This window comes from Prionailurus bengalensis, chromosome D4 (genome assembly GCF_016509475.1).
Source record: "Prionailurus bengalensis isolate Pbe53 chromosome D4, Fcat_Pben_1.1_paternal_pri, whole genome shotgun sequence".
NCBI lineage: Eukaryota > Metazoa > Chordata > Mammalia > Carnivora > Felidae > Prionailurus > Prionailurus bengalensis.
The window spans coordinates 85,523,440-85,665,174 of record NC_057359.1 but is presented as its reverse complement, the minus strand read 5'-3'; the positions used below and the strand labels follow the sequence as shown (position 1 = coordinate 85,665,174).

Sequence of the window (141,735 nt, the reverse complement as noted above, 5' to 3'; positions counted from 1 at the left end):
CGGACCGTGAAATCATGACCTGAGCCGAAGTCAGACGCTTAACCGACCGAGCCACCCAGGCGCCCCGTAAAATTTTCTAGTAGCTACATTGAAATAAAGGAAATGAAACAAGTGGTATTGATTTTAATACTCTGTTGTACTTAACCCAGTAGGTCCGAAATATTTTCACTTCAACATGTAAACAATATATCATCGAGATTTTTTTTACATTATTTAAAAATACTCTTTGAAATACAGCGTGTATTTTACACTAACAGCATGTGTGAAAAAGTCACATTTCACGTGCCGGGTAGCCACACGTGGCCAGTGGCTATCGTACTGGATGGCATAGCCTTCAACCATAATTTATTTAACTGTGTGTCTGCTGATGAAGACAGAGATTGCTTCCAACGTTTGCTATTGTAAGCAATGCTACCATGAACATTCTTATGCTTATCACGTTACACACGCATGTGATTATTTCTGGTAGGATAGATTTATAGAAGCGAGGTTTCTAGGTCAGAGAGTTTATGCATTTTATAGTATAATAGATATAGCTAAATTACTCTCTAATAAGGCTAAACTAATTTATACTTCCAGCAACAGTACATAAGAATGATCATTTCCCCACATTCCTGCCAAATTGGATGGCATTCCTTTTTTAAAAATTCTCATTTCTCTCTGCCCTTTTGCATCTGTATGCTAGCACACTGCATTGCATCATGAAGGGGAGACCATTTCAAAGCTGGATTTTTTTTTTCTATTGGCTGCCACTATCAGCCAGATAGAATATGTGTCTGGCTGTGTAGGTGAAAGAAAACCCAGTATACATTGGCTCAAATAAATCATCTTTTTTTTTTTCTCATGTAAAAAGAAGTATGGAACAAGGTGGCCGCTCATAGTGGTTGACCCAATGATCACTGAAACCTTCAAAGTTTTTTCTTCTGTCTTTCTAATTTAATATTCTTAGCTGGTGGGCTTTTCTCTCTTCGTGGTTGTCATCTTATGGTCACAAAGTGGCTGCCACCACTCCAGACAGAATGTCTGTGTCCCAGGAAGGAAGGAAGGGGAGGTAGATGGCACTAGCTACTTCTTACCCAGCCACACTTGGTAGGATTCCAGACCTTCAAGAATCTGTGAGGTAAAAATGTTCTTGTTTCAAGCCCCTAAGTTTTGGGGCGACTTGTTATGCAGCAACGGATAGCTAACAGAGTGCTCTTGGAAGACCATCTCTTTCCGAGCTACCGACTCCCATCTCTGTATCATTTTCTTGCCCTTAAAAAACTCACTCCTTGGGGCGCCTGGGTGGCGCAGTCGGTTAAGCGTCCGACTTCAGCCAGGTCACGATCTCGCGGTCCGTGAGTTCGAGCCCCGCGTCGGGCTCTGGGCTGATGGCTCAGAGCCTGGAGCCTGTTTCCAATTCTGTGTCTCCCTCTCTCTCTGCCCCTCCCCCGTTCATGCTCTGTCTCTCTCTGTCCCAAAAATAAATAAACGTTGAAAAAAAAAATTAAAAAAAAAAACTCACTCCTTTTCACCCAACTATAGGGCAAGGGCAGCTGTGGTTGAAAGGGAAAGGTAATTTACAGCCATTCAGAGAGCAGAGAAGCCCTGGGCAAACTTTCCCCATCTTTTCACGCTTTCTGATGAGTTTCTTGGGATTTCATCTCAGAAGAGAGGCCAGGGAAGGAGATACTTTGATCTCCACGTAGACTCAGGTTTCTGTGAAGAACACTCCTGGCCTCCCTCTCCACCCCTCACTGATTCTGCCCCAAGGGAGGTGAGACTCGATTGGTGCACCATGCCTCACCCAGCCTCCTCTGGGCTTTCTGGACTCTGCAGGCCTGACTGCAGGGAGAGTACAGGGGGTGGTATAGCTTCCCAGAAGCCTCTGCCCACAAACAGAAAGGGAAATTCATATCAGAGGGAGCATATGAGACAGTCCTCTGGGTGGCTCATCTCAGCCATGCCCTCCAATTGGACTCGATGAGTAAGTAAGCTGGTTTGATCTATCTCGGTGTCTAAGTTCTCATTGGTTCCAAGTCACGAGGGAAGGAGAGGTTCTGTTTGTTGTTTCCACCTCGAATATATATATCCGAATATACACACACACACACACATATATACATATATGTATATATATATATACATACATATATATATGTATATATGTGTGTATGAACATATATATATATATATATTCAAAGACACTGCACTGCACTTTTTATGAAGATATAAAACAAGTTTTATGTAAGGGAAGGATCAGGCAACTGGGTCATTGTGGGTGTGTGGTGTGAGGCCGGTTGGGACAGAGGTTGCAACATGCCTTGGTTCAACCTGTGACCCCGATATTGAGGGCAACTGAACGAGTGTGTCTACACCCATTCGTCCCTCTGATGTATCAAGGACAGTGAATCCTGGGTCCCCCCTTCCAGCTCATCCTTCCCTTCTCTGGGCAGATCTCCCATGGGCCTGGGGGCTGGGCTTTGACCCCACCTCCCTTCCCTGCAGAGAGGACAAGGACTCAGTGAGGCTCTGACCCCACAGGGAGGGTCTTGACTCCTGCATAGCACCTGCCGGCCACAGCCCCGCTTGGGACCTCACATGGAGGGTGTGGAGCAGCGTCCCCCACCCCCACCCCCGAAGCTGCACCGGCCCCTGCTGCTTCCCGGCATCCCCGATCTCTGTTCAATGCGTGATTTTTTACGATCGATCTTATATCCGGCACAATCAGATTTATGGCTCCTGCATCTTATGAAATTACACAGATGTTGCTTCTCTCCAGGACAGTAAAAGGCAATAACATTCTTGCAGATTTCGACAGCAGGCAATTCAATAAAGGGCCATGTATATTTTATAAGTACAATAAAGACAAGGCTCTCTGCCCGCACTGCGGCCCGCCAGGACCCAGAGCTGCACTGGGCGGCCTCCCGCACCCCCCTTCCTGTCTGTTTGTCGATCAGGTCTCTCCCACTGCCACATGGGGGACCGGGGAGATTTATCCCCTTTCTGATCCATTATTTAAGTTTGGCTCCAGGGACCCTGCAATGGGGGCTGTTTAAAATTTAAAGGTGTTTGTGGAACTTAATACTTTCCTCCTCCTGATTTGCACTATAAAATTTTATCTATATTTTTGTTGCCCCATAAAACGTTTCTATCTTATCGGGATGGCTTGTCCTTTTACGGGCAAAGCCATAAATACCTGATGAGGTGAGGGTTGGTGGAAGGTCTCATAGAGGAGTCCTAGGGGGAGACAGGAGAAGACAGCCTTCCCCTGATCTGTCACAGACACCCTGGGTGGCCGGAGGCCGGGGAGGGGGCTGGGCACCATACTTTTCGGAGGCTCGATTTCTTCACCTGTACAGTAGGGAGAACCATGGCACTCACCGGATAGGGCTGTTGCAAGGATTTGGGGACACGTGGCACCAGGAGTGTTTGCTGGGTGCCGGCCACAGCATGTGCAAAGGCCCAGAGCTGTGAAGAGTGGAGGGAAGGGGCTCCATCTCCAGGGCAGGATTGCAAGGTGCCAGGCCAAGCTGGGAGCAAATACCTGTGGCCAGCTCAGCATTCACTCACCTCTCTGTGCCTCGGTGTCCTCATTTATACCATCGAGGTCCCTGCCTCACGGCACTGCTGTGTGGATTAATGACTTCATTCCTGCAAAATGACTACCTTGGTGCCCTGCACACGGTAACCACTTGGCGAGAGTCAAGTGTGGCTTTTGGTATTTTTACAGGCAGGGCAGGCAGTGGGGCAAGGCAGGCGACGTGCCCAGGGCACAAATTGCAAGGAGGCCTCGCCCTCAGAGGTGTGCAGGTGCAGGGTTAGCACCCGAGAGCGAGGCCTCCTTACATCTTGTGCCCTACGTGCCTCCCTTGCCTGCCCTAGCCCTGGCCCTGCTACCGAGGCCTCTTCCGTGGAGGCAGGTATGCAGACATGGCTGAACGAAAGCAGACCCTGGGATGACGGTGGCGGGGGAGCAGTGTTCACCGTCAGTGGGAGCAACACCTTCCAGAGCTCTAGGCCTTGCTGGAACGAGATGAACGACTTTTGGTGTTCCCCAGGCCAAGCCAGGCTGGAGCTTTCAGCTGATACTCACCGATGCCTGCTCTGTGCCAGGTACTTGCTGGGCAAGTCAAGCCTAAACTCTACCCTCAAGGAGCACCCGGACAAGTTGTAGGGACGGACACAGGCAGGCGTGGGCAGGGATCAGGGGCTGCGGTGGGCACACGGGAGCGGAGGGGCTTCTTTGGGTGAGGATGTGAGATGAGTCAGGAGAGGCTTCTCAAAGGAGGTCTCCTGAGCTGGACCAAGAAGGGCGAGGAGGAGTTTGCCAAAGCGAGAAGGGCACTCCTCCCAGGGAGGGCAACGCGAGCCCAGGCTCGGAGTGTGAAATGCGTGATTGATAGGTACCAAGATGGGAGGTCAGTGTCTGGGTGGGGAACCTTGTTCCTTGAAACTTCTGGTTACAACAGAGACCTCAGCTGACATCAGCAGGAGCTCTGGAGCCGGGATGACCCCCAGAGCCACTCCAGGCGGAGGCAAGGAGGCCAGACCTTGTACGTCTGTGCCAAGCAGTCACTGGACCGCCCTCCCAAGGCGAGGAGGAAGGTCCATCAGCCAACGGTGATTTCGGGGCATGAGTTTAGTGTGAGCCGTCAGCAGGCAACACTCCTAGCAGCTGAGGGAGTGAACGCCCTGGTCCTGGGGGGATCTCAGGAGCTCACCACAGCCTCCAGGACACCAGCCTCACCCTGTCAGGGGAAAGGGCTGGGTGCCCGTCCCAACAGAAATACAGACCTGCCACATCATATTCACTGGGATGTCTACTATCCATAAAACCAGAAAAACAGCATGCATGGCTGAGGGTGTGGAGAAGCGGTGGTAAAATACACACAGCATAAGCGTTATCATCTTAACAATTTCTAAAGCACACAGTTCAGGGACGTTAAGTACATTCATAGTGCAAACGGGTTGTAGTTGGTGGGAATGCAAAGCGCCGCGGCTCCTCAAAGAATTAGAATAGAATTACCACGTGATCCAGCCATCCCGCTTCCGGGTATACAGCCAAGTGAATCGAAAGCAGAGACTCCGAGAGATAATCGTACATCATGTTCATAGTAGCATTACTCACAGTAACCAGAAGGTGGGAGCTATCCACGTGTCTACTGATGGATGAGTGGATACATATATGTAACAGGATATCATTCAACCTTAGAAAGGCAAGAAAGGGGCGCCCGGGTGGCTCAGTCGGTTAAGTGTCTGACTTCAGCTCAGGTCATGATCTCGTGGTTTGTGAGTTTGAGCCCCGCGTCGGGCTCTCTGCCATCAGCCCAGAGCCCCCTTCAGATCCTCTGTCTCCCCTGCTCTCTCTCTGCCCCTTCCCTGCTCACGTGTGCACTCTCTCTTTCAAAAACAAATAAACATTACAAAATAAAATTAATAAATTTTTAAAAATCCACGGGCATCTTGGTAGCTCAGTCAATTAAGCATCTGACTTTTGATTTCGACTCCGGTCATGATTTCACAGTTCATGGGTTCAAGCCCTGCTTTGGACTCTGCTTATGATTCTCTCTCTCTCTCTCTCTCTCTCTCTCTCTCTCTGCCCCTCCCCTGCTTATGCACACACTCTCTTTCAAAATAAATAAACTTTAAAAATTAAAAAAAAAATTCTAGAACTAGAGGTTATAGGACAAGGAGTGCTCTGGGCCATCCCTCTTCTGGGCATGCGGTCTTTGTGAGAGCTGCTATTTTGTGCAAGGTCATCCTAACCCCTGGAGCTCAGAGAATGGCCAACAGGTGGGTGCTGTGTCACTTGGGTCCTCAGGGAAGCAGGAGCTGAGAGGGTTAGGAATGCAAATGGTCCTTTGGGGGAGTAAGCCCCAGGAAGGGAGCCGGGAGGAGGAAGCAGGCATGGGAAGGGGACCACTGATTGTGGTTTGGGCCTGACACAGGCTGTGTCCCCAGCCAACAGCTCCGGGACAAAGGCTGTCAGTTGGATCCTTCCACCACAATCTTGCGGGCCGCAGTCGTTGGCGGGTGCCACCTCAAGAAGAACATGACCTTGGCTCAAAAGCTGAGGCAGACTTGAAAGAATTAACAGCTGGAGGCTGGCAGCTGACTTCCTTCCCCCCAGCTGGGCAGTGAGTTCTTCCTTGAAGGGGATTTCTGAGCAGGGCATCTCCACGTCTTCACAGCTGTCTACCCACTCTGAACCGGTGAGTCCTATCCTAGGACTTAGGATCTCGGATCGAGAGTCAGGCTCTCTGGACAGCCAGAGCTGTGACACGGCCAACTCTGGAGCCCTTGGTGGCCACGTTCTGTCACGTGGACGTAAGGGTTGAGGGCAGGGGAGGCAGGTTTGTGGAGGGAGAGGGGGTGAAGCAGGGGTGCAGAGAGAAGAAACAACGAGATGGAGAGAGAAGCCCACAGCACTCATTTCCTGGTGCCAATTTTAAGGCTTAGCTGCCCTGCCCTCCCCCAGCCTGGTAGTTCACCATGTTCTTTTCCAAGATTCTGCTGTCCCTCCTTTTGTTTAAACCAGTCATTAAAATTTTTTTAAGGTTTTATTTTGTTTTTGAGAGAGACAGAGAGACAGAGACAGAATGTAAGCAGGGGAGGGGCAGAGAGAGAGGGAGACCCAGAAGCCCAAGCATGCTCCAGGTTCCGAGCCATCCGCACAGAGCCCAATGCGGGGCTCGAACTCACAAACCACAAGATCATGACCTGAGCAAAATTCGGATGCTCAACCGACTGAGCCACCCAGGCGCCCCTAATGTTTATTATTTCTGAGAGAGAGAGAGAAAGAGCGTGAGCAGGAGAGGGGCAGAGAGAGAAGGGAATCTGAAGCAGGCTCCAGGCTCCAAGCCATCAGCACACAGCCTGACGTGGGGCTCAAACTCACGAACCATGAGATCATGACCTGAGGCGAAGTCGGACGCTTAACTGACCGGGCCAACGAGGTGCCCCTCAACCAGGCATTTAAGAAAAATCACTACAACCCAGACTTTTAGCCAATCCAGGGAGGATTTGCCAGGGCTGGAGGAAGGGGAGGAGGAAGAGAGTCAAGAGGAGGAGAATACGGAAGAGCTGTGGCTGATGGCTGTCCTGCCCCTCCGCAGGCATCTCTGGGGATTCATTGCGACCTTTCTCAGACTGTGGATGATCCTTCCCGGGTTCTGGGTGCTGACAAGTGAAGACACAGATCGGACTGTCCCAGAGCCTTTCCAGGACTCCCTGACTTGAGCCATCAGGGTCACATTTTTGCTGCATTCTCGAGAACTGGTCAGTGGGCCAGGAGACCAGTTTCTCTGGCAGAAACTAACTGGGCACTGAAACTCACCATCCCTCATCAACCCCTGGAGATGACAGGATAGGATTTATAAAATTGAAAAGGAAGAGTACTTGAAAGCAATGAAGAGCATGTTCTGAGCCATGGAACCCAAGGACTGTCACCCAGCTGGATTCCATTGGCCAGAGCCCGTCACCAGGCCAGCCCAAGACCAGCAGTCACAAGGATGGGGAATGAGGCTCCGCTTCTTGGTGGAAGGAGATGCAGGGTCACATGTAAGAGATTTCTGCCCTCGTATTTTTTCTTTTCCATTTACTGTGCCGTGGCAGATTGCAAACACAGTAGATTGCCCACCTTAGATGCCTGCCTCTTCTTATCCCCATGCTACAGATGAGGAAACTGAGAGTCAGAGAGTTTCAGTGATTTCCTCAGGGTCCCACTGCCAGCGAAGAAGTGAGTAAGGATGTGGGACTGGAACGTAGTCTAATTTCAAAACTCTTGTGTCCTCAATGTTAGCAAAAGGCGAGAGGTGGAGAATCACTCCGCCCCTTTGAGGTGGGTCACTCACTGGCAAAGGCTGGGGCCCTCACAGGGAGCGGGAACGCAGAATTCCAGGGGAACTTGACCCTTTCTAGGCCCCTGCGTTTTCTTAGTGGGCACTTAATTTCCAAAGGAAATCTCTTTAGGAAAATCCTAACTTTGTGTTAGATGAACTCAAAGGCAAGGAGCTTTTGCTTCATACAGAGAACATGTGGAGCTTTGAGAGGTCCAGGACAGACGAATGCAAGAGGGCAGGAGGACCAGGGTGTGTGGGACAGAGAAAAGGAAGTAGGAGAGGAGACCAAGGTTGTCGGAAGAAGGGTGATTTTGAGAGAGAAAGAAAGGTAGCTTGGTGATAGACAGGCAGATAGATAGACAGATACGGATGTAGAGTCACAGAGAAGCATTTAAGTGAAGATGGAAATTGTGCAAAGGATAGAGTGTGAATTGAGAGAGAAAACAGAAAAGCAAAGTGAGAAGAGAAAATCATTAGGAAACAGAGGCACAGAAATATAGAAAACAGCAATCGATGGACGGAGAGAAGGAATTTAACATAAAGGCACAGAGCCGAATGCAAGAGAGAGACGTCAAGAAAGGAGGAGAGAGAGAGAGATGGGGGAGAAAGAAAGAAAACGTCACAATAAGAAAGAACAGAACAGGTGGAGACCAAAAGTAATGAAGACATAGGCAGAGAGAGGGAGGGAGGGAGGAAGGGGGAGAGAGAGAGAGAGAGAGAGAGAGAGAGAGAGACAGAGAGAGACAGAGACAGGAATGACAGGAGGGGGCAAGGAGACAGACAGGAGGGAAAGGCGGCTGCCCAAGGAGGAGGCGGATGTTGGAAATTGCCCCCCCTCCGCTGTCTGCAGGGAGGCTGACGCCAAGGGGCGGCGACTCCCCCTCCACTGAGGACGACCCGCCCCTGCCACTGCAGCCCCGAAGCCCCCTACCCCCACCCCCGCGGTACCAAGAAATCAAAGACAGGAGGTATTTGGGTGCAAGTATCCCTCATTCTGAACAGAACCATTAATGTATTCTAAAAAGCTTTTTAGCTGTGGCCTGCTCTGCATGTTATTAATTTCTTTATTACAGATCTTGTTATTTTCAGAGGTCCCCGGGGACCCATTAACAACAGGTTTTTATGGGAAAGAAGTCGGTTAAAGTGGTGGGAATAACTGCTCCTCAGCCCTGAGTCAGTAATCGGAGTTGCACCGAGGATAATGTAGGCTGTTTTAATTTCCAAAATAGCAACAGTTCAGACATTTAATTGCAGTTTTATGCCCTTTTTTCATGCTGCCGAGTGTAAAATATGTGACCAGTAATATATAACGGCTAACCACTGCGCCCCAGCCTGCCCCAGCTTCCTGGTCTCTCCTGGAGAGGGACGCAGGGAGGAAGGAAAGAAAGAAGGGAAGTGGGAGGAAAGGAGGGGGAAAGAGCGAAAAAAAGTCCCTCGGTGGCTTTGCCGGAGCTCGAACCACTATACGGATTCAGTTCTGCCTCTCCCCTCACATCCTCCCCGACCCTTTCTCCAGCTCAGTGCCCTTGATTCGAAAACTTCGTATTCCACCAGCCCTCCCCCATTTTTTCTCTGCCGTTTCTACCTTCGCCACAGGTTGTGAGCACCTGGCCCAGGTGACCACAGGTGACCAAGTGCGATAGGGTGATAGGGTTGGCCTCTGTCACAAGTTCCCCTTCCTGCCCTCCCCCAACCCGTGATCTACAAACTCCCAAGGAAACGCACCAATGAAAATGCACGGATGGCACGCACCAGCGACATCCCTTTGCGCCTTTTCCTGGGTAGGCCACCCTGACCCCCGGTAAAGGCGCGGGCCACCGATCCTTGCTGTCCTGACTCCCCACCTGCTTGGTTGGGCCCGCTGCCCTGGGCTTTGTCTCTCTAGGACCCATGGGGTCCTAGTGTCTTCCACTTTGTTTTCCGGAGCCTCTCCTGTGTCCCCTCTTGCGGCCACCCCCAACTGACCATCCCCTAAAAGAACACAGAACAATCTCTTAACGCGGCAACAGACGGGAAGCCTTTTCTGAGTGAACCGCGCGAGTCTGTCGGGGGCTGGGGTATGGAGACCAGGCAGCTGGCTCAGCGATGAGCACCCCGCTGGCCACTGTGAGGTCTGGAGAGTTGAAAAGCTGCTTGTCTGGTGGGTGACACCAGCCCACATTTCTTCTCTGATCCCTTCCTCCCTTGGGGGCCAGGAAAACCTTGTCATGCGTGAGCTCCGGGAAAGCTGACACGGCACTAGAGGGCAAAGCCCAAAGCAGGTGGGGCACGTGGTGCAGATTTATTGAGCCAACGACCAGGATTTCCCTTTCCGCCATCCTGGCACCCGCAAGTGGAGTGTGAGCTTCCCTCCTTGGATACCGCTTTACTCTCTCTGCGAACAAGGTGCCTCACGTGAGCAACAGGCAATTCATCAAAGTTCTTGATTTTACCCAACCCCAGCTGTGGGGGTTCGTGCCTCGGCTTTGCGTTAACTCTCTTCTCTGAGAACTGCCCCTGGATTTCCAGGGGAGGGCATCCAGCTGTGTTTTACCAGGAGGCTCGAGTCCCTTGGGCATAGCTAACTGGACCAGGTGTGGACACATGACCCAAGGTGAGATTTTCACAGGGCAAAGGAGTCTCAATCGATGGCTGAAATGATACCCTGCTTAAATTTTTTTAATGTTTATTTATTTTTGAGAGAGAGAAAGAGAGCGAGCGAGCAGGGGAGGGGCAGAGAGAGAGGGAGACACAGAATCAAAGCAGTCTCCAGGCTCTGAGCTGTCAGCACAGAGCCCAACGCGGGGCTCAAACTCTTAAACCGCAAGATCATGACCTGAGCCGAGGTCGGACGCTCCACTGACTGAGCCACTCAGACGCCCCTGGAATTATAACTTAGACACCATAAACTGTGAACTTAGAAACTGTAGAACCATAATATTGCTTGTGCTGGAATGTTCTATTGTTAACTTGGGTAAGCTCCGAACTACCTCTCCCAGAATCCCTTTCCAGAGTAGAGTTGTCTGAAAGAGGAATTTGGAAGTGGAAATGCAGTAGCTGCTGTTATTCTATGATGGTCTTTGTGGTCAAATATAGTGATGACAGATGCTGAGGTATCCAGGCGATCATGTTACTTTTGTCCTATATTCTATTCACATGGAGTATAACACTGATTGATTTTCATATGTTGAACCAATCTGTATTCCTATGATAAATCCCACTTGGTCACGGCATATAATGTTTCAGTTGATGAATTTTTAAGTTGATGAATTTGGTTTCCTAGTATTTTGTTAAGGATTTTTACACATATGTGCCTAATGGATATTGGTCGATAGTTTTTCTTTTTGTGTGATGTTTGTTCGGTTTTGGTATCATGATAATTACTAGCTTCACAGAAAGAGTGAGAAACACTTTCTCCTCTTCTATTTTTTGAGAGAGTTTGTGAAGGATCTGTGTTAATTCTTTAAAAGTTCAGTAGAATACACCGGTGAAGCCATCTGCTTCCAGGCTTTTCTTTGTGGAAAGTTTTTGATTACTAATGGTTACTGGTGACAAGTCTATCAAGTTATTCAACTTAAAAAACAAAAAAGCCAGTGTCAATAGTTCGTCTTTCTAGATGTGTGTCCATTTCATTTAGGAATTATTTAATTTGTTCATAGCATTCCTTTATAATCTTTTTTATTTCTACAAGGTCAATAGGGCTACCTCCTCTTTAACTTCTGATTTTTGTAATGTGAGTCTTCTCTGGGAATGAGACTTTGAAGGACACCAACCCATTCTGCCTCTTCTAACGGCTGCCAGCTTTTTACAGTAGTCACAGTAAAAGGGCTAATGCAGAGCCAGGAAGAGGGGAGATGAGAAGAGTGAACGTTAAAATGCCATAAAGCTTGCTGTTCCTACTGAGGTGCAGCTATTGGCTTGAAAAAAATAATAAATGCTTCCCAGATTGCTGCAAACCTTTGGTTAATTTCCCGAGTCCTGAAAAAGTTGTTTCTGACAATTCTTGCCAGTGTTTTCATTACTTTTATGGCAGAGGGAATTTTCAGAGGTCCTTACATTGCCATTTTTGCTGACGTCATTCCTCCTTTTTCTTAGAGGTACATAAAATAATAGTGTTTCTTACAATTGTTGACATCTTAGATTTGATAAAATATGGTAAGCCTGAGCTGTAAAACACAGCTAATGAACTAATGGGAGAGTTAAGGATAAGGTGACACTAAATGCTACACAATAAGAAAAATAGGTGATGGGGTTGATATATAAATTAAATGTCTTAGTCCTTACATTGTTGTGGAAAATGATAGAGATACTGATTATTAACCGATAAAAAGGAAAACAGAAAAAAGGCAGGAAGAAAGAACAAAGAAAAACCAGGTGAAGAGACACATACAGACACAAAATAGATGTTATAAATAATTACAAATAAAATAATAATCACAATAAATGTAAATAAATTCATCCATTAAAAGATATTTTAATTTTTCAGATTCGTTTAAAAATTCAGCTGTCTACCCTATTTATAAGAGACACACCTAAAAAAGTGAAGTAGGTTGTAGTAAATGTATAGATAGAAATATACAGTAAGTTATGAGTAAATACTAACCAGAAAGGAGCTGGTATAACAATGTTGATACTAAACCAAGTAAGCTTTAAAGAGCAATATTAAGAAAAGTGGGTGATATTTATAACGAAAAGAACAACTTTCTAGGAAAAGATAACACTGAACTTGATACAGCCTAGAATTCATTAAGCAAAAATTGACAAGTCCCCAGTTATAGTAGGAGATTTAAACACATTTGAGATGGAAGAAGGAAAAAAAAAAACCTAGTAAGAATAAAGAAGATATAGAAGGGGCACCTGGGTGGCTCAGTCGGTTGAGCATCTGACTTCAGCTCAGGTCATGTTCTCACTGTTCGTAAGTTCAATCCCCACATCGCTCACTGCTGTTGGCCTGTCAGTGAAGAGCCCACTTCACATCCCCTGTCCCCCTTTCTCTGCGCCTCCCCCATTTGTGTTCTCCCCAAAATAAATAAATATTAAAAAAAGAAGATATAGAAGATTGGAAAATAGCATTGATAAGCTTGATATAAAGAACCCCTGTAGAATTCTGAACGTAGCAAATGGAGATATGTAGTCTCTTCATGTATATGAGGAATGTTTATAAATATCAACCCATTCTAGCACATAAAATTGTTATTTCACAAAAAATAACAGAGAAACACTATCACACAGACCTCATAAAATTAGAATTTAATAATAAAAGGCTAGCTAGAGTGGGGAAACATCTCTAAATAATTCTGGATTAAAGAAGAGATTATAACATCAATTACAAATATTTATAACTGAACATTTTTTAAAAAACATTTTTAATGTTTATTTCTGAGAAAGAGAGACAGAGTGTGAGTGGGGGAGGGGAGGAGCAGAGAGAGAGAGAGAGAGAGAGAGAGAGAGAGAGAGAGAGAATCTGAAGCAAGCTCCAGGCTCTGAACTGTCAGCACAGAGCCTGACATGGGGCTTGAACCCATGAACCATGAGATCATGACATGAGCTGCAGTTGGAAGCTTAACTGACTGAGCCATCTAGGTGCCCCTAACTGAGCAATTAAAACTCTACACATCAAAACTTGTAGGTTGTGTTAAAGTGGAAATTAGAAAATTATAGCCTTAAGATAACTTGAACCAAACTTTCAACGCAAGAAGATTAAAAGAAATAAACTAGAACAAAGAAGCAACAAAAGTTAGCAACAAAATCAAAAGTTGATTCTTTGAAAGGACTAATAAAACAGATAACCTCTGGTAAGGTTAATGAAGAGAAAAAAGAAATTTTTAAAAAAGGGACATAAGTACAGACACAATAGAAATGAAAAGGATCATAAGGCAATGCTTTGAATAACTCTATGCTAATACATTTAAAAACTTATATGGAATAGATACCTGTTTTATATATCTAAAATTGATCAATATTAGCTTCAGAAAAAAATAGAAAGCACAAATAGATCTATAACCACTTAAGAATTTGACTACAATGAAAACATCAGAACTTGGACATTTTTTCAGATGAAGTTTACCAAAATTTCAAGAAACAGGTAATGCCTGTCTTGAACTGTTTCATGAACAGAAAGGGAATAAAGCTTCATTTCCATCTCCTTTTCTGTGGCTGAGATGACCTTGATGTCAGAATTGGAAAAAATAGTATACAGAAAGAAAAACAATAGGCCAGTCTCACTTAAGAACATAGATGTAAAAATCCTTTTAAAAAGTTAGTAAAGCGGCGCCTGGGTGGCTCAGTCAGTTAAGCGTCCGACTTCAGCCAGGTCACGATCTCGCGGTCCGTGAGTTCGAGCCCCGCGTCAGGCTCTGGGCTGATGGCTCAGAGCCTGGAGCCTGTTTCCGATTCTGTGCCTCCCTCTCTCTCTGCCCCTCCCCCGTTCATGCTCTGTTTCTCTCTGTCCCAAAAATAAATAAACGTTGAAAAAAAAAAAAGTTAGTAAAATGAAGGGTGCCTGGGTGGCTCAGTCAGTTAAGCCTATGACTCTTGATTTTGGTTCAAGTCATGATCTCACGGTTCGTGAGTTCAAGCCCCACATTGGGCTCTGTGATGAAAGTGTGGATCTTGCTTGGATCTCTCTCTCTCTCTCTCTCTCTCTCCCTCCCTCCCTCCCTCCCTCCTTACCCCTCCCCACTTTTCTTTCTCTCTCAAAATAAATAAACTTTTAAAAAAGTTATCAAAATGAATCCTAAGTTTTACACTAAAAACACACCAAGATGACATTAAATTTATTATAGGAAGACAATGATGGTTTAGTATTAGTAAATCTATTGGTGCAGTTCACCACATTAACAGATTAAAAATAAAATCATTTTAAATTTCAATAGATGGAAACAAACCATTTGAAATAATAGTAAAATAATTAAACTCTTAGAAAGCTATTAATATAAGAAAAAAATTTTTAAATTTTTTTAATGTTTATTTATTATTGAGAGACAGAGAGAGAGACAGAACATGAGCAGGGGAGGGGCAGAGAGAGGAGGAGACACAGAATCCAAAGCAGGCTCCAGGCTCCAAGTTCTCAGCACAGAGCCCGACACGGGGCTCGAACTCATGAGATTATGACCTGAGCCGAAGTCGGATGCTCAACCAACTGAGCCACCCAGGCACCCCAAGAAAAAATTTTTTAACCTACCTTTGAAATATTAGAGGCAATCCCTTTAATTTTGTACGGAAAAGAAACATGTGCAGCACCAATTATATCGTCCATTAAAAAAATCATTAATAAGCTGTACTTCATTAAAATTGAAAACTGCTCTATGAAAGACAAAAATCAAGAGAATTGTAAAAACATACCACAGGTTGGGAGAAAACATTTACAAGAGAAGTATTTGATAAAGACTGTTATCCAAAATATACAAATAACTCTTAAAACTCAACAATAAGAAGACAAACATCCCAATTTAAAGAATGGGCAAAAGACCCAAAGAGATACTTCACTAAAGAAGATACCTAGATGTCCAATCAACATATGAAAAGATGTCCCACATTATATATCATCAGGGAAATGCAAATTCAAACAACAATGAGCTATCACTACACACCCATAAAAATGGCAAACATCCTGAACACCAACAACATAAAGTGCTGGCGAGGATATTGAGCAACAGGAACTAATTCATTGCTGGTGGGAATGCAAAATAATACAGCAACTTTGGAAGACAGTTTGGCAGTTTCTTAAGAGAACTAAACACACTCTCTCTTACCACATGACCGAGCAATCACACTCCTTGGTATTTACTCAAAGGAGTTGAAAACTTATGTCCACACAAAACCTTGCACATGGATGTTTGTAGCAGCTTTATTCATAATTGCTAAAACATGGAAGCAACCAAAATGTATTTCGTTAGGTGAATGGATAAATCAACTATTCCAGGCAATGGAATAGTATCCAATGCTAAAAAGGAATGAACCATCAAACCACGAAAAGTCATGGAAGAACCCTAAGTGCACATTGCTAGGTGAAAGAAGCCAATCTGAAAAGGCTACATGCTGTATGTTTTCAACCATATGATGTTCTAGAAAAGGGAAACTATGGAGACAATAAAAAGAAGAGTGGTTTCCAGGGGTGCAGAGAAGGAGAGATTTTTAGGGCAGTGAAAATAGTCTGTATGCTATTGTCATGATGATAATAGGTCTGAACCCACAGAATGCCTGTATAACACCAAGAGTGAACTAGCCTAAGGTAAGCTATTGACTTTGGATGATTATGATGTGTCGATGTAGCTTCATCTTTGGTTAAAAAAAAAAAAGTTCCATTCTGGTGAATAAATGTTGACAATGGGGAGGCTATCCACGTGTGGGGACAAGGAGTATAAGGGAAATTTCTGTACCTTACTCCTAATTTTGTTGTAAAGGCAAAACTGCTCTAAAAAAATTGTCTGTTTAAAAAAATTGTTTTTAAAAAAAGAAATACATGGGAAAAAGAAAATAAAGAAAGACACTGAACTTGATACAGCCTAGAATGGTAAAGGTAATATAGGTAATGATAAAGGTAATAAGAAAGGTAAGAATACATTCAACATTATTCATGAAAAAAATATATATATCTATTAAGCTAAGCACTGGACGATACAGAATCAAGGAAAACAAAGTTCCTGTTCTTAGAGAGCTTACATTCTAGTGGAGGAGGCAGACAAAAACAAACCAATAATGTGTAATATGTTAATCCTAAAAGAGAAATAATGTAGGGTAAAGGGGATAAAGAAAACTGTGTGTATATGCATGTGTGTGTTATTTTAATAGGGATGGGGAAGGCCTCACTGATTCCATGCTAGCTTAAAAAGACCTGAACTGGGGCACCTGGGTGGCGCAGTCGGTTAAGCGTCCGACTTCAGCCAGGTCACGATCTCGCGGTCCGTGAGTTCGAGCCCCGCGTCAGGCTCTGGGCTGATGGCTCAGAGCCTGGAGCCTATTTCCGATTCTGTGTCTCCCTCTCTCTCTGCCCCTCCGCCGTTCATGCTCTGTCTCTCTCTGTCCCCAAAATAAATAAACGTTGAAAAAAAAATTAAAAAAAAAAAAGACCTGAACTTCATGAAGGAGTGAACCAGGTTGGATAAAGTAGCTCTAGTCAGTGGGAATAGCAAGTAAAAACATCTTTTATATGATTTTTTTATGTAGAAAATTCAAAAAAATACACACCATTAGAACTAATAAGAGAATTTAGCAAGGTTGCCAGATACAAGATAAATATATTGAAAAACCACTTGGGTTTCTATGCAATAGCAGCTACCATTTAAGACACAGAATGTGAAAAAGCAAAAGACTTCATTTACAACAGCAACAAAATCAGCATAACTATGAATAAATGTAACAGAAGATGCATAAGACCTATGTAAAAAATGAATTATATACCTTTTTTGATCTAATAAAATTGAATCAAATAACATCTAATATCATCTAATAAATAATATCTAAATAAATGGATTATGTTTATAAATGGAAAGACTCAGTATTGTAAAGATAGCAAGCTTCCATATATTGATGTTGAAATTAAATGGAATTCCGACCAAAGACACAGCAGTTTTTAAAGAAACTTGGTAAACTGAAGAGTGACAAGGGCATAGTGAGGCACTTAGCCATACTGCATTAGGGTGACAGTAGCTAAAACAAACAAACTTCAACATCTTTGTTTGTTTAAATAAATCCCAAATGGATGTTTCTGATCAGTGGATATCTCTCCTACAAGCAGCAAGTTGTGGACCCTGGCTTATTCCATTTTTGGTTCCCATCTTTCAAGGTCACCATGCATATTTGCATCAAGCTGGTGGAAAAGGAAAGAGAATGAGGGATGATGCAGCGAAGTTTTTGTAAGCAATGCCTAGAAAGGGTGTACATTGTTTCCATTCACATCACTGGCCAGAACTCACTCATGTGGCCACACCTACTGCCAGGGAGGCTGGGAGATCGAGCCCATCTGCAGTCCCAAGAACAACAGGGAACAGGTAGGGTGAAAAGCTAGCCAGTCTCTGTCATACCTGCCATATCCAAGACTTCATATACAGACAAAATCATCAAAACTATGTGGAGTGGCATAGGGATAAACAAATAGATCAATAGAACAGGAAGCAGAGCCCAGAAACTGAATTACACATGTATGGAAAATCTCTTCATGACAGTGACAATTTCACAAATCAGTGGGAAAGTGAGGAGCCATGTAATAAATGGTGCTGGGACAACTGGCCATCTGGACAAGAGCCAATATGAAATAATATATATGGAAGGCCAGACATAAAAACCTAGGTGACTTGAGATCCTAAACATAAAAGAGCAAAGACTTTAAAATAATTAGAAGAAAGTATCAGAGAATATCTTATGGTTTCATTTAGGTAAAGATTTCTTGAACATGGGAAAGACAGAGAGGGAGGGGAGGAAACACCGACCACGAAGGAAAAGACTGATAAATTTGACTCTCCCTTCTGCTTCATTGTTTTACTTGTTTATTACTGAGCCCAGACCACTAACATCCTCAGTATAAAATTTTTTGAACCACAAGTAAGAGAAAACATTCTCAAAGTAAAAAAACTGTAAAGGGTTATATTCAGGTTACATACAGAACTTCAACAAGATGAAGGCAAATGACCAGCAGAAGAATAGAAAAGGACAACTAATATGCAAAGGAGAAGACGGAATTTCCTATTAAAAAAAAGGCACAGATGGGGGTGCCTGGGTGGCTCAGTCGGTTAAGCGTCCGACTTAAGCTCAGGTCATGATCTCACACTCCATGAGTTCGGGCCCCACGTCGGGCTCTGTGCTGACAGCTCGGAGCCTGGAGCCTGCCTCGGATTCTGTGACTCCTTCTCTCTCTGCCCCTCCGCCTCTCACTCTGTCTCTCTTTCAAAAATAAACATTAAAAAAAATTAAAAAAAAAAAGGAACAGATGCCCAACTTCACTGATAATTATGGAAACACACAAGAAAGCTCAACAATAAGATACCCAAACACATCAATCAAGTGGGCAAACATTTTAAAGTCTGGCAGTACGAAGTATTATTAGGAAAGATGTGGGGGAAATGGAGGCTCTTGTGCCCTGCTGGTGGGAAGGCAAATTAGTGCAAACACTTTGGAGAACAATTTGGAAATACAGCCTGGCAATAGACACACCCTGGGGCCTGGCGATTCTTCTCTTTGGCATGTGCACCAGAGACATTTTGCTCTTAGACACAAAGAGACACGCATGAGGATGTTCATGGGAGGATTGTCTACAACTGCAACAAAATCAAGAAACAATCTGTCTACGAATAGCGGAATAGAGAAATCACGGTGTTTTCCTACAACGGGCTTCTCTTCCTCAGGTAAAATGAACGAACAAAGGCTACGTATAACTATGTGAACAAACCTTGGGAAAATAATGCTGGATGCAGGCAAGTTGAGAATGATTCCTTCCATATAAATACGTACACAGTGGCATGTAACAGCTGATATAAAAATCAAAAATACGCCAAATAATACTATGTTTTTATGGACAGCTACATAGTGAAAGTATAAAAATGTGGATGGGCAGGATACACACCAATTTAGCGTCACCTATGAGTCAGTGCCGGTGAAGAGGGTAGTGGAAAGGAATCAGGATGAGGGCAAAATCAGATAGAAGTAATATGGCAAAATGTTAATGGTTGCTAAATATGGGTGATGAACAGAAGGGTTTTGTTATATTACTCCCTATTCTTCCATGTGTGAAATATTTTGTGTTTAAAATTTTATTAAAAAAATTTTTTTTAATGTTTATTTGTTTTGAGGGGGGAGGTAGGCAGAGAGGGGAGAGAGAGAATCCCAAGCAGGTTCCGCGCCATCAGCTCAGAGCCCGATGTGGGGCTTAAGCATACAAACTGCAAGACCATGACCCGAACTGAAATCAAGTGCCAGATGCTTAACCAACTGAGCCACTCAGGCACCCCCTTGTGTTTAGAATTTTAATAAAATAATTTCTAAAAATCTTAGGGAAGGATTCCAGTTGGCCTATCCTGAGTCACGCCCATTTCTGAACCAATCAACTGGAAGGAAATGGCGGCTCTTGCTATAGCGATATATACACAGGTTCTGTGGATGTGGATAGTGTTACTGAGAAGGAAGAGAGGTAGCACAGTCGGTACCGAAGTTGCCTACTCTGTGCTGGTCCCAGGACATAAACGGCGAAGATATCTTGGAAACGAACTAGGGAGCACATTGGAATCCCCAAGGAGCTTCTTTCAGGAATCAAACCCCAGCCTGCAGAGTCAGAATTTTCCAGGCATTCACATTCCAAAAAAGCCTTCCATCTGGTTCTGATGGGAAGCCCTAGTGAAAGAATAGTCACATAAGGTCTTGGGTTCAAAGCGGTGTTGAATCCCTGGCTCAGGTGAGCAGGGCCCAGGCCTTTACCCACCTGCCATGTGTCCAGGTAGGGACCCCTCCCTTTTGAGAGACAGCCTGTGGACAAAGGAGAGAGGACACACACAGGTGGACCGGTTTCTAGGAATGCCCCATTTCCAGATTTCATCCTCCAGTGATACCCTTGGCCTTAACCACCCACTCTGGTTCCTCTGGGGGTTGGCGTTAGGAGGTAGATTAGGGAGGGAGGAACTTGAGCTCCCCCTAGAGGCCAAAAGTGTTATTGTTGGAGATTCTCCAAAGCTCTTTTGCGTGGTTAAAAATAATCGTAAGTAAAACAATGGCTTCCCCCACCCTTAGTAAATGCCAGACAGTGTGCAGAAATGATGTGCCCAAAGTCCTTAAGCTAGGGAGTGGCACATCGGGGATTCAAACCCAGGTCTGTCAGACTACCAGAGCCATACCATGGGGAATCTTGGGTCTTTAAAGATCCTCCATAGCGTGGCAACAACCGGCCACCTCTCCCTAGGCCTGCCCACGATGACACCTCAGAGTCTACTCTTCTCCAAGTACACGGAGCACCACGTGGTGGTGGTGATGCTGTTCATGCCTCCATGCCCTTCTTATTGCTGCCCTCCCTGCCTGGTGTCCCCTGTGTATCCTTTCTACCAACACACCTATGTGGCAAGTCCTACTTGTTCCTCAAGGCTCCGCAGCATGTGCAAGAGCAATGGTTGTCCGCCTGTCTCCCCCGTTCCGCCGTGCACTCCCCCAAAGCGGGCACCGATTTACTCATCTCTGTATCGCCAGCTGATGACAGAGTGAGGGGACGAACGAACACACCAACAAGTGAACGAACGTATGGCAATGGCGATGGCAAGCAAATGGTAGCGATTGCGGAGGAGGGATGCCTGTAGCCATAGCAACGGTGATGTTGCTGTGTGATGGTGCCAGGGGATGGTAACCATGGCGACACTGACGGTGAGGCCTGTTTGGACAGTACTAGCGCTGTCCACTGTCCCTGTCCATGCTAAGCCTGACCTAATCAGTGGCCAAAGGAGACGAGCGCAAACAGCAGCTGTTGTCCTGGTCTCCAAGGCCCCCGCCCAGGGCTGAGTTTCACAGTGGTCGAATCCCCTGAATGGTCTCTGAGACTCTAGGAACACCGTGTTGGGGACAAGGGGGTAGAGTCTGCCTGGACGTGTGTGTATCTGTGCAGGCAGGGGGCAGTTGGACGCGCAGACGTGTAAGGTGGAGTTTGCGCTGAGGCTAGTCTTGTTGTGTGAGTGCCAGGGAAGGGTCTGTGGCCAATGTATTGGGGGTAAAGGGACAGCCCCCTATATGAGGGTAGGTACCACCAGATGCGTGGGGTTGGTGTTGCGGGAGGGTATCCGTCTGCCACGAGAGTGGCCTCAGTGCAGTGTTTCTGGGAGGGGCGGTGTGTGTGTGTGCGTGTGTGTGTGTGTGTGTGTGTGTGTCCACGTGTGTGCGCGTGCGCGCTTGTGAGAGCGTGTGCGCGCGCGCTGGATCGCTGTCGTGGGGGGCGGGGTCCCAGGGCTGCGGGGCGGGGACCCTTGGCCGCACAGCTTGCGCGGCTGGGGGTGGGGGGTGCTCCTCCCCATCCATCACCCGGAGCGCAGCGAGCGAGGCGGATATCACGGTGTCACGGGCGACTCGGCTCGCAGATCTTATCCTCTTCATTTCCGCCCGAGCCCAGCCCGCCCGCGCTGGCTCCCTGAAGGCTCCATCCATCACGGGGGAACGCGGGGGGCTGCAAGGGGTGGGGGGGGGGTACTCTCAGACGGCGCGGAGAGGGAGGGGCGGCAGGAACCAGAAGCACCGTCCGACACCCGAGGAAGGACAAGTGGGGGTTGGGGGGCTTCTGAGTCCCCTGTTCCACGTGGGGGAGGGGACGTTCTCTGCCCTGGAGCGGACGAGGGACAGAGGCCAGGCGCGGCCCTAGCCTGGGACACTCGGCAGGTTGCTGAGGCCCGGATCCCTGGGCGCCTGGCCTCTCTCTCTCTCCCACGCTGGGGGGGGGGGGGCAGCTTGGGGAGCGTATCTGTGCCCCAGCCCTGGGAGGGGGTGCCGAGGGCCGGGCCCGCACCTGGACCCTGCGGGGCGACCCGGGGCCCGGGCCCGCGGCGCGGGCGGGGGCGGGCGCCCCGAAGGGAGGCCTTATTTCATTTCCCCGCGCTGCTGAGGTTTCTGCGCAGTGTCTCTCTCACCTCTTTAAATTTTACGGCGCTTGGCTTGTGGCCGCCGGGACCCGCCCTGGGGAGGAAGCGGGTGCTGGGTCTGGGATCCTACACCGGCCGAGGGGTGGCCCCACCAGGCAGGGCGCGGGTCAGGCCCGGGGCGCACGGGGCGCCCGGACTCTGCGGGGCGTCCGGCCTGCGAACCCCTCTATGGTTCGTCCCTGGGACCGTCCAGGAAGGTGGTGTGGGCTGTCCTGGGCCAGGGGGCGGGGTTTGACTCGGAGAGCCTCAGGTCAGGCCCCGCCCCCTTTCCCGACTCCAAGGCTGGACGCGCCTCCCTCCTCTCCCAGAGAGTATCGGGGTGTGTGTGGTGGTGGGGACCGCTGGAAGAGGGCATAAGAGGAGCAGAAATCGATGCCAGCCTTGGGTCCCCTTTGCGTTGCCAAATCCACCCCACCCCAAGCTTCCTCTGGGGCAGGATGGTACCCCCAAAGTCCAGAGGCGGGGTCAAATACTCAGGCCAGGCAAACTCTGGTCGCTGATGGCCAGGCCCAGCACCTGCCTGGAGATCAGGTTGGGGGGCTGGAGATGAAGAGAGAGGGGTGAAGAGGTCCCCGGCCCCCACATGATTCCCTCAGGAGCCTGAGATTCCCTCAAGAACCTACCGGGGTCAGTCTGGGGTAAGGGTAAGGGGTGTGGCCCTTCCTGGAGAGGGGTGAGGGAGAAGAGGGCAGCATGAACAACAGACACCTGTGAACATGAGAGAGGGAGTGAGGGAGGAGAGAAGTGTGAGCAGGATATGTGAGGATATGGAGTATCTGTGGATCTCATTAAGTGGGGGAGACGCTGCCCATAGACACAGCCGTTAGGGTAGAGTCAGGATTCGCACACAGTTCTGACTCCAGAGCTACCTTCTTAGATTTGCAATCATCACCTTGACTTCTCTACAATTCACTTTTTTTGGTTGTGGTTTATTTATTTTTGAGAGAGAGAGAGAGAGAATGAACAAGCAGGGGAGGGGCAGAGAGAGAGGGAGATACAGAATCTAAAGCAGGCTCCAGGCTCTGAGCTGTCAGCACAGAGCCCGATGCGTGGCTGGAACCCACGAACGGGAGATCATGACCTGAGCCGAAGTCAGAGGCTTAACCCACTGAGCCACCCAAGCACCCCTCTACAGTTCACTTATTAATACAGCCCCAGGCTGCACAATCGAGCGGCCACCCACGTCACTGTGACAAGTACGTAACCAGAAGAGAACAAGGCACGAAACAGAAATTTGGCTCCTCTGGCCTCCGAGATGGGACCATCGGCCCAGCAGTGGGAGACACCAGCCGCCCAGGATGCCCCTTGCAGGGGCTCGGGGGAACACCAGGGCTGGTGCAGTTCAGAGCAGGGGTGTGGGGGCAGTTCTGGGGGGCAAAACTGTAGCTGGAACGGCCCACCTGGTGGTTGAAGGCTGCTGGAAGCCTCTAGGCTGAAGAAGGCTCTAAAACACTTTTTTTCTCCATTGACCTGGAGAGGAAATGTCCTGGATATCACACTCTAGGGAGCTCAACCACCGGCATCTTTATGAGGAGAACTGGTCACCTCCACATGACCCAGCAAGGGCCTGATACGGCCGCCCCTCCTCTATTCCCACTCCTGCTCCTGCGGTCTGTCTCCTGGTTAATGCGCCCATCTTTTTCACACTCCTCACGTACAAGCTCTCACCGCGTCCTGTTGATTTGCTCTTCTCCACATCTCTCAAATCTGTCCCCTTCTCTCTTATCCCTGCCACTAGTCATCGTCCCTGGGTCTTATCCATCCTCCAGACTGTGATGACAGTAGGGCCGTGTCATCCCCTCGTAAAACTCTTTAAGGGCTGCCTGCTGCTCCCAGGATAAAGCCCGAGTTCACAGCATCACGTTCAAGGCCTTTAAGCTCTGGTCTGACTCCCCTCTGCGGCCGCCTTTCCTGTGTCCTTAAGTCGCTTCACTCTTGCATGCGTCTGAACCCATTGCAGATAATTTCCTCTGCCTGTAATGTCCTTCCCTCCCTTCTCTACAGGGCTCACTTCTCGTCACACTTTGAGGCCCAGCTCAGATGTATCTGTCTGCTTAGGGAAGCCTTTCTGGAGAGAAACGCTTCTCCGTACTCTCGTGAACTCTCTGCTTCCTTGTCCCCTGGTTAGGAGATGTCTGGCTCTTGTACGAGACTGCCCACCGAGGGCAGGGGTCCTCGTTCATCACAGGACCCCAAGGACCTGGCAGAAGGAGGCATGAGGGAATTGCTACTGAATGAGAAAGGGGAACCTGCTTTTGTTTGGGACCTAATACCAGGCTGCTCCCAGCCTGTTTCTAGACTTCTTGGACCTGGGACGCTGAGGCCCCCATAATTGGGGTATGGGTGAGGAAAAAGGAGCCGGTGAGTGGCTTGTTTGAACATTACCGCATCACACAAATTCTCTTTCCTCTGAGCCTCCCTCACACCGCCCCCCAAGGCTGCAGAAGACCTACCTGTAATGAGGACTCAAGATTCAGACTCACTGCCTGTGGCTTTTGCATCTCATAGGATGCCTGGTTGCCATGGAAACGCGCGTGCAGGAAGTGCCTGTTGGCTCCCTTCCCAGGGTGGGAGCAGCAGGCTGAGTGCCCTGTACAGGCTCCGGTTGAGCCAGTTTGAGATGGTGCTAGATGGCTGGGGGCCTGCCCACTCTGGGCCAGACTGGGTCTCCTCATTCTTCTCCCAAGAGAAGCTTGTGGGTTCATCTGAGTGTTGGCCTGGCCTGCACCACATACTCTGGGGCTGCAACCCTGTAAATACGTTTCTTTTCCTTTGGGAACCAGCAACCCACGGGTTAAATACTCATGCTTGGGCTCTGGAGTCAGACCGAATGTCTTGACTCTGCCACTGGATGGCTATGTAGTCTTGAGCAAGACATCTGATTTTCTGAGCCTCAGTTCCCTCATCTATAAAATAGGGATGACAGTAGCATCATGGGGTCTCTACTTAAAAAAAAAAGTTTATTTTTGAGAGAGAGAGAGACAGAGAGAGAGAGAGAGAGAGAGCCGGGAAATGGGCAGAGGGAGAGGCGGACAGAGGATCTGAAGCAAGCTCTGTTGACAGCAGAGAGCCTGACACAGGGCTCGAACCCACAAACTGTGAGATTGTGACCTGAGCTGCAGTTGGATGCTTAACAAACTAAGCCACCTAGTCGCCCCTGGGATTTCTACTTTTGGCAAGATGGTGAACTACTGCTCTGAAAGGCCCTCCCACTAAAATTCAAGTCGGTTCTGCATGAATTACAAAAACAAAACAAAACACCCAGCATTTTTATGCTTTGCTGGGGTTGTTAGAAAGTATGGGAAGTCTCCAGAGCGTGTTTACTCCCTGCCAACAAAAATACAACAAGACAATGGAGAACTGAAACTGAAGCATTGGAGTGGTGAATAACAGGTTAACAGGAAAGTTAGGCTAAATGGTGAAATATATGCTGTGATAGGCAAATTAAGTCAAGAGCAGAGGCAAGGTGAGAGAACTTAGCAGGAGACTCTGGCACTGAGCCAGGGTCTCTTAATGGTGGTTGAAGTAACTCCAGGTTAATAGCAGCCCCTGACTCTTGGCAGAAACAAATGCACCTCAGGAGGAAGGCACCGTCAGCTTAGGCCCCCAGGATTCTCACAGATTAAAATCAACAGAACATGAGCTCACAACCAGTGATCACCAAACTACAAGGAAACAAGCCACAATGAGTGAGAGTCAGCAACATAATAAACACTAAACTTGGATACCTTTTCCTAAATACTTTGGCTATTGGAATGACTAAAGACAGAATGTAGAAGAATCATGTGTAAAAGGTTCAAAGAAATACAAGATGGAATACAAAACAATGATTGACCTAAGACTTATGTACTCATCTCTTTTGAAAACTATCTTTTGAAAATGATACCAAAATAAAGCCATTTTTACATGCACAAAACCTGAGGGAATTCACCACTGTTAGACTTTCAGTAAAGGAAAATAACCTCAAAAGGAAGAAGAAATCATTAGTAAAGAAGTGGTAAACATGTAGGTAAATATAAATAAAAAATGTATAAAATGGGAGTGCCTGAGTGTCTCAGTTGGTTAAGCATCCGATTTGATTTTGGCTCAGGTCAGGATTTCACCATTCATGGGATGGGGAGCTCTGCATCAAGATCTGTGCTGTCAGCACAGAGCCTGCTTGGGATTCTCTCTCCCTTTCTCTCTGCCCCTCCCCTGCTCACATGCTTGCTCTCTCTAAATTAAAACAATATTTTTTCCAGTGTGATTTTTTTTCTAATTTACAAACATATGGAAATTTTTTTACTCATTTTATCATTGACTTTTAACCTGCTTGCATTGTAGGTTACAGAAACATGATTCGTATGATATCAGTTATTATAATTTGTTGAGAATTGCAGTATATTCTAGTATGTGGTCACTTTGTATAAGTTTCTCATGTGTGCATGAAAACATGTGTGTTCTCTAATGTTGGAGCTGGGATTTTATCTATAGCCACTGGTTCAGGTTTTGTTAATTGTGTCGTTTAAATTCTCTATGTCTTAATTTTTTTCTTTGCTAGACATATCAATAATTACAAGAGATACGTTGAAATCTTTCATAATAATCATGGATTTATCAATTTTTCTCTGTAGTTCTTCCATTCTTGCTTTGTATATGTTGAGGCTGTTTTATTCATTCAATTGTTTTATCCTCTAGATGCACTAAAACCTTTATTATTATTAGAAGCTTTATCTCTTACAATAATATTTAACTTAATCTCTATTTTTTATATATTTTAAATTTATTTTTATGTTTTTTATTTGAGAGAGACAGAGAGACAGAGAGAGAGAGAGAGAGAGAGAGAGAGAATGCCCGTGAGCAGGGGAGGGGCATAGGGAGAGAGATAATCTCAAGCAGGCTCCATGCTCAGCGTGGAGCCAGACATGGGGCTCAATCCCATGACCTTGGGATCATGAGTGAGCTGAGATCAAGAGTCAGACACTCAACTGACTGAGCCACCCAGGTGCCCCTGTCTATTTTTTTGATACTAATAAAACCCCTGCAACTTTCCTTTGGTTAATATTTTTCTGATATATTTAACGTATACCATTATTTCCAGCCTTTCAGGGTCCTTACGTTTTAGGAGTGGTTCTTACAGACCACATATGGCTGGTTTAAAAAAAAAATTGTATCTGATCATCTGTCTTTTGCCGAGAGAGTTTAGCACACTTGCATTTTTTTTTTTAAAGATTAGTGATAAATTTGGACTTGCATCTGCCATCTAATTTTGTGCTTCTTTTTGACCCACCATCTTTCCCATGGTTCTCATTTCTCCTTTTTCACTTTTTAAAAACTTGAGGGTTTGGGGGGTACCTGGGTGGCTCAGTCAGCTAAGTGCCCAACTTCAGCTCAGGTCGTGATCTCACAGCTCGTGAGTTCGAGACCCGCGTCAGGCTCTGTGCTGACAGCTCAGAGCCTGGAGCCTGCTTCGAATTCTGTGTCTCCCTCTCTCTCTGCCCCTCCCCCACTCGTGCTCTGACTGTCTCTGTCTCTCCCTCTATCTCTCTCTCTCAAAAATAAAGAAACATTAAAAAAGAATAAAAAGAAACTTGAGGGTCTTCCATTTCTTTTGCACTGCAGTTGGTAATTGCATCCTCCTTTTCTATTCTTTTAGTAATTACCCTTAAAGTTATATCTTTCAAACTTAAAAAAGTCTAAAGCTAATAATTATTTTATTTCACCACCTCCAAAATAATCCAAGGAGCTTCAACCACATTAACTCCAATCACCCCTCCAACTTGTGTACAATTGATGTCCAGTATTTGAGGTCTGCCCTTTTTCTTGCCCACAAAGTAGACATTATTCCTATTGATACTATTTTATACATTTTTAAAGAGTATTTTTATTAAGTTTATTTATTTATTTTGAGAGAACAGCTCCATGCTGAGCGTGGAGCCTGACACGGGGCTTGATCCCAGAACCCTGGGATCATGACCTGAGCCGAAATCAAGAGTCAGACGCTCAATGGACTGAGCCACTTAGGCACCCCCACTGGAAAATGTTAAAGCACTTAAACTGAATGTAAATATTACATATCCAAACTTGTGGAATGCAGTAAAAATGGTAGCTGGAAGGAAATGTAGAGCCTTAAATACTTATATTAGGGGAAAAAAAGGGCTGACAACTAATGAGCTAAGCATCCATCTCATAATATTAGGAAAAGAACAATAGAACTCAGTGAAAGTAGAAGAAAGGACACCATAAGTTAATTAAGTAGGAAAATAAAAATACATAGGATCAACAAGGACAAAACCAGTTTTTCCGAAAGGTCTGATAAAACGGATAAGTATCGGCAAAGTTTAAAGAGTAAAACGACACAGGCATAAACCAATAATATTAAGAATGAGAAAGAAAATACTGCTACAGGCAGAGAAGAGACTTAAATGATAAAAAAGAAGGGCACCTGGCCATCTCAGTGGGAAGAGCCTGCAACTCTTGCTCTCCCAGTAGTGAGTTTGAGCCCCGTGTTGGGTGTGGAGATTACTTAAATAAATTAAACTTTTAAAAAAAGATAAAAAAGAGAATGTCCTATACAGCTTTGTATTAATAAATTGTAACACAAGCAAAATGCACAAATTCCTTGAAACACATGACTTCTCAAAACTGACTCAAGAAGAAATAAAAATCCCAAATAGTCTCAAAACTACTAAACATAATTGAATACATAGCTGAAATAGCTCCACATAGAAAATATCAAGCCCAAATGATTCCAAACATCCAAAGAATAGATGTTACAATTTTATACAAACTCATCCAGAGGATAGAAAAGAGGAAGCCCTCATCTCATTTTGAGAAGCCAGCATAACTTTAATACCCAAACCTGGACAACCTCACGCATGTACCTGCATACAAAAATCAAGAAAGAATAGGAGAAAACCGAAGCCAACGAAATATTTAAAATCACAGATAGCTTGGGGAGCCTGGGTGGCTCAGTCAGTTAAGTGTCCGACTTCGGCTCAGGTCATGATCTCGCGGTTGGTGGGTTCGAGCCCCGAGTCAGGCTCTGGGCTGACAGCTCGGAGCCTGGAGCCTGTTTGGGATTCTGTGTCTCCCTCTCTCTCTGCCCCTCCCCCACTTGCACTCTGTCTCTCTCTTAAAAATAAATAAACATTAAAAAAATTTTTTTTAAACCCCAACATTAAAAAAAAAACACAAAATCACAGACAGCTTTGTATAATAACAGGAATAAAGAAGAAAAACTATAGGGGCACCAGGGTGGCTCAGTCAGTTGAGCATCCGACTCTTGATTTCGGCTCAGGTCATGATCCCAGGGTTGTGGGATCAAGCCCTGTGTCAGGCTCTGCATTGAGCATGGGTTCTGCTTAAGATTCCCCCCCACCCTTCTCTCTTTCTCTCTCTCTCTCTCTCTCTCAATCCTCTGTGCCTTTCCCTCACTCATGTGTGCATGCACTCTCTCTCAAAAAAAAATGAGAAAAATATATATATATATTTAAAATCATTACCAAGCTGGCTTTATCCCATGGGTGTAAGGGTAGTTAAACATGAAAATATATTATATATGAACATGATACAGTATAATTACTATATATTATAATACCATGCATAATAATTGTATATCTATATATTATGTCACATATTAGAATATCATATATCATATATTATACATTAGAAAGAAACAAAATGATCATTTCCAGATATGATTATCTACATTCAAAAACCAAAATAATATACTGAGAGATTATTAGAATTGATAAGAGTTTATCAAGGTGGCAGGATATATGATAATATTTAAAACTAAATTACATCTCATGATACTTATAAAACAGTTCAGAAAAAGACAACATTTAGGAACTTGAAAGTAAGCACTCTAAAAATAAAGCTAATAAAAGATGGATACGACCTGATTCAGAAAATCCTACAACTCTGCTGAAAGATACTAAAGAAGGACCTAAATAAACAGGGAGGCTCGATCCTTCCGATCCTGTTCGAGGAGGGAAAGACTCGTCAGCCATGTTTTATCAATTCTCCCCATATTGATCTATAGAGGGATTAGAATTCTGATCAAAATCCCCACAGGACATTGAAAAGTATTTACAAGCTGATTCTAAAATCTATGTGGAACAGCAAAAGGCCAAGACTAGCCGTACAATCCTGAAGAAGAAACGGGGGGAAACATGCCTTAAATGCAATCAAGACTTACATAAAGTCTTCGTAGTTAAGACAGTGCGATACTGGCACAGGCTTAGCCCAACAGACCAATGCGACAGTAGTAAATGCTCAGATGCATGAAAACCTGACATACATACATACACACAGACAATAGAACCGGTTTTCCAGGGAAAGGATTAACTATTCAATGCAAGGTGCCTTAATAACTGCTTACCCATATGAAAAAATATGAAATTGGATCTTTATCTCGCCTGTGCCAATCTCTTTTTTTAGAGACTTTATTTTTAAGTAATCTCTACACCCAACATGCGGCTGAGATCAAGAGTCTTATCATGCTCCACTGACCGAGCCAGCCAGGTGCCTCCCCCCAATAAATTCTTAATGGCTTAAAAATTTTAAATGAGAAAGTCAAAACATCAAAATGTAAGAAGAAATATAGAAGAGAATATCTTTATGGCTCCGATAAGGAAGGACTTTATAAACAAAACAAAACAAAAAAGTCAAACCATAAAATGTAGAATAAATTAGTCTACCTTAGATAGAAGAACTTCTAGGGCCACCTGGGTGGCTCAGTCAGTTAAGCAGCCGACTCTTCATGTCCACTCAGGTCTTGATCTCAAGGTTTGTGAGACTGAGCTCCATGTCGGGCTCTGGGCTGACAGTACAGAGCCTGCCTGGGATTCTCGCTCTCCCTCTCTCTCTCTGCCCCTCTCCCATTCTCTCTCAAAATAAATAAAACTTTTTTAAAAATTAAAAAAAATAATTGGGGCGCCTGGGTGGCTCAGTCAGTTAAGCGGCCGACTTCGGCTCGGGTCATGATCTCAGTTTGTGAGTTCGAGCCCCACGTCGGGCCCTGTGCTGACAGCTCAGAGCCTGGAGCCTGCTTCGGATTCTGTGTCTCCCTTTCTCTCTGTCCCTCCCCCACTCACACTCTCTCTCTCTCTCTCTCTTTCTCTCTCTCAAAAATAAATAAACATTAAAAAAATCCATAAATAGAAGAACATCTATTCTACAAACTGGGAGAAACTCCTTACTTACAACACGGATAACTAGCAAAGAATTTGTATCCAGAATATACTAAAAAAACCAAACGAACAACCCTAGAAGTCAATAAGAAAAAGACAAACGATCCAAAAGAAAATTGAGCAAAAGACACAAATGAGCCTTTCACAAAAGAGAAAACACAAGCGGAGGAAAAGACACTCAGCCTCATTAACAGTAAGGTAGTATAGGTCGCAAATTCAGATCGTTTGGGGCAGGTCAACACTGGGAAGCACTGTGAAGGATGTGGAGTGACAGGAACTCTTATTTATCGCCAAACCACTTTGGAAAACCGACTTTGTCTTACGAAGCCGACCCTGTGCCTATCCTGGCAGCCCAGCAGTGCCCCTACCAGCGTCTGGTCTGGAAAGACTGTCCGGTGCATGTGCATTAAGAGCCTTGTAGCTGGAGACTCACGGCAGCATTGTTCATTCTCGTGAAAAGCTGGAAAAATCCAAATACGTGCAGTAGGAGAATTCATAAATAAGCGGAATGTTATACCGAAACAGACAATGGCTGCGTGCAACAATGTGGGTGAAAGCTGGCAACAGTTCTGATTTTTTACAAGGGACTAGGGGGCGCCTGGGTGGCGCAGTCGGTTAAGCGTCCGACTTCAGCCAGGTCACGATCTCGCGGTCCGTGAGTTCGAGCCCCGCGTCGGGCTCTGGGCTGATGGCTCAGAGCCTGGAGCCTGTTTCCGATTCTGTGTCTCCCTCTCTCTCTGCCCCTCCCCCGTTCATGCTCTGTCTCTCTCTGTCCCAAAAATAAATAAACGTTGGAAAAAAATAAAAATAAAAGGAACCAGTAGAACCTGTGATATCCTTTGTAAAAAAAAAAAAAAAAAAGCTCCAAAACAAGCAAAATTGAATGATATCTAATGGGCGGGATTAGCATTTTTTTCTTAAGTCAAAACAGTGATAAACACCGAATATAAGATAGTGGTTATCTTCAGGCGTGAGGAAGGGGGAGGGAGGGGGTGGAATACAGAGGAAGATTCAACGGTTTGGGTAATGTTTCAGTTCTTATATATGGCCCATGTTCAGAGGCGTTCTTCTTATGCTTCAAAGCTCATATCAGTTATATATTTGCCTGGCGTATGTATCAACTATAATGAAAATAAAAATGAACCCCACTGGTACACTTAAAAAAAAACAAACAAACAAGAAATAACCAAAAAAGGACAAAGCGGGGAAAAAAAGGGTCCGGACAAAGATAAAGATAGTAGGTCAAGGCAAACAAAACAGGATGTAGGCGTGCCATTGTTGCCATCGGAGTAGAATTCAAGGCTAAGAGCATTACACGGGACAGAGAGGAACGCGACTGAACGATGGAGATGGAAACGTAGAACAATCATAAACCTTTTGTGCCCAACAACAAAGCAGCCGCCTCTAATAAAGCAAAAACTCCAGGAAAAACACAATCACAGCAGCTTGCCTGAATACTGCCCCAGCGCGGTGGTCGGGGGTCGGAGAGTCCTTCCTTCCGTGGTGCTGAGAGCTGGGCCCACTCTTGAGCAGGGCCCTGGCTTGGGGGGGTGGCGGCGTCGCCACTAGGACGGGGGCCCACCCTCTCAGTGATTTGGAAATGGCTCAGGGAGTGTGGCCAGGCTCCTGGGGGTCCCAGACTGACTGGTCCAGACTCCCAGCCCCACGTCCTGCAACTGCTCCTATATCCAGCCTCCCCGTGGACGAGCTTTTTTCGTCTCCTTCCCCGCATGCTTGTCCACCAACTTTCTAGGTTCCCAATCTACAGGATTCCTTCTCCGGGTAATTCCGGTGGTGGGTGGGTGGGTTGGGGTGGGATGTGATAGGGATGAGGGGGCTTTAGTCTGTAAAATGAACCCATTCTCCTCCCTGCCCTTTCCCACGTTCCTGTTCCCATCTGTGCTGATCAGCTGTGTGAACTTAGCAAGTTGCTGACCACTCCGAGCTCTGCCTTTCCCCTCCAGACCGAGAAAGGCAACGATGGAAGGGGCACAGGTCGTTCCCGCAATAGGGCCCGGCTGGCGCAGGAGGGGGAGGGTGGCTTTCTGGCCTCCAGTCTCCCTTACTCCTCCCTGCCTCTCACGTCCTGAGACACGGACTTGCTGGCCTGGGAAGCAGCTTAGAATGGGCCACACCCCTCAGCCCTGCCTTTGAATCTTCACCCCAGTTTCCCCGGGAAGAGGCCTCCTCGTTCGTCCCTCAGGCCATTCCAACTCACTCCTTGGCCTGGAGCCTGGTCTGGTGAAGCCCGCTCCACCCCTTGGAAGGGCAGAGTTGCAAAAAATTGGGAGCTTTACCTGTCTATCCCGGCCTTCCCTCTGGGTAGAACTGCTTGTTTACACAGGTAACCTGCTCGCAGGATCTGCCGCTCACTCAACAAGCTCCTTTACCCCTCAGAGCCTCAGCGTTCTCACCTGTAGAATGGGGATAATCGTAATACTTTGAGGAACAATGAAATAAGACCACACCTGGAGGCACCGGCCCGTGTTAAGTCCCTGGGACATAGCAGCCATTATTACCGTCATGGCCATCACGGTTATGACCACGTTTCTAGACGTTGGCAGGGCATTTTATAAACAAAAAGGTCATCTGCAGTGAGTTGACCTCTTGTACAGCTGCAGCTTGACTGTTTTTACAGAGAATGACTCCAGTTTTCTGCCCTTGTCACAGTCGCTCTGTTGGTGGACATTTTTGCGATGGGTGTAACCTGATTATTTGCTCATTAGCAACTCAGCACCAGCAATTCACTTTTTCAACCGAGCTCTGCTGCTTATGAAGTACCCCACTGCCTGGACCTATGGCACAGCCTCCAAGTTCCAGCTGTGGGTGAACTAGAGGGGTTCCCCCTCTGTGTGGGGGAGGAGCCTGAGGGGACCCCGCACCAGGCAGGTGCTCATGGCCACCAGAGCTCTGACGGCAGGCACTGCTGCTCTTGGCAGGGACGATGTATGCATTGTACTATTGTATGAAACTATTGTTTCCATTCATTCTCAGGAATCTCTGACAATATCCGGTTGAATGGGATCCACAGGAAAAAATGTCCCCCAAACAATGTCTCTTCTTAAATGCCAGCTTGAAATCTGTGTACCTCTTAGGTAGAGCTTTCACAAACTGTATTTGTATAAACAAAGTGGGGTGATGTTGCAAAACCGGGGGCGGGGGAGGTCCATGGGTTGTTACTGTGTCCTGTTGAGAATCAGCTACTTTTTTTTTGGAGCACTGATTTTTATGTCAGTGACTTGGAAATATTATCTCATTTATTTACCCAATAATCCTGTGAGATGGGTATGGGTTTTAGTCACGACTCTTTGGTGGCAAGTGACAGAGACTTAACTCTAACTAGCTTAAGCAATAAAGGGTTTTATCAGCCATTTATTCGTTAGCTTCTTAATGGCTCCACAAACCGAAGCCTTGGTCTGCCTCCCTGTCCGTTTGACCACGGTCTCTAGGGCTCCCCCCTGTGGTACAAAGCATAACTGCGGGCATCCCGGCGACGGGATCTAGGAAGGTGCCCTGACATCGTCCTTGGGCCAATCACAGGTAATGGAGGACTCTGGCCAGGAGGCGAAGGCCGCAAGATTCAGGCTGACTGGCAGGGACAAACTCCCACTGCCCATGCCTCGATGCCTCCTCTGGCATGGCCCCTAAGGTCATGTGAGGGCCGGGAGTCTGTCAGCCTCAGAGCATAGGGAAAGGAAGGCTGGCATCTCATGAAACACAGCTCCTGGAAGCTTCCCTGGCCTATAGGGGTGGGGGGAACTCTGCCATTGCCAGTGTCAAGGACAACCCCAAAGGCTCCGTCCCACGCCTTTGGGCTCCTCTTGGGTCGGTGTTCTGGGCTGAGAGTTAGCTTCCCGGGTAGGCAGAAGCGAGGGGCACCCACAAGTGATCTTAGCCCTGTTGTTTGAGTGGGTTTGGCAGGACCCTGTGTCTGGCTCACTCATGTGACCCTCATGATGGCTCTGTGCTCACACTTCAGTTTATAGAGAAACCAAGGCTTGGGATGATTAAGTGACTTGTGCAGGGTTACATGGCCAGTGAAGGACAGAGCCAGGGCTGGAGCTTGGTAACACTGCTCTGTATATTTCCCAAAGCTGGAGGGAGGGCGGTGCAGAGTCCCCCAATCCCCAGAGGAGTCCCAGCGACGGAAATGATCAGAATGAAACACTGACCTCTGATCGGGGGCTTCCAGCTATGACTTGAATCCCCTGTTCTGGAAGCATCTATAGGGGTCTGTGCTCTATGGGGGCAGACCTGGATCTTGCTCCCGTGAGGGAGCATCCCTCATGTGCCTGGGGAAGCTGAGGCTGCCCTGGGTCATGGGCGGGGCCTGAGCCCGCTATCCCTCTTTGAGGAGCAGAGGAAGAGAAGGGGCCAGGGTATGTATATGTGTGTTGGGATGGGGGTGGGGGGGGGCTACTCAGCAGTTCTGTGCTCGCCCTGGTCGTCCTCCCTCTGGGTTCAGGGAGGCCTGATTCCCCAGGAGCCAGAGCACTGATAATAAGTAGCCTCTCTCTGGCTTTTAGCCTCGTCGAGCCTTAGTTTCCTTATCCATAAAATGGGGGTCGTGGCAGTACCGGCCTCACAGGTCAGTGTGAGGAGTCAGTGAGATGGGCAGAATAAGGCTGGGGTTGCAATTTTTACTCCTCTTCCACCTCCCCTTGTTTTCCTCCTCCTGTGTCTTCGTCACTGCCCCAGCTCTGGTTCAGATCCCAGATCTGTCATTTCCTAGCTGTGTGGCCTCAGGCAGGTTACCTAACCTCTCTGAGCCCACATTCCTGTTCTGTAAGATGGGAATGCTCACACCTGCTTCTCAGGGTTGTGATGAGGAAACGGTATCATCCCTGTAAAGCGCCCACACGGGGCCTGGGGCTCAGAAGCCTCTGCGGAGGAGGATTTCTTCCCTCCTTTCTTCTCTGGCCATAATCGGAAACCATCCCCACATCACCTCTGAGCCCAGCGGCTGCGTCGTCTCTCACCTTCCTGACTCCCGATCGCCACCTCGTGGCCTGACAGGTAACTGCAGGTACTGAAGTGAAATTCCACGTAGCTTCTGGTCTGTCTCCAGGATTGAGCAGCAAAGCACCCCAAGGTTTGTTAAGGGGAGCACTGCTCACAGAAGGCTCCTGGGCATTCTGCGCAGAGGATAGATGCACAAGGGGCTGCCTACCATTGAGCCCATTCCCACTAGATTCTGTGCTAAGAACTTTCTGTGCATCACTTTGTTACTGATTTGCCGCTGATTTCGATCAGAGTTTTCCAAATGAACAAATAAAAGCTCCCGGAATCATGGTGGGGCACATCAAGGGTTCCAAGGCCTTGAGATGTATGTTTTTCTTTATCTGTGGAGTGGGTCTAGGGGTTTTTGTTTATTATTCCTCTTCAGGCCACAAATAGATACATCACAATACTCTTGTGTGTTATTCAAAATCTCATAGTGTGCTGACTTTATCTCCAACTAAATCAGAGAACGGTTTGTGCCAGGTGCCCTTCCAGTGCCAAGGGCCTGAATGGCTCCTGGCGCGTCCAGCCTGGGTACTGGCAGCACCAGGGACCTTACCTCCTGCCACCTCTGGCCTTTGGGTCCTGAATTCCACCCAGGCGCGCCCCACGCCACTGGTGCCCTGCCGCTGAGCATTTGCTCTGGCTGTTACTCCTCCAGAAGGCTTTCCCTAAATTTCCAGGCACAGACGACGAGCTTTGCCACTTCGAGTCCTTTATGCCTCTCTCGTTGCTCCTGCTTCAGCTCCGTCAGGCGGGCATGCGTCCTGAGAGGTCTGCCCGGCAAGAGGTGAAGATCAGGGGGAATGGGCAATCGGGGGCTATCTCTGTTCTCCAGTCAAGCCCCAGGGGTTGCTCTGACGTCAAAGCCATAAATAGAGCCCCCCTGTCTGCCTGTCAGCGCCCGGGGTCAGAATCTGCCTGGTACGGGGTCCCAGGACACTAGAGGCAAAGAGGACATCTGAGGCACAGCGGCGCTGGCTGTAGGAGGGGAACTCCTGGGAGGGAAATGGGAGAGCGGGGTCTTCGCCTGCCAGGTGGACGTCACAGCCCTTCCTGCCTCACGGGGCTGCGAGAAGTAAGTGGAACGAACCGTGCAAGGCTCAGCACAGTGCGCGGAGCACGGACAGTTGCTCAGGCAGCCGCTGGAGAGCAGGCCGGCATCACTGCCTGGCCCTGGGGGCGCTGTTCCCATCATGGCAGGGGGCTGCAGGGCTGGGTGCGGTCGCCCTCCTTCTGGCCATCCTCCTAATGCCCATGGGACCACTGTCTCCCTGGCCATCTGTCCAGGCGGATGTTCGTTCTGCGTGCCGTGCACATCCCTCACCTTCTCTGGTCCGGGGCTCCCGCTGGGCAGGTTTCTTGGGCCAGGCTGGGGGACGGCAGCACAGGGGGCGTCCCGGGGGCAGGACCGCGCTGTGCCTCAGACCCCTTGAGGACCCAAGGTTTGTAGGGTAGGCTCAGAATCACATTCCTCTCCTGGGACCGCCGCCTTCTCAACTCCCACGGGATCCCCGGCCTGGACCCTCTCCAACCCCAAGTTCCCAAGAGGAATCACCCTGGAGCAAGTTACTTCTCTCCAAGCTTCGTTTGTTGTTGTTTGTTTGTTTGTTTGTTTGTGTTTGTTTTTGTTTTTCATCTGTGCAACGGGATAAGGAAGAGCTGTTCTGGGTTGTTGTGAAGGTCGGTGGGCTGAGGTCGTTCTGTTCCCGGCTGCCTCCAGAGCGGGGGTTGGGCGGGAGGGAGACCTCCTCCCACGCCCTCTGTGTCTCCAGGGACTCAGCCTGTGTCTCCCACCCCTCCTGTGCCTTCACCTTCTGGGCTGGGGAGAGAAGACAGGCAGGAGACAGGGGAGCGCTGGATTAGCACGGCCCCTCCTCTCCACACCCCCCCCCCCCACATTTTTTAGTGACAGGATTTTAAACGGTTGCTGTAGGCAAGAGAGTTTGCAGCCCACTGCTGGGGGTGGCAGGCGGAGCTTGGAGGCCCCTCTTTTTTTATTTTTAAATTTTGTCATTTTTTTTTTGAGGGAGAGAGAGAGTGCAAGTGGGGGAGTGGGAGAGAGAGAGAGAGAGAGAGAGAGAGAAAGAGAGAGAGAGAATCCCAAGCAGGCTGCACACTCAGCATGGCCAACTCGGAGCTAGATCCCGACCCTGGGATCATGAGCTGAGCCGAAATCAAGAGTGGGATGTTTAACTGGCTAAGCCACCCAGGCGCCCCCTGGAGGTCCCTCTTGCAGGAACCTGGGCCTGCGGCTTGGACGTGAGGACCCGGATTAGTCCTGTCTCTGTGCTGTGCCGCTGGGCTGTGACTCAATTTCTCTGGGCCTCAGTGAGGCCACTCTGAGTGTAGGAGAGTTTCCTTGATCCCCAGGTCCCTGAGCCTGACCTTGGAGGACCACGGGCTTGAGGGGACAGCTGGGGTGCCGGTGAGGCCATGGATGTGCAGCCAAACCTGATTTGGAACCCTCGTCTGCTGCCCCTTGCTAGCTTTGTCATATCGAGCCGATCACTACCTCCTTCTGAGCCTCGGGTGCCCTTCTGAAAAATGGGACCTTAATACTTGCTGTTCCGGGTGTTGTGGGGTGCAAAGGAGGAAATGAACCGGAGTGCCTCCACTTATCTAGGTTTTTGGCTGTGAGAATTACCCAGAGGCTGAAGAGGGCGAGGGGGTGGGATGTGCCCCCTAGGGGGCGCTGGTGTCCGCGGGCGGAGGGAGAGTAGCTAGAGGGGGCTTCCAGGTAACCGTGGCCACGGCAGTGGGGACGGAAGGCTGAGAAGGAGGAAGCAGAGAGGTGGGGGGAAGGGGAGAACATTAGGACATCAGATCCGTGGACGTGAGGCCCAGAGGCCTCCAGGATGCACAGATGTATGAAGACGCACAATGACACACCCACGTGTGGACACGCGAACATCTTCACCAACACACAGAAACACGGCCGAGACTCTGCCCGGATCTGGACGGCCTTGCTGGTAGACATCGCTGCACAGGATACACTGATACCTGGCGGACATGTAGCTTCACGCGCAATATATCCAGACCAATCGGCCCCCAGAGCTGTTTCCACGGACACGCACATACACCCACCTACATGCACACTGATAGTCCCCAAACTACTCTGAGGAAGTTTGAGAGTCTCTGTGCCTCTGAGTCTCTGCCCACCCTCCCATCTCTCCTGGATCCCACAGTCATGTCCCATCCCAAGTCCCCATGATTACTCCAGGGTCTGGCCTCAGCTTCTTCATTCTCCCCCTGGGTGAGTTCACCCACCTTGTGCCTTGTGACCGTCTGACTGCCTCTTGAACACCTGGGTGCTCCGCCTCTGATCTTTTCGAGGCCCCCAGCTCTGCTCCCAGACATCTCCGCTTGGATGCCCCAGAGACCCTCAGCTCCGCGTGTCCCAGGCCAGAGTGCTCCAGGAGCCCCCATCTCGGGAATCTAGCCGTTGCCTTGACTGCCCTTCTCGGTTATCTCTAGGATCTGTCCCCTTCATTCTCCCACTGTTCTCCCCCCTAGTCAAAACCATCGTCACCTGTCACCTAGGTGACCCAACCAACCTCCGTGCCTCTATCCAGTCCTCCCAACCCAATCGGATCTATTCTCCACTCGTCATCAAGACCCTGGGTGGTCTGGCCCTGCATCCAGTCTCATTATTTCTCATTCCCCGCCCCCCCGCTCCCCCCCCCCCAAACTTAGCTATTCTTCTAGTTTAGGAGATTTACAAGATTTTGCCTGACCCTGAGATTTTGCACAAGCCCAAAGCACTGGCAGACTCCCCACCTAGTCTCCTCCACGCTGGCTAACTTCTGCTTGCAGCTTAATATGTAGCTTCTTCCAGGAAGCCTTCCATGATGCTTCGCACCTCCAGGTAAGGTTGAGTACACTGTAACAAGGCCTCTCCATCCCTCAACTGAGCGTATGTCACAACCTACCTCCTTGAGGCACAGACTACTGATCCCTGGTTCTCAGACTGGTAGCTGGCATTTAAAGGACCCTTCATGTCGGTTGGGTGAATGAATGAATGAATGAATGAAGAGTGCTGCAGAATGGGAGAGAGTGGGATGGGATGGAAGCGTTTAAGCATGGAGGTGATTCAGGGTTGGGACAGGCCCAGGATTAGGGAGATGATGATTATGGGATGGGACAAGGAATGGGTCAGGGCGAGAACAGGGCCCCGAGGCCTCCCTCCTCCTTGATCTGCTGTCCCTGGTGCCCCTGGAGAAATCCCTCACGCTCTGGAGGGCCCGGCCCCGCCCCACCCCTCCCCTCCCCTCCCCCCAAGGAGAGGCGGCACAGGCGTGTACAGGTTGGTTTATTTACAAATATACTGATGTCTCGTCTTTTGTTTCCATTTTCTGCTTTTGTGGGAAGAGGCAGAAGGTGAGCGTGGAGGGCAGGGTGGGGGTGGTGATGTGGTAAACGCTAATAAATAATTTAACAATGACAAGTTATTAAATAAAATGTGTCTGGGGATGGCGGGTGGGCAGTGAGTCTGTACAAGGAAAACAGAGGAATGGCCGGCGGCCGGTCCCCACGCCCAGCTGGGCTGCGGGCACCAGCAGACAGGCTCATTGCAAACTGCACCTTCCAAGGGCCAAATGTTGGAGGGTCTTTCCTGCTCCCCCAGCCCTCAGGCCTCGTGCACCCGGAGTGTGGGTCTGTGAGCCTCCGTGCGCGTCCGGGTGTGAGTGTGTGTCTGTGCGCGCGCGTGTGTGAGTGCGGATCCTCTCCCCCCCCCCCCCCCCCCCCGCAGGGCGGAGGGAGCCCCAGAGCTGCTGGTTTCCCGGACAGGAGGTGAAGTCCTCAGCCCAGGTGGCGCCCAGAGCTCTGGCTAGGCAGGGGTCAGCCAGTTCTCCTTCCTCCAGGCTCCCCGTGCGCGTGCGCGCAGCGCGAGGGGCCCTGGCTCCACGTGGGTGGGTGGGGCAGCCTCACTGCTAAGCGGCAGCTGAGCCCCCTAAGGGAGAAGAGGTTATCCGGACCCTGCGATCGGGGCCTGGCCCTGCTTATCCAGAGGCAGTGGGCTCCTCCCCTCCCCCTCCCGGGAGGCCCACAACATGCCCAGCCCGCTTGCAGGGACCGCTTCTCCTGCAGCTCTGTGGTCTGATCTTTGGAACCATAGTGGCCCGCGTCTGTGTGGCCCCCTCCGGGAGGCTCCGCGGGGCAGGCAGATGAGGCTCTGGCTGGGGGCAGGACCCACCGTCTTGTCTCTCCTCTGCCTCTGCCTCTGCCTCTGCCTCATTTGCGGTGTCAGTTGGGGCCGATTCCTTCCTCCCTCTGAGCCTCACCTTCCCCAGCAGGGAAACGAATTCGGACTTGGTTTTATCCTGACATTCCCCCTGCCCACCTCACACTTCCTGCCTCTTCCTTGGGGCCAGACCTTTACCTCCCTCTGCTCTTGGGCTTCCCATCCCAGCCACCACTGATGATGGGGGGGGGGGGGGGAAGTGCCCCTGACTACTCACTCTGCCCCCCCAAGTCAAGGCTGCACTTCCCCCCACATGAAGCAGGAAGAGCCTGTTCATAGCAGCTCACCCCAGATTCTAGCAAGCCTGCGAGCCTCTGCGTGCTTCTGCTGGGTCGCCCTGAACATTTGCTTCCTTTCTCTGAGCCTCAGGTTCCTCACCGGAGAAATGGATCCCCACTAATGTTTGGACAGGGCTAGGCCTGAGTGTGAATGGCTCTCCTTCTAGAAGAAAGCCCCTCAAGGGTGGGCCCCACATCTTGTTCATCTGTGTCTCCACACCCAGTCCAGGGCTGGGCGGAGCAGGCATCAGTGTCTGGGGGCGCCTGAGGGAACTGGGGGCAGTGAGCTGTAGCATACGGCAAGTTCCTAATCACGACTGATGGGTGTCTCTGGCCCACGGGGCTCTCTAAGGTTCCCTTGGCTGTGGCCATCCATGGGACAGGAGGGGGGGTGTCTCTGTACCAGCTCCTCATAAGGAGCCACTAGTGCACAGTGGGGACAGAGCCGTGGCTGGACTTGGGAGGTTGGGAGGCCCCCAAATGGGAAGAGATGCCCTCCAGGGGCTGGCAAAGTTTCCTAAGACAAGTCATGTCCCTCTGACCTGGAGGCCATTCACCAGAGGAAGAGGACGAGGAACTGACATGGTGCCCCTGCTCCCTCCCCTCGCCCAGCCCAGCTCTTCCAGCTGCAGGGTCAAGGGAGTGGACCAGATGACCGTTCCTGAGGTTCCTTCCAACCGAAAGAGTCTGGGAGAAAAGGACCAGGGCTCCTGGGGGTTGGGGGCAGGGGCCGCCCCAAGTGCCCTCAGCATGATTTGGACCATGTGAGCACAAGAGAAGGAAGAGAGCATCTCTCAAGAAACCAGCATGGCTGTCTTAAGGGACCGCTGGTGGCCCAGGACGAGAGAGGACACAGCTGGACTAAGCTACAGAGAACAGAGGACGGCGGCCAAGGTCCCTGTGGCAGCCTGTGTGGAACGAGGAATGCACGGAACGGCCAGGCTGGCTGCCCGGCCCGAGGGGGGCTGCTGAGAGTCCTGCCCCCACGACAGCTCTGGTGAAAAGCACAGGACACTCCGGAGAAGCTGAGGCCTCCCCACTGGACAGAGGAGCAAAATCACAGGGCAGGTTGGCGAACTTGGAGGATCCCAGAGGGAGTCCGGTGGGGGCCCAAAGGCAGAGAGAGACACCCATTGTTCTATTAGCTCAAAGCCTGGACTGGGCAGATCTCAGGGTGGCGGCCTAGGGCTTGATGTTAGAATTAAAGGCAGGGCTGTGAGCACCTAGCCGAGGACACAGTGGCCACCAGGGGCCAGCGAGGGGGTCACTGAGAACAGGGCCCTCACGTCCTCTTTCGACAGGGTTAGAGCTGAGTGGATCCGGGGTGGGGTGGGGTGTGTGGGGGGGTGCAGATCTGGCTTCCGGCGGGGCGTTTGACAAAACAGGGCTGGAAGCGCACTGGAAAGCATCATCCAAGGACGACTGACCGGTTCACGGCCAATGCCAGATGGGGAGGGGCCCTGAAGGTTCACATGCCTTCGGTAAGAAGCACAGGGCTGACCCCTGACACGGGCAGATGTGCTCAGGAGGGCCAGCAAACGAGTGGTCACAGAGTTGGGGGTGCAGAGAAACTCCACAGGCTGGATTGAATCAAATAAGAAGAAATGTAAGAAGTCAAAAAGTCAAGGTCCTTCACTGGATCTAAATAAGAAATGCCCCCTCCCCCACTTACACACAGAAGAGAGATGTGGCTTAGCTGCCACATGTGTGACGGCCAAGAGATTCAGTTACAGAAGGGAAGGGTGAGTTTCTAGGTTATGTGGCCTAAACTGTGCACTGGATTTTGGGCCACATTAACAGAGGCAGGGTGCCTAAAGCAGGGGAGGTGGCTGGCTGATGTCAGTGGGAAGACTGGGTTATATCTACTCCACCTTTAGAGGGAAAGCTGGAGCCCAGCTGAGGGTACAGTTTTAAGAGGAAGAGCTGGAGAAACTGGAAAAGTCTGGCTTTGAGAAGTGAAGACTCAGGGCTGAAAAAGGCAGAGGCGAAACCAGCTGAAAACAGCTGACTCGGGGCCCGATGAAGTAGCGGGCTCCTTGCCACTGGAGGGATGCGAGGAGAGGCAGAGGGAGCCACACCTCAGATGATGAGCCGAGTGGGTGACTTTTGAAGCTGCTTTCCTGCCTGGAGGTTCTGCCATATGTCCTCCCTGGTTCTGGGGGCTCTGTCTCTGCCCGTGGAGCTGGTCGCGTCTGGGGCCGCCCCGCCAGCTCAGGCAGCACCTATTTAGGCTGAGGCTGGGATACATCTGGGTCTGCATGTTTCAAGCCCCAAACTCCCCTCCCTCCCTCTCCTCCTTCCTTCTCTCCTATTGCTGTCAGAAGGGGGGTCCCCGCCCCCGTCTGGCCTCTTTCCCCTTCCTGACACGGCCAGGCTGGCCCACAGAGCGCCTCTGTGTCTCTTGTAGCTTGTCTACATATCTGTGTGCGTATCACACGGGTGTGCCTTCGAGTGTGCGTGTTTGCAGGAGAGGCTCAGTCTACCCTCCCCAGGGACTCCCCCTCAGGGCTGTGCCTCAGTGGGCTTGGCACACCTGCCAAGCTCTTCCCCACTTCTGTTCCAGGCTTGGGCTGGGACAGGTGAACCCAGGCTGGCAGGCCTGCCCTTGGAGGTGGGGGAGGTGGGCACCAGCCCAGGGCGCAGGGTCCTACGCTTCTCGCAGGTGACGGGTGCCGCGCGCAGCATCCCTGCCCCGGGGCACGCGCGGGGGCCTTGCCTTGGCCTAGGCCCGGCCTGTGGAGGTTGGCTGGACACAGAGAGGACGTTTAAAAAAATAGAGAGAATTTAAGCTTCCCAAAAAAGAGATGGGTAGGGAGAAGGAGGTGATGGAGGCCGAGGTGGGGCTGGGAGGCGAGTGGCTTTCCGAGACTCTGGGTCCCTGGGGTGACACGGTCTCTGTGGGCAGGATACAGCCCTGCCCAGGCTGCGCCCATCTGCCTGCCCGGCTGGCCCAGGAAAGGGCACCGTATGGCTGTGTGTAGAGTCTATGCGGGCGGTGGGGCTGGCTGCGGCGGCCGCAGGCCCACCCCAGGACCCTGGCCCAAGCGTCCATGCAGCCAGCTGGCTCTCAGGAGGCGAAGTAGGAACTCTGCATGGAGTAGAGCCGGTCGATGGGGTTCCCCACGCGGGCCTGCAGGGAGCCCACGTCCGAGGAGCCCAAGAAGCAGTCGCTGAGGCTGGTTAAGGAGGTATCGCTGTCGATGTCATGGAAGATGGAGTCGTTCCCTGAGGGTAGAGGGGGCGTCAGGAGCCAGTGCAGGCTGGGGCTCCTGGGGGCCCTGCTGGCCCTGCAGGCTGTGTGGCCAGCGGTGAGGAGGGACAGTATGGCCTGTGGCGGCAGCGCGGGACCAGAGGTGCTGAGGGCCATGGGTGGGGTCGCGAGGGCGCCCCTGGCGTCAGGAGGAGGCAGGTGGGCTGTGTTGGCAGGGCCTGCCCGGGCCCGGGGGTGGGAGGTGGCTGTCATGGCCCCAGGCCTGCCAGGTCAGGCAGCGGGCGGGGGGCGGTGCTGGGGCGGGCGGGGGCTGGGGGCGGCTTACCATAGGGGTTCATGTGGTCACCTGGCATTTGGGGCGGCGTGAGGCCCTGCTGGAAGGGGTCGCTGCTGCCGTAGGGGCTCTGCTCCATGGCCACGATCTGCTGTTGTGGGGGGGCCAGCGGCGTGTAGGAGGCCATCATGCCCTCCATGCGACTCGACAGGACCTCTGGGGACAGAGCACACCTTCACCGACCAGCCCCGTCCACCTGATCCTGGAGGTCCCCCCACCGCGGGAGCCCTCACAGATGTACCTTGGGAGTTCCCACGGACCTCCCTCCCACACGATCCCCCAGTCCAGGGTACCCACACCGTCCCTCTGACCTCCTCCAGATTTCCCCAGGCTGCTTATGGCCTTCCAGGGCCCGTGAGCCCAGGTATCTGACCCCTGGCCCCTTCCCCAGACACACACTGTAGTTCCTCTTCAAAAATCAGTTTATCGAAAGCCACAGACCTCCCCATGCCACCTCCTCCCTTCCTCCAGTGGCCTTGCCCTCCAGGAGCTCACCACCTGGCAGAGACAGACATTAAGCAGCCAGTAATCATTCAGCGTGTGGGTGCAATGAGCTCCCCGCATCTGGGGGCATTAAGGTGGGGCCCATGCCCGGGCCAAAGAGCTTCAGGGAAGGCTTCCTGGAGGAAGCCTACCTCCATATGACTTAAAGAACCAGCAGGGGTCCAACCATGCCAGGTCGAAGGGCAGCAAAGGCAGGGAGGGGAGAAACTGCTGGGTCAGAGCAGGGAGCCTGGTGCACAGGGCTCCACTGTTGAGAACGAGAGAAGGCCAGGGGTGGGGAGGAAGATGGTTCCTTCGGGGGCCCAAGCTGAGTGTGGGTTCTCCCTGAGGCTCTAGGAAGTCAGGGGAGGGTCTCGGCCAGGGAGGGGCAGGCTGGAGGCCGGAGGCAGAGACCACTGAGGAAGCGGAGGGAGGGTCTGGGGTCCCTGTAAGGTGAATGTAGGAATGACAACCCCTGGGAGGGGCATGAGGGACACGGGACAAGAAAACCACTGCCCTACTTGGCAACCGAGCAGATGCAGCAAATGGAGGACAGGAAGGGTCAGAGGTGACTCCCGGTTACTGGCGTGGCCACCGGGTACGGAGTGGTGCCATTTGCTGAGATGGGGTGGGGAGGAGGAGGGGGTGTTGTGCGGATGGGGTAGCAGGGTGCTGTGTGGAGTACAGTATGGGCTGTGATGAGCTCAAGGCGGACTGTGGAACATTCCCGGGGAGGCTACATCTCAGGGGCAGCTGGGAACACTGAAAGGTGTGACATAGCTCAGGAGGTGGCTGGGAGACCAGAGACAGTGGCTATAGCCCCAGGAGGCCAGGCTGTCTTGGGAAAGGCGGCAGAGGAGGCAGAGGAATAACGGGGCTCCAAGGCTGAGATGCAGCCGGGGACGCTGGCCTGGCCCCGAGTCCTGAGTAGGAGGGGCTGCCCACTAGTGCCCTAGCATCTGCCCTGGAATCCCAGTCTCACCTGGGAACAGGCAGCTCTAGGGCCGCGACTCTACTAGGGCAGTCCCAGGAAGATCTCCGTGCCCTCCCTTCAAGGCTCTGTGTCCCCATGGGGCTTGGGAGGCCAGCCCCGGCCCAAGAAATGGACATGGCATTTTGGCAAAGCCCAGCGTTCAGGGGCCTGGCCACTGCCCTCAAACTGGCTCCTCGTCACTCAGCAGGAGCCCACCCCCAACTCCTCAATGGCTTGCGGAAGCTCTCTGGAGATTTCTCTGGAGACTTCTGCTAAATTGTAGCATGGGCAGTGGGGTGTATGGTCATGTTAAAGGGGCCGGCTTTGCCCCTTACGAACTGAGAGAACCCAGCAAGTCCCTTGGTCTCGCTGAGCATCGGCGAGCATCGCCGTGACAATGCCCTTCCCCTCGCGGGTCTGTGGGAGTGAAGTGAGGCAGAGCGTGGCCAGCGGTGAGAAGGGTGCCTGGCACAGCGTGAAGGTGAGAGATGGTTGCAGATTTGTGGTTGTTTTTTTTGTTTGTTTGTTTTAAGTAAGCTCTATGCCCAACGTGGGGCTTGAACTCGCGACCCTGAGATTGAGAGTCACGTGCTCTGCCAACTGAGCCAGCCAGGCGTCTCAGATGGCTGCAGTTTTGACTTTGAAAATTCTGCCACCCCTGTGGGCTGCCCACCCTGCCATCCCTCCTCCTGCATCCTGCCCGTGGTCCCCACCGCCTCTCTTGATCTCACCAGGTTCCAAGGAAGCCGTTCCCTGAGCCCTGATCACCGCCCCCCCTCCCCGCCCCCGGAAGGTGTCGGCTGGGGGGGCTGGGGGGATCTCATTACCAGAGGCTGAGCCTGGGCCCCAGCGCCCTGGCCCCGGCTCACCTTGGCCCAGCCGCTGGGAGTTCTGCTGTTCCTGCTGCTGCTGGTGCCGCCGTGCCAACTTCTTCATCTGCGGGGGACACAGGTCGTGCCAGTCCCTGCCCCCCTGCCCCCCCTCCCCCGTTCATTCCCAGCACCTCCCATCAGGACCCTGTCTTCTGCCCGCACCCCTGCTCCATCCCTGCCCAGCGTGGGTAAGCGGCCTCTCACCTTGGCTCTTTGGTTCTGAAACCAGACCTGGACCACACGCACGCTGAGGCCCGTCTCCGCCGCCAGAGTCTCTCGGACCTGCCCGGATGGACGGACACAGATCAGGCCGGGGGTGGGGGTGGGGCGCATGGGGCTTGGGGGAACTGTGGGTTGGCGGGGAGGTTCAGGGAGGTCCCCGTCCCCAGCAAGAGCGGTAGGGGCATTGTCTGGGAGGGCAGCGGGTGTGGGGTGTCAGCCCCGCCCCACCCCGGGGGCCCCTCACCTTTCGGCAGGGCTTGGAGGACACCTCAAAGGAGGCCTTGAAGGCTCTTCGCTGCTGCGTGGTGAGGATGGTCCGGGGTCGCTTGGGCCTCCGGGGGTCCTTCCCGTCGTCCCCACTGCCCTTGCTCTGGCTGCCCTGCCCCTTGGCTGGCTTCATGTCTCCATCCTCGTCCTCACTCTTCACTGTGGCGGACATACCCGGCCCATCAGCTTTGTACAAGGGTCTCAGCCTTGTCCCCGTAGGCAATCTGTTGCCTGGCGGGATCCCATTACTTCCAGCCAACACCCGCCAGGGCTGGCTTCAGGGACTCCGGAGACCCCAGCCCAGCGCGTCAGCCTTAGAGAAAACTCGTTCCCACTGCCCTCGCCCAAGGCCAGCGGGCCCCAGGACCCAGGGAGAAAACTCTGGGGAACCTTCTTCCTTGAAGCTTCTAGGGACTAAGAAATGTCAGGTGATGACATACCCCAGACATTCTCACACAGGAGTATTCATGACCACAGAATACATACCCCCCCCCCACCACCATGGAGTTACACACTCAACCACCTGCATATGTGCACACACACTGGCACGTGGGCCCACAGAGACCTAGGCGCACGCAACTCGAAGACATATTCATTCACACACACACACACACACACACACACACACACACAGGTGCATGCTCATAGGTGGACACATACAGGCATGCACACACCTGAACAGGCACACACGCACACACACACGCAGAAGCACGTGTATTCACCCAGAGACACACCCACACCCACCATGCAATGCACACGTGGCCCCTTCCATGCCCCAGAATTGTGGGCCTCGGAGATGCCAGCCCGGATGGACACCACGTGCTTCCTGCTGCCCCTGAGTCTGAACTGGCCTCCTTTTCCCAGGCCCATCTTCCTCAGAGCATGAGCCCCTGTGGAGGGGGTGGATCTCTTCCCTCCAAGAGCCCCTCCCAGGCCTGATAGGAATGGGTCCATGGCACCCGGTCAGTGTCTGCTCTGCCATGAGTCCAGGCAGCCTCCACGGTGCCCTGCCCATGGGTGGACAGGGGGACAGACAGATAGGGGGCTCACTACTTCCTCCAAGGGCCCCCACAGTAACAAAGCTCTTCGAGATGGGCAGGTCTTGTGACCGTGGGCTCTAGGTTACCCTAGGTTGCCCCGGCTCAGCAGACCAGGGTATCTCCTCTCTGCGCCCTCTGTCCCAGTCCTCCCCCACTACCCTGGAATGACACGGCACCAGCCTTCTCCCTGGCTTTTCCCTTCCAAGCCTCATTCCTCCTTTCCCGTACCTGCCCTTCTGCCAGGAGGGCTCTAAGCTGGCACAGTCCTTTTGGAGGCTGGAGCAGAGTAGAGGGGTGCCTTCATCCTGGGAAACAGGGTCTTTCCCTGCACCCCCGAGGGCCCCCACCCGGCTGGGAAATGACAGCTCAGGCTGCTGCTCCCCACTGATGAAGGACGCACCAGATCCCTGCCTCTCGGCCACCACCAGCCTGCAGGCCTGGTGCTGGCAGAGACGCCTGTGGTGCTGTGCCATGGCGGGGGCCACGGCAAGGACAAGGGAGGGTGAGGGCGGCGGGCCGGAGAGCAGGGTATGTGCGTGTGTGTGCAGGTGTGTAAACCACAATACAGTGAGCAGGTGGATAAACGGGTGTGTGGCCACACGCAGAGCTGCTCAGTGTGCGTGTGATGTGCGTGCTGGGTCATGCGTGCGCATGTATGCGTGTTTAAGTGGACGTGCACGTGTGTGTTCCTGAGTGCGGGCTTGTGCGTGTGTGGGCGTCTAAGCACATGTGTCCATGTATATATACTCCTGGGCCTGGATATCCACACATGCATTTTATGTGCTTGTGTGTGTGTGTGTGTGTGTGTGTGTGGTCATACGCACATACACCGGTGCACAACACACGTGGTAGTGTCCATATGTGCATCCGTGCGCCCGGGGACGTGCACACACATTAGTGGCAGGTAACGGCATGCGGTCACGTCAGTGCCACGTGCACCGGATGTGGGTGCACCGTCTGTGTAGTTCAGGTCCTTTGCCGGCAGGGGCCCCTCCCTGCCGCCTGCCCCCCAGCTCCAGCCGTGGCTCACCGGAGTCGGACTCGTCGGGGCTCACGGAGCTGAGCAGGTCCTTCTCCTTCTCGTAGTCACCCTTGCACAGCAGCTGGCCCTCCTTGAGCACAAACTCGTCGCCCTTGCGGAGCTGCCGCTCACACACACAGCAGCAGAAGCAGCCCAGGTGGTACACACACTCCAGTGCCCGCATCACAAACTCCGTGGGGGCGATCTTCTCCATGCAGCCGCTGCACTTGGCTGCGAAGAGCCTGCAGGGGTACAATGTGGGCGCATTGGCTAGGCTCGGGGGTCCCTCCCGGAGGCCACTGCCCATCCAGGGCTGGCCTCTCCCTCCTGCCACCCTGGCCTTCCACCCCAGGCAGGAGAGGCCCACCCTGGGCACAGAGCCAGACAGCGGGAGGCCCTGCAGCCCTCCTCCCCTGGCTCCCAGGGCCCTGGTGGCCCCAGGGTGGGCGCTGGGCATCCTGCCCAGAGATGCGCTCCCTAGGTGTGTCAGCTCAGGGTCTTTCCTGCTCAGAGACACAGTGGCCACTAGAGGGCAGAGCACAAGGTCGGCCTCAACCTTCTCCGAGAGCCAGGTGGTTCCTGCCCTGAAAAGGGCAGGCTGGTCTACCCTCACCCCAGAACCTGCTCCACTTCCTCCTTGCTTGCCCCTCTCTCCCACATCCAAGCAATCCTTGGCCTCGTCCAACTCACCACCCAAGTGAGGCCCCTCCTCTCCTGCCTGAGCAGCTGCCCTAGTCCCCATCCTGGGCTCCTGGCCCCTCTGACCCTTCAGACTCACCCCCCAGGATGAGAGCCAGAGGGAGCTGTCTGCAACACACATCTGCTCATGCTGTTTCCCTGCTCCACGCTCTTCCATGACTCCCTGGTGCCTCAAGGCCCTTTACATCCTGCCTCTCCTCTGTCTTTGCTCCCCCAGGCCATGGCCCCGTGCAACAGCCTGCAGTTTCTCCAGGCCACCTTCACACTGGCCTTTCAACATGTTCTTTCTCTGCCCCTCAGCTGAGCTGACACCTGCTTATGCCTCATTTCAGCTTAAGTATCTTTATCACACGCAGAAATTCACTGAGCATGTACAGTGTGCCAGCCGCTGTTCTCAGCACTCTGTAGGCAGAAATGCATTTAATCTTTGCAACGACGCTGTGAGACAGGAGCGAACACGGATCCCATCTTAGTGATAGGGAAACTGAGGTGCCGAGAGGCGGAGTCACTTGCTCAGGGTCACATGGTAATAAGTGATGGGGCCGACTCGGAGCCTGGGCCTGATCCAGCCCCTCCACGACGAAGCGGACCCAGCTTCCATCTCTGGAGACAAAGCCAGGCGGGGGTCTCCATGCCTCCAGCCAGCATGGGCAGAAAGGTCTGAGCAGCACGGCCCCTCCCCTGCCCTCACCTACTGACCGCTCCTCCCGGCTCCCCCCTCCCCGTCACGTGCCCTGCTCTGTGGGAACTCAGCCTCAACAACACTTTGATGGAAAAATTTATGAAGAATCAAATTATTGCTGCTGGGAGGGAATTAAAACCATTTTTCATTCCCCACGTCCCTGGGCCACGTCTGCGGGCGCCACCCTGGGAGCGCTGTGCACATCCCATCCCTCTTTATGGCCCGCCATCACAGGCACGGATTACAGCTGCAATTCTCTACTAATCGGTTCTGGAACAGAAACGGCCATAAATGCAAGGCACTCGGCCTGCCTCCCTTCCCGGGGCTGCCATCAGCACCGCCCACGACGAGCGAGTGGGGCGCGGTGGACGGGGGCCAATCCGAGGTCTGCCTGCTGCCCTGGCACTGGCCAGGGCACTCAAATTGGGGGCATCCCCAGCAACCCTGTGCCACCCGCCTCTGTGCTACTGAGCGGGCTCCTACTCATCCTGCAGTGCCCAACTCCAAGGCCACCTCCTCTGGGAAGCCTTCTTTGATGTCCCCGTCAGGGAAAGCAGCCTCCTATGTGCTCACCTGAGATCCCCTCAGGCCTCGGTTCCCTCTACTGTGGAATGGAGATGTCAACAGGACCTCCCTCAAAGGGCTGTTGTCAGGAGTCAATGATACTGAGCATGTAACTTGGTAAATGAATATCACATCACAGCGACTGCACATGTCAGCTTCCAACTCTTATAGGGGTTCCAAAGGCAGGACCTGGTTCTACATGATCCTCAAGGAGGGCTCGGTGAGTGTTTGCAAAGCAGGTGAGTGAAGGCTTGGGGGTGGGCTGAGGCTCAGGCCAGGCTGTCAGCTGCAGGCAGCTGGGGCCCCACTAGCCCACATAGTACGTGGCTTTGCAAGGGGAACATGACCTGGATTTCAGCTCCGGTTTGGCTCTTTGGCTGGATTCCTTTGTTCAGGGTACAACCTACCCAACTGTCCACGGCAGCCTCAAGCAGAGGCCCCTAGTAATCTGGCTGGGTGTCCAGCTCTGCCAAGGTGCTGGGGAAGGAGCCACGTTTCCACAACTTGATGCTCTGACGTGGAGGATGCCTCTGCCCTGCCCCCCTCACCGTCCCTCTGTCCCCTCCCCACACTTCCACCTCCTGATCTAGGTGCCATGCTAAGTTCTGCAGCCTGGCCCCAGTGGCCTATGAGCAGACAGGCACCGGCTGCATCTCTGTGCCGGCATGGCAGGGCCGGGGTCCCAGGCCAGGGTCGGCACACCTTGGGCGTCTCCCCGACGGGAGGCCCTCTTAGGTAGGGGAGGAGGGCAGCAGGAGAGGTGACCCGCATTTGCAGGCACTGCCACCATGCAAGCTGCATTCAGAACATCCGTGCTAATGCCTTGGCAGCAGGGGGTCGATTGCTACTTTCTCCAAACTCATCAACACAATCTATTATTAATACTTCTCCAAAGGCTCAGTGCCGCCATTACGGAGGCAGCGCCAGCCACTCGGGGCATCATCTGTTATCTAGATTGCAAAAACTCGGGATATAAAACAAACTGCGCACACTTTATAAACGGAATGTGCCATCCTTTTGGTCTCCAAGCATCTCTCCACCCAATAAAACATCAGGGGGGGATGCATGAAATACTCGCTCCCAATTATGGGGCTGCCTTTGTCTACGGGAGCCGGAGTGAGCGCTACGAACGCATGTGTGGGAGGGGTTGGGGGCACCAGCGGGGTCCCCTCCTCTCTGTGAGCCTCCCTCCTGCCCTCGACCCCTCCCGTCATGAAGGGCCGGTGGAACGGGCCATTGAGAAGCAGTCCCAGCCACAGGCCGGTGGCAGTGGCATTGGATGGACTTGGTTTCAACGCTCAGTTCCACCACTTCCTGGCTAGTGACTGCACAAGTAATTTCTGCTCTCTGAGCCTCAGTTTACTGATCTGTATAATGGGCTCAACAACACTGCCCGCTTCTCCATGTGAAGATGCAGCGAGTTTTCAGTGTAAAAGCCGTGAACATGGAGAGGTCAGTGAGCTGAGCAGGCCTTTTGAGGCCAGGAGTGGGCCTCTCTAGGAAGGCCGCACAGAGGCTGTAAATACCGACAGAGATAGAGTTGCTCTGGCTGAGAAGCTCTGAGCCTTCCTGCCCCACAGGGGCCCTGAAGCCTGATGCAGAAGAAAGGCCCTGCTAGCACCCAAGGCACTAGATCTGGAGCCCAGGTCATGATCTCAATCCCGACTCAGCCACTCACCGTCTCTGTGACCTGGGGCAAGTCTGGGTCTGTGTCCTCACCTGCAAGACGGGGATAATAGTTCTCACTCCCCAGAACTGTGCAGGGGGGTTCCAGATGGGTGTACTTCTGTTACCACACTTGGGCCAACAGGCTAGCATGGGGCAGGCCTGGGGTGTGAGGGGATGGTGGCGGTGCCATGGAGAGGCTCTGAAGCTCTGGTTCCACCTGTGGCTTCCCCTCCACCTGTCTGGCCCTCTTGGTGCCGATCCCCTGGCCCAGGCTCCTCCCCCAGTCTAGGAGCTCCAAATCCAGAGAGCACCTTTACGACCACACCACAGACACACAGGCTCACTGGCAACCCACAAACCCACTGGCCACGTAAACTGCCAATCCTTTCCCCCTGCTGTCCCTAGTGTCTAGAACACCATTCCTCCCACTCGCAACCTCTGACAACCCAACGCCTGTGTATTCTGAAGGATTTAGCTTAGATAGCCCTTCCTCCAGGAAGCCCCCCTTCTTCTCTCCAGTCTCAGATATCCACCTCACTGAGTTGCTCATCCTCACACGCCCTCCCCATTGTAGTATTTATCCTGAGGACTCCACTTGATCAGTTTCCCGGTCCACTTTCCCCAGGATCACCTGTCTTCCGGGCTGAGCACAAGGCCCCGTGCTCTAAGGCGAGCAACAAATGTTTGTGGAATGAACACTGAACCAACCAATACAGTCTGGTCCCGCCTGTGAGGTAGGGCAACCCAGTCCGATGGGGGCACCCACCACCTGCCCTGGGAAGACAGTGTTTGTGCTGGGGGGCAGGGAGGGCACTGCTGGGGCGGGCAGCCCAGGGTTCTACCCCGGCTCCGTAACTTTTTCCCAGTGTGAATTTGATCAAGACATTTAACCTCTCTGAGCCTCAGTTTCTTCATTTAAGAAACGGGAATGGTGGTACCTACCTACAGGGTTGTGAGAAGGCCCTATTGCACGCAAAGCCCTTGGCCCTACGCCAGCACGAAGAAGGCACCCCACAGAACTGCCATCTGCCTTTCTCTTGTTCCTTATTGTCCTTATTGTCGCCCTCGCCGGGTCTCCGCCACTCCTGGGAGCAGCTTTCCTGACACCAGGTTTACAGGTCCCAACCAAACCTCCCTGTCAGGACCACCCTGGGTTCTGGGTCCTTCTAGCTTCTGTCTGGCCTGAGCTGGACAGAGCACTCCCGGCTCAGTTCTCTGTGTGCCTGTCTCACCAATGTGAATGAACTCAATTACCATCACCTGCATCACCTCATTAAGTCCTTGAAGAACCCTAAAAGGAAGACACTGTTTCCATTCCCATTTTACAGAAGAGCACACGAAAGTGCAGAGGGCAGGGTCAAGGTCACATGAGTCACAAGGTCACAAGCACCACCATATACTCCCTCCATGCTTTGTGCATTCAAGTATACTCAAGCGCATTCAAGTGCATTCTGCCCATCATTCACCCTTGTCCTTTGCTGGGGGTGCCATTCCCATGTCTGTCTGTCCTCAGGGCTCGGAACGCCCCAAGTTCTTACTACTCAGCATCGGCCCAGCACCCAGCAGGTGCGGCTGAGTGGGTTTCTCTTAAACCAAACGGAACATCTCCCCATCACAAACACATCCTCCCTCTGCCAGGATCATCTGTGATTTCAGAATAAGAAATTCCCTTTTTAGGGACGTCCTTCCCTTGAAGAGTCCCTGGCTATGAGAACACATCTCCATCTCCTCTGAGTTTTTATTGGTTTATTTGTTTAACGCTCAATTTATTAAATTCATGAAGCTAATAAAACTCTGAAAACCAATTTTTTTCTCGAGCATTTAAACATGGATTACAAATCTGATTAATTAATTTCTCTTAAGCCACTGACAACTGCAGAGAGGCAATGCAGTATATCTGATTCTTTTACCTCCAATAAAACTGGCTTCCTAACGTCCCGGGGACCCTCCAGCCTCTCCTTGCAGGTTTTCAGCCCCAGGTCTCAGGCTCCAGAAGCATGTGCATTAGGCTTGGAATCTTGGCTCTGTCACTTCCCAGCACAGGAACCACACACAAGCCTCTTCTCTCTGAGCCTCAGTGGCCCCATCTGTTCAATGGGGATAATGGCTGGGCACCGTGAGGCAGGCACCTCATCATTTCTTCAAGACTTCTGGCATCTGCTCACCACCCTCGAGGAATGGAGGCCCCTCTGTCTCCTCCTCACTATTCTGCCATTCCCATACCCCACCGCTGCATTCTACAGTTTATGCAGCCCCTCACTGGGTCCTCAGTCTCAGAGTGCCCAACAATTTCAGGATAAGTCCAAAGGCCTCATCATGGCACTCAAGGCCCTACTCCAATATCCGTCACACCTGGCTTCAGATCCTCTACTCCAGCTGTCAGGGTTCTCCTTGCTCCCTGAATACAACAAGTCCTTCCTGCCTCCTTAACACTTAAAATTCCATCTGCCCCCAAAGCCTGTCTTCTTTCTGCCTTTTGCTTCTTGTTGAACTTCTCTTCATCCTTCAAGACCCAATTCCAGGCTGGAAGACCCATCCTTCCTCTGTGAAGCCTTCCCTGAGACCCAGATGTTTGTGTGTCTGAAGCCCTCACTGACCCAGAAATCAGACACTGGGTCTAATTCACATGCACCCATCCCACACTGGGTTCTGGCATTGAGGACGTGACTAGGGAGTGTTTGTTGGATGAATGAATAACCTTATGAGAAATGAAATGGGCAGCGCAGGTAGGACATGAGAACATTGGATACTCTGCTTCCAGAAGTTTGAGAATGCCACCAGGTAGCAAGACAAGTGAACTCACTGCTCTCGTCCCATGACCCCCTATACAGCCCGGAGTCCAAAATCCGAACTTCTATGTTGGTTAAGTTTTTTACACACCTCCTGTTGGGCTGGAGTCCAACTGTGTCCTCGTCCCTAGTATACAGGGAAAGCCCTGGAGTGGGAGGGCCATGCCAATATTAAATGACTCCCCTGACCATAAGTGGCCGGGCAAGGCCTGGACACCTAGCTCAAGGTGGGCCATTCCATTCTCTGTCCCACGTCCCTATCTCCTGCTCACCAAGAGCTTTCTGGCTGCCCCCCTGGGCTGAGAGGTGCACTTCCCACATCTCAGGCACCAGCTAAGCGGCCCTGGGCCACTCTTCATCCCTTTTTTGAGATTCAGTTTCCTCTTCTGTGAAAAGGAGGTATTGATCCTTCCCTCACCCGGTGATTGAGAATCGGTGAGTTTTAACCTGTGTGAGGGGGTCTAGCCCAGTGCCTGGCACAGAGGGCATCTTGGCAAGTGTGCCTCTCACTCCTTCCCCAGTCGGAGTCTCACGATGGTGCTGGGACACGGGCTCTGGAACCTTCTCTTCCTCACCTCCAATTTCATCACGAAGCCCTCAATCACATCATTGGGTCCGTGCTCTCCCCATCTGTCTGTGCCTCTGAGGTGTATAGGCTTCTGTCAGATCCTTACCGAGGGCCACACTGGGGACCAGGCAGATTTGGGCCTGGTTTGCTTTAGGGTCTCTCCAGGCCCAAATCCCACAGTGCCTGGAAACTCTCCCTCCATGGGGAGGGAACCATAGCCCTCTGGCCCACTGGCTATACCTTCTCACGTTCACCCAGCAAACACCCAGGGAGGCTGACTTTGAAGCTCTGAGCTCTCAAGCTCATGCAAGATGCTTGAGGAAAGAGGCCAAATCTGGTCCCATGGGGGCTGACACAGCATGACAAGTGCCTTGACAGGGTACACGTGGCAAGCTGGGGGGCACAGAAAGTCATGATGGTTAACCTGGAAGAGGTCTGAGGACTTTCTGGAAAAGCTGGCATGACACACTGGTTCTGAAGGCAGAAGGAATAGTCTGAAGAGTCTGAATCCCAGCTCTGTCACTTACTGTCTGACCTTGGGGCAAGGACCACGGTCCCCACCTTACAGGCAATCACTAGGATGTGTTGAGCCTCTAGGTGCCACAGGTCCTTCAGAGGCTCGTGGGGAGGATCCCAGGATGGAGTGGTTGCAGAGCGCTTAGGGCAGGCTCGTCTACAGTAAGCGTTCCAATAGGGGGCCGACATCATTATTGCTCTAGGGCTGTGATGTCTATGATGATGCCCGTTAAGAGATGAGCTGGAGTTCAGGGGGGAGTGCCCAGGGGACAGGACCCTAGACACCCTTGGGGGCCCAGCTGCGGCCGCCAGAGTTCGCCTGTCACTTGGAGGAGCCGATGGGGTGAGAGCAGGCAGAGGGAGCCGCCTGGCCTCCTCCCTCCCGACTCGTTGACATCTCCCCCACGTGCCTGCCGCGTCCTTATCATTCCGGGCGTAGCTGTTTTTTATTTTGAGACAAAAAGGGGCCTGTTGATGGGGATCCAACTCAAACCAGCTGCAAACATCTGCTTTGATGCGGCGGCGGCGGCGGGCCAGGCGGGCGGCGGGAGCCGCAGGCAGGGGCCCCGGTGCGCGCGTCAATCACGCGGCTGGAATGCGCGGCGTGGCCGGGCGCTCGGACCGACGGCCGCCGGAGCGCGGGCCTCGCAGGGCCTCTCCGTAGCCTCGCCGCGCCGGGGCCGGGCCTGCAGTGAGGGCTGCCCCGGAGCTTCCTGCGGGCGCGCAGACCCAGCTGTGCCGGCCGCCGGCTCTGAGGCCCTTTGATCCGGGCCTCGGGCACTGTCGGGAGCACACCCCCTCCCCCGCCCCCCTCCCTGGCCGGGGCTGGAGGTCACGGGCCAGGGGCAGGGAGGGACGCGGGCCCAGCCGGGAGCCCCCAGGTACCATCCAGGGGCCAGCCTGGCCAGGCCGACACACTTTCGGTGAGTGCACACACATTTATGTAGTGCCTACTGTGTGCCAGGGACTGTCTAGAGGCTGGAGATAGAGCAGTGAGCCAAATGCACTGTCCTTCCCACCCCCATCCCCACTCCCAGCTTCCATTCTAACGGGCGAGGGGACAGGCAACAGATAAACCCGCAGCACTCAGAGTGTAATAACTGGTGACAATACGATGAAGAAAAATGAGCGGGGCGCGCAAAGAGGATGGCCAGGGCTTTTAGGAAGGACAGTCAGAGGCCTTGCTGAGATACCTGGGCCGGGATGGGGGTGGGGGGAGTTTCGCAACAGAGGAAACAGCAGATGCAAAGGCCCTGAGGCTGAGTGTATCAGGTGTTGGAGAAGTGACAAGAAGGCCCTCACGGCTAAAGCAGGTGAGTGACAGGAATGGGAGGGGCGGGGGGGGCACTAAGATGTGTGGGTAGAAGCAGGGGGCATATCTTATGGGCCTTTGACTTTGTGGGAGGGTTCTGAGCAGAGCGGGTATGAGATCTGGCTGACATTTGAACCAGATTCCTCAGGCAGCTGTGTGGAGGAGGGGGTGGGAGCAGGGGGATGAGTTGGGAGGTTATCTCAATAATCTGGGCAAGAGATATTGTCTGCTCAGACCCAGGGAGGTGCCGAGAAGCAGTCCGACGTGGGATGCGTTTTGCAGGTAGACAGGGACACCAGAGGATGGGCAGAGAAAGGATGGACACATGACCTGGGGGCCTGTACAATGGGGAAGGATGGAGTTGCCATTAAATGAAATGGAGACGGAGACCAGGTGGAGGAGGGGAGAATGAGGAGGGTAGTTCCGGACACATTGGGTGTGAGCTGCCTTCTAACAGCCACGCGGATGCATCTAGGGGGCAGCTGCATATAGGAGTCTGGAGTGCAGAGAGAGGCCCCGGCTGGAGATACTGTTTGAGAGTTGCCAAGACAGACAGACAGACAGACACACACACACACACACACACACACACACTCCTAAGAGTCAGCTGCTGTGTGCACACGGCTTGGCATCTGATAACTGGCCTCACCTTTGGGGCTATGACCCCTGCAGTGGGTACAAGCAAGACCTAGCCTCTGCCTCAGGAGGCTATTGTCCATCGGGGGTACTGGAGCTTCTCTGGGGATCAGACCTCTCCTAGTGACTTCAGGGAGAGACAACGTTGCCGGGCAGGGCAGGTGGAAGGCAGGGCATCATCCCATCCCTCTGGCCATCCTTCCACATGCCCCTTCCTGCCCTGTAGCCTGGGCCAACAGTAGTCAGAGGGTCTGTGGGCTCCAGGCCAGGCCCCAAGCTAAGGGCTTTACCTGTGTTACTTTTACTAACCTTTGAGTTGAAGGAGTTGAAGCTCCTCCCTCTTTTTGCTGCCCTTCACTGATGAATTCAATTCACTGATGATTCTCTTCATCATTCTTCCACCTAACATTCGTTGAGCACCTACTATGAGCCAGGCCCTGTGCTGAGCTCACAGTAGGAGGCTTCTCCTCCCACTGGCTCATCAGACCCCTCTGAGCTGATCTCGGGTTCCCTTCACCGAGTCAACGGCTCCTGGGTGCCAAACCCAGCAGTCATAGTCACTGTTATTACTTACTAAAATGTACTATTTCCTACATGCCAGGCCCTGTGCCTTATTTGCACTGACCCATCCCCCATTAGACCCCTTACAGGCAGGCGCTGCCACTCTCTTTCCACAAAGGAGGAAAGTGGTGCTCAGAGAGGGTAACGCAGCCGCTCAGCATCAGAGCTGGGATCGAAGCTGGGCAGCGGGGCTCAGGGCTCTTGCTCATTCTCCCTGCATCATTGCATGGCTTCCTGGACCTCCCTGTGCTTGAGTCCCTATCCTGCCTCAGCCTCCACCTCCCTGCCCACCACTCGGAATGGCTGTGCACTTGCTCCGTTAGCTCAGAGCTGCTGGGCCCATGACCTGGGCTGGGAGGTTACAGAGGCCAGGGGCTCACATGCAGGCGGAAGAGGAGAGACTACACCACGGGACGCAGAGGCCTTTGGATTTCTCTCTGGGGTCCCGAGTGGTCAGAATAGACCAAGCCCACAGCCATGTACCCAGCCATGTACCCATGTACCCAGGGCTGCCAGATCCAGGGCAGGGCCTGATGGAAGTGCAACACTGAGGGAGTGGTGGGGGTGGAGAGAGGGAGGGGGCAGGGCTGGAGTCATGGAAGGCTTCCTGGAGGAAGTGGCAATAAGGAATGCAAAGGATCGAAAGGGAGAAGTGGTCAGGCTGGGTTGGGAACAGCAGTGTGCCTGATTCCAGAGTCTGAACTCTGCCCCCTAAACAGGGGCAGAGAAGCAGGGAGACAATTCTGCAAAGGAGAGGTTGAAAAAAAGCAAAGGTATGAAGAAAATAGAGGCCATTTCCAGGGTTAAGGAGACAGTGGGTCAGCCATGTTGGAACTGAGAAGGGTCAGGCTGCTAGCCTTAAACGTTGGGCTAAAGAGAACAGGTCAGGTTTCTTTTGTTCCCACTTACTCATCCATCCATCCACCCACTCACTCACATAGTCACTCAGCCTGCTATCCATCCATCTACCCAAGCATCCATCCATCCATCCATCCATCCATCCATCCATCCATCCACCCACCCACCCACCCATCCACCTGCCCAACTATCCACCCATCTCCCACCCAGCCACCCTCTCAGTCCATCCAGCCACTGCACCCATGTACGCAATCAACCAGACAACACATATCCGGGCCCTTGCTCTGTGCCAAATCTCTGCTTGAGAGCAGAAACTGCCTTCTAAGGCTTTCGCTGTAAGACTCGTTGATTCTGTAAGCACTGACCAGACGCGCCGTGCTAGGTGATGAGGAATCAGTGGGGAACAAGACACAGGGGCACTTTTCCTCAGTGAGCTCCTGGTGTAACGGGGAAGAGGGTTTTCCAAGGGAAAGGAGGTCTCAGAAGGAGAAGCCCAAGGAACCACTGGACAGCCTAACGCTGACTAGCTGACGTTTAGGCCCCATCATTCTGACCCCAAGGATTTGGACCTTCTAGATGAAGCCCGCAGCATTTTAATTAGGATTGTAACGACATTGATAAACTTCCTTTGAGAAAGTGTTTTCTGGAACGAGCTCCATTAAGACAATTTAATTTTTTGATCAATTTTCTTTCCGGTGCCGTTAAATAATTTACAACTTTTTCCTTTGCCATTTTTATTTTCCTGAACTTATTTTCATTGAGATAAATTATTTCCCGTGAAGAATTTTCAATAAAGTTTTGCTCTACCATCAGGTCTGTGCTACAATTGCATCTTCCTGATTAGCAAGATCTGACTCTGGTGAATCTGTAGCCGGTGACGCGGATTACCATGGGTGGTGTCACCGTCGCCAGCTGTATTTAGTGCTGGTTAATTTACCTAGTCAACACATCCCCCAGGCTCAGGTAGGGTGGTTTTCCACGTTACCAACAAAATGACCAAAGTTTACGACCACACGTTTTGTCAGGCCGTCAATGAAAACACACTCAGGGTCAAAACCATGGGGTCAAGACAGACTTGTGGGTGTCAATGTTGGGTGCAAATGTCCAGCTTCAGCTGGGACCCCGTAGAATGAGTGTGCTCCTTCTTGCCCTTCAGAGACTCAAAGACAGTGACCCCTCCCTTGACATCTCCTTCTCCAGGTTAACCCCCCTGCCCACGTTCCACACTCTGGTCATGAGCTTGAGTTTGTCCGAATAGCCCTTAAAGCCTAGCAGCCAGCTACTTGGTCCTCCAGGGGCAAGAAGAACCACAGCCTCCCTTGTTCCCCACCCTATATTCCTCTTAATGTAGCCAGAGATATAACATTAACTTTGTCAGCCCAGTCAATGAGGGCCTCACTGCCCAGTCTCTCTCATGAGCTCTGGACTAAGTCCTGCCACACCCCATAACCAACCTGTCCTCTTGCAGTCAAGTTTTTGACCCCTACCCTAGCTAGCTCTACCCTAGCTACTAAATGTCAAACTCACAGGAACCAGACCAGCCCTGTGCTCAGAGCTTCACATGTAGCCCACCCCCTAATGTAGGGGCCTCCAAGGTAGGTGGACCTCATGGCCACCCTGGCAGGTAAGAGTCCCTTGCTTACACAGGTCACCCAGCTGATCAGGTAGAGCCAGGGCCTCATCCCAGGTTAGCCTGGCTGGTAACCACCACATTGGTACCTTCCTGGAGGCTGGGAAGGTGGTTGGGGACAGGGGAGCAAATGCCCCAGCAGGTTGGGAGCCTGAGACCTGTGTGTGCCGGGACAGAATCACAGTGTGTGGGCAGAACATGTTCCCCAGTTGAGGGCCCTGGGAGATTAACCTGAGAAGTGGGTGCCCCAAGGCAGCAGGACTCAAGGCTGGCGGGAGGCAGGAGGAGAAATTCTTCTGTAAGAGGAAGCCCTTGGAGGTGTGGCTGGCGTTATTTCGTACCCACAGCCCGACGCTTCGACAGGGAGTAAGAAGAGGCTCTGGGAGAACGCCTCCTTGGGTCTCTGAGCTCCGGCGCTCCCGGAGGGTCAGGGCCGAGCGCCTGGGCTGGGCACCGCCAAGCACGGCCGCTTGCGGGGTGCCCGCCCGCCCGTCCGTTTAGTGGGTAACTGATCGCCCCGCGCCCCGCCCCAGCCGCCCGCCGCCCGCCCGAGCTGCTTAATCACCGCCCGCCCGGCCGCATTAGCATAGTAATGGCCTTTAAATTGAGCCTCTTTGTTTTTTAATTAAGCTCCCAGCAGGTACAGAGAAGAGCGATTATTGAGGAAGCTGCCAGCGCTAATCGCCCGCAGTCATTTGACAATTAAAAAGCGCCCGGCTTTAACCCTTTCCCCGCGCCCGCAGCAGTTCCCCAGGCATTTATCCGGCACCGACTGTGTGCGCGCCTTCCCGGTGGGATTCGGGGACCCCGCCCCTAGTAACTCCGAGAGGTCTCTGCCAATGACTCCATTTTTCTGAGAAGCAAACCGAGGCGCAGAGAAGAGAGGTAATTTGCCCAAGACCGCAGCTAGAGCAGGGGGCAGGAGGGATTGGCAGACAGATCACTGGAGAAATACAGCTGCTTGGGCTCGTTTGGAGCACCGTCCACCTTGTGAATCTGGCAAAAGCCTTCTTGCTCTTCAAGGCCTGGGTGGGCACTCCCCACCCCATGGCAACAGCCCCCTCCTCGGAGTTCTCAGGGCAGCCTCTCCTCCCTGCTGGTCCACCCATTCCCCAGACACCGTGTGTCAGGCTCAGTGCTGGGCACTGGGGACAGCTATGACCATGAGGAGGGAGACAGGAAACAGGAAAGAAAGGCACAACCAAGGGGCGCCTGGGTGGCTCAGTCGGTTGAGCGTCCGACTTCAGCTCGGGCCATGATCTCTCAGTCCGTGGGTTCAAGCCCCGCGTCGGGCACTGTGCCGACAGAGCCTGGAGCCTGCTTCAGATTCTGTGTCTCCCTCTCTCTCTCTCTGCCCCTTCCCTGCTCCCGTTCTGTCCCTCCTTCTCAAAAAGAAATAAACATTAAAAAAAATTTTAAAGAAAAAGAGACAACTGCTCCTGATCCAGTCCAGCCTGGGAGGCGGGGGCGCATCAGAGAAGACTTTCCTGAAGACAGGTTTGGGCATAGAGAGAGGAGGGAGAAGCCGCCTGGCCAGGATGGGAAGCGATGGACAGACCAGGTAGCAGAGGAAACAGTGAATGCAAGGGCCCAGAGACACGACCAGAATTAACCAGAAATAAACAGTGCAGAGGGTGCGTGTGGAACCCGAGGAAGCTGAAGAGTGGCAGGAGCCAGTTTGGGGTGCAGGCCTTCTTACACCACTTACAAAATGTGTTCTTTAAAGAAACGATTGAATTTATTTTTGAATAGGTAACGCATCGCGTGGTTTAATATTCAAATGTACAACAACGTGTTGGCTGAGGTCTCCTCCACCCCGTCACTAGCCATTCGGGTCTCCTACCCAGAGGCAACCAAAGTCTACCATTCAAGTCCCCTTCTGAAAATATGCAAGAATAGGTAACACATACATAAACCTGTGTGTATACGGTGTTCCCCTCCCTCAACTTGTTTTAGTGAGGACTGGTTGGGGGTTTGCCCACTTTTCTTTTCCTTCCTTCCTTCCTTCCTTCCCTCCCTCCCTCCCTCCTTCCTTCCCTCCCTCTTTCCCTCCTTCCTTCCTTCCTTCCCTCCCTCCCTCCTTCCTTCCTTCCTTCCCTCCCTCCCTCCTTCCTTCCCTCCCTCCTTCCTTCCTTCCCTCCCTCCTTCCCTCCTTCCTTCCTTCCTTCCCTCCTTCCTTCCTTCCCTCCCTCCCTCCTTCCTTCCCTCCCTCCTTCCTTCCCTCCCTCCCTCCTTCCTTCCCTCCCTCCTTCCTTCCCTCCTTCCCTCCCTCCCTCCCTCCCTCCTTCCTTCCTTCCCTCCCTCCTTCCCTCCTTCCTTCCTTCCTTCCCTCCCTCCCTCCTTCCTTCCTTCCCTCCCTCCTTCCCTCCTTCCTTCCTTCCTTCCCTCCCTCCCTCCTTCCTTCCTTCCCTCCCTCCCTCCTTCCTTCCCTCCTTCCCTCCCTCCTTCCTTCCTTCCTTCCTTCCCTCCCTCCCTCCTTCCTTCCCTCCCTCCTTCCTTCCTTCCCTCCCTCCCTCCTTCCTTCCCTCCCTCCCTCCTTCCTTCCTTCCTTCCCTCCCTCCTTCCTTCCCTCCCTCCCTCCTTCCTTCCCTCCTTCCTTCCTTCCTTCCTTCCTTCCCTCCCTCCCTCCTTCCTTCCCTCCCTCCTTCCTTCCCTCCCTCCTTCCTTCCTTCCCTCCCTCCTTCCTTCCCTCCTTCTTCCTCCCTCCCTCCTTCCTTCCTTCCTTCCCTCCCTCCCTCCTTCCTTCCTTCCTTCCCTCCCTCCCTCCCTCCTTCCCTCCCTCCCTCCTCCCTCCCTCCTTCCTTCCTTCCCTCCCTCCCTCCCTCCCTCCTTCCTTCCTTCCCATAAACACCAATTAGAACTGTTCCTCATGCACCCACCCTCCCACTCACGTGGTCGGTGAGGATTCCATGTGTGGCCTGGAGCACCTCCTTTTACAGCATCTGGCAGTTCTATTGTATGGGCAAACCCTAATTTATTTAACCCCTGTCCTGTTGATGGCCTTGTGGGCCATTTAAAGGATTTCTGTCTTCATCTCAAGAGCCACGGGAAGCCATTGAAACGTTTTAAGTGGGGAGTAGCTTGAGCGATTTACATTTTTAAAAGATCCCTTTGGCTGCGGAGCAGGGACCAAGGGTGGGGGAAGCGCAGAGTGGAATCGGGAAGAGCAGCCAAGAGGATCGCTGTGGGTGCCCTGCAGGTGAGAGGCGCAGGGTGGCCCGGGCGGGGCTGCAGGAGTGGGAGAAGAGGCAGTTTATCGGAGCGCGATGTCACATGTAAAAGGGAGTGGGCATTGGGGTGGGTGGGAGGAGCCCCGGGTGGCTCCCTCAACCCTGTCACCCTGGTGCGTGCTGGACGGATGAGCAGTGACTGAGATGGGGACACAAGGTAGCGGACGGGGGACCACGTGACGACGCCAGGTCCAAAGTCACTCGGTCTCACCGCGCTTCAGCCTCCGCAGTGTCCAATTCATCACTGGGGCTGGGATCTCCCTGCACCCCCAGCCCCCCCCCCCCCCCCCCCCCGCCAAGTCAGGCTCTCTGGATCTGAGCCTTGTTCTGCCCCAGCCAGCCCCAAGCCCCGTCTCTGCCTGTTCACTCTTCAGAGGGGCCTGCTGCTAGTGGCCCTGAGCCCCCCTTCCTCCACTCCAGGCTGAGCTGGCGTTTTGTGAAGAGGGGGCAGCCCAGAGAAACACTGGCAGCTGGCCTTTTAAAACACATAGACGAGGCTCCCTGGGGCGTGGGTGTGGCAGTGAGGAGGAGGGCTCTGGACAGAGGGTCAGATTTTGCTCCTGGTCACCACAGGAAGAGATGCCCTTCATGGCTCTTGGCTCCCTGGTGGGGCTGGGGGGGCAGACTGTCCGTTCCCTGGAGCTCCCCTCACCTTGTCGCTTTGCCACCATCCCTGGCTCAGAGCTAAAGGTGTCCCCCAAGAGAGGAGCTGGGGTGGGGGCAGCCAGGACCACCCTCCGACTCCGCTGCAGGCCAGAGGAGGCAGTGCACATGGGGCAATGCAGGCAGTGAGGGGTTAACAGCCCGCGCACCCCCATCTATCAGCCAGCATCTCCCAAACAGACGGACAGACAAGGCAGCTGTCCAAACAGGCCTGTGTACCTGGCCACAGCCGCAGAGAGGACAGGGCAGTGGCTGTTTACTCTGCTCCCCTCCCCCACAGTCACACACTCACACGCCCTGGCAGGGCACTTCCATGCAATCTCGCCTTGGGGATGCACCCGCCACTCCTGAGCGAGAAGGTTCCTAAATGCCCCTCTCTGAGGTTAGGAAATGTCCTTGCTCAGGGCTCCAGGCTGGGAAGGGGGGAGGTGTCTCTAAGAGTTGGTGGCTGAGATGGCTGGTTGGCCCAACTGGGCCAGAGTCACCCTGTGCTGCGGGTAATGCCTCCCAAAGCGCGCACTTTCTGCCAAGAGCAAAAACGGAGTGTCTTGAAGCCTGGGGACCCGGTGAAATTGGGGTGCCTGGAGCATCGCCATCTCAGATCACTTCTGGGGAATATGTCTGCTCCGGGTGGACATGGCTCTCAATAGGGACTATCCAGGCTTCTAGGGCCCCATGTCAGGCCCCCCTGGACAGCTACATTCCGCTGTCCCAGGACTCCTCACTCAGGAGAAGCTGACCTCACTGACTGTCCTCCAGACCGGTGTCCTCTCCTTGGTCTCCATCTGCCTGAGGCCACCAATAGCCACCCTCACCTCTGCCTGAGTGACACCTGGCTGGGTCCTCCCTCTCCCTCAGCAGCTGTCCCCACATTTGACCCATCGTCAGGCCCCTAAGTGGCTCTCAGATCTGCCCCTCCCCACCGGTGCTGAGCTGTCTGTGGGTCTGGGGTGTGTTAGGTGTCTACAGTGCCCAGAGACCAGCATGCCACGCCCTCCCCCTTTATCCGCTTCCCCAGTTACTTCCCCAGCTTCTTTCAAATGCCCCTTCCCTTGAGAGATCCCCCTGCGATGCCAGGCTCCCCACCTGCCCCAGCACTGTGTATTGAGCGCGTGCTGTGTGCCTGGCTCTGGGGGGAGCTTATACACTATTTATCCCTTTTCCCTTCAGCCCTGTAAAGCAGGGGAAATGACCAGCCACTTCACAGATGAGAAAACCGAGGCTCAGAGAGACACCAGGCCTTGTACCGTGCCTTACAACGACGAAGTGTCAGAACCTCAAATAAGAGAGAAGGGCAGTGTGATTTGGTAAAGGAAAAGAGCCTCTTGCTTATATGTGAGCTGAGTTCCTAGTGCGGTGCCTGGCACAGGTGGGCAGTGAGAGGGGCACAATTGTGACCAAGTCTCTGTGGCAAAGTGCCCATGGATCTCTGGACCTCACCACTACCAGGCCATCACCTGTCTCACAGCTGGTAGTGGGGACTCCCGCATCCCGGGAGCTTTCTGTGTCCGGCTTTACCGAGGGGCACTGAGGCTCAGAGAGGGAAGCTCTTGTCCACACTCATCCGGCTGGGACACAGTGCAGCCAGGATTCTGTCCCAGGCTGCGTATCACTCCCCCGCCCCCCGCCCCCAGGGAGGCCAGGTCCTGGACCTCTCCTCAGCAACCCCCACCCAATGTGACATCTTTACGGCACATGCTGGGTCTGCGAAGGCCTGGATGGGGTGAGGGGGAGGCAGGACACCTCTCAAGTAACGGATTGTAAATTCCTGGGCCCCGGCTTTCCATCCCTAACAACCTCCTCCAGGGGCTCACAGCGCCTGTCCCTTCGCAGCCAATTTAAATGAGGGGTCCCAGACCCTGGGCGTAAAGCATTCCAGACTTGGGAGAGGGGGCAACTATTGTTTCTCTGGGAAAAAATAAAATAAAATAAAATAAACCGGGTCTCTGCAGCTTCTAATCACTCTCACATGTGCTGTGTGGTTCCCACTGAGGACAGCCCTCTACAGTGTAGGAGCCCCTTGTGGGCACAAACCCTGCTTCTCCCCACAGCCTGGGAAGGAGGTCCTGGACCCCCATTATACAGTGAAAGAAACTGAGGCTGGGGGCGGGGGGAGAGAATACAGAGCTACACGTGCTGGGCCCCCATCCATTTCATGCCAGACTCAGGGTCTCATTTAATCCCCCAATAATCTCACACTGACTGACGGTCCCCATATCACAGAGGAGACAAGTGAGCACCTTGCTCGTGGTCCTCGGCCAGGATCTCCTTGGGCAGACAGGCCCCTTGGAATCTCAACCTCGGCCCTTCTGACTCCAGAGCAGGAGGCCTTTGCCCTATGCAGTGTGGCCTCCCCAGGTGAGGAGCATCCGATGCTCCTTGGAAGGTCCCAGCAGCCCTGCCCTGGGCAGGTCCCCCCACAGCCACAGCTGGGGCCTGAGAGCACCAAGGCTGGTTTTTAATAAGGAAGATGAATTTTCTTGGAAGCCCCAGGTTTGGGGCGGGGGAAGGGCAGCAGAGGCTGGCGACTGAGGCTCTCTCTGCCCTTCTGGTGGGAGGGGAGTAGAGGCCTGGCCCAGTGGCCTCTCTGCTGGCTGCTGGGGGCCTGGGCTGTGGGGGGCCACCGCCCGGGGCCTGGAGGGAGCTGGCTCTGCACGGCCCGCGCTCTCTCCCCGCGTAAGCCCACAGGATATTACACTGCCTTTGTGTGCCTGGTGACCCAGCTGCTGGTTATTGAAAAATTCCACCGCTCGGTGCAGGGCAGGCCCGCTGACCCCTCATCCCGGGACGCGCCTATCTTTCAAAAGATACGGGATTAGAGAGCCAGACCCGACCTGGAGCAAAGCCCCGTCTGGGGTGTCTGTGTTTTCCTGGCCTCTCGGGATACTGGCTGGAGTGGGCTCTTGGCGCAGGATTTAATTAGTTGGAATCAGCCTGTGATTACCGCGACGACTATTTACCCAGCCACTCTGCAGTCTGAGCCCTGCTTGGAACAAAGATGGGCCCCTCGGCCCCACTGGCCAGGCCAGGGGCCCCAGCTGAGCCTGGGCCCAGCTGCTGGGAGGGGAGGGCGGCGGGCCTGGCCAGGCCTTATGCTGGCGCACCTCATTTAACCAATATTTGTGGGTTTTTGCAATGCAAAGCATCTACGTGGGGCTTTTAAAAAATTAAAGCATCTCAAGAAATTTATGGCCGATTTCCGAGCCGGGGCCCCTCCCCCCAGCTCACGGCTGGCGGTGGTGGCCAAGCAGAGCTGGGTTTACTGGGAGGAACTGAATCCCGAGGACAGGCGTGGGTGAACCGGGTGTGGGGGCTGTGCCTGGGATGCCAGGCTCTGAGACAGTGGAGGAGGTACCCTCGCCCCATGCTTCCCTTGCCCCCCACCTGCCACCTCCCATGCCCTCTGGCTGTAGTCTGTCTGTCCTGCGCGCCCCTCCAGGAAACCACGGTGGCAGCAGCTAGCTTGGTTAGTGAGAAGAGGTCTGTGTGTGTGCCAGCCTCCTGATCCTCATGCCTACTCACCACCCATGTGAGTTCGCTTGTGACACAGACTTCCTCACGGGACTCCACACGTACACATACCTCTCTGTACACACGCATATGCGCACACCTGGACTGCACACGCCAGGGGTCTATAGGCTCCACCCATATCCACCTACACGCGCCTGCCAACACTTGTGTGCGGTTCGGCACTATACGTGGACGTCCCCGTACACACACATGTATAGCCACTCACACCTACCTGTCTGTTTTGCCCTACTTTGCTGCTGACACATATACAAACACGAGGGTCTGCACCCATGTGCACACACATACTCACGTGTGCGCACTAACACGTGCACATACGTACAACTATATCTACAGGCTAATTTCGAGCAAGCTCCCACGTAAAGGCACAGGTACAACGGTTTATATGCCTGTGGGCACACGCAGATGCACATACGCTTCCATTTGTGGGGAGATCCATTGCCTCTACTCACGTAGGCATGGGTCTGGCCATGGGAGGCTGCTGGGGCCATTTCAGGGACTGCCCCTTAGAGGGGTGTCACCTAGATCCGGGGTCAGGTGACTGCTCTAGGAACCCAGTCCTGCTGGCCTACATTATGGAAGGTTGAGGCACAGGCCATAGATACTCTTGGGAATTCAGATTTGGGAGAGCTCTCAGGGCCCAGTTTCTAGAAGAGCCACCAGGCTGAGGTCCAGGGCAGGGCTGGCCTGGCCCCCTGTTCCTCAGGCAGGTCCTGCCCACAGATGTCATCAATCCCTGGCCCAGGAGCCCTGCCTTCAGCTTCCTCTGAAGGTGCCATCCCTCCCCCAACCTCGGCCATGGTCACAGCGGCTCTTGTCCTGCTTTGTGGTCTGGGATGCTTGGGGGTCATCCCGGGGAGGGGGGGGGGGGAGCAAGGACAGGGAAGTGGGATGCCTAGATTTGAAGGGACTTTGGGTTCCTATGACCTCCCTTTTCTACCCTGCCCTAAATACAACTGACCCCTAGCCCCAGAGCCACGTGGCCTCACAAGTACATAGACACACCTGTAACACATGTATATACCAATGGACACAGGTATATACACCAAGGTGACTGGAACGCCATCTACTTACTCAGGGCACATACAGGCACATACACTGTCATGTATCCACCCTTTACTCCTTGGCTCTGCAGCCTGGAATGCCCTCCGATCTTCTCTGCCAGTGCAAACCAGACTCCTCCTCCCTGCCTGCCCTTCTTCTTCTCTCGTTGTTGGGGCCAGGGCTGCTCAGAGCTCAAGTGCCCAGAGAGCCCCTCGACTGGGCTGCACCCAGGCCTGTCACAGTCTCCGCGCCCGTTTCTAAATGGCAAATAAGTCTGACAGCAATCTGGGTGTCTTTACCCAGTAAAGCATCTGTGGTGGTTTAACAAAGCAAGAAAACAAGCAAATGCTTTCCCCACATTGTGAGCAAAAGGAACTAGCAACCTGGGGGCTTTTTTCTCCCTGTTTAGGAGCCCCAAGAGGACCACCTCAAGAGGGCCCGGGCGGGGTGAGAGCTGGGGCACAGAGTCGTGGGGCTTCTCTGGAGTCTGGAAGAAGTGAATTCATCTCAGAGTTGTGACCTTGGGCCTGTGACTTCACCTCCAGAGCCTGACTTTCCTCATCTATAAAATGGGAGGTTATAATCTGCCTTTGCAGGGTTCCGGTGAAGATACAGTGAGATGGTGAATGCTGAGAGCCCAGGATAGTACCCAGGAGGTGACTCCCATACCCCTTCCAAAGCTTGACCATCTCCCAATACTGAGGTCCCTGCAGGCCCCTGGCCTCAGTAAGAGTTCCTGTCCCTGAACCTCAAACATGAAAGTATTCCCTCAGTGTCCCTTACTCGCCCTCTGTCCCCTATCCTGCCAGGCACTAAGCTCCCTTTCACCTCTCCAACTAGCCCACCTCCTACCTCTTGGCCAGCCATGCTCTGAGGAGACTCTGTCCTTACCCACTGATGCCAAGTGTCCACCTGTGTTTCCTTCCTCAGTAACTTGGTTGCAGCTTCCTTCGCTTTCCCAAACCATCTTTCAGCTGAAAGTACCCACCTTCCAGACCCAAGGGTTCCCTCTCTCTCTCCCTCCCTCCCTCCCTCCCTCCCTCCCTCCCTTCCTTCCTTCCTTCCTTCCCTCCTTCCTTCCACCAGTCAATGTTTATCGAGCAGCTACTATGTACCATGACTGTTTAAGGGGCTGGGCATTGAAGCTTATACCCTCCTCTGCCATTTGCCACATTTAGCCATCCCTTCTGGAAACTATGCAGGTATATGGCCTTGGCCTCTCCCCTGACACATTTGCGAGTTCCTGGTTCTCCATGTCTCTCTCTCTTTTTAAAAATGTTTATTTAATTTTGACAGAGAGAGAGAAAGCACCAGCAGGGGAGGGTCAGAGAGAGAGGAAGACAGAGGATCCAAAGCAGACTGTGTTGACAGCAGAGAGCCCGATGCGGAGCTCGAACTCACAAACTGTGAGACCATGACCCGAGCCAAAGTCAGACACTTAACCAGCTGAGCCACCCAGGCGCCCCTGCTTCTCCATCTCTTAAATGCCAGGACCCCCAGGGCTCTGTCTTCTTATGGCTTTGATTACCACTTTGATGCCAAAAGCTCTCAAGCCACCACCTCCAGTTCTGTAGCATCGACCCATCCTTCAAGCCCCCCTCTTCTTCCCCTGGGCTCCAGACCCCCTTTACCCACCTGCTTCCTGGGCTGCTCAGTGAGTGCCCCCAGGGCACCAATGTGCTTACACACAGCCCAATGTGTTTACATCCTAGTTCCCGTCATGCACCACATGTGCACAAAGATATATGTACCAGGACGTCTGCTGATACATTGTGTGTGTGTGACAGCGAGGCACTGGCTATAGCCCAAAGGCCTGTCAATGGTGGGGGGGGGAGGGTGGGTTGGGGCGGAAGGGTTAATAAATCACAGCTCACCCATTCCCTGGACTGTTACATCGTGGTTGCAGAGACAGAGGTAAATCTACGTGCACTGACATGGGCAGATGTCCTCAGCATGTGGCTAAGTGAGCAAGTGCAGGGCAGGGCAGTGCTGAGAAAATACGGATCCCGTAAAAAGGAAAACCAAGTGCATGTGCATAGAACATGCTCGCACACATGTAGGAAAGGCCTGGAATGTTACCCATCAGTCAACTGACTGCCTCTGGGAAGGAGTTAGGGGAAGGGGTGAGGACTGTCCCATGTTGCTTGCCTTACTTCTGCTTTTCTGAAAAAAAAAAATTTTTTTTTAAGCTTATTTATTTATTTTGAGAGAGAGAGAGAGAGAGATAGCGAGCAGGGGAGGGGCAGAGAGAGAGAGAGGGAGAGAAACACAAGCAGGCTCTGAATCGCCAGCACAGAGCCCAATGCGGGAACTCATGAACTGCGAGATCATGACCTGAGCTGAAACCAGGAATCAGATGCTCAACGGACTGAGCCACCCCGGTGCCTCTGCTTTGTCTGAATTAATTTTACAATGAGCAGCAGTGACTTCTATAATACAAAAAAGAGAGAAAATGCCCCACCCTGGTTTCTCACTTCCCCTGGGCTCTGCTCCTTCTGACCAGCTCTTCTGGAGGTGACATCCCCATCTGTGCTCCCAGGTTAAGGTGCAGGTCTGCTCACACACGACTCCTCTTCCCCAGTGGCACCCCTCATCCCTGTACACCCACCCTGCTGGCCCTTACTCTGGCTTCCTGGCCCTTCTGCCTGCCTCCTGGCTCTCTGGGAACGAAAATCAAACCATGTTACAACCTGCTCAGAAGTCTTCACGGCATCTCCACTCGGCAACAGAGCAGAGCATCCCTGACATCTACGTCTACGTCTAGGTGCGTCCTCACAGTCCTCCTCAGCCAGCCAGAGCCTCCCGTCCACATCTCATGCCCAAAGCTCCGAGCTGGTGCCAGCCAGGGGAGGGACCGCAGACACATCAGGCCGTCATCACTGCTGGTACCTTGGCAACTCCCTCCCGCCTCCCTACTTCCTCTTACCCTTTCTTTCTTTGCCCTCGATTCCCCCCACCTACCCTCTCTTACTGCCTTCCCTTCGTCCTTCCAGAGGTGGATTTGAGGCTCCAGCCACACAAAGGCAGGCTCCCCCTGATCTGCCCCCCCCCCCAGCTTGATCGGTCTCAAGCAAGGGCTCAGCTACTCTGTGAGCTGAAACCCTCGCCCCTACCTCTGGCCTCCCACCCCCCCCCCACCCCTCCTCCTGGCCTTCCTGCTGCTCCCTCAGGGCTGTCTGTGAATGCTTTCCCTCCTTCAAGAGCTAGATTCAACGTGTGCTTCCTCCACAGAGGCCGCCTATGCCCGGCATCCTCCTGTGGGCTGACATTTGTGACGCCCTGGGCCCCTGGAAGGTGGGGAGCTGAGCAGCCAGACCTGGGTTCAGATCAAGTCCGTCAAACCTCAGTTTTCCCATCTGTAAAACAGAGCAAATATGGTTGCTGCCTCATAGGTTGTTACAGGATTGCTGAGCTCTGAAGCACAGCACCTCAGCACAGAGACAGGCATGGGTGCCCTGAAAATGACTCCTCCTCTCTTTGTTTCAGGGGCACACTGCAGCCTCTCAGTGCAAGTTCTTCCCGGGTTTTGGTCAGCTTTTGCATTAACCCTGGAGACAATGGTGCAGCCTTCAGGGAGGGCCTGTACTGCCGTCCTTGGTGGTGGTGATAGCATAGCGGGAGGGGGTCTCTGTGTGTGTGTGTGTGGGGTGGGGGGACACAGCTGAGATGCCCCAGGCTGGCATCCCGGGGGCGGGGGGCAGCTGGTGCCTGCTCTGTTCAAAGGCCAGCAATTCTCCACGGCTGGCGAAGGGCGGGTGGGGGGTCAAACGGGGGCCCCTCCTCCTGAACACTCCCCAACCCAGGGGAGGGAGGTGGTCCGATCAGAGACTCAGTGACCCCACCCCCGCAGCCCAGCACCGGGGTCGCTGGAGGGGCCTTTGTTTCTCCGGAAAAGAGGGGCTGCCTGTCTTTGCCAGAGGAACCCTCCTGGAGCAGCCCCGCTGGCCGCCGGCCACCGCAATCCCCACGCTGGACGAGCCTTTTCGCCAACACTCAGTAAATACGCAATACTGCATTAAAGCAATAAATAGTCATTTTAAGGAAACCGAGACTCAATTTAGCCACCAGAGTCAGGAGCAGTGGTTAGCAGGGCTGCGGAATGTCACCGCACAGCTGGCAGCCCCGCCCCCATGGCCCCAGCCCCGGCTCCAAGGGGGAGGCCGAACAAAGGGCCATGCCAGGCTGTACCACCCCTCCCCCCAAATCAGGTTACCGGTTTGGGGGCGGGTAGCTGGGCTCAGCCAGCAGCTCCCTGGAGCTAGAGGAAGCCAGAGAGACAGGCAGGCATGGTGGGAACACCCCACCCCCACCTGGGGACAATGACAACAATGACAACCATAACAATAGCAACCCTAGCAGGAAGGAGGACGAAATCCCCACTGAATGGGCACTTGCTTGGTGCCTAACACTGGGCCAAGTGCTGGACGCGCGTGGTTGTACCGAACGCTTCGCCCCCTCTCGTGAGGTACAGCCCTTAAACCCCATTTGCAGGCGGAGAAGCTGAGGATCAGGAGGGCGTTACTTTGGTCAAGGACAGGGAAGATTTTGTGCAGCTTGGGCATTTACTAAGCACCTAGCACAAGGCCGCATCACTGTTCCAGCTCGGCTCCTTGACGACGGCCCCTCCACCTGGTCCTGACAAGGGCGAGTATGTCGCTCCCTGCCCTGAGCCTGTCCATCTGATCCGGTCTGGGAGTGGGCTGGGCTGCGTGGGGGGTTTGGGGGGCCGGGGGCCTGTGACTTGGTCTCCGGAGTTATGCGGGCAAAACAAACAAGGCTCCTCTGTGAAGGGCTGGGGGATTTGTGCTCATTGCCATGGAAACCACACAGAGCGTGGTGGGGGGGGAGGGAGGCTGGCGCTAGGCTCCCCTTCACAGATGTAAGACCCCCTCAGCCTCAGACCTGGGGCCGGCTGTGGGTGGCCTGGAGGCCGCTGGAGGCAAATGAGGGGTGGCTGAACTGCTGTCTCCCTAGGCTGGGGTGGGAGATAAGACCCTGGTGCAGAACTCAGGCCAGGCTCCGTGGGCTGCCCGCACGGGACAGCAGAGGAGCCTGTCAGTCAGGATATGCCAAAAATACCAGGCAGAGATAAGAGCCGTAGCTCTATCCACCAGGCTAAAAATAGCCCCACGCTGGGAGGCAGAGAGGCCAGGGAGGGGGATTCCCCACAGACGGCCTGGCCCACTGCCCCTGCGCCATGGGTGGCCTTGTCTGGGATGAGCCCATTTCACCGGCAGGGCAACCGAGGCCAAAGGCAGGGCGAGGGCCTTGACATGCTGTCTCAGAAAAGGCACTCTCGAGTAGGAGGGCCGGCTCCATGCCAGGTGCTGCTTGGCACGTGATCAGCAGGTTCCGTTTCTTCCACAACAGATCAGGATGGTGATGATGACAGTAACAATAGCTGTAGTCGTTAACGGTTATCGCAACTCGTCATCTGCCGGGTACCACTCCGAACACCTAGGTGTTTCACCTCATTTCAGAAATGAGGAAAAAATTATTCTTGTCCCCACTTCAAAGATGAGGAAACTGAGGCTCACAGAGGTCCCTTGCCGAAGTTACACAGCTGTGGGAAAGTGGCGGAGCTGGGATTTGAACTCAAGTCTCTTTTAAACCTTAGACCGTTTAGCTGAGATCAGCAAGGCCCAGAGAGGCATATTCACCTACCCCAGGTCACACAGCAACAGAGCTAGGACTAGAACCCAGGGTTTCCTGGCTTCCGGGTCCTAGGTGAGTCATCACCGCCAAGGCCATCCTCCTTGCCAGCAGTGTCTGGACTGTGCCCTTTTGTTCCTTCCACTTGGTAGCCCTGCCCCCACTCCAGCCTCGTCTGTCTGTCTGAGCTGAGGGTACCAGCCTCCTTGCCTGTCCCCTGTGGCACAGCCCCACCCAGAGGAAGGCCAGGCCAGGGCCCGGGGCTGCCCTGTCTAGACACTTCTCGAAACTCGGCAGCAGTGGCCGCTCTCAAGGGCCCGGCCTGGCTGGGCCCAGCAACAATGGGCCCTCTGTGCCCAGCTCGGGGCCTGCTTCAACAGGCCGCCCACCGGTTCCCAGCCCAGCCCCACACACTTCCGCCATACCTCCCCAGGCCCCTGTGCCCACCCTGGGAGCAGGCATCCTTCCCCTTGAGGGCAGGGCGTGGGAGTCACACGCGGCTAGACCAGGGAACTGGTTCTGCCGAATTCCCTGGGCTGCGCTCCCAGGCTGGGAGCCAAGAGGTCTCCAGGGGCAGGAACCGGGCCGGACGCCACTCGCAGGCTGTGACATTTCAGTCTCCACCACCACCCTCAAGTAAAGAGGCTCCTGGCCCCATTTTACAGCGAGGGCAACTGAGGCTGAAAGGGAATTCCCAGGCTTCCATGTACTGAGCAGTCACTTGTGCCAGGCCCACGCTAAGCACTGCACGTGGGCCATGTCTCAGTCCGCACAACCTCCAGACCCCCCATTTGTTCAGATGAGAAAAGCACAAGCCGAGGGAGGTCAAGGGACTTTCGTAAGGCCACGCCGCTGGTAAGTGGCAAAGCAGGGGCTGGGAGTGGCGGTCAGGTCCATCTGACTCCAGGTTTCTTTAACCCTCAGGGTGCTAGGGGTGTGAACCTGTGGGAGGAGGAGGGGGCAGGGGGCTCTGCTGCTCCGCAGGTGCCCTCTGTGCCCGGTGGGCCCAGCGCTGGGAGAAAGGCCCACTCCGGAGCCATTCCGCCTCCACAATCCCTGCATTGTTGATTCATTAGGTAATTTCCCTGGAAGCACCAGCTGTTCGGAGGGTGGGGAGATGACTGATTGAGGCGGCCGGGGGCTGTGGGGGCCACTGGGCGGGGTGGGGGGGGGGGTGGGCTGCAGCCAGCCCGGGCTGGGGCAAAGGTCATGCCTGGCCAGGTGTCCTCCCTTCCCACTGTGGCGGCCACACCTTGCAGGGACCCCTGGGGGCTCCGAGGACAGTGAGGGGCAGGCCCAGCCCTTCCACCAGGGCCTGGCATTTCCAGGTGCCTGCCCGATGCCGGGCCATGGCCCCACCGCAGGCTGGTGGGCGGGGAGCAGCAGGCGGGGACCCCACCAGGCCCCACAGAGCCCCAGGCTCCTGGCTTGCCCAGCTGAGCTGCAGCAGTTGGGAGGTGTGGGAGGGGCCTCCCTCATCTACGGCTCCTCTGAGCCTCTCCATGGCCTCGGGCTGGCCCATTAAACCTGCTCCGCTGCCCAATAAACAGACAGCAACCATGTGCTTCGGCTCAGCTTCAGTGCCCCCCGCGCTCGCGCCAGCCCTCCGCCCACCATGCCGTGCAGCTGCCCTGGGGAGGTCTGCCTGCCCTGCCCAGGAGCCTACCCTGGCCCGACTGCAGTTCCTGGTGAGGGACCAATGGGGCCTTGAAGGCACTGCTGCAACCCGGTGTCCACACTGGCCCCAGAGGTCGCCCTGCATCAGGGTGTGCACACCGGCTTCAGAGGTCACTCTGCATGGGGTGTCCACACTGGCCTCAGATCACCTTGCATGGGATGTCCACACTGGCTTCAGGGGTGGCCCTGCGTGGGGTGTCCACCACTGTGTCAGGGTATCTATAATGGCCTCAGAGGGTCTCCACTCTTCTTCCCCAGGCTACCCCTTTCCCATCCCAGATCTAAGATCTTGCTGTTCTGGGGCCACTTTCTGTGGGTTAAGTGCTCTGGCTCTGACTCTCCAGCAGCTGCCTGCGCATGTCCCTCATTGTGACAAAGGCCCTGACACTGTCCGTTTCGCCGTTTGTGTCCTCAGTCCATGCACAGGACCACGGCAGCCACGGCCTGGGGCTGGCTCGGGTACAGGTGCTCGGGGAACAATGGTGTTAGATGAAGGAAGGGACAGACAGATACAATTAAGGGATCGTCACCCAAAAAGTCTCACTGCAGCCCTGCAAGCAAGCTGACCCACTGTATTCGAGTGCTTCTACGGCTCTTAGTGTGTTCTAGGCTTTGACACCTGTGCTTTGCCCCTACCACCTCAGTTACCCTTTACAGCGTTGTGTGAAGGTAGCTATTGTCCCCACCCTTAGCTTCCAGATGAGAAAACTGAGGTACAGAGAGGTTACATAATTTGCCCAAAGTCTCGGTGGTCAAGCTGGGGTTTGACCCAGGCCACCTGTCTCCAATGTCCACACTAACTGCTACACTATTACGCTGGCCTCAGCAATTACTTCTTGGGCAATGCCAAGAGCACTTTCACCGACCACAGAAAGCTTATATTGCCTTGGCCACACCAGGACAACCTCTAAGAATAGTGTAGACACACAAAGGACAGCCTCTGAAGCTAGCGTAGACGACCCCACATAGGATAACCTCTGCAGCCAATATAAATAGCCCCTGGCCACACCAGGCAACCTCTAAGGTCAGTGTAGACATACGGGACAATCTCTGAAACCAGGCCAGTGTCCACAGCCAGGAGACGAGCAGAGTCCCTGCCCTGACCTGAATGCGGAGGAGGCTGGATGAGCCCGGGGCCAGCCCTGCTGGGTGAGGGGGGGTGGGGGTGGTAAGCGCCTGAAGGGCTGGCCCATCCCTGGCCCAGCTGGGACACAGGAGGGCCTCCTGGGGGTGGCGTGAAATTGTCATTCTCTACTGAAGGGCTGCTGGAAGGAGGCTTCCGGGCCCAGCTGGGAGGAGGGGGGGGGTCAGTGGGCGCCCCTGGACACGTTCCGCCCAGGCCCAGGACCCTCCTCACCACCTGCCCAGCACTGGTGGCCAGGACAGGAACCAGACAAGCCTGGGGCATGAGTTGCCTGAAGCTGTCATGCTCTGTGGGGCAGGGGGTCCATTCAGGCCTGTGACAGGGCCCTTCTGGAGCCAGACAAAAGGCACCAGCTCCCAGCAACAGAGGAAGTAGTGTGCCTGTGTGTGTGTGTGTGTGTGTGTGCATGTGTTTGCATGATCTCTGTGTGTCTGTCTGCCTTTATGTGTATCTGTGTGTACATGAGGCCCTAGCAAACCCACCCCCAAACATGCTGGCCCCGGCCCTGGAAAAGCACAGCCTCTTAGCCCCTGGAAAGGTCTTCCTCATCCTGCACCCTAGCCCCAGGTCTGGCCTGGCCCATCCCATGGTGAGGCTTTTGAATGTCTTTAGCCCCCAGTACAGACTTCCTGCCTCCACCAAGAAGTCCTCCTCACCCACCAAACTAGACCTGAGATGGGAAAGGGGCTCTCTGGTTTGGGATGCCTGGCCTCTCCTACTGCAATTAATGCAAATGACTTTCCAAGGTTTTGGCTTGATAATTTGATTATTTGTTCTGCATTTATCTCAAGCAAAGTGGATGACAAATAACTGCAAACTAATGTGATAAAAACCATTTATAAAGCTGCCTCGTTCGGGGGCCTTCTCCTAACTATTTATGACAAGGTAATAATGCTGCCGTGTGCGTCCGCCTGACTTTAAATTGGTTACTTAGAGGCATGATGGATGAGGGGCGAGGCCACCTTCTTCTGAGGAGAGCTCCTGATTTCTGATCTCATTTTTGAGGATAATGAATTATATCTAATTAGACCTTCCCAAATCTAATCAGGAGGTGGGAATGTGGACCAGAGGGAGGGGCTGGCAGGCGGCAGGGAGGGCAGAGGGTCAGAAGGTGGGGTGCCCCCAGACCCCTGGAGGCCTGGCTGCCTGGGGGAGGGAGCAGCCCAAACTGAAAGACTGGCTTGCTTCCAGCCCACTCCCTGTGCTCTGGCCAAAGGGATCGAGAGCTGACAGGTCCCTCCCTGGCTGTGGGCCCTTCCTGACTCTCTTCCCCCAAACTCCAAACCTAGCATTTGGCACCCTTTGCAGGCTCAACCTCTCCTGCCGCGCTGGCCTCATCTCTTAACCTTCCCCCAGTGCCTACAACCCAGCCACCACTCTCCCCAAACACGGTGTCCTTATTCATGCCTCCTTGAGAGTTCCCTCTCTGTCCTCCACATCCAGGAATCTCCAACTTGGCTATCATGTTCCTTAGCCCCTCTTTTGAGAAGATTTCTCCCATATTACTGCTACTTCCCCCAAGCGAAGCCCCACGGCCCCTTGTTCATCCCCTCACCAGACTGCTAGCCCATGCTGGCCCTTGATGCTAAATGAAGACAGCACCCCTTCTTCTGGCTAGACATAGCTCTGTACCAAGTGAACAAAGTACAAGATGGATTTCAGTCTCCCACTCACTTTCTTGGCTGGGTGCCCTTGTGCAGTGAACAACCTGAACAATAATACACAAACAGTCTTAGGTGCCCTCACCAAACTGGGAGCTCCCTGGGGGTTCCCTTACTCATCTTTGTATGTTCCACGCCCGATATGGTGGCTGGCACACAGCACATCGTCACTATTTGCTTCCTGAATTGAACGGACAAAAGCATCAAGATCGTCCCACTTTAAAACCTCCGGCCCAGGAGCTGCCAAGACTATCCATGTCCCTGTACAGGTGGCAAGGTCTCTGCAGTGAGGATGCCCTGCCATCCTCCCTCTGAGGCCTCTGGGATCCAAAGCCCATGGGTCTTGCCCTCTCCCCTACTCCCAGGGCAGGTGGGCAGCCTTGCTTCTATGCATAAGGTGAACCTGGAAATAAGTCACTTTTGGGTAGCAACTTACACGTTATAAGCGGAGTTCTGTTTGCAGAGAACTAAAAGTATGCTCAGATTCCCAAGTGCACTTTGCCTGTTCTGTGTATTTTGTGGGTCACAGAAAACACCTTCCCCGTTTTTAAAAATGCTCTCTGGTGCTTTCTGTGCACTATCATGTTCATGCTCTCCAATTTCCTTACTCTCCTTCCCAGAGACGGTCACATGTCCACTTTGTCAAGCTGGCGATGCCTACCTCTGTGAGACGCCTCTTTCATTCTAGAGCCTTTATCGTGTCGATTTCCCACTTGCTTTACTTTTTTAAGAGCTCAGAATAAAACGTAGTAAGACACTGAGAAAAATACATGCATGTTGCTTACAAGGTAGCAAAGGGGCCGGGTGAGTGGCTGGGAGGTGCCAGTGCCAACTCAGAAGAGTGGGATTCCTCCTTTCACTGGGTGATGGGCAAATGCTGGCTCCAGGATGGAGGGCAGTCTGGGGGTATTGGTGGACAACATCTCCAAATATGGCTACACTAAGTGTAACATCAGAATACCTGGTGTTCCCCCAGTGCTCTGGTTCTCATCCAGGGATGATTCTGCAGATTCTGCAATCCCCCTACTACCCCCCTCTCTGCCCAGGGAATTTCTGCAGTATCTGAAGGCATTTTTGAGTGTCATGACTGCAGGTGTGGTGCTAGTGGCATTTGTAGGTAGAGGCTGAGATGTTCTCAGTGCGTAGGCCAGCCCCCCACCCCCCCCCCCCCCGCCCCTGCCACCAGGAAAGGATGGCCTGGGCCAGGTCAAGAGCGCCTGGACTGAACAACACTGCCATCTCACTGTGGTGCAGACTCTCACCAGGGCTCAGTTCTAACCAGACGAAGGCACAGAGACCTGAGGGATGGACAGCAGCAATGTGCCACCTCCCTCCTGTTGGGCTCCCAAGTTCTACCTGCTCCTGTGTCCCTCAAGTTCCCTGGAGCATCACATCCTTCCTTCCTTGGCACGTTACCCTAGAAATGCCTTCTCCGAGCCGCTTCTGAGCCCTTCGTCCTTGTCTTTTTGAAACCATGAGCTAGGGGATGCAGCCTCTGTTGATGATACACTATTTGACTTCATGGAAAGGTTTAATGAGAGCCTCTGATGGGCAGGCACCACGCAAGGGTTTGGGATTGGACACCCGTCCATTTCCCATTCCTCACATAAGACACCTGTAAAAAATGAATCTGGTAACAGGAGGAAAAAAAAAAAAATCTCTGCTGCTGCAGTCAACAGCCTCCTGTGGTCAGACAATGGGAATTTTCTGCTCCGTCCTATTTCCTCTTCTGTCTTGGCTGCTGGGATGCTCAGAGCTTTTAATCCCCATTCTGGTAAGATGTCAGCCTGGGTACTTGATTTACTTCCCCTGTACTCCCCACAAATTTGACCCACCGTTTTTATTTGAAGAATCTTGGGAGCTGCTAATGCCCTTTCGGGAAGTAGCAGGTGTATACCATACACGGAGAACACACCACCATCCCCCGAGCAGCGTGAGCCAGTCCCTTTGAGAATCGCTTGCCCCACGCTGTCACTTTCAATGACCAAAACAGCGGCATTCCACCTTGGGAATATGCTAAAAACCACTGGACCGTGCACTTTGAAACAGTGAATTTTACATGACGTTTTGTTATGTGAATTATAGCTAAAACAACACAACAACATTATATTCCCATTTCCAACCGAGGCTTAAGTAGTGAAAGGACCTGTCCAAGGTTGATTGGGTCATTCAACAAATATTTCTTGGGCAGCAACTGTGTGCCAAACACTGCTCTGCCCAAGATACACGGGTAAACAAAACAGCAAAGACCTCTGGCTGCCTATGCTTATGCTGTGGGGAGCTTCTCAGCAGGCAGGAGGCAGAGCCAGGATTCCACCCGGGGGTGCCAGTCAACCTGGCTCCCCTTTCCGTCTGCCTGCCTGTCTTCCCTCTTGGGAGAGAGCAACTCTGTGCTGGGCAGGACCCCCAACTTCTCGCGCTCTGGCCGGCTCCCTCAGCCTCACCCATTGGGCTTGTCCCCACTCTCTTGCACAGGGAGGGCACTTAGATGTTCTCTTCAAAGGGCACTGCCACAGGAGAGCCGAAAGGCAGAGCCAGCAGGCCTTCCTGGCCTCAGCCCCCGGCCAGGGCACCTTTGGGGGCCTCCCCCAAAGTGAATTATCCCACAACAAAAGCATGGTTTTACGACTCTCACACCTCCTGCTTCCCTGTCTCCTCTTAGGAAATGCACGTGGAAGACACGGTCATCACCTCCCCATTTCACAGGGTAAAGGGACTTGTCCAAGGTCACACACCTGCCAAAAGCAGCATTGTGTCACAACTGTCCCTACCCTTCCCATTGGCCCACCCCGTTCCCTGTGGCAAGCTCTAGGCCTCGCATTCAGAAGGCACTCAATAGTTGTTCCTTTATTTCCTTCTCTAGAGTCAGCTGCTCCGCCTTTGGCATTCAGGTCACAGGGGAGAAGGCAGAGGTCACAGGGGGAAGGCTCTATTCTGGGACATGTGGCTACAGTTTGGCAAGAACGAAGGAAATCTCTTCCTCTACTGGCCCTAACCCCTGACTGGCTGTCCCCACCCCAAGTGGCTACAGCAGGCCAACCTGTGTACCTAGCGCCCGCCCACCCATGTGTTCATCATTCATGCAAACTGGATTTGGGCGCCTACTCCCTGCCATGTAGACACAAGGCTCACAGTGCTGAACCAGACACAGTCCCTGCCTTTGAGTTATTTGCTGTCTCTGGGGAAGACTAGCGAGTAAACAGACCATGACAATACATGGGATCGGGGCTGGGATGGGGGAAGCACGGCGGGCTGTGGGAGCCCAGCCAAGGGGCGGCAAATGCAGACAGAGTGTTGGGGAAGGCTCCCTGGATATTGTAGTCCAGCGGAGACTGGCAAGAGGGGCAGGAGTTACCCGAGAGAAAGAGGCAGGGGTGCGTGCTGCACGCCAGCAGCGGGGACACATCCCAGGGCCGGCACGTAGCCCAGAATGGCTGGAACGCAGAGTGGAAGCAGGTGGAGGCTGAGGAGGTGGGCACGGCAGAGCTTACAGCGTGTCCCCGTCTTAACACTGGAGCTGGGAGACATCTGGGGTCTGCAGTGATGTGGCTAATGCTGCATTTGAGAAGGTTCCAGCACCTTCTCAACCCTGGGTGGGTTGGCCGGGCCAAGCCTGGAAGGGGAGAGCCCAGGTAAAATGGACACATGAGCCAGGGCAGTGATGGGCGGGCAGAGAGGAGAGAGTTCCAGAAATGATTCCGTAGGTGAATGGCCAGGCATTGAAGACTTGATGCATGTGGGCGAGAAACAGAGGTGGGATTTTCAGCTTGGGAGCCTGGCAGATAGAGGTGCCATTCACTAAAATTAAAACAAAAAACCCAGGGGGTTAGGGATGGGGAGTGAGGGGGAGAGGGGTGTGGCTATAACAGCACAACAGGAGGAATCTTTGTGAGAGAACTAACTGTTCTGTATCACATCTGTGGTGGTGGATACAGGAACCTACGTGAGATAAAATCACACAGACCTCCAGGCACACACAGAAACATGAATGCATATGTGTAAAGCAGAAGAAATCTGCATAAGATGGGTGCATTGGATTGATGTCAATGTCCTAATTGTGATATCATACTATAGTTCATACAAGACATTTCCATTGGGAGAAACTGGGTAAAAGGTACAGGGGGATCTTTTTGTATTTTCCCTTACAATTGCACACGAATCTATAGTTATCTCAAAATAAAAAGATTAGGGGTGCCTGGGTGGCTCAGTTAGTTGAGAGTCTGATTCTTGATTTTGGCTCACGTCATGATCCCAGGGTCACGGGACTGAGCCTCAAGTCGGGCTCCACACTGAGCAAAGAGCCTGCTGAGATTCTCTCTCTGCCCCCTCCCCTGCTTGCACATGCGTGCACTCACTCTCTAAAGAAAAAAAAAAAGTTTAATTAAGAAACACGTACTTGAAAAAACAGCGCAGAGGAGCATGGGTTTGGGGTGGGGGGGAGGGTTTCAAGCTAAGTCAACTCCTAGAACAAAAAGAGCCAGGCCCCACGGCTCTGTCCCTGACTTTGGGCACCCTGGCCCTCTAGCTGGTGTCCCTCTTCAGCTTGCCCGGCCCTGGGCTGGACCAGCCCTGCTCACCTGATTTGGCCTCTCCCAAGGGTTCTTTCTTCCCTATTAACATCACCAGGGCCACACCTTAGCATCGTGTCCCTCTCTCCTCCCCTGTCCCTGCTATACCCACGAGTGACCTGTGACACCCTTGTTCCCACAGGGAAGTGCTGGATTCAGGGACCAGCATCACCAGGCCAGGTCTGGGCCCCTTCCTCTTGTCCCCTGCACAGAGCATGTCTGTTTTGTGCTCACCCAAAAGCACAGAGTCGTGCACGTGTAAGAGATGCATGTGGACTGGCACAGTGTCGTGCACGCGTGGACAGACACACACGGCACACAGGCCATGGATGTGAGTAAAGATGCGTGCACACTAACAGATCTGGAGCCCCAGACCTGCCCTGGCTGCCTCCCCCGCCCCCCACCTGCAGGAAGGCTTCCCCGCCAGGTGCAGCTATCAGGCCCCAAACAAATCCCAGCTGATAAGGACACTGCCTTTGAACCGGAGCCCTTCCCTCTGCTGTGATCAGATAAGCAGGCAGGGAAGAAAGAGAAAATCCCCGCTTTTTCTCCTCCTCAGACTCCTGCTGTGCTGCTGCTCCACGCAGAGGGGCTGCCTGGGGGCCTGCACCCCGCCCCGCCCCACCGCGCCCCCTTTCAATCATGCCGCGGATCACAGGCACAGTGACAGGCCGCTCCTCCGGTTTGAGTTTCAACCCGGGGGAGCTGCAGCCGCGCGGGCAGCAAGCTGGGGCCCCTACACCTGGGTCTGATGGGCCACTGGGGGGCCTCTGTTGTGGGGACCCTGCCTCAAAGATCCCTGAGCCTCATGGGGTATCTACCTAAGGGACCTCCTCCTCCCACCTCAGGCACCCTGGCTTGTGGTTTTTCGTCTCAATAGCCCTGGCATGTAGGGCCACCTACCTCAAGAACCCCAATTTATAGGATTCCCCTATTTTGTGGGATGACCTAAGCACAAACCTTGATTGTGAGGCTCCCATTCGAACCAGTATGTCGGAAACTCCATCTAAGATTCCGGCTTGTAGGTCCCCATCCCCCTCAAGGGCATTGGTTTATTGGATCCGTGAGTGCACATCCCTGCTTGTTAAACCCCCAGCTCAGGGCTTGGCTTCTGGGGATCCTCATCCCCAGACCCTGATGACCTGGGTCCTATTTTCAGAGGTTCTAATCTCTGATCCCTCTATATTTCAGAATCCAGGTCTTCAGGATTCCTTTCCTCCCTGAAGAGCCAGGCGCTGAGACCCAGGAGGCCTCAGGAGAGGGACCTGGGACCTGGGGGAGAGGGGTCAGGCGGGTAGGTTAAAGGGGCAGCGTTCCCACGGCCCTGCCTGGGGCTGAGGCATAATTAGAGGTCTCAGGTGTGTGTGTTGTGGGGTGGGGGTGGGCTCAGAGGGCCTTCGTTTTGTTTATCCTTCACAAAGACCCCCAACAGGAGGCCACCACCGTCTCCCCCCTTGAGAGAGCTCTGCATCTCAGCTCTAGGCTGCCCCAGTTCCCTGCACCCTGCCCCCGCCTTGCACCTGCCAGCTGCCTGCCAGGAGGACAGCAGCCCTCAGGGGTCTAGAGACCTGCATGGAGTCTGTAGCCGACAGGCCAGGCCGCCCTGGAGCCTAGTGCGGGTCGGAACCCCCTCCAGCTTCTCCCGGCCCTCCTTCCAGGTGCCTCCCCCCACTCAGCTGACTCGACAGAAAACCCCATGATTTATTTATGCCCAGGAGCAGACGGAGGAGGATCCATTCAGCCCCAGAGAAGAGAGGGAGGTGAGGGAGAGGGGAGAGAGACGAACACGCAGAGTGAGAGGGAAGCCCATCTCCACCCTGGAGCCCCATGCAGACCCCTGTCCCCACATCCCCACATCCAACTGCATCTTTCCCCATCACTGCCTCATCTGGGCCTTAGCAGACCCAATTACTTATAATAAACAATTCCGTTTATCTTTATCAGAATCATTATCTAAATTGGCTACATGACACATACTGTTCTCTAAGTGCGCCCCGGGGAGGAGGGGCCATAAAAGCCGGGTTCTGCACTCCGTAATTATCCCTCTATGGGCCATAAACCATTACACTGGTGTTTAAAATAGGTATGGCGAGCAGTTTCCCCGGCCTGCCGAGGGCCGCCCAGGGCACCCACGGAAAGGATGCGCTGGAAGTTTTGCTGTGGCCAACAACTTCCAGCTGCACGGCGACTCCTAACGGGGCTCCTGCGAGGCCCTGGCCCCGAAGAAGGGCAGCGCAGGGCGTGCGGGGCCAGGCCTGAGAGCGGACAGCCAGAGAGGAGGCCGCGGGGCCATCACGGGGCTCTCTCCACCGCCTGTCCTGCCATAAAGAATGTTCTCTTTCCAGGACCGCTGCCCCCCACCCCCACCCCCGCCCCCCAGCCGCTGCTGACTTGGGCTTTCCTCACTGTTTGCAGAAACGCCTCCACCGCCCGTGGGGCTGGTCTCCCCCTCGTCATCCCCGGGGAGGCCCACGTCAGCATCTCACTCGTGATTAAAACAAAACACCCAGCTGCCCCCTCGGAGCCCCGCCTTTCTTTCAGCTGACCGCTCAGAGCTGCCCTGCTCTTGTCTTCCCAGAGGCCTCTGCTCCCTCTGGCCTCCAGGAAGGCTGACCGAGTCTGCATCCCTACAAACGGCCCATGCCCCTGGCAGTCAGACCCCATGCTTGATGGGCCAGGACAAGCTGCCCAGACACTTGGGCAGTGCAGAAAGCCCTCTATCTGAGGCTTGCCTGAGCAGCCTTCAGTGGCTGGGCATGGAGACTCAGAGGTGGTCACACAAGAGTTCTCACCTGTGCAGAACCAACAGGGACAAAAGGGCACTGAAACAGAGGGGCTCCTGGTGAGCCTCCGCCTGGGGATACGGGGAGACAATGAACAGGAGTTCACCAGGTTGAGAGAAGAAAGGAAGAACACATTCTTAGCAGATACAGCAGGTGCAAAGCTTTGGAGACAGGGATAAAACTGATGTTTGAGAACAGTAAGACATTTTGTGTGCTTAGAATAATGGTTCTCAAAGTGAGGTTCCCCAGAATAGTGGCTTCAGCATCAACTAGATGTCTTCCTAGAAATGCAGATCCTCAGGCCCTACCCCAGGTTTACTCTGGGCAAGTGGAAGTAGCAATCTGTAGTTTAATAAGCCCTCTAGAGATTCCAGTGGCTGCTTGGGTTTGAGAACTCTGGTGCTAGAGCATACAGGAGGCGGGGAGGCTTTGAAGATACAGGGAATTCAGTAAGGGAGCTGCCTCTGGGAAGCTCCTAGAAGGTCTTGGATTCCTGGAAGGGTGCTGAAGAGCATGGAAGGCTTTTTTTTTTTTTTTTTTAAGTTTATTTATTTATTTTCAGAGACAGAAGAGTGTGAGCAGGGGAGGGGCAGAGAGAGAGAGAGAGTCCCAAGCAGGTTCTGCAGGGTCAGCACAGAGCCAGATGTGGGGCTCCAACTCATGAAACTGTGAGATCATGACCTGAGCCGAAATCAAGAGTAGGATGCTTAACTGACTGAGCCACTCAGGCGCCCCGAGCATGGAAAGCTTTTAAGCAAGAAAGTGACGAGGTCAGATTGACATTTTAAGACGTGCGCTCTGACTTTAGGGTGTAGTGGTGGCTGGCAGGCAGGGAGGCTGAGAAGATGCCCTTGTAGTTGTTCAGGGGAAGGATGGGAAGGCCTGGGCTGGGGGATGGCTGAAGTTACAGAAAGAAGGGGACACAAGATTTGAGTGTCAGTCAAGGGGTCAAACGGCCAGGATGTAGCTAGGAGGTGAGGGAGTGACAGGCATCGGGAATCTGACCTCAACACCCAGGAGGATGATGGGTGCTTCTCACCAAGTAAGAACCAGGGATCTGGATGGGTGAGGACCAGGACTTCAGGTCAGCAGAGCCCTTGCAGCGGCCAAGTCAAGATGTACAGCAGTTGATGCCCCATCCAGGGGGAGCTCTGAGTCTGGAAGCTGCTCATGTGTACACAGGGCTGGAATCATCGCCTCCCTCCACCCAGTTACTTGGCCCCAATTTGGGGTCCCTACAGTGGCGGCCTCCTCAGTCCTGGTGACCCTTATTGTCCTGGGCAGCCTGTTACTCATTCCTAATGCCTCCAACTGGTAGCCCAGCATCAATCTGCCTGATTCCAGCCACCATCCATCCACTCAGGTGTCTGTGTGTTCACCTATCCCTCTGGCTTGCTGAGTCACCACTGTGCCGACCCCTGTGCTCCTTGCTTTATATTCATTCTTTCTTCCAGTATTTCCACACTCCCTAGGCAAGGGATGGTTAGCACCATTGTACAGATGAGAAAGCTAAGACTGAGAGAGGCCAAGTCACCTGCCCAAGGTAACACAGCACAGCAGGTGGGAGGGGCTGAGATCCGAACCCTAGTCCTGCCCCCCACCACTCTGCCAGGATGGCACCTGTGTTTTCCTCCAGCTGCAGGGCTCCAGCCCAGCCAGGTTCTCCCAGGGCAGGAGGGGCTTGTGCCCCTGGCAGGCAGACCCAAGGGGCTGGGAACCTGCCTCGAGGCCTCCTTAATGTGCCCATAACTCATTCCCTGGGTTCACTAATGTTCCCTGCTATTAGTGCCGAGCACAGCTAAGCAAACTACAAAATATTCCTCCGACTCAACAATCAATTTCCATATTGTTACAAATGGAGTCCACGCCCGCCAGGGTTCATTTTTCTTCAAAGACCTTTTTTTTTTTTCTTTCCTTCTCTTTCCCCACTACAGTGAGGAAGTCATTACTGAGTGTTATGAATTTCACAACGTGCTGAAAAAATATAAAGGTGTACCACATAGAGTCAGGGCCACATGCTGGAGAGCTGCCTTTTCCCCCTCCCCCTAGAGCTGTGAGCCTCCCCACAGCGTGCCTTCCCACAAGGGCCGCCCGGAGCCACTGACCATCCCCAGGCAGAGGCTGGGCATTCGCATCTGCTGTCTTCTGCCAGTGCCTTTCCCCTCAGGTCCATCCAGCGGGCTCCCGATCCACATCCTAACCCAGTTCTTGCACGTGTGTGCAAAGCCGTTGTGCAAGGCTGTTCACCGTGGAAGTAGGTGCGATACTCAAAATCAGATCAACCCCCCGCCCCCACCCCTGTCCATCGCTCGGGAACTGGGCCAGCTGACGCGCTGACATGAAGGGCACTGCCCTGGAACTACAAGTCGCCACATGGCCTGTGCAGCATCATCCTGTTCTATACAAACGTTATGCGCATGGAACAGAAAGTAAACGTAAAGAACAATGTCTGCAGGGATGTATCCCACCTTCCTCGGGAGTCTATCTCCAGAGACTGGTCCTGGTTGGGGGAGGGGGAGGAAATTATTTCCCATCAAAAAAAATTTTTTTTTTATGTTTATTTTTGAGACAGAGCGTGCGTAGGGAAGAGGCAGAGAAAGAGAGGGAGACGCAGAATCGGAAGCAGGCTCCACGCTCTGAGCTGTCAGCACAGAGCCTGACGCGGGGCTCAAGCCGATAAGCAGCGAGATCATGACCTGAGCCAAAGTTGGTTGCCTACCCAACTGAGCCACCCAGGTGCCCCTCCCATTTTTGTTTATACATTTTATATTCTATATTATCTGAATTTTCCTAGCATGTATTGCATTGGTAATAATAAGGAAAGGATATTTATTTAAAATAGTGAGTTTATTTGTTGCCTCTTACCTAAAGAAGACCTTCCCTGATCCACCAAAGCAAAATGTATTAGTCCTTCCTTTTAGCAAACTCCTGAACCTTGACGCTAGAGCGTTTAGGGCACATATCAAGTTCTGACTGTATCTCTTCCCTCCCTTCCTTTTAGGCCATGACTTTGCTCAGTTCACCTCAGCAACTCTAAGGCAACACACAGTGTGAGCCACACCCTGCCCCTGCCCCCCCCACAACCCCTCCCCGGTCCAGGGCAAGGACCCTGCCTCAGTGGCCCAACACTAGAACAGGGTCTGGCATGGGGAGAAGCTCAAGAAAGACATGTGAACTGGACCAAGAGTCTGGTTCCGGGAACACTGTCTCTAAGAGCTAGACTCTGCTCATCTCCCAGAAATGGAACCCAGGGGCTTGTCTTACAGATGTACAAACTGGCCCTGGTGTCGCTGGAGTGAAGTGTGCTGCACCTGGATATCTGACTACTTGTCTGTCTCCTGCGCTGTGAGCCCACGAGGACAGGCTACATCTGTATGTTTCACTGTTATGTCTTCATTTGTCTGACACGGGGTCTGGTATGGAGTAGACCCTGGTGACGATGGGTGGATGGATGGATGGGTGGGTGGGTGGACAGACGGACGGATGGGTGGGTGGTTGATCAGATGGATGGGTGGATAAATGGATGGGCAAATGAAGGACAGATGGGTTAGATGGATAGGTGATAGAGAGATGGATGGATGGGTGGATGGATGAGTAGATGAACAGATGGACGGATGGATAAATGAGTGGGTGGACCAACGGATGGCTAGATAAGTGGATGGGTGGATGGAAAGGGTGAGGTAGATAGAGAAACAAGGTAAGAGGGATCAGCACACGTTCCTGCTTTTCTAGGCACTCAGACATTCCTTTTGTCATTCATATTCTACTCTGGGGCATTACCCCATGTCACAGGGGAGCAATCTGAGGGTCTCTTTCTCTTCTCAAAAGGAAGAACCGAGTTTAGCCCAATGTTTTGCCCCTGGTTAAGAAGCCACGGATCTCGGGTCTCAAATGAGGAGAACTGAGCCAAAATTCTAACCTTCCCGCCCCCCGGGTTAATAATCAACTCAGGAACTACGTATTGAGCATCTTTTGGGCACCTGGTACTGTACTAAGCATGCTGAACAAGCCAGGGCAGGCACTACCTTCACTGGTCTTCCATCCCAGAGTACAGTGGGGCTGTTTCCCTAAACCTCCTCCCTCATCAGCTTCTCCCCACCAAACGACCCTCCAAGCAGCAGCTGGGTGCCACTGCTCCCTTGCTAAAAGCCCCTCTGTGGCTCCCTTTGGACACTAGCGTCGCCTCAAAACTCTTAAACATGGAATCTGGGAATTCTGAGGACAAGCCCCACTTCCTTTCTAGCTCTGCTTAGAGTCATTCTCCAGTGACATCATCCCCGGCCCTCTCTCCTTCCTTGTGTGCTCACGGGCCCCTGCAGGGCGGATCTCCCACCTGCAGCCTTGTGAGCACCATCTCTGACTTAGAGGGTCTACATAATTGTCTTCTCCTCCATGGATCTTGCCTCCTTCCAGGCTGCCCTATATGGTTGTGTAGATTTTTCACTGAACAAGATGCTTCTCAGAGAGGTAAGTAGGTTGAAATTCAGTCCATGCTCAGCTTGCCAAGCCATGCACCCTGTCGGGAGGGCTGAGTTAGAGGTGGTTCTGCTCCCTGCCTGGCCCGAGGACATCCCTCAAGCACAGTAGGGATCACCCTGGGTTTGGTATGGCTGGTGTCCGTATCTGTCTCCCCTATCAGACTGAGTGCTCAGTAAGGGCGGGGTCCAGGTATGAATCCTCCCTGTGCCCTTCCCCAGGACTGACTGACCAAGAGGAGGTGTCAAGAAGGATCTGCTGAGAGTCAAGTGCAGAGTTCTGGGGAAAGGGGCCCACTTGATGTGGTGGAAGGAGGTCTATTTGAGAAGTGGGCTTCCTGGTCTAAGGAAGGCTCCTCACCGGTGACCTCCCACGGGGCACAGGCACCCCAGCCAGATGAACACGAATGAGGAGCTGGAAGAACGCAGAGACGTAGGATGCCTGCTGCTGCTGAGACCAGGTGGGAGAGGGGAGCAGAGGGCCTCTCTGGGGTAAGACTGACAGCAGGCGGGCTGGGAGGGCAGGAGAAGCCCTCAGGGCCCCCCGGAGCCTGTCAGCTCTTGGCAGGGATTCTGAGGAACTCGGCATAATCGCTGAGAGGGCCTGTCTTGCTCCAGAGAATCCCAAGTGAAACATGCCCGTCTCCATCCGCACCTGACTCAGAAAGGAGCACCCCGAACTTCTCTGTGTCAAGACCAGCCAAGCAGAAATCTGAGTCTCCTTGAACCCTGCAAAGTGTTTCGAAGGCCCCTTTTACAGAGCTAAGCTCAGGGAGGGGCAGTCACTGGCCCAAGCTGCCATGGCTAGGAAGTGGCAGGGTAAACGTCTGGCTCCGTTCTGCTGGGGGAGCAAGGCTGCTGTCCTCCCCCCACCGCTTCTTCAAGGGCACCACACTGCATTTCAGACCACAATCTCACCATGCAGGAGGTGGAGACTGGGAGCTTCAGATTTAGGGAACAGCTGATCCCCAAAGAATTGTCCTAAGGCTGCAGGGGCAGTGCTCCCAGGGAAGGGGAGGGGACTGCCGTGGGAGGCCCAAGCAAGTTATTCTGGGAGGGCAATAGGCTGGAGGTGGTGTGTGTGTGTGTGTGTGTGTGTGTGTGTGTGACATTTTCCCTCTCCCTTTTCTGTGCCTGACCTCCCAATCCTCTGTTGGCCATTAAGCTTAAATGGTGATTTGGGAGAAGCCTTCCAGTCAATCAATAGCTCACCCAACAAACGGGTTTTTCAAAACCGAAGTTTATGGATTTCTCTCCCCATCTCATTCTTTAATACTGACAGCTGCTGAGCTGATCGGGGAGACTCTCCATCCTGCCAACTCTGCAGATGGCCTGCTGGTGGGATGCAGGACACCAGGGGCCCAGGGCCTGAATGCCCAAGAGCCAGCAGCCCCATTACTTGGCAGGGAGGTGGCTCCCACCTGGCCTCCTCTCCTCTGTACGGCTGGGACAGAAGGCCTGGCCTGCTCTGGTGGGGAAGTGGGCAGTGCGGTCCAGCAGGTACATCTCCTGCTTTCGGGCCTCAGTTCTGCCCCTTCCTGGTTGTGAGATCTTGGCAAGTCCCCTGTCCCCTGTGAGCCTGGGTCCTCATCTGTGAAGTGGGTATAAAAGCTATTATACAATTCCACGAGGAGAGAAGGTTCCTGGTGTGCAGCGAAAGTGCTCTATAAATGTTACACCCTATTGTTCCCGGTCAATCCCCTTTTAAGGCCCCAGAAGCCCTTGTCTACCAACAAGCACTGCGGAAAGATAACGGGGCACCCATGACACGCCTTGTCATACCTGTCCATGACCTGCAGACGGGTGACTGTAGATCCCAGGATGCCTTGGACAGTCCTGGTTTATACCTGTGGTCCCAGACTAATTATTAATAACATCCCCTTTCACTCTGAAACCATCCTGGTTTGGACAGTGAATAACACAGTCACCTAATTTGCTGAGCTGCCCAGCTGTGTTAGGGACAAATGAGATGTCACTAAACCTTGTCAACACTCCAAGAGTAGGGGTTATGCTCCCCACTTACAGAGTAGGCAACTGAGGTTCAGAGAGGGTATGTGACTTGCCCAAGGGCACACAGCAGGCAAGTGACGGAGCGAGGTGCAGGCTAATCCCAGGTCTGCGTGGCCCCGCTGTACTGCCCACATTATCCGTTCTCCTGAGCTCTATTGGGACATGTAGGAGAAGGCTCAAGGATTGAAAGTTGGTGCTCCTGTGGGCAGACAGAGGCCTTGGGACAAAAGTCCCTCCTGCAGCTGTCTATACATGTACACACAGCCCCTCACCTCTCCACAGGGAGGTTACAGAGAGCAGACCCAGCTACCTGGAGAGCTTCCCCCAGCCATGCACACAAGTCAGCCTGACCCAGGATAACAAGCTGTGAAGATCTTATCAGGCCCCTGATGGCTGATGCTGATGTTAGCAGGCTGTCCCCTGCCCACCATGGCCTCCTCCTCCTCCTCCCAGGCTGGGGGATCCTGTTTTCTTTCCTAAGTGGAACATCAGATTACTCAGGTCTGATTTCACTGCTGATTGTGGGTGGGAGGAATGGGGGGTGGTGCTGGTGGGAGGAACACTTAACACCCAGACAGTTCTCAGGACAGGGTGAGGCCGCCGGAGGGGGCTGCCTATCCATCACCTGTTGACAGTGGCCCGTCCACACTTGGGACCATGGTTTCACTCCATTGTCCCTTCCACCCCAGGGAGGGAGTTTCTGAGTAAGCAAAAGACCAATTTGTCTCCAACTTTCAGGATGGACAGGGGAGTTACCTGAGAGGACCAAGAGAAGTATTCTCCTTGTTTCCTTCTTTCACTCATTCACCCATTCAACAGATCCACCCCAGCGTCTGTCTATGATGGGACAGCCTCGCCTCCAGGTATTGCCAGGGCAGTGGTGGGGATGGTGACAAATCAGTGTGATGAGGGCTGGGGCATATGGGGAGTACCTGGAGGAGGCAGGGCGGGCCCTGCAGAGGTCAACAGTCCAGGAGTAGGGATTATGCTCCCCACTTACGGGGCAGGTCAATGGCAGAGGCTTCCAGGGGGATGACCACAGAGCTGGGTCTTATAGGATGAGCACAGTTTTTCTGACAAAGGGGAGGGAAAGCTATTCTTTCTTGGTGGAGGGGACCGTGTGGACAGGGGCATAGAGGCAAGAATGAGAGTTGAGTGTCCAGGGAAAGTGAGAATTGGGAGAACCGGGCATCTGGGGATGGTGCCTGAGGGGTATGTGGGAAGAAAGCCGTGAACAACCTTGGCACCTGGCATCCAGACTGGCATCTCTCCTGAAGGTGCCAGGAGATCTTAGAACGGCTGTGAGGAGAGGTCTGAGCATGGCCTTTGGGGCTTCACTCACTCATGCACTCATTTGTTCAATAGTCTTTCTGGGATCCAGGGTGTTCCAGGCCCCGTTGCAGCAGGAGACAGACTATGAGCAGGACAGTCGTAGTCCCTGCCCTGTCGGGCCCTCTGGGCTGGCTGGGGACGCACATATGAACATAAACTGCCATGGCATTAGGTGGCATGAGGGGTAATACAACTGTTCTAGTTGCGGGGGAATGTCAAGGGGAAGCTTTGAGTGTCACTATGACCCTAGCAGGAATGTGTGCGCTGAGTCTCAGCTTCCACATCTGGAAAATGGGGCAGCCGAGCTCCCTACCTCATGGAGGTGTTGAGAGCATGTGTGTAAAGTGCTCGCCCACGGCCTGGCCTGGGAGCGTGAGCCGTTACCACAACTACTCATATTTGAGTGGGTAAGGAGCTGCTGGGACAGGTCCTGAGAACAGCAGCCATGTGGAAAGTGGATTGGACACAGCAGAAACCTGGGAAACATGGCGGGGTGAGAATCCCCCAGAAGATGGAAAGGCTGGCCATTCCTTTCCAAAAGATGCAAAATTCCCTTCAAAACAGAAGCCAGCCACTGTGGGTAAGCCAGCAGCCTGGTAGGTTATGTGGTGGACTGGCCCAGGGACAGAAGCTGGGGCCAATGACACTGAGGAAGGGGAGGGCAAGGGAAGGAGAGGGTGTCCCAGCTCAGGACTGACTGTCTCTCCCTGGGCAGGCAAGCCCAGCCCCGCCCTGGGAAGACCATACTGTCAGGCACCACGGTTAAGAGCAGGGCCTCTGAAGCTATACACACCTTCATTCAAAGCCTGGCCCTCCGTTAGCCATGACCCGAGGCACCTGTTGTGAAACTCTCAGAGCCTCAGTCTGTGACACAGGGATGATGATGTACCTATGCTTCCTGACGATGCAAAAAGATAATGTGTACAAGGCGTTTAGCATGCTGCTGAGCTCAGGGTGAGCGTCCAGCAAAGGGCACTTTGAATTACTTCTGCATCCCCAGAGTCCTGGACTCCAGGCTCCATTGTGTTCCGGAGGGGCGAGCTTCCAAACCAGAACTCGGCGCCTGTAGGCCCTGGGGAGCCTGGACAGACCCTCCCCGGAAGGCCTGAAGAGAAGCTCCCTCCTGCACCCCACGCCAGGCTGTCTGGGGGAGCCCTGGGATTCAGGACAGCGGGATCTAGTCTGCCTGCCTTAAACCATTTTCCCTGCTCACTTCCAGGTAGGCCACTTGGAAGAGTTTCCTGAGTCTTTCCGGACTCCTCTCCCCAGAAGATGTTTTAGAAAATCCACAACAACTGCTGGTAGTTGGGCCCAAACTGCCTTGCCATGGGCGGGCAGGTCCTGAGAGCAGGCTCTCCAAGTGTCCCCTGTGTCCCCACCCTGCTAACCAAGGGTGGAGACCACTCCCGATTGGCTGCCTGGCCTGTGCTCCCACGCTCAGGGAAGAAGGTGGCCCAGCTCGGTGGAGCTGCCCTAAGGAGGTGGGGGACCTCCACCTTGCTCTGTGGACTTTGGCTCCCTCTCTGCTCTAGTCTAGCCTAGAAAAGCACCAGCACAGCCTCTAGAAATCCAGGTCTGGGATACAGAGCAGCCAAGGCCTGTCCTGGTCATGCCCCCACACTTAGGCTTTCCAAGTAGGCCAGAAAGGGCAGGAGAGGTACAGGCAGAGGAGCAGTGGGGACATCCCCGACCTGAGAGTGGACACATTTGGTGAATGCGGCGGAGGCCCCACAAGGACTTGTCACAGATGACAGGCATGTCACCCCCGGTCTCAAAGGCCCAAAACTGATGTGGCCCCTGCCTTAAAAGCAGGCAACGAAACCCAGTGGCAGTGCACATGCTGGCCTCCCTGATTCTGCAGCTGCTCAAAACAGGACAGGGCAGGGACCTAAAAGCCACTTGAAGACGTCCTGTGACAAGGCCTACAGGCCACAGAGCTCAAGACTGTGGGAGGAAAGGACTGTCTGCTGGCTTCTCTGCCTAGTGCCCTGGCTCCCACAATCGGCTTCCCCACACCTCGGCCCTAGCTCCTACCCCAACCCGGAGGCGGGAAGGCAGGCACCTGGGCTCCACAGCTCAGAGGAAGATCTCCCTTCAACGGACATCTCCTTAAATTTGTACAAGGGTGTGTTCTTTTTCCTCCCTTCTTCTTTCTATACATTGGGTTCTAAAATCTGGGCCATCCCACCACCCACATTAACTGCGTTAAGGAGGAATTATAAAAAGAAATCAAATTTCCCATAGCATTTGAACGCCATTAAAATGCCAAACAATAAACTACCAGGCTGCAAATTAGATCAGTGGAAATATCAAACACATTGAGGTATAAAATCCATAATTGCATTTAGTGGCAGCCGTCCCTGGAGAGGCCCTGCTAAAGATCATCACAGCCCCACATATGAGAAGCTATTGACAGAGGAATAAAAATCGACAGGCCAACCAAATAAACCGTGCAGGCTTCATTAAATATTCAGCAACGGAAATTTGACTATCCCAGGCCTCTCCCCTTGGTCCCATCCTGAGCCCTTCTCTGCCCAGCTGGGGGCTCAGTCCCTGGCCCTCCCCAGCCACCGACAGCTTGCATAGGCAGGACCAGAGGAGAGGGTCAGGCAAGGGTGGTGGGAATGGGGGGGACAAGGCTGCCGCAATAACAGGGGGGCTCCACTGGGTTATTATTGTTGGGCGGGTGTTATTAGCTTTCACCCTGGAGTAGGTGGCCCTGAAGTCTTTAATTAGGTCATTACGGGGGTAATTTCCAGGGAGGTTTTAACTCCTTAACAGCTGAAGAGCCTCCAGCCAGAGCCCAGATGCCCGGTGGGGTTAGGGCCTGGCCTGGTGGGTGGGTAAAGGGGCCAGGAATGGTCCCTAAGCAGGGGGAGGGGGGCAAGGCTTTGTTGGAGGCCCCCGCCCACCCCACAACCCCCCCCCCGCCCCCGCAAGGATCAGGCATCAGGCTCACCTGCCCCAGGACGATGATGACAATGATGGAGGGGCAGGCTGGCCCCCATTCAGTGCAACCCCAGCCCATGGGTATCTCACTCTATGCAGGGTAGCTGCTGGCTCTGGTCCCTTGCCCCACCCAGCTGGCCCCCTGCTCATCCCTAAGCTCCTTTCCTTGCCCCCCCCCCCATTCCTTTCCTCTCCAGTTCTCCTTCCCACCTCTTCCCCTCCCTTCCCTCCCCTCCCTCCTCACCTAGGAGCCCCGCTGCCATGTATAATGCATGCAGTGGAAGCACCCAATAGGATTAGGCACCTCCGCCCGTCTTTGCGAGAGAAAGTTTATGTAAATGACTGATGACAGCACTATTGTGTGAGGAATATCAATGGAGTAATTACAGTTACATCGGGCGCCCGCGCCGCCGGCCCGTGTTAATTTTTCACCGGCTCCCCCGGGAGAGATCGGAGCGCGCTCCGAAGAGCACAGCTAATAATGGGAGCTCGGAGCCGCCGCTGCGCCACGCGCCCCGAGGTCTTTCTGAGCAGACTGCTAAGCACTGGCTGTCTCCCCGGAGAGCCGAGAACAGAGATAAAATGATTAAAAACTGCCAAGCGGGCCTGGCAATCACTCGCTCCGCTGTCAGCCCGAGACAAGACAAATCTCTGCGATTTTTCTCTTCCCTCCTCTCTCTTTGTGAGCCCCCAAGCTGGGACGTAGGGGGCCAGGTGGGGTCAAGGTCAGCTCCCCAGGGTGGCAGGGCCCCCTGGCGGGGCAGCAGTGGTGGCGGGAGGGCACTGGCCTCCGGGCTGGGGGGTGAGTGCAGTCTGCAGGGAGCCCTCAGAAACCCTGAAGGCCCAGCCACTCACCCCTGTTGGGCCCAGCGAGCCAGCTCTGTTCATTCCTCCCAGAAAAACTGGCACACCTGTTGGGGGCTGTGGGTTGGGGCACACCTGTGAGGTCGTACCAGCCGGGGCACACCCACTGGAGCACACCTGTCCTGACCCACCTGCCAGGGACACCAGCAGGGGCTCACCTGGGCTGTGGCCTCCTCGGGCTTCCAGGAACCTGCCCCCTGACCCAGCAATGTGCCCTCTTGGCCCCTCTCCGTGAGCTTTCAGGCCCTGAGACCCCAGCCTGGGCACCCTGGTGAGGCTCCTGGACCACAGGCCCGAAGTAGACCCCCTTCGTAGCGGTCACGGAAGAGGAGGGGGAGTGTCTGTCTCCTCCCAGGGTCTGGATACAAGCTGGGGGGGACAGCATCCCAAGTATACACACCTTTGGCCTTAAAACTAAGCCCGGGCCCAGCACCTTGGAAGACAGAGAGGAGGAAGAGGACGGGGTAGAGAAGGGAAGAGGGGAAGGGAGGAACAGGGAGGGGAGGGGAGCAGCTGTCGCCTGCTCCTACCTCTGAGAGAGAATGGGGAGGGGGCTGGCCTGCCTGCTGCCTCCCCACCCCAGAGCAGCCATTCTCCATGCCACCCCACCCTCCATCTACCCCTCCAAGAAAGGTGAGAGGAAATTCCTGCTGGGTTCTTGGAGCTGTGGCCACAGACGTCACAGTCCAGGGAGAGCCGTGTGCAGCTGCACTTGTCCTACCCAACCCCATGTCCACACACACGTAGCATGCCTTCCCACGCTGACACGCACAGATCCAGGCAGCCAGGTACAAACATGCGTGTGTGCCGAGACACAAACTCACTGACAAGCAGGTGCACTCTGTCTTAGGCACGGGGGACGCTGCGTGGACAAAGACGCACCCCCAGTGCAGCACGCCCAGGCACGCAGCAGCACATGCAGGGACACACGCACGGACACAGGCACCGTCCCTCCCCACCACCAGCCCTCTAACGTCTGCACTGGCATTCAAATGCACGAGGATGAGCCATGGTCCCCCAAGGAGGTGCCAAACCTGCCTCTCCAGATGCTGCCTGTTCCACAGCGCTGTGCCGACCACCCGCCTGCCATCAGCTCAGCCGCAGTGAGCTGGGCAGGTACCGTGGCGATTAAAGTGTTGGGGACGATTTACAGCAGTGATAACCCCCTGACAGCATGGCACGAAAGCTAGGCAGAGGCGGGGATGGCAGCCTCCGGCTGTGGATGGGGTGTCAGGACCAGGTGGTATCTACACCAGATTGGGCTGGTCCAGCTGAGGCCAGCGGCTTCCTGCCCTCTTGCCCAAGGCTCCCTGGGCTTCTCCTGGGCAGCACAGCTGTGGACAGAGAGCTGTCATCTCGTACCTTGCCGTGTCCACACGCGCGCGCGCACACACACACACACACACACCCCCCTTGAAAACACAGAGGCACATAGGGACACAGCACCATCACTGATGGACACACACAAAGATGCGTGCTCACGTGCTCACACAGAGACACAGACGTGGACGCCTGGTGAGCACTGACGAGACCCATACATATTCACCGAGTCCCCACATTGGCTGGGCCCTCGCAGAGCTCAGGTCTGTTGACACCCACCCCCGATACGCATGTACTTATAGTTTTCTGCCCTCGGATGCACACACCTCAACATGGCCTTGCAGGACCCCTTCCTCTCTGGTCCTGTCCTGCTTTGCCTGCAATCTGCCCAGCTAAGTGAATTTCATGTTCGAAACTGACCTTAACAGTCTCCTCCTTAGAATCCTTCCATGGCTTCCAGTGGCCTCTAGAATAAAGGCCAGACTCCCCAGCACAGCCTTCAAGGCCCTGTATGATCTGACCTCTCCTCGCACCCCCCCCACGGCCCACTTCCAGGCCTTGCACATGCCGGTCCCTCTGCCCAAAAGCTGCTCCACTCCCTTTTCACCGGGATAATCCCTCTGTCCTCCGCGTGGACAGCTCTTCCTCCAGGAAGTCCTCCTCCATGCCACTCAGTCTGGGAGAGGGGCCCCGTTCCTGGGGTCTACAATGTTCCATGCTTCCTCCATCAGAGCCTTTACCAAATACTGCCAGGCACATGCCTCTCTGGACACTGAGCGCTTTGGGGACAGGGCTTGTCTGACTTGTGTCCTTAGTACCTGAGACAAGGACACAGTGGTCTCACAGTAAACACCAGAAAGAAGGGAGGAACCCCCAAGTGTGATCCTAGCTTCTATGTGAGACCGAGGCCTGAGAAGGGCTGGGGGGTGAAAGGAGTGCTGGAGAAAGTGCTGGCAAGAAGGCCACCCAGAGACTCCTGCGGCCGTCATCAGGCTGCCCCCACCGTCCACCATTGAAGAGCTGACAGCCCACAGGGCAGGCTCTGGCTCAGACTCCCTGGGTTCAGATCAGGCCTCGGGCTCTCCCCTCCTTTCCCCTAGGAGGCAGCAGCCCACGACACCAAATGATTCAGCCCCTGAGCAGTGGGGCCTGAGTCTAAACCTGCCACTTCCCAGCTGAGTGACCTCAGAGGAGCCTCTCTGTGCTCCAGTGTCCTCAGACACAATCTCATTAGACTTTAATAACAGCGATAGCAAAAATAACAAATGGCAGCTTCCATTTCTTCATTTGCTGGCAATCTTGATTTGGGTTTTTAGGCCGCCCAATTTATAGGTGAAGAAATCGAGGTTAAGTGGCAGAAAGTGACAGAAGCAAGTTTGGGACCACCAGCCTCTGAATCACACACTTATTCCTTTGAACCTCCAAGGTCATGGGCGCGACTGCGTTTTGTCACCAGTCACGTGTAGAGAATTACTAGGACCGCCGGGCTCGTCAGCCTCTAAGCCTGGAGCATCCTGGCCACAGCATCTCCTCCCATTACAAATGGTTTTCAAAATCTTCTCACGCCCACCTCCTCTTTGTATGCGTGCCCAGTCTCCCCAGGCCCCAGGAGTCCATCCCTCTTGCCTGTGTGTGAGCCCCAGGATGCTCTGCCCGCTTCCCATGTGACATGTGGGCAATGGGCTAGTGGGTGACAAGCAGTTGCCTGGAAGGGGAGTGTGGGGGCACTGGAGAGGGGCCGGGACTACAGTCAGACCTGGCTGTGATGTGCTGTGTGGCCTTGGGCAAGTTGCCTCCCACTTCTGAGCCTCGGTCTCGTTACTTGTAAATGGGAATGATAATCACATCTACCTCTCAGGCTTGTCATGGGGCTTCACACGGTGCGGTGCGTGTGACAAGCTTAGCCAGAGCCTGGCATGTAGCAGGTGCCAGGACTCTGAATAAGTCTGCTGAACTGCAGTGACCTCAGGAGAGTAGAGCCGGGGCCAGAGCTGGGAGGGGAGGGAATACTGTTCCTCTGAGCAGGCCACTGTCTTCCATGTCTCTGGGCCTAGTCTACACCCTCCTGATCTCACCTTCCCCAACTCTGTCCAAACATCCCCTACCTGGTGGAAGCTTTTCTGCCTTCCCAGGCAGCCTTCATTACCCCTTCCTCCAGGAAGCCCTCCCTAAGACTCTTCCCTCCATCACAGCCCTCCACCCACAGGATTATCCTCACCACTCCTGCCTTTCCCTGCTTCTGTTCACTGTGAGGCTAGAGCTCCAGCAAGATAGGACCAGCTGCATCACCTCCGTTCCCTGCTCCCTGTAAAGTGGGTGGAGGAGGGGGCAGAGGTGGGGGCTGGCTCCAAGGAGGTGGGTGAGAGGGGAGAGAAGGGGGCAAGTCAGGTTATGGAGGCCCAGAGGGGGTCGACTGGCCTTCCTAGGGTTTATTCTGTTAGAATTCTTTTCAATAACAAAAATACTAATGACCGCTACAGTAACGATAGCTGTATAGGACACATTTCTTTCCCTTGCTTTCTCTCTGTATTCTGAGCAACGAGCTTTGTGCTAAATGCTTTACACCCTCCTACCAGTAGTCCTTCCAATGACCTGGAGAGGAGAAATAGTTGTACCCATTTTACAGATGAGGAAACTGAGAATCAGAGAGATCAAGGGACTCATCCAAGACAGCAGCTCACAGACATGGCATTAGGGTGGGATGAGCCCGCACTCTGGGGTGCTGATGAACAAGGGACTGCTACAGTAGGTAGGCAACCGGAGATTGTGATGGGGATAGTCCCTGACCCCTACTAGGTGCCTGCTCCTGGCATCTGTCTTCCCTTGGCTAGACCCCATGCAGCTCAGCACCCCGGGGCCCATGTGGTTGCGTCTCCTCCACACCGCCTGCCCCCTTCATCATGAGCTCCAAGGGTAAGGCCCAATCCACCTTGTTCCCCAGGCCTCCCTAATGCCCGCACAGGACCCAACATGCAGGGGGCTCCACACATAACTCTGGAACGCCACCTTCGGAGACTGGCTCATCTAGGCTTCTCGACAGAACTCCATCACCACTGGGCAAGGAGCCATTCCTGGACTCCACCATGGAACTTTCTGGATGCCCCTCCACAGTCCATTCTGCCAGGGTCAGCAGCTTCTCCTCTGAGGTCCCCTGCCTGCTCTTCATCCCCAGACACACAGGGCTGTGACAGTCCTGTTCACTTTGGCCTCTCAGTGGCAGCCCAACCCTGCTTGCAGAAGGGGTCCTTCTGGTTGCATGGGTGGGCTGGGCTTCCTTCTTCCCTCCCTCCCTGCCTTCAGCACATATTGAACACTTACTTACCTGCGGCATTGTGAGCAGGAGCCACGGGAGGATAAGCATCTCGGAGGCCAGGGAGTGGAGTGGTCGAGCTAAGCTATGTGACCTTGGACAGCTGATTTCCCTTTCTGTGCCTCACTTTCCACATCTCTGACACGGGGATAATAACAGAGCCTGCCTGGCCGACTTGTATGGGCTTAATGAGATCATTCCAGTCCTTAACTCAGTGCCTACACAGTACAAAGAAATAAAAAATAAAACCCTTTACTTCCATCATGCTGTTGTAATTGTGTGCAGGGAGGACCACATTGGGAGCAGGCAGCCCTTTAGGAGCAGAGGGAGGGAGGGAAAGCGCTGGAGGGAAAATGTGCCGGTGGACCCCCACGACCTTTGCCCACTTGCTGCCTCCCAGAGGGTACTAATTTTGCCCCCAATCCCTCATTCTGGCCCCCATCGTAGACAGCCCAACCCCTACATCCTGGGGGTTCAGGGAGAGAAGAATCCTGGCCCAGCCACAGTCCACGCATGCTGTAATCCTGCCATCCATCCAGTAACCTCCCCCCCTCCCCCTGATGCCACTCCATGCCAGACAAAGTGCCAGGCTGCAGGAAGGCTGCGTGTGTCAAGACCGACAGACAACAACCACAGCTCATTCATTCATTCAGTACGTGCATGCCGAGCACCGACCAAGTAAGTACGAGGGCCTGTTCCAGTCCTGGGTGTACCTTGGGCAGAATTTCTCAGACCTCAGTGTACACAGATACCCCTGGAGGGGGGCAGCTAGGAATGAGGATTCATAGGCTTCACCCTAAGAGTTTGAGTCCTTCCACAGAGCTAGGAATCTGCATGTTTAATAAGCATTGCAAGACAGACTCAGGCTGGGAGGGGTGTGTAGTGGGGGAATACAGAACCAGAGAGATTTCATGAAACTGATGACTCTTACGCCAAACTTCAGAGGAAGAAGACTTTTCCAGAAGGACGATGGCATCCTGCGAATACATCCTGCACAACTGCCACGGCCTGAATAAGACCCAGACGTGGACAAATGTCTGAGCGTGTGGGGAACAGCAGATGAGCTAGCGTCTGAGCGCAGAGGACAAGGAGGCAGGGCCTGACTGAGGAAGCCCTGGAAGGCCAAGCTGAGAGCCAGGAGAAAGAAGCCATTTGAGAACAAGCCTCAGGCCAATGGTAGAGGGGGGAGGTCTCCTTAGCCCAGCAGGCCTGGTTCTAGCTTAAGGCACCCAGGCCTCCATTCCAAGCCCAGGCCCAGAGCCAGAGACTCAGGGACTGGAGATGGCTACATGATTCGCAGGGCCCAGCACAAAATGAAAATGCAGGGTACTTGTTCAGACCATATTAAGAATTTCAAGAGGGCAACAGCAGAGTATTAAACGAAGCACAGGGCCCTCCTGAGTGTGCAGTCCTCTGAGACTGCACAGGTCTCATGCCCATGAAACGAGACCTGTCAGCCATCCAGCCAAGGGGATCACCTTTGCTGGGACCAGCCCAGAGTGCTCAGGACCCCAAGGCCTTAGCCAGTCACCCCAGCTCCAATCCCCAGGTCTCTTGGACTCTCCCTTTGCCCCATCCCCTCCCCTCAACGCTCAGAGAACTGCTTGCTGACATTGCCTTGAGCCTGTCCCCTCCCAGCCCCTCCACTGCCCTCACCTCTGAGGAGGCAGCAGGAGGACCCTCCTGCCAGTCTCCGGTCTCCAATCCCACACATGTGCTGCCACTTTCAGTTCCATAAAGTGCCTCTCCTGTCCTGTCACCCACCTGTACAATAATCTTCGATGGCTCCCTTCTGCCCACAGGATAAAAGCCAAACTCTGTTGCATAGCTACAAGCCCCTGCCCCCTCTGCAACCCTGTATCCCAGCAGGCCCTAGGCAGCCTCTCCAGCCAGAATCACTGTCCCAGCCCACTTCCTCAGCCCACCAATTTAACCTCTAATATTCCTGCTTCCTGTGCCCCTACCTGGAATGCCCTTCCAAATCCTCTCAGCTCCCACCTCCCATCTCACAGACACCTGCCCAGGGAAACCCAGCACAGATTCTTGCTGTTCTGTGTTATTAACCAGATCCCTACCCACTGCCCTTCCCGCTAACAACAACAGCTCACAGCGACTGGTATGGCCCTTGTTCATGCACTGTTTCATTTAATCCTCAGGACAACCCTAGAAGCTAGGTTCTTTGAGTACCTCTGTTTTACCAATGAGGGAACAGAGGCTCAGAGAGGCCGAGGAACTTGCAAAGGGTTGCCCAGCTAGACAGAGGCTGAACCTGGTGTCTAGCCCAGCCAGTTGAGCCCCTCAGCTATTTCTCTACACTTTTCTTTCAATACTAAGCAAGCACCTATGAGGGATCATGCCCTGTCCTGGCCAAGGCATGGCTCAAACACAGAACTCTAGCAAAGGTTCTGCCTGGCACATGTAACCAAAGCCAGACACAGGCTCAGGCCCAACACAAAGGACTACGGGAGCATCCACAACAACATCAGCAAGAACCAAATACCTAATCTGAAGACATTACATCTGCTTTCTCTTTTCAATTCCATCATTGCCCTGAGGCTGTTGTTGGTCGTCAACAGCCTTTGAGAGAAGTGTGGCACAGAGAGGTAAAGCATCAAACCCAGGGTCACACAGCCAGATCAAACTCTGAACCGTGAGGTTCCAAAGCACCGGCATCTTTTCTCTGTCTACCTGGCTAAGAATCTTGGCCTCCCAAGCGATCAGTTCTTGGGCCACAAAATCAGAAAAGAGGTCAGCATATTCCAGGCATGGGGACTGAGCCGGCTTGATTTCTATTTAACTGTGCCCCCTCCCCCCACCTGCTTCGCCCAGGGGCTCTCTGAGGACAGGGTGGGCCTACCCCTTCCTAGCCCAGCTTAGCCAGGACCTGGCTGAGCAACTCCAAGTTCCCCAGATGGGTTTCTGGTAATTAGCTGCTCAGAGATGCACCAGTCTCTTACCCAACACCCCTCGTGACCCCCTGCCATGAGCACTCACCAAGTAGAGCACAGGCTTGGTTCCATGGTACTCCCTATGCCCCAGGGCAAGTTGTTTCCATTTACAAGTTCTTGTTATTACTATCATTGCTATCATTACTGTTATTTTAATTTAAATCTTCCACATTCAGGGAGATGTTTCTCTGCAGCCACGAGGGCATGTCTGTGGGAGGCTGGCACTTTGGTGACGGGCCTGAACTCTTGCCACGTGGGACGTGGGACGGCAGGACCAGTGGGCGGCCAGCTCCATCCTCCTTCAGGGGTCTGCCGCTGCTCACTTATCAGGCTGACATCCCACAGGGGGGCCGCCGCCCTGCCCGCCCCTCCGGCTCCAGGCCTGCCGACTGGAACCAGACCTGGACGGGTGGGCGGGCAGGGGCCTGTGGGAGGGGGCCAAGCCCTCACCACAGGCCCCTTTGCAGTTCAAAGTGACACACTGAGGCGCTGTCCCCTTCAAAGGGCAGACAGCGCCTGCCCTGAGCTGCTGTACCCGCAGGGCAGGGGTAAAGGTGGCCCTGTGAGGGCTGGTGAACTCCCGTCTACGGGTTGGGTCTGCTTCCCTGTGCCCTGTCCTGAGTAGGACACATACCAGCAGTATGCAATTGGGGGCGGGGGGAATCTCGTTCCCTCTCTGAACTTCCCTGCTGTCACTGTGTATTCGCAAAGCACTCAGAAGGCACTTGGGGACGGTCAGGCATGATGCTGACAATGCTGACAGTAGAGATGATGATTCAGTCTGAGAAACAACAGCCCAAAGCCAGAACACCTGAGCGTGATTCCCATCAGCCACTCGCTAGCTGTGTGACCCAGGGCAAGTCACTTAAGTTCTCTGTGCTTTGGTTTCCCTACCTATAAAACAGGGTTAGGAAGGGAGGCTGCCTCGTGCCAAGTAGCCACAGGCACACTCATCCCCTCAATGCCACAGTATGCCCACCTGATGTCAGGATAGCTGTTCGTTGTTCGGCCCAAGCGAGAGCCACGGAGAAGGTGATGGCATGGTTCAGGTGCTCCCCACCACCACCCCCGCTCCCAGGCTGAGGCTGAGAAGTCCTCAAGAGGACAAGTCTTCCCACCTACAGATGACAGCTCCGTGCTGGAGCAGCTCCCCCCACTAGCTGTGTGACTCCGGGTGTGTGGCTTTACCTCTCTGAGCCCCAGTTCTGTCACCTGGAAACCTAGGTAAACAATGGTCCTTTTGGGAGCACTCACTGCGATCTGGAGTGCCAAGGGCTTAGCCCCGAGCCTAGCCAAACATGTGCCCAATAGATGGTAGCTCTTATCATTGCTATCTTAAGCTATGTGACCTTGGGGAAATCAGGGCACGTCTCAGGTCAAGTTTCAATGCTGCAAAATGGGAAATGATACTAATAATGCCTGCCCCAGGGCAGTGAGAAAATTCAATGAGATAATTCCCATCAAACCCACAGGCAGTGTGCAATAAACACTGGCCATGAATTACGAGGCATTCATTCAACAAATAACATTCAGCTCTGGTGCCTGGCCACCACAGGACCCCGAACCCAGAAAGGGGCTAAAATCTGCCCTCTTAAAGGAGTGCGGGAAGTTCTCTCCTGACAGAATGCCTGGGCCCCAACTCTGGTTCCACTTACTAGCTGTGTGCCCTTGGGCAAGTCACTCAACTTCTCTGTGCCTCTGCTTCTCATCTAAGTAAATAATCACAACATCCATGTCACAGCGCCTTTAAAACCTGTGAAGTGCTGGGGATGCCTGGGTGGCTCAAGTCGGTTAAGCATCCGACTTCTGCTCAGGTCAAGATCTCGGGGTTGGTGGGTTCGAGCCCGGCATCGGGCTCTGTGCTGACGGTGTGGAGCCTGCTTCGGATTCTGTGTCTCCCTCTCTCTGCCCCTCTACCTCTTGCGCTCTGCCTCTCCCTCTCAAAAATAAATAAACATTAAAAAAAAACATTAAAAAAATTGTGAAGTGCTTAGAGCGGTGCCTGACAAACCATGAGCACTCAACGAGCATCAGCTGTGGTTATTATTGCCGCTGCTGCTGTTGTGTGCTCTCTGGGCCAGGCCTGCCCATCAGCAAGCCCCCTGCAGCCGGGCCCCCTTCTGCAGCTCAGAAACTCGGGAAGTGTCAGCTCCTGCGAGGCCGCCCGAGTATCCTGCAGAACGGAGGCTTCTGTGGGCTTCCTCTCTGGTCTGTTTCCCCAGCAGCTGGAACACTCAGAAAAAAGCTTCCAGCCTGCTGGGCTTGTCAAAGCAGGGCCAGCTTTACTAGAACCAGCTTTGGACGGTAATTTTGCGGTCATAACAACTATTTTCTTTACATACTGCTATAGAAAGGGGAACCCCCTGCTTTTTTTTTTTTTTAACCTAATTGAAGACACCATCAAGCGTAAATATGCTGGAGTTTTTAATAAAAAACATGATGGAGGAAAACATTCAAAGCTCAGTAATCAGAAGCCAGTCGAGTAGAGATGTCGCTCCCTCTCCCTACCCCCTTGGCTGTGCTCTGTGCGGGACTGGCTTTGGGGCTGGCAACTTTTAGACCTATGGCAAAAATAATGAACAGCAGTGAGGCTTGGAGATAGCCTGAAAAATATCCTGGAAAAGAAAAACATATGCCAAAGAGTGTGGTGTAAAAGTCATATTTCATGCCTGACTTTAGAGAATGTTAATAAGGATTAGAACCATACTCCAACAGAGCAACTATCAGTCAAGGCGGGGTAATTAATTTTGCTTCAGATCTCTGCTTGGGAAAATGAAAGCAGTAAGTGTTGTTTCACAGCACAGAGATTCCATCACACTAGAACAACCCAAAGAACTTCCAAAGCTGTGTCCTGATCCCAGCTGAAAGAAACCTGGCTGTTGCTGGCAGCCTCTGCTGGTCTGTCGCCGTGTCGATTTGGGGATCTTTTCCCAATGTTGACAATATCAAACTCTTTTTTTTTTTTTTTTTTAAATTTCAGGATTGGCTAATAAATATGATTAAGATAACACATCCCAAACCACATGTCCTCTGCTCAGCCTCCAACATGTGCAGTACAGATGTGTCTTCCGTGTACAGATGACCCAGCCAGTTGCTCCCCTGAGGCAGGGACCCTGGGAGACAGAACCCCGAGGGGTCCTGGCAGCCCACTGGCTCTCTCTGGCCCTGGCCAGGCTGCTGGCCTCCCCGTGACCCACTTTAGAGAGGAAGGGCTGAGCCCAGGGTGTCTGGAAGTCAGACACTAGAAGAACAGAGGAATGGATGGTGAGATGTGGCACTGTGCTCACCTGGCTCTTGTCCCTGCATGTCCCAATTTAGAAGATAAAATTCCCAAATTCTGCTATCCAGAAAGCTTCCCAACTCATTCCATCATGGAGACATGCCTGTTACCCCCCTCAGGAACCAGGGTTGAAGGGCCTTCCCCTCCCAGTGACCTCAGACTAGGGAAAAAAGAGTAAGCCAGTGGCAAAGCCAGAGTCTGGCAGAGGGTTCTAGAAAGAATTGTGGAGTTGCCACAGGGACCCCCTAACTTGGCAGTGGGCAGACTGGGGTTCCCGTCCCCCATTGTGCCACAACTGTGTGAGCTTTGAGGCAAATACTAGCCACACCTGGGCCTCAGTTTTCCCCTTTCTACAAGGATCCTGAAGAGCTCTTCATCTGGCACATGCTAAAGCAGCGCAAGGTATGGGTGGTGGGTATGTTCCTGGTGCGCCCACTCTGTGGTCACTGAGGAGGGCTCTTGGAGGTGGCAGAGAAAGCCAGGCCCTTGAAACAGGGCAGGGAAGCCTGGGCCTGTTTGTGTCGACAGCCAGCCAGTCTCCACCTCTCGGGAGAGGGGGCAGCAGTCTCAGACACAAGAGCCCCTCCCAGCCTGACCAAGCAGGGCCCTGGGTTAAGTAGGAGTGAGCCTCCCTCTTAGCTTTCCCCTGGGGCTAGGAGGGAGAAAGGAGTCCCTCAGAGTTAGCCAGGCCAGGCAGAAGGGCTCAAGTGGGCGGAGAAGGGAAGGGCATTCTACCACAGTGGTAGAATGAATGAATGAACGAATGAATGAATGAATGAGGGAGGTAGGGGTCTCCCACTTCCCTTACAGCAGGCAGGCTAGGGGTAGGGCACATCCCTGAGAAGAAGGTCCCTGGAAGAGGGGTACTATGACCTGGCTGAGCCCCAGCTGCCTGCAGGGCAGAGGCTGGAGGGTCTCCCTTCTGGACCAGAGGCTACTCAGGGTAGACACGGAGGGTCAGGCTCCTCCTAAGCTGGGTGGGGTCAGGACCACCTAGTGGAGGAACTCTGTCACCGGCCCCTCACCTCCTTTCAGCTGGGATAGGCTGAGCATTGACTGCCGCATTTCTGGCCCCCTGTTAAAGCTCAGGCACTGGTCTCCCCGGAATACCCCAGGCGTCTTCCCTGCCTAGCAGCCCAGGCCGGCGGGCCCAGGGCTCGGCCAGGCCGGGCTGATATGAACCATCTGCGTTGTCTTAGGCCGCCCCTCTGCCCACTGTCCCTCTGAACTCGGCCGGTTCCCGCGGGCCGTTTGATGCCTCGTAGGGTCACAGACCCCCGCACACAAATCACCGCCGAGGGGCTGGGGGTGGGGTGGAGGCGCTGAAACCTAATCCGCAAAGTTTGCTCTGCCGCCGGCTCGCTCCTTCCCTCGCTCACTCGACCACCCCCCCTTTCCAAACAAGGCTTATTTTTCTTGCCAAAAAACCAAAGTTGGTATCAAGTGTTTCGAGGGAGAAAGTGTCTCCCCCGCCCCAGCTCGGGAGGAAGGGCCGGAGCTGATGGCTGAGCACGGGATTGCAGAGAGGGCTTCGGGAGGGAACCCTCAGGAGGTGAGGTCCCAGCTCCCGGGTCTGTCAGTCCCCATGCTTAATGGTCACAGACCTGACTGTCTCTGACCCTGCCCTGTCCCCTTGGTCCCCCGCCCAGATACTACTCTCTCCTTCGTGGCTCTCCATCCCTGCGCGGCCAGAGATGGAAGCATCACTTCCTGCCCCTTCTCCCTCCCCATAAAACAGCCCTTGCCTGTCGCTTTTACGAGGTGACACCCTGCTTTCAGCCTGATCCTCCCGCACCGGAGCCTGGGCTCGGGAGGGAGGAGACTGTGAGCAGTCAGGCGTCTCCAGAGAGCTCCCAGGGCACACTGGGGTCCTTGCGTGACTGCCCCAGAGCACAGACTAAGAGCTTTAAAAGGAGGCCAAGGAGCTGGGTATGTTAGAGACAAATTCCTCCAAAGTCTCCTCTCCAGCTCCATTGACTCTGGGGCCTTCGATCTGAGATGCTAGAAAACTGGCCAGGAGGTAGCCGGCCTGGTCCTCTGGAGGGGTGCAGAGCGGAGCCCCGGGAGCACACAGGTTTCGTTTGCTGGGTGTTGGTTTTGCTTTTGGTTTTTTCAGCCGGTGCAGCGACCCGGAACCACGCCCGGGCCGTTTCTCCGACGCCCGCAGCTTCCGACTGTGCCCGGAGGTGGATGCCGGCGGCTAAAGTCCGCGCCCCGTCGCGCCCGCTGTGCGGACTGGAGTTCTAGTTGTCGGAGCAGGCAGCCCGGTCGGGGCAGGGCAGAGACGTCGAGGGGGCCGGTCGGCACACCCGACTGGGTCTGTGCGGCCGGGGCCGGGGGTGGGGGTGGGGGGCACAGGAAAGGTCTGTACACTGTGGGACAGGGGTGGCGGCAGCAGCGGTGGCGAGAATAAAGGCGCCACGGGCCCGGCGGAGAAGCGGGTTTCCGCGGGGGTCGAACAAAGGAATTCGCCCTCAGAAGAAAGGGGCCGAGCGAGCAGCCGGGAATGGTCAACCCCGGATACTCTCGCAGGAGTAAGAGCGTCTCGACATCAGTCCCAGGGATCCAACGAAATCCGCCCCGCGCAGGACCCCAGCCTGGCATCTCCATTCGGCCTCTCCCTTCTTGTCAATCCCGCTTTCATGGGGATGGTGGGTGTGCACCCCCCAGCGCCACCTTTCCTGGGAAGAGGGGACAGAGTGGCCCGTGCTTTCCGTCAGTGGAGGCAAAAAGTCTCCCCCCTCCCAATCGGCATCTTCTGGTCGTGGCGCCGTTGCCCCCATTTTCCAGAAGCTGACAATTGAGGCTCCCCAAAAGCCACCCCTTCCCCCACCCCTATTGCAACGCCTGGCCGGCTCGGGAGACCCAGGCGCCCTCGGAAACGAAAGTCGCCCCAGGGGCGACAGGCCGGAGCTCCCCTCCTCCCGCAGCCCTCGGAAGGGGTGGAGGGCACACGGTTGTAAGGTGCTCGGCTTCTTTTCTCTGCTTGACATGAATAAGGGGATTAGGACGGCAAGTTTCCGTCGTTCACTCCGTCGGACAAAGGGCCCCGCGGTTAGAGCGGCGCAGCCTCTGATTAAACAGACAGAGCCCTGTCACTCAGCACCAACCTAGGTACTTGTGTTCGTGACATAATCTTATTAGAAGATAAAACCAGCGAAATCCTTTTCATAATGAAAAGTTACATTTAATGGCTGGACTCACCCCCCAACCCCTCCCGACCCTTCCCCCCTCTTCCCGTTGCTGTTGGATATGGCTCGCCTGTAATTGGCATTTAAAGCACCAAGTCCGAGAGAAAAACGGGGTTTAGGGTTTTTGTAATCCCCCTAAACTGTCTTTGTTCGAAATCTCCACAGATACAAGTCTGTTAAGAGTAAATATTTGTGGATTGATACAACCACATTTCCCCCCCTACAAACCAAATCTGAAAAACCTCTGCCCTCCCGCCGTGCACGAAGGCCAGGGCGCAGGAGGGAGGGGGCTGGGCTCGGCCGGAGCGTCTGTATCGGGAACTCTGCGTTTGGGGTCGCCTCGCCGCCTCCAGGAGCTGAGGGACTCTGCACATTTCTCAGGCGGGAGAAAGGTCTTAGATTCTTTTTTCAATTTTCTGTGCTCTCGATAAACAAACCTCCCGAACCCGCTGCTTTTGGGCCTGCCCGAGGGGGTCGGCGGGAGGGCTTGGGGAGGGGCGAGGGCTTTGCTCAAATCCGAAAGAAAATGCAAACTCTCTCCACCGGCCTCGCTCCCTTCCAGTGGGTTTAAGTGGCTCCGAGAGGACTCGCTCCTCCTGGGTTGTGGAAGACCCCACCCGGCACGGCGCCCCAAGTCCAGCCTAGGAAAGCACCGGGAGCCACCAAGGGCCCCCGAAACACGAAGGAGTCCGAAGGTTGCAGCAGGGGCCCGGGTTCCCGGCTCCAGCCCAGCCCGTCCCAGGATCGGATTCCTTCATAAATCAGCGGCTGGGTGAAAGGGCTGCGCTTTAGAAAGGGCAGGACCGTGTGCGCGTATTAGAGCGCGCGGTTCCCAAATCCGGGCTAAACCCCTGGTGACACCGAAATTCATCAACCGCTGCTGGCGCCCGCGGCTCAGCTGAGGAGCCCCAGAGCCTAGGAGCTTGTGCACCGCGCTGCCCGACCTGGGGAATGAGAAGAACGAGGGGCAGGAACCCTCCAAGAGGTGGGCCTGGAGGAGGGCGCGGGTGGAGACCTCGGGAAGCCGCCCCGCCCGTGCGCGCCTCTGGCGGGGAAGGAAGCTCACCACCGGGGAAAGGCAGTTATTCTAACCTTTTTCCTTCTCTGGCAAGGGCTGGCCCTACACGGACATTCTAGTGCGAAGAGGGCAGTGACCCCCAACCCCAAGCCCTTCCAACCCTGCGGCAGTAACCGCCCCCACCCCCACACCTTTCAGGCTGGGTGCTCTAAGGAGAATCGCAGTTGCCCAGAGCAGAATCTGGGGCTTCAGGGAGAGTAGAACTTGAGGACTTAGGGACGCCATCAGCTTTGGGAGTTAGACCCACCTGGGAAAATTGTGCTACAGAGAAACTCTGGACCTGAGAGAAGTTACAACTCTCTCCACCTTGGTTTTCTCACCTATCCAGGGACCTAGAGCAATAAAGGTCAGTACACATCGCAGCACTCAAGAAATGTTCGTTCCTTTTCTTTCTAGATGGACTACTTCAGCCTGCCCCTCTGAGGTCAAGAAGGCTCTGCTCCTGGGAGTTCACAGCTACACTGGCCATGTTCAAGAGTAGGCTGGCTAAAGGCAGGAGGACCTATGTGCCTCAGTAGCAATGGGGAGCCATCCAGAGGCTGCTGCCTGCCTGCCTGCCTGCCTCCAAGGACCAGTTTCTGACAGCCAGACCTGTCCCATTACCTTTTCAAGGGAAAAATTCAAACCACAGGCCACAGACCTGGGTAAGGAGCAGGAGGAGGGTGGGCTAGGCCACTCTGGGAGGCCTGTTTAGGAGGCTACACTCTCTGGGCCTGCTCTGAAAGGCAGACAATGCATTCCTGCCAGGCAGGGCGTCTCCAGCTCACTTCCCAGGCAGGCAGGCAGGCAGGCAGGAAGGAAATATACATTGACTGAGTGCCCAATGCAGGCTGGCACCTTTGGGTTTGTTTCACTTTATCCCCAGAGGTTGATTCCCTTTATCCTGTGAGATTGTAATTATCACCCCTGTTTCACAGAGGAGGAAACTGAGGCTCAAGAAGAGCCTTACCTAAAGGTCTTTGGCTTGTGTCACAAGAACCAGAGACATTCTGGATCCCCGACCTGGACTTGCAATTTTGTACTTTGAGAAAGTGTGAGAAAATGTGCCCCACCCAGGAGGCTCTCCATTCTCAGGAGGTGGCTCCCAGAGCACCTTGGTCCTCTCCATCTCCACAGGCTCGGGCAGCTCCAGGCCTGGGCGGGCGCCCAGACCCCGACAGCCCCGTAACTATGGCGATTCAGGAATCACATGACAACAGTCACGGAGTCCCGGAGGAAACCAGGAGGTGGGAGAAGGGGGAAGAGCAGTCACACCCAGCTTGTCCTGACCCACGGCTCCTGCTTCTCTCCCCATCACTGCTTCGCCAGCACCCAACAGAGGTGCCGGGGGGGGGGGGGGGGGGTTGGGGTAAGGGGAATCCTGGGCATCCGGCGGTCCAGCATGCTATCTCAGCTTTCTGCATCTAGCTGGCAGCTCGGGGGTCTCCTCACGCCTGCCAGCCCCGGTGGGCACCTCTGTTGCTCCCAGCAGCCCTCAGAACCCTCCCCGGCTGGCAGCCACCTCACAGTTCCCAGGGAAACCTCTTAAGCACGGGCCGCCAGGAAGCAAACATCTTTGTTTCTTCTGGAACCAAACTCCAGGAACTAGGTTTTTCCTTCAGCAACACTTCCCCCAGTTCACCAAGTGCAGGGCCAGCCAGGTGCTCTGCCATCAGCCAGCACACTCGGTCCGGGGGCCAGTCTGAGCCAGGCTCCCGATGGAGACAAAGCCCCCCCCCACCCCCCGCCCCATGTACTCACATATCCCCCGGACCCCTGTACTCCCCACAACCCCCCTTCAGGGCCCCAGGGTTGACAGGGCAGGTCCAGTGGCTGCCAGTCAAGAAGCCAAACAGAAATGGATACAATATTGCCCCGGGAATAACAAAGGAAGGGCCCTCGCAGAAATTTATTTGTTCTGATCAGGCGAAGCAAAGGTAAAGGGCAGTGAGGAAGTGCTGTCAGCCAGGCCTGAAACCCAAGAAAGTTGCCATTCGGAGCACAGTGGCCCCTTATACCCCACTACTCCACAAGGCCGCAGTAGTTAAAGCAAACACAGGCCCTTCACTGCCCCGTCAGTTACACCTTCCCCCCAAAATTACACAAACCTTGAAAGATTTTTCTGAGAGAAGATGGATGCTTCGGGAGACTTGAGGTCAAGGCTAGGCTGTTTAAAGTATATTATTAACAAATAAACATTTACTGCAAAAAAAAGAGAAAAACCCTATAGGCCACCGGGGAACCAAATCATGTTGCTTTTGGCTTCAAATGACAGGAGACATTTATGACATGAATGGAGAACACCAGCCGGTCGATGAAATGGCAAACGTCTGCCACTTTGCTTCCTCTGCCTTCGTGAATCAACTTTTTCAAATATGGTTTTCAGCCTTACCCTCCCCTCACTACCACCGCCTCCCCACTTCTGACTGCAGTAGCAATAAATATATATAATTTTGGTTTTGCTCTCTGCTGCCATCAGCACAGAATCTGGGAGATGGAGAGGGCTGGGTCAGCCAGAAAGCCAAGGGTTTTGGGTCCTCCTGCACCCCCAACTGACTGACAGCTCACACGGGCTCCTTGGATGAGTGGACCATCCCTTTCTTCCTCCCTCCCTTGAAGCTGAGGCCTGATTGCGGTGTCCAACGAATTGGAAGTTATAACTCATGTCGCTGAGTGTATCCTCCAGTCCTCAGCCTAACGCCAAAGTAGGACTGGGATCCCCCCCCCCCATTCTGTTTTAAAACCCTCATGGCCACAGGACAGAGGAAATTCCCTGGGCAAGAACTGCCAGCCCATCATGGACAGAACAGACCTCTGTGGGCTGGAGGATCCTTCTGACCACCTGAGCTGGTGTTTCTCTACCTTTTAAACCTCATCTTCTGAGAAAGGTACAGATCCCTAGATCTCTTCCCCTCACGTTCCCCCCCCACCCTGCTTTCTGAATCACCCCCTCATCCTCAGAGATGTCAGCACCCCCCCCCCGCCATTTGAATCACAAAAAAACAGTAAGCACGAAGGGTTTTCCAAATATGAAATTATACTTCTGTGTAGGATTTTCCAAGCTGTACTCAGACTCTAGAGATTCCAGTTGCTCCCCAGTGGAAAGATCTTCGCTCTGGACCAACTTCCACTCCCTCTCACGCACCCCTGCCCCAAAGAGAAACAGGCCAGAACACCAGGCTCATCCCGATACCTGCCCTTCCCGATCGATCGTGCACAGGTGGCATTTGTTCTGATCTCTACAATCAGTTTTTCTGCCTCTCTGGAGGTCGTGAGGACGATACTGGATCCCATGGAGTCTGGAACACTTCCTGCAGCCTCACCAGATACCTCGTACTATCCTTCCAACCACCCCGGGATGTTGTATCATCACTCCTAATTTGCTGATGGAGAACCTGGGGCTCAGAGACAGGTCGTCACTTGGCTAAGATCACACGGCTGCTGAATGGTGGGGCTGGCAGGTGAATCCAGTTCTGTCTCAGAACCTAGAGTTCTTTTCATCACTGAAGGAGTGTTGGCCCTCACAGTGCCCCACTCAGGCAAAGGGAGCGATTTTCCCAGGGGTGCTCCTCATCTTCCCTGCACAGAGAGGTTCTCGGCAAGCCTACCATGCCAGCTGCACCTTTCTCTGGCATGGAACACAGAGGCAGTTTGGTATGTCTTCGGCGACAAGACATTCTTGCCACACTGATGGTGATAATAGCGACAACAATAATTTCCAGAGTATTAACAACATGCCAGGCAAGATGCCAGGTCCTTTGGGGCATGTTATCTCGAATCCTTATTAGAATCCTTTCTCCCAGGTGGATATGTCCCCACTTTACAGAAGCGGCTCAGGTAGATGCCAGGACTGTGTGGCCCTAAGCCTGGCTCCAAGGGGCAGGACGGGAGGGAGCTGAGGGTCGACAGTCACATACCCCAGAGGAAATCCTCACAGCCTTCTTCTCCTACTCAAGAAAAATCCTGCAAATAAATTAGGCTGCGTTAGCCCAGAGCCTGGGGAATACAGGGTGAGCCAGGAGTCAGCTATGAATAATGCCTCCGTTCAGCAGCAGATGACCGCAGCTTCAGGAAGCCCTTTGCTTACTCTTCTACCTGCAATCAGGGTGCTGGCGGGGGGGGGGGTGTTAAGTGGGGGGTGCCTTCCCAAGGGCCAGAGGGTCCCCACACTCGGGCTGACACGGTGAGCCCTTCGGCCCTTGAAGCCCCAGGAAGGACACTACCGAGGCCTTTTTATACGGCAAAGCGCTGGCTTTGCCTTCCGAGCAGACCCATTTCCAGGACAGGCCCTCTACCTCAGGGTGTGGGCCGGGATGTCTGCCGCTCCGGGTTAGATGCATGGGGGCCATGCCAGCTGGGATGCCTACTGGTAGAGGAGGTGCTGCTGGTAACTGGCACCCCGCAGTAAGGCCTACAGGAGTCCTTCCAAGCTGGGAGAAAGAGCGGGCAGAAAAGGCTGGAGCCTGACTTTGCTCTCCCTAGGCTGTGCCACACCCCTACTGTGCCAGTGCTGGGGCTCTGAGGAGAGGTGAGCCTCCCTGGAAGGCCTTTCCCGGTGTAAACACTTCCAAGGAGAGGAATGCGCTGGGAAGAGCCAGGTTGGGCCACTGGAGCTGCAGCCAGCTGGGGTGGATTTACCAAAAAACAAAACAAAACAAAACAACCCACCCCAGGACTCAGTTTTTTCTGAAACTCCAAGTCTCGCTGCTCCCCCTTCCGCGAGTGGGCGCATCCTACCTGGGCAGGGGAGCCCAAGGGGACCCTCGCAGGCTCAGCGGAGCCCTGTAACTCTGTGTGCCGAGAGGCGAGGCCGCCCGGGCAGGCCCGGCCGGCGGAAGGGCGCCGCCAGCCCAGGACGCCGAGGTGGGAGCGTGGCCCGAGCAGGAGCGCCGCGTCCTCCGGCGCGCGCAGGCTCCCGCTCGCACACCAACGAATCTCGGGTCGCCCGGCCTGGGAGCTGTCTTACAAGCGATTAGACTCCATTTTGTGACAGATTTTTGGACTCTCCCACCGACCCTCCCCCCTTCCGGAGCCTCCTCCAGGAATTCGCCACCTCCTCAGGATAGAAACGCTTTCCAGACGAGCGACAGACGGCAAGAAAGGGGACTTACATAATTCTACTTGGCCAAAGCCACCAAGAAAAAAAAAATGGGGCGCGGGGGGGCATTATGTTGTCATTAAAAAAAAAATTTTTTTTTCATGTGTTCTCAGGAGGAGGAAGGAGAGAGAGGTGTCCGTGATTTTGCGTTTGGAGGCCCCGTTTCCTCCCGGCTTCTAACCTGGTTTTCTGTCGGAGAAGGAGCTCCGGCTGCCGAGGGGCCAGAGCCTCGGGCGCAAAACGATCCGACGCCCCCCCCCCCCGTTTTTAAAGAAAGAGCCCTCCAGAAAACACGTACGGAGAAAAAGTAAACTTTTCGAGTTACGCGTGAAATTGCCCAAATGCCGTGGCCCGCGCGCTCTGTTGCATCCGTCCAGGACGTGCGGGTGCATTTTAGCAAATAGTATTAAATGTGCCCGAACGTCAATTAATCACCCCCGTGGTGCGTAAAATAACGTTGCGCTTCTGGGTGTCCCGGATCTTGAAAACAAATCGAAAGGAAAAAGAAACGCTTAATAAAAATAGCAACCTCTTTCTATGACCGAACCCCGCAGCTCCTCACCGGGCGAAGACATATTTTTCAAAAGTTACTGGGGGGCGGGGGATGGTGTGTTAATTTCCCTATACCGCTGACACACAGGCTGCACAAAATCGAGAAGGCACGTTTCTGCGCCCCCTTGCCTGGATTCTCGTCTTAAAAGCATTTACGCACAGATGCAATAAATACGCATCTGCGATCCTCAAAGGAAAAAAATAAATCGTGAAACACACTTTTATTGTGCAAAGAACATCGCTTCCCCAGTGAGCCCCTGCCTGCCTCGCTGCACTGGCTCTCCCTGAGAAACGCTGAGGCGAGACCCGCCCGGGGTATTTGTCCACGGGATTGTCTTGATAACAACCCCTCCTCAGCCCCCAACTGGCCGGCCTAGTGCAGATACCTAATTGGCCTTATTGGAAGAAAGAGGGGGCGAGGGAGGAGGAGGGCACCGTGAGGGGCGTGAATAATGCCCGCCTGGAGGCTGCCGCCTAGCTGGACCCAGGCTCGGAACTCGGGACCTGCGGTTCGCCCAGCACCAAAATTCCCCCGCAAACACATCCCGACTGCATTGAAGCATCCAGCTCTCCGGCTCCTTGTTTCTTTTTTAAACAAATATACTTTCAACAAAGCCATTGCAACTGTTTAATTGTTTTGTAAAATTAGGAGGTGGACCGCTCTGCTCTAAGGGAACATCCTGCTCAAATCTTGTGACTTTAGAGTTCTGTGCTCCGAAAAACCAGGGGGCATCATCTCCTTGTTTTAAACACAAGCTTCATAAAGGATTGAGGGGGAGCGGAAGAGACCTGGCAGATATGTATAAGAGGCTGCAAAGGGTCCTTCCAGTATGTTTAAAAAAAAAAAAAAATCCCCCAAATCTGCACAAATGCCTTGGAGGGCCATTTCCAGTTTCCTCGGCCTCCTGCCCCCACATGTTGAGTCATCCAGGCCGGTGGCGGAGCTGGAAGAAGCACTGCCACAGCTGAGCTAAGGGTCAGGTAGGAAGAGGTGCAGGCCAGCAGGAGATAGGTAGGCTGGAGGCTGGTGAGCCCTGCCCCTCACCCAGACCAAAGCCCCCAACCATATCCACCTCAAACTACTTTCCCCATTTTATTTGTGCTGGTCTATGCCTGCCTGTGGTAGAGCTGACTGGCGGCCACACTTTCTCCCGGAACTGGAATCCTATCAGTCCAGGCACAGCACAAACCCGACCAACGGCAATGTGCCTGATTTGGGGTGCTCCAGACAGAGAGAGAGAGAGAGGTCTCGGCTGGACTCTGGGATCAGCAAAAAAAGTTGCCTCTCTGAAATGTACCCCAATTCCTGTCGGCAGAGCCCCCAGTGGACAAGAAGAGCAAGGTGCAAAGAGCAGGTCCTCTTGGACCTCCAGACCAGGGGAGCACAGCCAGGTTAGGCACTGCTGTGGGACTCAGCCAGAACCTTTCAGAGTAAGGACCTAATACCTTCTTCAGGGCTCTGGCTTGCAGCCCGCTATTTCTAGGTCTCAGCCAAGCAGCTAGAGAGATGGAGAAGGGGCACCCCAGCCGCTCCACTTCCCATCGGGGCCTGGAATTAGGAACAGTCCTTGGGCAGCTAGGGAGGCTGCAATCATCACAGGCATTGGTTAGCCTAACCTTTTCCTGGAAGCTTGGGCACACACAGCCCCTTCTGAGCCCCGAACCATCTGAGAGCCTACCCATCCTGCACGCCCATCTAAAAGGGTCTTCCAGACCTCACTAGAAAGTTCTCGAAGGCACCCACACTGGTCTCCACAATGCCTCCCTGGGGATCCCCACACCCCCTTTTCGTCTGTTGCTCCTCTCTGCCTCCCTCCTAATCACACTGCCAGGCACAAAAACCAGAGGGTCAAAAGAAAAAGCCTGCTTTTACTCTTAACTGTCCCAGCACCTTGCAAGCCAAATCCATAGTCCCAGCTAAAAACAAAAGTCAGTAGGTAGGGCTCAACCCATAGTCTCTGGACTCAACCCCGAGGCTTAGGCTATGCCAGGGCAGAGCAGACCACCCCCTTCTCCAACACAAACACTCTGCAAGAAAGAAGGCCTGCTGGGGAAGGCTGACTTGGGCAGTCCTTCACCATCTGCCCCCCCCCCATCCCCGACCTTCCAGGAGCCCCAGATTGTGGTTTGCCACCTCTTGAGGTCCTCTTCCCAGACAGCTTCTTCAGCCAGCAGGAATTTTAAGTGAAAAATTCCCGCATGGAACGGTTTGAAGAGAATGGACACCCTTTTCTATCAGGGACTAAAAGTACAACAGGCAGCAAGGTAGGAAGGAGGCATCCCCAGCTGCCCGGGGAGTTCAGCACCCCCCTTCCCAACTCCACTTGCTTGCTCCAGGAATCCGAACCCCCCATAAAACCCTACTTTTGGGAAGCATACCGCCAAGGCCTGGCTCCCTAAAGCACTGTTTTCGTTTGGAAATCAATTCTTGGTCCCCAGTTTAGGCCTTGGTGGGGTCAGGCCCTGTCCCTGGACGGAGGGATGGTATCCCCTAGTTGGCCAAGGGCCTTGTCCTGTACCCCAACCAGTACAGGTTTCCGGACAAAAGATGGCAACCAGGGACCGCCGCAAGCTCCCGGCCACCCCACCAGTGGCGGCCAGGCTGGGACCGTTCGTCCCTGCCGGGAGACACGCAGCCTGCGCAGCCCTCGGAGCTGACGGGCCCAGCGGCGCGCAGAGCCAGCAGTTGGGCTGACACGGGCCTGGCCTGGCAGTGGGGGCAGCCGGGCTCGAGTGCCGGGCGGCGGCGGGGAAGGAGGAGGACGAGAGGCGCTTACTGTTGGTAGTCTTGTTTGCAGTACAGTTTCCGATCCCGGAAGTAGCAGCTGGTGGTGAGGGCTTGCTGACACGCCGCGCACTGCAAACACTCCTCGTGCCAGGACGATTCGTTGACTCGCATCAGGAAGCGGTCGGAGATGGGCCGCTGGCAGCCCTCGCAGACGGCGGGATGCGGGCAGTCGGAGCCTGCAGCGCACAGGGCAAGAGCCGGGCCGTCAGCGCCGACCAGCCTGGCGTCCCGGCCGCGCGGTGCCCACAGCCAGGGCCCCAAGCGCGAAGGCAACCCGGGAGCGCCGCCCGCCGCCTGCGCTCCCCCGGCCGCCGCACCGGGGGCCGGGCAGCCTCCGCTGGTTCGTCCCAGCCCGCGGACTCCCTCGCGGAGAGGCCGCGGGTCTCGAGCCTTGGCTCGGCGCTGCAACTCTCCCTTCCTCCGGAGATCCAGCGCTTGGTGTTACTACATACGAGAACCCGGCAAGGCGCGGGGTAGCCGGCTGGGACCGAGGCAGGCGAAGTGAGGTTGGGGCGCTTGCTGGCTGACACGCCCCACGGTGGCATTCATGGTCTTCTGCCCCCAATCTCCCCAAAACCCAGGTGGCCCAAGGGACATTTTTCTTTTAGAGGCGCCTTCCATCAAGCAGCCTGGCACCACTCCCAAGCTTGCTAAGGTGACTACTTGGGTCTTCCATCACCCTTGCCGACCGCCTCCTGCCCCCTCGGGAGTGGCAGCTCCAGCACCAAGGCCCAGTGAGGATGGTGGGTGGCAGCTGGAGCTGTCCTGGCCTCCCTCCTCCTAGGTGGTGCTCCTGCAAATCTCTGTCCCTCCAGCATGCCTGTTTAGGGGTGCCTGTTGCCCCTCTAGCGATCACGGCAGGAGTCTAGTCTGTGTCCCCCGCACCCCCATGTCCTGCAAAACATTTCCTTATTCCGTTGGTCTAGACGCCTGTGTCCACCTCGGGAGGATGCCCCTGTCCCCTGCCCATGACCACTCGGGCGTTCTGACCCCGCACTCACCCAGCAGCACCCCCAGAGTGGCGGGCCCGGGGCGCAGGGCGTGCTCCTCCATCTTGATGCCGTCCAGCATCTTGGCGCAGTCCGTCTGCCCGCGGGGGAAGCACCTCTCCAGCGACTCGGGACCTGTTGCTATATCCATGGGACGCGGGGCGCGCCGCGGGCCCCGCCGGCCAGGGTGCTCGCCGGCCCGCCCGCCTGCCCGCTCGCCGCCGCCGCCGCCGCCCCGGAGCCGGGGAGGCGCGGCCCCCGCGGGGTTGGGGCTGCGGCTGGGGCCGCCGGCCGCCCCCGGCGAGCGTGGAGCGCCGACGCGCTGGCCCCGGGCCCCGGCGTCGTGCGGGCGGGCCCGGGCGGCTGCAGTCCGCGCCGCGTTCTCCCGGGCACTCGCAGCCACGCGCGCCGGCTCCTCTGTCACCTGCTTGTCAGCCCCGGAGCCGGGCTGCGGCGGCGGCGGCAGACGGAGCCGCGGGGAGGAGACGGCGGCGGCGGCGGCGGCGGAGGCGGCGGGCGGGGGAGGGGGCGGGGGTGCAGGGGCGGCCCCGCGGGCTGGGGGGGCGCGGGCGGCGCAGCGGGGTCCCGGGCGGGGCGCAGCGGGCCGCGGGGCTCCAGGCGCGCTCCCCGCACTACTCCAGTGCCATGGTGCGCCCGAGGAGCCGCTGGGTTTAGAGATGGGGCAGGCGGCGGAGGGATACTACGGCCGGGAGCCGCCTCACCCCTCCTCAAACTTCCTGACATTTGAACTCATTGGTGCGCCTCGTATCCCTGCGCCGGGATGAGCCGGCGGCTCCACGTCAAATAGTGCCGTCGCCGCCCCCCCACCCCCCGCGGGAGGGCTCCCCGCGCCCCCAGCTTGCGCCCCGCTCCGCGCCTGGCCTGGAGCGCGGGCCCCCGGCGCCCCAGCCAGGCCGAGCGCCCGCTGGCCTTTTGCAGAAGTTTGGGTCACCTTCGAAACGAATCCTTCTGCCCCACCCCTTTGAAAAATTGATTTGGGAGTTGGGGAATGAAGGCTTTCTTTTTTTCTTTCTCGCTTTCTTTATTATTAATATTTTGTAAAGCTTCAGCGCTAAGCGGAGTGGCCCCATGCGAGGCCAGACTGCGCGGACGGCGGGGAGCGCAGCGGCTCCACCAGGGGAAGGCGCCGGCCGGGAGTGGCCGCCTGGGGACCCCGTCTGTCGGCCGAGGTAGGTCGCTCCGGGCTGAGTTGGCGTCCCCTGGGCGGCGGCGCCTTCCCAGGGCCGTTTTGGTTCGCGGAGGGGCTGGCTGCAGAATTGAGGGACGGAGACCGACAGGAGGGAAGGGCTACTGGCCCAGGACTGACCAAACGGGGGGTCCTGGCCCAGGGAGAGGGGGATTGGGTCCCGGATTGGGGGTTGGGGGTGAGGGGTCCGGAAAAGATTCAGGCGTGGCAGGGATTGGGTGGAGGGGTAAGCGAAGGTCCTGAAAGTGTCCCGGAATCAAGGATGGGGAACACTGGGCAGGCGAGGAGGGTCAGGCCCGGGTTCAGGCAGGGAGAGTTTAGAGGACGATTAGGTCTGAGAGAGGGGTCCCGGGCAGAGGCGGGGGCATTGAATGAGAACCTGGCCTCGCGGGATTTCTAGTTGCACGGGTAGAGGGTGGTGGCCCGGAGGTCGGTAACTGAAGGCCCAGGACGATGTGTGTTCGGTTGCTCGATGGAAACGGGATTGGCCGCTGGGATAGGCTACTTTTGGTGACGGAGGGGCCGGGCTAGGGGTCTGTAGGCCGCACCTGACAGGGACAGCGCCCTGGTCATATTGGGCAAAGTGGGCTTTGGCGCTGAGGAGTAAAAGGCCGGTAAGACCGAGCAGCCGACTCCCGCGCACGCTGGGCCTGGCACCCACCCCGCCTGGCACCGCGCTCGGTGCGCAGGCCGCTGCGTTTGGCTGCAGTGCATCGCGCCTAGGCTGGCCGTGTCTTCGGCTCCTGGGTCTCCACCAGAGGCGCGGCGCGCCCAGGAGCAAGGGGGGCAGGCGCGGGCTGACCCCTCGAGCCGCTGCGGGGCGGCCCCCGGCCCCTCCCGTAACGGAGCAGCGGTGCGGAGCGGGGCGGGGGCGGAGGGCATGGGAGGCGGGTCCCCTGACCCCGCTGGAGGCGAGAGGGCGGATCGGATTTGGAGCCTAACAGAGGCTTGGTCAGAAGTGGCCCCCTATGCCGCGGGGCCCCGCGGAGGGGCCCGGCTTTGTGGAGGATTAGATAGCTCCCGCCCCACCCCAGTACCTGCGTGTGTGTCGGTGGGTATCTGTGTTGTGTCTGTGCGTGTCGATGCTCCCGCCTCGGAGTCTGTTGCATGCCTGTGCACCGTGTCTCTGTGCAATGCAATATTTATGTGTGCCCGAGACTTTGTGGGTTTGGAGTGTGTGAATCTGTGCATCTGGGTGTGATTCCCACGTGTGTGTGTCTGTGTGTGTGCGCGCGCGCGCATCTGCAGTTCCTAACATGCTTCTGTATCTTATGTGTTTTTGTAGGTCTTTGTGTGTGTCCCCGGGTCGTTGTATGTGGGTGCCGACGTCTTTGTGTGTCTCTCAACCTCTGTATTGTGTCTGTGGGATACTTTTCTTTTGTGTCTTCCGGTCACCTTTGTGTGTCTGAGTGTATCTACGAGTTTCTGGATGATTCTGTGTGTTTGCTTGTATCTCAGAGTTTTGGTGTTTTTTTTTGCGGGGGTGGGGGCGGTGGTTGTGTCCGTCTGTGTTTGCGAGCGCGGTTTCGTGTCTCCGTGTATTTCTCCGCGTCTTTGTGTGTCTCTATCCAGCACGGTGGATGAGTGGATGTGTAGCATCTTCCGCGCTCCCTTGGTCCCTTGTTCTTGAGCAGCCCGTAAGGCCCTGCGCTCCCGAGTTTGGGCCTGGGCCTGGGCCGCCTTCCTCGGGCATCGGGGGCGGGGGCGCGGCAGCTGCGGGAGAAGCCTGGCAGGCAAAACTCGGGCGCGCAGAGCCTGGTGCAGGACAAGCAGACCGACCGGGCGCATTCTGCCCTCTGCTGGCAGCGTTACGTCCCTGCACCCGATGCCTGTAGGCGAAAAGGGTCCTGGTTCCGGGCCCAGACCCTTGCCTTCTCCTTCAGAGCACACTTGGGAATACTTTCCGGTCTCAGGCCTGGCACACTCACCCCGGAACCACACTCTGGGAGCAGTGTTCCATCCTCCTCTCCCTGTCTCCCCACCTTCCCTGTGACGGCCTCTTCCTCTGCACAGTTCTCCCCTTAGGCCAAATGGGTGCCCTTGTGGCCCCACCTCAGAGGCTTCTCTGACCCTGAGGCTGGTTCAGGAAGAGTCAGAGCCCCCGACTGAGGGAGGTGGCGTTCCCGGGGCCACCCAAAAGCCACGTCTCAGTGTAGGAGGACACGCCAGTCGCCCAGCTCTGGCACCCCGGCTGGTCTGTCCCGGGGCGCACAGAATCTTGGCACATCACGCTGGCACGCCCGCCTGAGTCACAGCCCACACCACCGGGGCCGACATTGGAAAGGCCAGGGATTGTGCTTAGAGCCACTCTCGGCTGCCAGGGTGCAGGCCAGACCCAGGCATGGGCTGCTCTTTCCGCTCTGGCAGTGGGGCTGCTCAGTCCACAAACTGGGGTCCCTCTCCATGTCCTCCCTGCCCAGTGACTATTCATCCCCTCGCCACACCCCCACAGTCTGGATCACCATGTAAGTCCTTTTCTTTGCCCTTTGTCCCTGCTCCCAGCGTCCTTCTTTCCCCCAGCTGAGTCTGCGGTCCCAGGTCCTTGGCACACAGATGCGCAGAGCACCCAGGTCTCTCTCAAGCACAATCTCGGGGCCTGCCCTTCCCACCGCTTGCCCTGTGGAAGTGGCTAGCTGGAAGGGAGTGGCCTAGGCCCTGAGGCCGGTACTGCCCTTAGGCAGTGAGCAGCACCTCGCTCAGAGCAATGGAGCCCACTCCTTCTGGCACCCACTGACACCCCCTAGGCGGTTCAGTACTCACAACGCCCGAGGCCGCCTGCACCCAGGCGCTCCGGCTGATCCGGGATTCTCTGTGGCTTGGACTTCAGCTGTAGAAACAGCTTCGGATTTTCTCCACCTAAGGAAAGACCCAGCCGGCTGTTTGGAATCCCTTGGAAGGAAGCAAGAACCAAGAAGGAAGCTCTAGGTGGGAGTCCCAACTCCCCCAACCCTGCGGATGCTTCATCTCCACGGAGCTCTTCCTTACACCCCCTTGCTCCTCTCTTTAGGGGACTTGCACTTTCTGCGCCTGCCTGTGCTACTGACCATCCCCAACGCGGCCCTCTGGCCACCCCCTCCCTCCCCACGGTGGAATTCTGTCTGTCCCCCTTGGACTGTGCTTCTGACCAGAACTGAGTGGAGGGAGAGGTCCCTTCCCAGTTTACAAACCCAGCTAGAAGCAAGGGCTGGGACTCAGTACAGGGCAAAGCCGGCGGAGTGCCGCGGAGCAGGAAGGCGCGCGGAGGGGGGAGCTGCACGGGATGCAGGATTCCAGCGTGCCAGGAGAGTCTGGGCTGTCCGGGAGGCCAGAGTGCTCAGACCTGTCCCACGCTGCCCCGGCACCACTGGCCCCAGCGATCCTCAGATATCCGGGAAGCACACTGGACCAGAGCCACCCCAAGACTCAGCCTGGGTTGGGGGCCGCTATTCCCTGGCGGCAGCTGGGATCCGGAGATCCGGGAGCTCTGGAAGTAGAGCAGGACAGCAACATCAGAGATGGAGTGGCCTGGCCTTTGGAGCCAGTGCTAACCACGCTCTCTTCTGAGCTCTCTTCTGAGCACCGCAGCATGTTTGACCCTAGGACACGTGTGGCAAAGGCTCAGGCACTTCTCGCCTAGCAGAGAGAAGAATGCGTGTAATGGGCAACCCGGTCACCTTCCCACAGCCCAGAGGAAAGTGTCTATGATCTTCCTGTGCCTGCGGAGGGCTCACGGAGCCCCTGAGCCAGGTGGAAGGCCAAAAGAGGAATGACTGGGGGCAGGGTCAAACTGGGGTCCCCCAGACTCAGGGCTGAGAATGGGTTCTCACTCTCCCATCTGGGGTTTTCTAGGCTAGTGAGAGGGAGGTGGCAGGGGACAGGATTTTAGGCAGAGTTTGCTGGTGAGACACAGGGTGTGTGGCTCTGAGACTGTGTGCTGGTACATCCCTGCATGCAACGTAGAGGACTGTCCGAGCCCCAGCAAAGTCTTTCTGTCCTCCTGCAGCCCAGCCCCTCCTCAACCAGCTGGTGGGGCCTCTGGCCACAGACCCACGACTTTTCAGTGCAAAGTCTGGGTCATTAGTCCTGGAATTCCTCCCGGAGGGTTAGGAGATCAGGCTCAGATCTAGAGGCTTCTGTCTGTCCTCAGGGCTTGGAGAAGGACAGTGCCCTGGCCAGGTGGTCCACAGCTAAGGTCTTCTACTTGAGGGCAGTGCTTCGGAGCGGTCAGAAGCAGGTCTCGGAGTTACCAAGGTCTGGTTCAGGATCTGGCTGTGGGACTCCGGAAAGTCCTGCCTTTTGTTTGCACCTCAGCTTCCTCATCTGTAAAGGGAGCATAGTAATAGCCTCTGTCCCACAGGAGTGTTGAGAGGATGAAATGTTAAGTTCTTACCACGGTGCCTGGCACATCGTAGGCCTCTAGAAGTATTTGGTGAATAATTGGATAAAAGGGAGTCCGTGGGACTTGGGGAAATCACAGCTGTCTCCTCTCCCAACCAGGACCTGAGGGGGAAACAGACATGCTGAGCTCAGCCATTTATCTTCCTTGAGAGCAGGTGAAACTCCCATCTAGGCAGCTGTGGGCGGGGCACAGGAGATTCCCCAGGCGGTGCCCAGATGCCCAGGACAGACAGCCTTCGCCAGTTGCCCTGGCTGTGGGGCCTGGGCCTGAAGTGCCTTTGGAAGGCAACAGAATGAGGGGGTTCAGCCTAGTGCATCAAAACCTGTAGGACTCTCGAGGTGCCATTTATATTTATTTTTTAAAAGGCACTTTCCTCAAGAATCTTTGCATTTCTTGCCAAATGGATGGGCTGGGTTATTTCAGCAGCCCATCTAGAACCAGGGGCTTCCCCTACCAAGGACCTGAGCCAGAACAAAGGAAAAGCCAAGGACTGAATTTGGAGCCATAAAAGCCCCATTAGGACACTAAGAATAACTTGCAGAGAAACATTTTATATCAATTGGACACAAATTCACAAAAGCAAGAAAGTTCATTGGTCTCCACCCTGAGGGTCCATGGCTGGGGAAGGGGGCTGGGTGTGATGCCGAGGCCAGCGCCCATCCTATTTGATCTTTATCTCAAATCCACTTCAAAACGCTGGGGGTTGGCGGAGTTGGAGGTTTGCCCCTTCCTGTAATTATTTGGTGTCTAGTAAAGTTTTTATGAGTGTCTGTGCAAATAAATGCATTTGATGTGCATTTGTTTTGGCTAGTGCCGCTTTATATAGGAGGCGTGTGCGTCTTCTGTTGGCCCTCAGAAAAGAAAAGAATGAGAGTGAAAATAAAAATAAAGCCAAGATATCCGGACCAGGCAGAGGGGGCGGAGCGGGGGGCAGTCCCACGGCCAGCCACCGGCCCTCTCACGCAGGGGCTCGTGGGCACTGGGGCTGCTGCTTATTGGGTTTCTAGCCGTTGGGTTCGCTGCTGCTCGGGACTAGGAGCCGCTCAGGGCTGGGGGGAAGGCTCGGTGAAGTCCAGATTCTAGAAAGGTTTTTTTGGAAACAGAACTCTGCCTGCCTTTTGATTACTGTCCTCTGGGTATTCTTGGTGAAATAAAATGAATAATAAATCAGGGTGTTTGGCGGGGGGCATTGCTTGATCATTTAAGTGGCAGAGTATGCCTATTTCTCTAGAATTTGAGCTCAGCAGAATCTGGCTGAGAGGCAGGATGAACAGGGATGTGGCTTCCTGCTCTCTCCAGACAGGGCAGCTGGGCTGGGGCAGGATGGGTGTTCTCCTGGGTGGCTGGAAAAGCAGGGGTTCTCCGTCAGGGTGAGGAACCAGTTCAGGGTTTTCAGGTGCCCTTGTTCAGCTGGTGCCTGGGACGCAGCCTGCAGGTGCATCCAGTTTGGCCCCCGCTGTCTCTCCGCCCAAAACCACAGCCTTGATTTATTTGTTCTAAAATTGTTTTAGCGTTTTTATTGAAGTGCAATATACATATAAAGAAGCGCACAAAGCATGAGAATAGAAAGCGGACACACTTGTGTCCCCAGCACCCAGATCAAGAGATTATTTCCAGCTCTCCAGAGTCTCTCCTTCTGCTCCCTCCCAGGAATGCCACACCCTTCTTCCCAAGGAAACCACTATCTGGGTTTCCATCACCGTATGTGAGTTTTGCCACTTTTTGAATTTTGCATAAGTGGAATCGTACAGCATGTGTCCCTTACCATACTCTAATCCTGAGATTTTAGATGAAAATACAGGTTTTTTTCTCCTGAAAAATCAGAGGTCTGATCATCTCGGGTGATTATGCCATTCCAGCAGGGTGACGACAATGTGGGGCTGAATTGTGTCTTTCCCCCTCCCCCTGCCACAGGACACCCGCCCTCTTCTGTTTACCAGGGGGCATTCATGTTGTAACCCCCGATGTAAGCCTATATAGCTCCTTTCCCATCTTCAATTCCTCCTCAAAAGGAATCGTTTTATGTATGCTGGGGAAATGCATCCAGAATCTTCTCCCGTCCCAGTCCCCCCATCTGCATCCAATACTCTCTGAGGTAGAAATCCTGAGACCTCTTAACAGGTGAGGAAATCAGCACTGCAGAGAGGTGAAGTCACTTACCCGGGGTCACACAGCATTGAAGTGTCAGATTCTGGATTCAAACCTGGACTGGCCGGACTCCAAACCCCGGGCTCTTGTCACCTCCCCACACAGCTCCCCTGGGCATCCAGGCCCAGGCGTGAACAATCCCCTCCTGCCTCCTTCCAGCAGGGAGGAAGCTGGCCTTTTTCCAAAGGAAACGCTGGGAAACACAAAACCCAAAACAGAAAACAGGGCAGGGATGGTTCCCAGGCCCCAGCAGCCTAACCTCGGGTGATGCAAGTCTAGTCTGGGATGAGCTGGTCTGGACTGGTGCGGCCTCCCCAGATGCATCAAGGGAGGGCGGTGTCATGCCATCTGCTGGGAATCTACTACATGCCGGGCACTTCCTTTGTGTTGTTCCTGAATACTCACAACGCGCCCCACTTCACAGATGAGAAAACTGAGCTTCAGAGAGGTCAAATGTCTTGCCTGAAACCACAGGTGTACGAGTGGCCATGTTGGGTTTTGAATGCATTAATTGTGACTTCAGTGTCTTTGTTCTCCCCCATTGGTCTCACTCTGCTCCTTGGCTCAGGCCTCTTATCTGAGCCACCTTTACTTTGCTGTTATGATGGAGGTATAACCTGGTGCTTCCTCTTGGGTGAGCAAAGATTCTGGAGTCTGGCTAGCATGGTTTGGGGCTTAGTTTCAGGAGCCACAGGGTGGTTCTCAGGGCCTCGGTTTCTTCAAATGGAAAGTGGGGAATGATATTACTACTTTCCATTATGATTTGGAGGTTCAACAAGATCTGTGGGCCTTTGAATCTGGGAGAATTAGCAGTGGCCTGGTAGAGAGGGCAAGAGGGTCATTGGGGTGCAAAGATCCTGAGGCAGGAAGGAACTTGGTCCATTGGAAGCATGTGTGACTGGGTGGGAATAAGGACGTGGTTGTGGGTGCGGGCAGGAGTCTGACCACATGGCATTGTTGGTCGTGGTGAGGAGTATAAACTTGAACCGAGGGCAGTGGGGAGACACGGGAGGGTTAAAACAGCGTGGTACCACGGTCAAGTTTGATTTCTTTTAGGAAGGTCTCTCTGGCTGTGATGAGGGGTGAGACCATAGGCAGGAGGCCGAATGACGAGGCCTTTGGGTCTCAATATCCCTTTTGTGTGGAATGAGGTTGGGCGCTCCACCGAGCAGACCTTATCCTCTGATTTCCCATAGAGGTTGTGTTTCCAGATTCAGGGTTTCATGTTACACAGTTATTCTTTCTGGAATGTGTCCCCCAAGCAACCCCGCTGGACCCTCCGTGGAAGGAGGGGCTCTCCTCAGTGCAATTTGCACATTTATGCAAAAGGGAGAGCATATCAGTCCCAGGGCTTGGCAGTATTTGGTCTGAGACAGTCCAGCAACCGACAGACAGAACAGCTTTTCAGGAATTGGGACAGGCCGCGAACATCGGTCATAACACTCATAGCAGTGACGATAGCAATTCACCCTTATCGGTGACTCACTGTACCGGGCCCTTGGTGAAGCCTGCCACACCTGTGATCTCATGGAAGCCTAAAACAAGCCTGTGAGGCAGCTGGTATTGGTGCCCATTGTGCGGATGGGGAAAGCGAGGCTCAGAGTGGGGGAAATGCCTTGCTCAAGGTCATTGAGCGGCCGAGCCAGGCCAGTAGCTACTGCCCTTATGCCCAGCAGGCGCTGGGCAGCCTTAGAAGTGTGGTGAGCTTGGCATGCTGTTGAGTTCTGTTCCAGACAGCCCTAAAACTGTTCCCAGTGTACAGAAAAGCCCGAAAATTCCATCCCTGCGTCCTGGCTTCCGCCTACACTTCAGCCCACGCAATCTGCCTGGCAGAGCTATTCTCCCTGGAAGAGGTTTTCCAAACCCAGGAAAAGTTTCCAAGTCTAGAATCCTCCCAGGGGCCTCCAAGGCCTCCTGGCCTGTGTCCACTTCCCTGGCTTCATCTCTACCTCCTTCCCTGTTACTCTCTGTTACTCACCAAGCACATTGTCCTTGTTTTACAGCTTCTCAAACAGCACACACCCTCTCCTGCCTGCAGGGTCTGAACAGGCTGTTCCTTTTGTCTGGAAGGCTCTCTCCGGTCCCTTTTCCTAGCTTCCTCCTGTTCACCCTTCCTGCCTCAGTGTAGACATCACCAGAAGCCTTCTTTTTGCTTCCTGGACCAGCTTGGGTTTGTTTACCTCTTCCATGTTTTCAGCAACATGTCTTTCTCCTTCGTGGTGAGATGGAAATATCTGTCTCCCCACCCTCCCCCTGACCCCACGCCCCCTGAAGTCGCAGGGAGAAACCCAGGAAGGGTCAGGAAGGAGTGATGCAGAGGGCACCACTCAGTGTCAAAGCAGTGGAAGCAGAGAGGGGACAAGTGCCCTTGAAATATAACACGGTTCACATTGTGCTCGCTCGGTGCTTGGGGGTCTGCCTCTCCTGTGTAGACCAGCTGAGGACCTGAGGCAAGAAATGAGTTCCCAAGGCATGGGATGAGTCTCACTGTTGGTACTGAATGATCCTCTCAGTTCCTTTGTCCCCCTCACTGCCTTCCCTTCTACCCAAGAGCACTAAGGATGGGATTGGAAATGCTTGGACTCACAGCCCATGCTAGAGAAGATGCAAAGGAAGACTTGGGCCTGCTAGATTCTAGGGGAGGGTGTAACAGTCTGGGGAAACTGAGGCAGCAGGGAGTTGGGGATGGAGAAGAGCTAAGAGGCCTGGGGGATCAGAATGAGAGAGGGTGAGAAAAAGAGAGACTCGTCTCTGGGGATTCTTGATGACAGCCACAAAGGTAGCTCCTGGGGGCCTTGTGATGGCCTCACACAATGCAAAGCGACAAGTGGATGTGGCCAGGGGACTGGTCCCCGTCATAAGCACCCAGTGCCTGGCGGTGACTATCAGAATCCACCCTCAAGGCCTCCTTGTCTGCCACGTATGAGCAGAGGCCCCACAGGCCAGCTTCCCATGGTAGGAGCTCATCGTGGGGCTAACTGGAAGGTGACAGCCCCAAGGGGACCCTGCAAAAGGAAAACTGTTTTCAGGGCATTGGGGTGGAGGAACAATTTTAAAAATCTGGATTTATTTCTCGGAATTTCTGTTATGTATATGTATACATTATGTATATGTATCTTATCACGATGAAAAATAATAACAAAAAGAAAGTAATGCAAGAATTTGAAATTAAGTAGTCTCAGAAATTCCAAGAAATAAATCCTAATGGGTGTGAGGAAGTATCTCACTGCAGTTTTGATTTGCATTTCCCTAATGAATAGTGACGCCGAGCATCTTTTCATGTGTTCACTGGCCATTTGTGTATCTTCTTTGGAGAAATGTCTATTCCAGTCTTTTGCCCGTGTTTGGTTCTTTGTATTGTTGAGTTGTAGGAATTCTTTTTTTTTTTTAATGTTTTTATTTATTTTTGAGAGAGAGAGCGTGAGCAGGGTAGGGGCTGAGAGGGGGCGGACAGAGGACCCCAAGCTCGCTCCATGCTGACAGCAGAGAGCCCGAAGTGGGGCTCGAACTCACAAACCATGAGATCATGACCTGAGCCAAAGTTGGATGCTTAACTGACTGAGCCACCCCCGTGCCCCGAGTTGTAGGAATTCTTTATATATTCTGGATATGAACCCCTTATCAGGTATATGATTTGCAAATAATTTCTCCCATATGGTTGGGTTGCCTTTTCATTCTGTTGATTGTGCACTTTGGTGAGCAGACGTTTTAAATCTTGAAATCTGATTTATCTATTTTTTGCTTGTGTTGCCTGCGTTTTGCCTGCATTTTTGAGTCTGTCTCCGCTGTCTTTATTAAACCACTTTTAAAGATGTCCAGCATCATTTCCCAAAGCACTTGTCCCCATTGCTCTCTAAGTTGTTTGACATGCAAATTCACATGTGGTGCTGGAATTGTCTACACCACAAATACCTATTTGCCAAACATTATACCATTAGGTTATACTAGTCGGTATAAATTCATAATCCGTACAGTTTCTATAATGCTTTATTAAGTGGACCGTAAAAGGCTTGTTTGCAACAGTATCCAACCCCTGCCTATGCAAGGCCACACCCACAGGAGAAATTCCAAAGCTACACAAAATTACTTTATCTCTTTTAGCCCCTTGGTCAGGTTACTGTGATTAACATCCAGAATGAGCACGAATTGCAGCCTTTTTTTTAGGATTATGCATCTTTTCCAAATGGCATTGCATTGGTCAAAATGAAATAATTGAGCGAGTGCCCCATAGGGGCGCCTGGGTGGCTCAGTCAGTTAAGTGTCTGACTTTGACTCAGGTCATGATCTCATGGTTCATGAGTCTGAGCCGGGCATTGGCCTCTGTGCTGACAGCTTGGAGCCTGGAGCCTGGTTTGGATTCTGTGTCTCCTTCAATCCCTGCCCCTCTCCAACTCATGCTCTGTCTGTCTGTCTGTCTGTCTCTCTCTCTCAAAAATAAAATCATAAAATAAAAAAAGGAAGTGCCCCATAATACAAGCTAGTCTGTAAAGAAGCGAATATAAGGAATAATTTTGGGGGAAAGGCCCTACTTTATATTCTGGCTATATAATAATGAACACAGAATAGTAGTAACAGCAGCGGGAGCAATGACAGCCACTGTGTGCTGAGTACCACTCCAGCCTGGCACTGAGCTCAGTGCTTCACACACATACCCTGAATCCACACAACAGCCTTATGAGGAAGGTACTCGTATTGTTCTCAGTCTACAGATGGGGAAACTGAGGCTCAGACAGATGAAGGCACATGCTGGGAGAGCTGGGATTTGAACCAATGTCTTTCAGAGCCCAGACTCTTAATCATTACATGACCCTGCTTTTATCCACCTGGCTCGTACCCGGCCGTGAGCACCCAGTGCTGCACATGACCCAGAAAGGAGCCTGTCCTGAAAGGTTGGGTTTATAATGTTCCTACTTCACTCTTGCTAAGTTTGGCTCCAGTGCTGGGACCCAAACCCAGCTTGGTGCCCTCTATCCAGTGGTTGGCGGATATTCCCAGGGTGCAGGCTGATGGGGGGAGAGGGCGTCACCCGTCCGCACCTCTGCTCCAGCAGGTTAGAACCAACTCATCAACAGACACTTGGAAGGAAGAAGGAGGATTGGAAAGAAAGTAGCCACTCAGGCCACGGTTAAGGTGACCACATAAAAACATCAGAAGCACAAGAGGTCCCGCCTCTGCCTCGGTTGAGAGATGCTTTTTTATTTTTGGTATGTTTTTTTTTTGTTCTGGAAAATCTCAAACATGTATAAAAATCGAGAGAATGTGCCAATGGATTGTTTGGCAAATCTTCGACTCTATGATATTTCAATCATAACTATTTTGGTATATCTTTCCGAATGATAAGGATATCTTAAAAAAAGATTGCGGTTATAATGTCATCATCACACCTGGAGGAAGTGTTGTCATTTCACACATCTCGTCAATGTTTACATTTCCCTGATTGTCTCATAAATGTTTTTACACCTTATTAAAAAGACCATAGGGGCGTGTGGGTGGCGCAGTCGGTTAGGCGTCCGACTTCAGCCAGGTCACGATCTCGCGGTCCGGGAGTTCGAGCCCCGCGTCAGGCTCTGGGCTGATGGCTCGGAGCCTGGAGCCTGTTTCCGATTCTGTGTCTCCCTCTCTCTCTGCCCCTCCCCCGTTCATGCTCTCTGTCCCAAAAATAAATAAACGTTGAAAAAAAAAAAGACCATATATGTCTCTTAAGTCTCTTTTAATCTGTAGTCTCTCTCTCTCTCTCTCTCTCCCTTGCCCTCTTTCTGTCCTCACATCTGTACCCTTTTCATTTATTTGTTGAAGGGACCTGGTTGTTTGTCCTGTAGGGTCCCCCCCCCTCCCGCAATGTGGGTTGTGCTGCTTGTGCAGTTCTCTAACGTGGTCCTCTGTCCTCTGTGTTCCCTGTAACTAGATCCAGAGGCTTTATCAGATTCCGGTTCAATTTTTGACCATAATACTTCACAGGAGGTGTTGTGTCCTTCGGTCAGGAGGCCCATAGTGTCTGTGATCTCCCTTTTTGTGACATTAGCAGTTGTTGATAGTCACTGCCTAGGGTCACTGTTTCATTAGGGATGGCACAATGATGATCTTCTAATTCTATCTTCCTTCTTCATTTATTCATTGGAATGCTTGTAAAAGGGGACTTGTCACCAACACTTTCATTACCCTGAGGTACATGACACCCTGCATATCACTCAGTGTGTACAATGCCTTGATTCTGTAATAGTTTTCAAGTAATGATTTTCTTTTATAACATCCTTGGAGTTATTTTCTTATTAAGCTTTTTAAAGTATCATTATGGACATAAGGATTCAGTGTCATTTGCTCTTTTCCATCCTTTGCAATTCTTCTTCTTATTGATGCCTGAATGATCTCATGTGGCCAGAGAGAGCCTCTTGGGTTGGCTCCGAGGCCTTTTGACGTCAGAAGACTTTTTTTTTTTCTCTTTTAAGTAATCTCCACATCCAGCATGGAGCCCAACTCAGGGCTTGTACCCATGACCCTGAGATCAAGACTTGAGCCGAGATCAAGAGTCAGGCGCTTAACCGACTGAGCCACCCAGGCACCCCCGACCCCAGAAGACTTTGATAACTTCCTTGCTTTTTTGGAATAGCAAGATGCCCCAGACTCATCTTGTATATTTTCCACCTGGACCAGCTATTTCTCCAAGGAGCCCCAGCTCCTTTGAATGGGGAGTGGTATTTAGAGATCATAATTGAGGTTTAAGTGATGCTCATTGCTATTGGGTTGGTCATTGTTTCTGGGCATTTTTAGTGGACAGAGCTAGGAAATACGTTTTTTTTTTTTAAAAGATAGAATATATTTTGAGTCATAATTGGCAAACCACGAAAGCAACCAAGATGCCCTTCAGTAGGTGTACAGATAAACTGTGATACATCCATACGGTGGAATGTTAGTGCTAAAAAGAAATGAGCTATCAAGCCATGAAAAGACAGAGAGAATTAAATGCATATTGCTAGGTGAAAGAAGCCAGTCTGAAAAGGCCACATACTATATGATTCCAGCTACATGACATCCTGGAAAAGGCAAAACTATGAAGATAGTAAAAATATCAGTGACTGCCCAGAGTTGGGAAGATGGGGAAGGAGAAAGGGATGAATAAGCAGAGCACAGAGGATTTTAGGGCAATAAAACTATTCTGTGCCATGCTATAGTGGTGGCAACATGTCCTTATACATTTGTCCAAACCCACAGGAGGTACAAGGCAAAGTGAAACCCGATGTAAACTGTGGACTTTAGTTAATAATAATGTATCAATATTGGCTCATCAATTGTAACAAATGTATCTCACAATGCAAGATGTTAATAAAAGGGGAACCTGGGGGGAGAGGGAGATGAAGGGGGATATGGGAACTCTCTGTACTTTCTGTAAACCTAAAACTGCTCAAAAATATATTGCTTTATTAAAAATATGTCATGCGTTCATGTTGATTTTAATCTTTTAATGTTTATTTATTTTTGAGAGAGAGAGAGAGAGAGCGTGCACACGTGCGCAAGTCGGGGAGGGGCAGAGAGAGAGGGGGACAGAGGATCTGAAGCCGGCTCTGTGCTGACAGCAGAGAGCCTGATGTGGGGCTCAAACTCATGAATCGTGAGATCATGGCCTGAGCCGAAGTCAGATGCTTAACCAACTGAGCCACCCAGGCGCCCCCATATTGATACTTCTAATTTAAATTCAGGACTACAGTGTTTCTACTTAGCCTCATTCATTTTATAGCTGTATATCCTTTCTCCAGGCTGGGTGTCCTTTTCTCCAGTTCCCAGTGAAAGATACACTTACTCACTGAGCCCCACTTCTGCATAACATTCTCAGATAAAAACTCCCAGTACACCAACAATATAATTGTTGACTTTTTTTATTTGCAGTTTGTTTATTTATTTTTGCTTTGCCTTAAGGGAATATCTAATTAGGGATAGGCAGTCAAAATTACTGTGCTTTAGTCCTGGAGTCATTCCTCTGCATGTGGTTATCACAACTTACCATAAGTTGGCTTTTTGTTTGTTTGTTTTGCTTTTGATACTTGGAGTTTCTTTTTGAAACAGTTGACATTAAGACAGTGCATGAGTGTGAGCGAGGGTGGGGGGGGGGGGCAGAGAGAGAGAGGGTGAGAGAGAGAATCCCAAGCAGGCTCCACACCGTCAGCATGGAGCCCAAGGTGGGGCCCAAACTCAAGAACTTCAAGATCACGACTGGAGCCCAAATCAAGAGTTGGACACTTAACTGACTGAATCACCTAGGTGCCCCTCCCATTGTTTTGTGATCATGTGAAATATTTGCCTGGTTTCCAAGTCAGATCTACAAATATGGATTATTATGAGAAGCCTAGTTTCTATCTCTGCCTCTCTTTCTTTCCTCTGCCTTTAGGTAACTTTTCTCCTCCAAATTTTAAATCAAATTTCTTTCTAGTCAAGCTCCAGATACTTGCAGAGGAAGGCCTGACCCCAGACTTTACACACTGTCATAATCTACCCAATTTGAAATAAACTGTTTCTGTTCTCTGTTGAGGGCCTAGTACTACTTGTAGGCATTGCATAGAACACTTTTCACATGCAAATCGAGCCTTCAGACAACCCCGTGAGGTAGGTATTATTTTCCCCTGCCCCCCCCCCCCCCCCATTTTGCAGAAGCGGGAATAGGAACTCTGTGAGCTGGGACTTGAACTCATGTCTCCGTGGATTCCACCCATTTTTTTCATAAGTATTTCGGGAGTACCTAACTCTATTTTGGACCCCATCCCAGGGACTGGGGTGCAGAGATGAACCACAATTATGGCATAAGGACTGCCTGTCTGTCCATCTGTACGTACCCGCTGCACTGGGAGATCCTCAAGGGAATCTGCATCTGATTCACTCTGAGCATGAGCCCAGG

At 53.7% G+C, this 141,735-nt stretch overlaps 1 protein-coding gene and 1 non-coding gene across 3 annotated transcripts; both read right to left on the bottom strand.

Moving 5' to 3' along the window:
* Nucleotides 1-44,518: 44,518 nt before the first annotated feature.
* On the bottom strand, nucleotides 44,519-125,320 carry LMX1B (LIM homeobox transcription factor 1 beta). 2 transcript variants are annotated; one of them, XM_043567369.1, is made up of 8 exons: nucleotides 125,131-125,320; nucleotides 124,119-124,305; nucleotides 50,532-50,764; nucleotides 48,439-48,620; nucleotides 48,177-48,254; nucleotides 47,970-48,036; nucleotides 45,636-45,800; nucleotides 44,519-45,324 (listed from the first exon to the last, which is right to left on the bottom strand). In XM_043567369.1, exons 1-8 carry the CDS (start codon nucleotides 125,267-125,269, stop codon nucleotides 45,167-45,169), a joined length of 1,209 nt encoding a protein of 402 aa, XP_043423304.1. In that variant the 5' UTR covers nucleotides 125,270-125,320; the 3' UTR covers nucleotides 44,519-45,166. The 2 variants fall into 2 exon arrangements, with proteins under 2 accessions (XP_043423304.1, XP_043423305.1); XM_043567370.1 differs by having other exon boundaries at nucleotides 45,657-45,800; nucleotides 125,131-125,318.
* TRNAE-CUC lies at nucleotides 47,643-47,715 on the bottom strand. The gene has a single exon. It is a non-coding gene; the product is annotated as a tRNA-Glu (tRNA).
* Nucleotides 125,321-141,735: the final 16,415 nt, after the last annotated feature.

Excerpts from the sequence above, each read along its gene's own strand:
- LMX1B (XM_043567369.1), bottom strand. The coding sequence starts at position 125,269 with ATGGATATAGCAACAGGTCCCGAGTCGCTGGAGAGGTGCTTCCCCCGC. Across the intron at positions 124,306-125,130 it reads CACTCTGGGGGTGCTGCTGG|GCTCCGACTGCCCGCATCCC; the intron begins GTGAGTGCGGGG and ends TGTGCGCTGCAG. Across the intron at positions 48,037-48,176 it reads TTCAGAACCAAAGAGCCAAG|ATGAAGAAGTTGGCACGGCG; the intron begins GTGAGAGGCCGC and ends TGTCCCCCGCAG.